Genomic DNA, 126,303 nt, shown 5'->3' with positions numbered 1-126,303 from the left:
CGTTTTCCTGCTCCCAGTGCCCCAGGCCGAGACTCCTGCCCACCTGGGTGCCAGGGCCAGGGAGGAGCCAGAGTGACCCATCACTCCCATGGGAACCGAGTGGGGCTGGTGGCATTCTTGATGACTCAAGGAGGCTGAGCCCATTCTTACTGGGGTGCTCAAACACCAGCTTTTACCTGTCTTCCTTACTGCTAGGCTTGAAAGGGAGTGTTTGGGGAGGGGGTGGCACAGGCAAGGCCAAGGATGTAGGGTGAGGTGGGGAGGGACCCTCAAGGCCCCACCCCATCCAAAGGCCTCCAAGCTCATTTCCCTAATGGATCTAATTACTGTTTGTGGAACTGGGAGGTGCCTGGTGACAAGGGGAGCGAGTCTCTCCCCTCAGGGAGTTCCCAGGAACCAAAGACCCCAGTGGTTTAACATTTTGCCAAGTATCCCATGCCTTCCTGTGTCCACTATATGCCCCTCTCACTGCCAAGATGTGTGCATTCCTATGCAAAGAAAATTAGGGGAAACTCCTACCTACTTCTCTGAGTTTCTTTCTCTATTCAGATGTTTTTCCCATCCCCACACCACTCAATACCACCATGGAGAGAGCATTAAGACCAACACTTTGATGATAACTAGCAAGGCAGGTGGGGATTACAAGGGACCCAGCATCTGCTTCTCTGCCCATAGAAGGATCAGGGAAGTAAGAGGCCCAGCCATCTTGTCTGGGCACTCTGCCCATTACTCTATTCAGCATCATTAAGGGGGAGTTAGTGTCAGGTTGAGGAGAGAGGGGTATAGAGATACCAGTTTTGGCATGACACCACCTGGAGCCTTGGTATTGAGTCCCTTGCTCCCTGATCTATTGTGTCACATTGGTATATGTGTTAGTCGCTCAGTCATGTCGGACTTTTTGCGACCTTTAGACTGTAGCCTACCAGGCTCCTCTGTCCATGGAATTCTCCAGGTAAAAATACTGGACTGGGTAGCCAGTCCCTTCTCCAGGGGATCTTCCCAACCCAGGGATCAAACCTGGCTCTCCTACACTGTAGGCAGATTTTTTACCATCTGAGCCACCAGGGAAGTCCTGGTGTGTCAGATTGTTGGAGACCTAATTGTCCATACCCTCAGGGTGGAGGTCAGTGAGACTCAAGGTACAGAGGCCAGTCATACTGTAGAGAGAGCATGTGCCAGTGTGTGTGTCTGTATAGGAAGAGCAGGGAGAGAGCTGAAGATTGCTGGGGTCAACCAATACTGGCATGCCAGTCCAGCACACATATCGCCTAGTTTTTCTATGTGTACGCTGCCTGTGAGTGGGCGGTGGACATATTTGTGTGTGTGCCACAGAACTTGTGCATGTATATGCATGAAGCCTGCATACATATGTCTGTGAGGGCAGGTCTTGTCGGACTCGCCTTGGGGGTGGACTGGCAGCATCAGGAAAGCATGCTGGGAGAGGCGATGGAGGGTGCGCATCCCTCCAAGGGATCCCTCCCACTTTCACACTTCCATTCCTTCTATCCCTCCTCCCCACTAGTGAATTATGGGGGATGGACGGAGGAAATCCGGGCCTGGGTCTGGGAGTCGCAGGGACCTGCGCCGTTTCTGTGGTAACCAAAGCACACGTTCCCTTCTTCCCTCCACCCTTCTCCCCCGCCTCTTTTCCTTTGGAGGCCGGCCGGGCTTCCCTGCGTCTCTGCTACCCTCCGGTGGCTACCAGGAGAAGGGCAGAACCAGGAGTGGGCCTGGAAAGATAGTGCGGGGATTGGTGGCACTAGGGCCCTGGGGATAGAGAAAGGGACTGAGAGGAGAGGAAGCTCAGAAGGAAAGCCTGGAGACTCTAAGGACCCTAGGGAAGGTCTGCGGAGAGATGAGGTGGAAAGCGAGTTGGCTTTGGGTTTCTTCTCTCTGACCCGCTTCCTTCCCCCACAGCCTGCGGCGAGAGGGCTACACGGTGCAGGTGAACGTGAACGATTATCTGGATATTTACTGCCCGCACTACAACAGCTCAGGGGTGGGCCCCGGGGCGGGGCCAGGGCCCGGAGGCGGGGCAGAGCAGTACGTGCTGTATATGGTGAGCCGGGACGGCTACCGCACCTGCAACGCCAGCCAAGGCTCCAAGCGCTGGGAGTGCAACCGACCGCACGCCCCCCACAGCCCCATCAAGTTCTCGGAGAAGTTCCAGCGCTACAGCGCCTTCTCTCTGGGCTACGAGTTCCACGCCGGCCACGAGTACTACTACATCTGTAAGTGACGGCCTGGAGGCGGGCCGGGCCGGGGCCTAAGTGCTAGGGGGCGGGGTCCCCAGGGGCCGGGGGCCGGCCAACGCTGCAGGCGCTAGGTCTCTGTGGCTCCAAGAGATACCCCAGGATGAGGCGTGGGAGCTGGGGCCCTCAGGGTTCCAGCTCAGGGTCGTGAGGCTAAGAAAAGAGGTCTAGTGGCATTCCCAAAGGTCACAGAGTCACTGTTTCTGTGAGGGACATTTCGGAGGAGGGACCTCGAGTTCAGTTTATTGAGAGAGAGGACCCCAGGAGCTTCTAGGGCTAACGGCAGAGCCACCACGACCGATGTGCAAAGGGTGGAGGAGGTCCTGAAGGACACTGCGCAAGAGGGGCAGTCTGGAGGGACTGAGGAGAGTTTCTGAGCGAGGAGGGCACGGGGTAGAATATCTGGAGAAAAAGCGACTCAGGCCCAGTCTCCTCCCCAGCCACGCCCACCCACAACCTGCACTGGAAGTGTCTGAGGATGAAGGTGTTCGTCTGCTGCGCCTCCAGTGAGTATAATCGGCTCCCAGCCGCGACCCCACCCTTGGCTCCCCTGCTTTGGGGCTCCCCTGGCTTCCTGGGGGTGGAGGTGGAGGGCACAGGCGAGGGGGACTCGCTCCCCAGCTGTAGCAGGGGGAGGGGATCCTGGCCCTGACTCTCCCCTCCTCTCTCCCCACCCGCACCCCACCCCGCAGCATCGCACTCCGGGGAGAAGCCGGTCCCCACTCTCCCCCAGTTCACCATGGGCCCCAATGTGAAGATCAACGTGCTGGGTGAGTCTGCGCAGCGCCCTCTGGTGGCCACTGCTGGAACCGCAGCCCCCTCCCCGGTGCCTGCTCCTCTTGCATGTCTTTCCCCCGGGGGCACCGATCCTCACCACCCCCGTGGTGGTTACGTCCCCGGCTCCACTGCTGCTACCGCTGCCGCGTGTTCCCTCCCCAGCGCGCAGCCCGGCTCTCACCAGTCTGTCTCTTCATCTATCCACAGAAGACTTTGAGGGAGAGAACCCCCAGGTGCCCAAGCTTGAGAAGAGCATCAGCGGTACCAGCCCCAAGCGGGAACATCTGCCCCTGGCGGTGGGCATCGCCTTCTTCCTGATGACACTCTTGGCCTCCTAGCTCTGCCCCTTCCCTTGGAGGGGAGAGTTGGGGCGGGGCTGGGACAGAGCAGGGAGCCTTTGGCCTCTCCAGGGAAGCCTAGCCGTGGGGCCTAGACCCCCTCCTCCGACGGCTGGAAGTGGGGTCTGCACCATACATCTGTGCTCACCCCTTCTGTCCCCTCTCCACCAAGTAGGGCACTGTAGTGGACCAGGCACAGGGACAGCCACGGGTCCCAAGTGGCCTTGTGGCTCTGGTAATGTTTGGTACCAAACCCGGGAGCTGTAAAGGGCAGTGCTCAGGACTCCCTGCCCCCTGGTACCTTTCTGTGACCCCTGGTGCCCTCCCCCTTTGTCCCCCTCCGAGAGACAGATGTGCCCCAGAGAGAGCAAATTGAAGTGTGGGAGACACCCCCAGTCACTCTCTTCCAGGGCCAGAACACAGGGAGGGGACTAGATGGGTGAGGGGGTGGCACCACCGGCTGCCCCTCCCCTGTTTACAGCAATAAGCACGTCCTCCTCTCACTCCCACTCCCAGGATTGTGGTTTGGATTGAATCCAAGTTTACAAGCAGACACCACTGCGGGGGGCCGCCGGCAGTGGACAGGGGTGACGAGGGGTGGGCATTGGGGTGCCAGGCAGGCATGTACAGACTCTATATATCTATATATAATGTACAGACGGACAGAGTCCCTCCCCTTCCTTAACCCCCTGACCTTCCTTGACTTCCCCCTCCAGCTTCAGACCCCTTCCCCACCAGGCTAGGCCCCCCTGGGGGACCCCCTGGCCCCTCTTTTGTCTTCTGTGAAGACAGGACCTATGCAACGCACAGACACTTTTGGAGACCGTGAGACAACAATGCCCCCCTCCAGCCCTGAGCCGGGACCCAGGTCCCAAGACCTTGCCCTGCCCATCCTCTGTGGCCCCCACCCATCCTCCTGGGCCTTTTTCAAGTGCTTTGGCTGTGACTTTCATACTCTGCTCTTAGTCTAAAAAAAATAAACTGGAGATAAAAATAACCGAGTGTGTGTGATTTCCAGGGGCCATCACTCTTCTGTACGCTGGTTAAATAAACCCCACAGGTCACAAGGCCTGGGGAGGGGACAGGACTCTAGGGCCAAAGGGTCAGCTGAACATCTTGTTCTGTAGCTCATCTGCCCTAAGGAGACACCTCTGTGTGGAGGAGCAATAAAGGCTTCTGAGCAGGGCCTGGATGACTTGGGGCAACACACTCAACCTCTCTGAGCCGCAAGTATCTCATCAGAAAATCTAGGTTATAATATATCTCTCACAGGACTGGTGTGAAGATTCAATGGCAGAGGGAATATAGAGCTCAATGGTGATGGTTTTCTCCTTTCCTTCCCATTCTATTCTGTAACCAGAAGTTCTTGACTGGGGTCTATGGATTTCAGGGGGTTGTGAAACTAGATAGGAAAAAGTTATATCTTTACTTTTACTCACCTGTAACTGAAATTTACCATTCTTCTATGTACGGCAATAAGCCACAGTAGTTTTAAGAGTGCCTGTGACTTTGTAACCAACAGAAATCACAGATGTGTTCAGAATGTGTTATAGTTTTTGAAGATATCACAAAATATCATTTACTCTCATCACTACTTTGAAATAACCGTAGTTGTTAGATCTTGTTTTTAATGTGTTAATAAAGAAGCATATATATTACTATACCAAAAAATGTAGATGTTTTGATAACTGTGTTTCAATATAATTGGTTTCCTTTATAATCCTTTGCAATTTTTTTTTTTTTCTGTTTAAAAAGTTACCCCTGGACCTCCCTGGTGGTCTGGTGGTTAAGAATCCACCTGCCAGTGCAGGGGATATGGGTTAGATCTATGGTCCGGGAAGATTCCATGTGCCATGGGGCAACTGAACCCATGTGACCCAACTATTGAGCCCGCACTCTACAGAGTCCATGCTCTGCAAACAAGCGAGGCCACTGCAGTGAAAAGCCCACACACAGCTAGAGAGTAGCCCCCTCCCATTGCAACTAGAGAAAGCCTGCGCGCGGCAATGAAGTCCCAGCGCAGCCAAAAATAAAGAAACAACAAAAACAAACAGAAAACATGATGGCCAAAAGGCTGAGAGTTTGCTGGTGCTGGGGCCGCACATAACTACAGCCTCCTGCGTCCATCAGGAGAGTGAGGGGACAGAAGGTGAAAGCTGGGACAGGGCCCTTCCTGGCAGTCCAGGGAATGCATTCCATTGCATAAGAATCTGCATTGCAATGCAGGAGGCATGAGTTCAATCCCTGTTCAGGGAAACAGGATCCCACATGCTGTATGGTGTGGCGGAATAATAATAATGAAAATGATGGGACCACGGTGGAAGCAGTCAAAGGTCATAGCCCCTCCCAAGCCAGGTGAGGTCAGGGTTGTTCAGGTGGGCACTTTGGGAGGGCAGTGAGCGGTTGCTGATAGGGGCTAAAATCTATCCAGGCGGCCCTTGCCCAGCCAAGCTCCCTGGCCTGAGAGCAGGTGCCGTTTTCTTCATTGCCTAGCTGTGACTCCATCCCAACCAGGGCACTATGTGGGAAGGCTGGTCCTGGGTGAGCACCCCTCTTGTGTGTGCTGTGGCTCTTACCAGCTACACTGTGAGTCTCTGGGCAGCAGGGACTGTGTCTTCTCCCCCTCTATACTCATGCAACACAGGAAATGGAATTTCAGCTGGACGCTGGAGAGTGGGTAGATTTTCCACCAGCAGAGCTGGGGGAATAGGGGTGGGAGGGCAGGTGGGGAAAGGACCAGGGAAGGTCAGCGCAGTAGTCTGAGGCTCCCGATGTGAAGACAAGACTTGAAAAGTTAGGCTCATCGATTCAGTTGTTCATGGATTCAAGAGACATTTATTGGCACCTGCTGAGTGCTAGGCCCTATCCTGGGGACTGAGGATACAAAGAAGACACAGTTTTTAGCCTCGGGATCATAATTCAGCATGGGTTATGTGTGTGTGATGATAGGTGAAGAGGAATCAGTAACACACACACATGTGAACACACAGTCAGGAGCTACCCTGGTAAATGCCAGGAGGCTATAGGAACCCGGAAGAAAAAACACACCCTACCCTGGGGACACAGGAGGAGCAGACACACAGAGCTGAGGCCCTGCTGGGCAGTCTAGAGGACCTTGAAGCCTGAGGAGAATGGGTTTGTCCCGTAAAGGAGCCGCAGCTGTGGGCCCCAGGCTGTAGGCTCCCTCCAACCCCAGGGCCACATGGGGCAGGAGCTGGCCAGCTTGGGATAGGGAGGGCCCAGTGGGTTTAAAAAAATCCAAGAATGGGGGACTTGCCTGGTGGTCCAGTGACTAAGACTCTGTGTTCCCATTGCAGGGGGCCCAGGTTCGATCCCTGGTTGAAGTACTAAATCCTGCATGCCACAACTCAAGATCCCACACGCTGCAACTAAGACCTGGAGCAGTCAAGTAAATAAATAAAAATTAAATTAAAAAGAAAAGTCTAAGAATGGGAAGGCTGTAAAAAGGTGTCAGTGGAGCAGGAGCTAGACCAAGCCAGCTTTCATTCACTCAGTACCTACTATGGGCCCAGCTCCCTGCCCATTGCTTTAGATGCATGGCGTGCACCGCGCCTTTGGAAGTCTTGCTCAACCAATAGCACAGATGAGAAAACTTGAGGGTCTAAGAGGCCACGTCCCTCAAGGTTGGCATTCAGAGTGGAGCTGCCTGTCACTGTGCTCTGAACACTGGACCCTGAACCACCACCTGGAGCCCTTCCCCACAAATCCTGATTGCCTCCTGCCACCTCATCCACTAAAGTCACTCAGAGTTCTTGGGGAAAGACATCAAAGGACCTCAGACCCAGACTGGAGGAGCCAGTCTGAAGCCCACATTTTACATACATAAAAACCGAGGCTCTGAGACAGCAAGTGGGTTGCCCACAGTCACATCAATATCCACAGCAGACCCAGGACTGGAACTCAGGCGCCCTGAGCCCCCATTTTTCCTACAGGACTGTGATGCCCCAGAAGAGAAGATCTGCATCTTCCCAGGAATTGCGGCCTGGTCTTTGAAACCTCTTAAATCCCCACAGGCAGGGATTAAGGAGGAAGCACCACACACATCAATATCTCTTCATTTTCCCCCAGGCTGGGGCTTCAGGAAGCTCTGGGATGCTGCTGGGATACCCTTCAGGCAAGGCTTTAAGTTTCCAGAGCATGTAAGAGGGTGAGGACTCAGCAGTTAGACACACAGGTACCATGACCCTGAGCCTGCCGGGCACAGGGCCTCTGCCTTGGGGCCCAAAGATCTGCATAGCCCAGCACATCCTGGCCCAGGCCGAGGTGAGATGAAGCCCATGGTGGGCCAGCCTGAGAGCAAAGGCTGGAGGTGAGAGTGAGGGCAGGGGTGGCAGGCAGGCAGGGAAGGGGCCTATGATCCAAGCTCAGTACCTGTTGATGGAGAAGATAAAGCAGGAAAGGAGAGCGCAGAGCCACATGCACAGCTGGGCTACAGGACTGAGCAGGATACTGGGGGGAAGGGGAAGGACAGCAGCAGGGCGTGGGGAAGCCAGGCTAAGACACTTCCTTCCTGCTCCACACCCCAGCACCTGGGATGCCCCTAGATTCTACTGATGGCTGCCAGATGGTGCCCCCGGGACCTGACAAACCACTGGAGTCCTGGCCACACCCCCAAAGAACAGGGCCCTAAGGCCAGGGAAGTTCAATTTAGTGAGCTGTGCTGGCTTTAGACTGGCAAAGCCAGCTCCAGATGGCAGGGCACCACCTCCCCCACACCCCCCGCCCTGGCAGGGTCCTCTCCCCCTTGATGTCTAGTTCTGGTCGCCTCCACACAGACCTCAAGAAGGGTCGTATCAACACATGCCGGGATTCCCAGAAGGTCCTCAAAGGGACATCCCAAGACATGGACAGACAGATGCTCACACATCCTTTCCTTCCTACCGTCCCCAGGGTAAGAAACAGCAGCCACAACTAACAACGCTACACAGATTCTGGCTGGAGGAGCGAGGTTAGAGAGCCAGCCACATCCTCCCCTTCTGGATGTGAGGTCAGCAGGGCCATTGGCAGTCCAGGCTGGGCTCGAAGCCTTGTTCCCGGGGTTGGGGGCCTGCAAGGGTGGGTGTTGGCTCTTGAGGGGCCCCTGAGGGCTGCCCTGGGGGCTGCTTTGGGCTCAGCATGTTTTGGAATCTGGGGCAGGGTGGGTACCTCCCCATCCATCTTCTGTCTCAGAATTTCTGTGACCTCTGACCCCTTTCTCTTCCTCCCTTCAGTTCTAGAAGCTTTGGGGTTGAAAGAGGACTTGGGCCCCGCCCACAGCTGTCCAGCTTAGAGCTACTCAGCTCCAAAACCTTCCGTGGTCTCCCTTACCCTCCCTGTTCTGCCCAGTTGGCAAACCCAGGAGCATGGGCTGGGCGGGGGGACACGGGTCAGGGGGTAGGTGTGGCGGTGACATGGGCTGGGCTGGGGCAGAGGTTGAAATGGAGGGGCATGAGCTGGGACCAGGAGATGTGACTTGGGTGGGGGTCGCAGGGGTGTGAAGGACATGAGCTAGGTAGGGGCGAGGGCTAGCAGGAGGGACAGAAGTGGGAAGTGCTGGGGACCCGCAGGCTGGGTGGCTCACCCCGGATGTCCGACTGGCAAGTGTGATGGTGACACAGAGAAGCAGCCCAGATGTGCTAGGCCCGAGCCAGCCAGGACAGCATGCGTCCAGAGCAGGAAGAGCAGCTGCAGGCAGAGCCAGTGATGCCACCTGAGATGTGAGCCGGGGAGGCCTGGGCTCCGGTTTCCACAGAGGCTGAAGAGAGGAGGGGCAGATGCGGCCCCTCCTCCAGAAGGCCAGCATCACACGCTTGGCTTTCACTACTGCGTCTGGTCATGGGTAATTAGGGGGCTGTTACCATACTTGGCTACAAAACCGTGGACGGACTGGCTTGGGGACCGGAGAGAGCTCAGTTCAAGTGGCCTGGAGTCTCCCAAACTGCCCCTGAGAGGCTGCTGTTGGCCAGGGGGGACACTCTAGCCTTTTGTTCAGGCTCACACACAATTTTGCACACTTCAATTCACCCCCAGTCATATAACTTCACAAACTGGCGACCCCACACAGTCAATGAAATTCCCTGCTCCAGGAGGGGGCGGCGGTGGGGGACGACAGCCCTTCAGGGGCCTCAGAAAGGAAGGCAGGGCCTCTGTTTACACAGCTGAAGTGGAAGGGGCCTGCCTGGGCCGAGGGAACAGCCCAGGCACTGCAGGCCCAGTGGCACCCCCACCTCTGCCCCCGCCCCGTGGGCAGACCCCTGACACACACTCCTTCGCCACTTCCACACACATTCAGGCGTGTATGCTCAACACACTTCCAAGTCACACTCCCACCCTTCACAGGCACCCAGCACACACAGGAAGGTCACACTGTCTAACACACTCAGCGAACTCAAGCCCACACACAGGTGGAGGGGCTCCCAGGCACGCAAACCACACGTGCATCCAGGGTCACACAGGGTGACACACTTGAGGACAGTTGCCAACACAGACCACTCTGACAGTCCCAGCTAAACAAACAGTGTCTCCTGCCAGGCAGGGAAGCAGCCAAACCGACTGGACCAAGTCTGGAGTCCGGGGACGTCTAAGGGCAGGAGCAATGCCACATCCACACCCTCTGGAACCCGTAGGTCGCGTCAACAGCCACACAGGACACAAACACAAACCCCAGGACCCCCAGGATATGCCCAGACACACTGGCAGACGCAGAGTGAGGGGCTTCTCACCCTCTGCCATGTGTACAGAGACACGCATCCACGTGGGCGTTAGACACAGATGCCCACCACAGCTCCTCCCAGGGGGTCCTGAGCAACACCCCCATTCCTGCCATAGGCTGCTCAACACGGAGACAACAATGAAACGGATCCCCCTCTGCACACAGACATCCTTGCACGCGTGCACACACACACACACACACACACACACACACACACACACACACCAGACCCTGAGCCTGGGGGACCAACATGGGGATGGACCAACAGAGCTTGTCCCACTCTGTGTGGGGCAGTGTCCCCACATCCACCTCTCTGGGCACCAGCAATTTCCACTCTGGGCACAGACGCCCCAGACCAAGCCTGGAGGGTTATCCTGGCACCTCTCTGTGTACTGAGGCCTGCCAGGACCTGGTCTGACCCCTAGGAAGGGCTCACAACCCGCCTTGGGAGCATTCCTCATTCCTTGAGAGCTAAGCACGCCCTGGCCCTGTGCTAAGGTATACTCTTACACCTTATACAAGGTATACAACCTTTCACTCTGGTATACAGCCCAGAGTGAAAGGGCCATTTGGCTGGGCCTGTAGGCAGGGCCTGTCAGAGAAGGCTTTGGGGGAGACAAGAGGCGTGAGGGATGGGTGGCAGATTGCCAGCTAGCGTGTGGGAGTTGGCTGGCGGACTAGGAGGGAAGACAGGCCAGGCAGAGGGGGCGGCTCCCCAAAGGGCAGAGGCTGTTGTTTACGTTTCATAGCATAAGCAGTCACAAAAACATTCACATTCGCAGCGGAGCACATCCTTTTCACACAGAGCGGCTTTATGCGCGGGCGCGCACACACGCGCGCGGGCGCCCCTCTCCAGCACGAGTTTGAGGTCCCATTCCTTCCCAGGACTAGCCTGTGGGCTCTGTGCCCATCGTCTCCGTGTGCATGGCGCCCCCTAAAGGTTTCTCTCGCACAGCTGCGCCCGGGCTGAGGGGCCGCCTGCCGTGGGTGTTGGCAGCGACACCCGCAGCGAGTGAGGGGCAGCTGGGCGTATCTCAGGAGCCCGTGAGCCTCCGGGGGCTGGGGACAGCGGGGGAGCCAGAAGTGGCAGGTTCTCTTTTAGCCAAAAGCACTTAAGCAGAGGCCTGAGTTAAAAATAGGCTGGATTTACTGCCAGAAGGTGGCAGGAGAGAAAGCTCTCTTTTGAGAGTACTTATTATCCCATGGACGGAAGAGCCTGATAGGCTGCAGTCCGTGGGGTCGCAAAGAGTCGGACACGACTGAGCGACTTCACTTCACTTCACTCGACATTCTGTCCTAAACAGCTGGAGGCTCAGTGGGCCAACCCGCCTCCCCTCCGGCCCCTCTGGCCTGAGGAACCCAACCCAAGAGCTCAGTCCGCACAGCGGGCAGCCAGCGAGGCCGTGGGTGCCTGTGACCGTGACTCCATTTTATCTTCTTAACTACCTTATTAAGTTATACTTTAAAACGTTGGGTTGTTGTTGTTGTTTTTGCATGGTTCCTCTAGGATTACAGAATACATCTTTAATATATCATAGACTCTCTTCGTTAAGTAATATTAGACCACTTTATTTATAGTGCACTTTATCATCATGTAAGCACCTCACTCTTGCCTGTTTCCCGCCTCCCAGCCTGTGCTGATGTTGTCCTGCACCTTATTTCTTCTACATATCGCATAAATCCCACCCATATTAATATTTTTGTTTTAATTCCTCCGCCATCATTTAAAGAGAAATTTATAGCAAGAAAATAGTCTTTTATATTTACCCGTATTATTTATCATTTCTGGAGCTCTTCATTCCTTTGTGTAGACAGAGGTTTCCATCTGCTATCATTTTTCTTCTGCGTGAAGGACTTTAAAATTTTTCTTACAGTGCAGGTCTGCTGGTGATGAATTCTTTCAGCTTTTGAATGTCTGGATGCATCTTTTTTCCCTCTTCAGTTTAGAAAGACATCTCCCCTGAATTCTCGGTTGACAGCTTTATCTTTTAGAATTTTAAAGACATGGCTCCATTGTCTCAGGGTTGTGTGGTTTCCGACGAGAAGTCTGCTTCTCTTTTTCCTCTCAATATGTTTTTTGCTCTGGCTGCTCTTCAGATTTTCTCTTCATCAGTGGTGTTCAGCAGTGATTAGGCAGATTATGATGTGCTTTCATATTTCGTATGGGTTTGCTGAGATTCTTAGATATATGCATTTATAGTTTTTGTCAAAAGCGCAAAATCTCCTGACCATTATCTCTTCAAATATTTTTCTGTCACCCCCCTCCCCACTTTCCTGGCTCTTCAGACAGGTATATGTGTTCCTAGGTATTACTCCGGGGCTCTCTGATCCCTGCTTCTACAACTGCTGCTTCCTCCTCTCCTTTTTCTTCTTCTGTCTTTCTCCTCTCTGTGTTTCATTTTAGCTACTTTCTATTGCTAAGTCTTCGAGTTCACCCAGCTTTTCTCTGTGGTGTCTAATCTGTTTTAAATTCCATCCAGGCCACACTCACCCTTTGCAGCCCACACTCTGTCTGTGGAGCGTGCTTCTCGCTGAATCTGAATAAATCCACTTCTTAGCTAATATATATATATATCTCCAGTGTATTTTTCATCCCAGTCCCTGTAATTTTCATTTCCAGAAGTTCAATTGATATCTAATTTTACCTCTTTCATATCTTTCCTTATCATGTTTCTGTGTTTCTTCATCTTCCCAAACACATGGAATATATTTAATAATAGTTACTTAAAATCCTTTGACTACTAATTCTATCATCTGTGTTACTCCTGGATCTATTTTGGTTGGTTGATTTTTCGCATTTTGGGTCTTATTTCCCCTCTTCTTTGCATGTGTGTAATTATCAGTTGGATGTCAGACACTGAATTTTATGATGTTTGGTACGGGACTTTTTTGTTTAAATTGCTTTGAATATTTTTTAGCCTCATTCATGGACACAGTTAAGTTACTTGAAAACAGATTGACCTTTTAAAACTTGCTTTTAAGTGCCATTTGTCAAGACCAAAACAGCATTTCATTTAGGGCTAATTTGGCCTGGTCACTGAGGTAATACTCTTTTGAGAAATCTACCTGATGCCCATGTATCAGCCAGGAACACAACTGTAACAAGACATTCACTAGTAAGAAATAAACAGAACTCTAAAGGCATATGCTGCTGCTGCTGCTGAGTCGCCTCAGTCGTGTCTGACTGTGCGACCCCATAGACGGCATCCCACCAGGCTCCCCCGTCCCTGGGATTCTCCAGGCAAGAACACTGGAGTGGGTTGCCATTTCCTTCTCCAATGCGTGAAAGTGAAAAGGGAAAGTGAAGTCGCTCAGTCATGTCTGACTCATGGGGACCCCATGGACTGCAGCCTACCAGGCTCCTCCATCCATGGGATTTTCCAGGCAAGAGGACTGGAGTGGGGTGCCATGGCCTTCTCTGAAAGGCACACAAGAATAGAAGATATCAGGAGCAGCCACCACTTCTCGGGCTGAGAGAAAGTTTCCAAGGATGAGCCCTCCCCCAGCTGCGTCTGAGAAGCTGCATTAACTACAGAAGCCTGTGGAGACCGCACACCAGAATCCAGAAGGAAAAATTTTTCCTCCCGCATTGTCTCTCCAGCTCCTCCATTGACAGAGCTTAACATCATGCCCAAGCTTCCCAGGTGGTGCAGTGGTAAAGAATCCACCTGCCAAAGCAGGAGACACAGAAGATGTGGGTTTGATCCCTGGGTCCGGAAGATCCTCTGGAGGAGGAAATGGCAACCCACTCCAGAATTTTTGCCTGGAAAATTCCATGGACAGAGGAGCCTGGTGGGCTACAGTCCACAGGGTGGCAAAGAGCTGCACACGACTGACCACAGCACACACACACAACCTCAGGCCCAAAGCAAAGGTGATCGTTGCGGACTGTGTCGAAATATCAGGGCTTCCCTGGTGGCCTAACAGCTAAGAATCTAGCTGCCAATGCAGGGGACACAGGTTCAATCCCCGGTCCAGGAAGATTCCATATGCCATGAGGCAACTAAGCGCACGCACCACAACTACTGAGCCTGTGCTCTAGAACCCTTGAGCAGCAACCTCTGAAGGCCACACTACTAGAGCTGGTGCTCTGCAGCAAAAGAAGCCACCACAACGAGAATCCCAGGCACTGCAATTAGAGAGGAGCCCCCCATCAACACAACTAGAGGCAAGGCCTACTGGCAGCAACGAAGACCCAGCACAGCCCCAAATAAGTAAATCTTAACCAAAAAAGAAATATCAAATCACTGTATTATGCACCTGTTTTGCTGAAAGTTTCACTGTTTAAAATTAATTTATTTATTTGGTCACATCAGGCCTTAGTTGCAGCACGCAGGATCTTCACCGCATCATGCAGAGCCTTCACTGCAGTATATGGACTCTCTAGTCGCAGCGCATGGGCTCAGTAGTTGCAGCACACAGGCTTCGTTGCTCCACAGTATATGTAGGATCTTAGTTCCCCAACCAAGGATCCAACCTGCGTTCCCTGCAACGTAACAGTGCAGCTCTGATTATTCTTTAACGTTTTTTGTAGACAACATGTTTTCTTTTTTTAAAATATTTTTAGTATTTTTTTTATTTTGGATTGTGCTGGGTCTTCGTTCCTGCATTAGCACTTTTCTCTAGTGTGGTGAGTGAGGGCTACTCTTCACTGCAGGGGCTTCTCTCGTTGCAGAGCTCGGGCCCCAGGTGCGTAGGCTTCAGTAGTTGCAGTCAAAGCTCTAGAGCGCAGGCTTAGCAGTTGTGGTGCATGAGCGTAGTTGCTCCATGGTACGTGGAATCTTCCCTAACCAGGAAATGAACCCCTGTCCCCTGCATGGGCAGGCAGATTCTTATCCACTGTACCACCAGGGAAGTCCTTGTTTTTTAACTTTTACGGTGCTGTTTGTTTCCCCTTGTGAGTCATAAGATTCCTTAGGCCCTGGGGGACTGAGCAGGTCTCCAGGAGCTTAAGATCAGGGATATAATGTACAAGATGATTAATCTAATTAATACTGTTGTTATATATTATATATGAAAGTTGTTAAAACAGTAAATCCTAAGAGTTCTTATCATAAGGAAAAAATATTTTTCTTTTTTGTTTTTTTAGTTAAAAATATTTTTCTTTCTTTCTTGTTTTCTTGTTTGTACCTGTATGAGATGATGCAAGTTCACTAAACTCATTGTGGCAATCGTTTCATAATGTATGTAAGTCAAATCATGCTATACACCATTCTGAAAGATGATGCTGTGAAAGTGCTGCACTCAATATGCCAGCAAATTTGGAGAACTCAGCAGTGGCCACAGGACTGGAAAAGGTCAGTTTTCATTCCAATCCCAAAGAAAGGCAATGCCAAAGAATGCTCAAACTACTGCATAATTGCCCCCATCTCACATGCTAGTAAAGTAATGCTCAAAATTCTCCAAGCCAGGCTTCAGCAATACATGAACCATGAACTTTCTGATGTTCAAGCTGGTTTTAGAAAAAGCAGAGGAACCAGAGATCAAATTGCCAACATCCTCTGGATCATCGAAAAAGCAAGAGAGTTCCAGGAAAACACCTATTTCTGCTTTATTGACTATGCCAAAGCCTTTGACTGTGTGGATCACAATAAACTGTGGAAAATTCTGAGAGAGATGGGAATACCAGAACACCTGACCTGCCTCTTGAGAAATCTGTATGCAGGTCAGGAAGCAGCAGTTAGAACTGGACATGAAACAACAGACTGGTTCCAAATAGGAAAAGGAGTACATCAAGGCTGTATATTGTCACCCTGCTTATTTAACTTCTATGCAGAGTACATCATGAGAAACACTGGACTGGAAGAAACACAAGCTGGAATCAAGATTGCCAGGAGAAATATCAATCACCTCAGATATGCAGATGACACCACCCTTATGGCAGAAAGTGAAGAGGAACTAAAAAGCCTCTTGATGAAAGTGAAAGAGGAGAGTGAAAAAGTTGGCCTAAAGCTCAACATTCAGAAAACGAAGATCATGGCATCTGGTCCCATCACTTCATGGGAAATAGATGGGGAAACAGTGGAAACAGTGTCAGACTTTATTTTTGGGGGCTCCAAAATCACTGCAGATGGTGACTGCAGCCATGAAATCAAAAGACACTTACTCCTTGGAAGAAAAGTTATGACCAACCTAGACAGCATATTCAAAAGCAGAGATATTACTTTGCCGACTAAGGTCCATCTAGTCAAGGCTATGGTTTTTCCTGTGGTCATGTATGGATGTGAGAGTTGCACTGTGAAGAAGGCTGAGCACCGAAGAATTGATGCTTTTGAACTGTGGTGTTGGAGAAGACTCTTGAGAGTCCCTTGGACTGCCAGGAGATCCAACCAGTCCATTTTGAAGGAGATCAGCCCTGGGATGTTGTTGGAAGGACTGATGCTAAAGCTGAAACTCCAGTACTTTGGCCACCTCATGCGAAGAGTTGACCCATTGGAAAAGACTCTGATGCTGGGAGGGATTGGGGGCAGGAGGAGAAGGGGACGACCCAGGATGAGATGGCTGGATGGCATCACGGACTCGATGGACATGAGCCTGAGTGAACTCCGGGAGATGGTGATAGACAGGGAGGCCTGGCGTGCTGCAATTCCTGGGGTTGCAAAGATTCGGACATGACTGAGCGACTGAACTGAACTGAACTGAAACTTTATACAATGCTGTATGTCAATTATATATCAAAACTGGAAGAAAAAATAACTTTGAAATAACAAAATATATTTAAAGAGTTCATCTCTACTGTCCCAGAGCAGGAAATGAAGAATCAGTTTAGAGCTCGAGGCAATAGATGAATACCTGGCACAGAATGGTAACTGTTAGGCATTCTGTTCACTTTGGCTGGTGGGACGCTTTGGAGCTTGCCCAGGACAAACCTGCCCCACGTGCTCCACTTGCCTTCTTGTTTGTAGAAAAACATTAGCCTCCTAGGCTTTCCCCGAGTTCCAAAGAATAAATTTAACCAGAGAAGTGAGGAAATGTAGAAACAAAGGAAAACAGTCAAGCAAGACAAAATAATAATAGTTTAGCCATTAAATGAAGTTCAGGACTTTCAGTTCCTCCTCTAGGGCTATAGACAATATCTTGAGCCATATCCTTTGAGCTGTTTTGCAGATACTGAAATCCCCACAGGTGGAAGATGTTAACTATATGCTGTCCCAGACCAGCTGGAACCAGAAGGTTCATGATGTTGACTCCAGATTACCTCACCACCCACCAAGCAGAAGAATGTCCATGAGCTGATCACGTACCCTACAACCCCCCCTCCCTCACCCTGTCTGGAAAAACCTTTCTCAGAAAAGCACGCAGGAGTGCAGGTCTTTTAAGAACTAGATGCCTGGACTCCTTGCTTGGTACCCTACAATAAACTCTGCCCCTCTTTCACCACAACTTGGTGTCAATCAACTGGCTTTACATTGCGTAGACAAGCAGACCCAATTTTGGTTCTGTTAACAGGAACACAAAGTATGCCTGGCATTGTCTGAGCTCAAGGGATGGCCACCTTCCCTGTGGCTCTACCCCTGCGCGCGTGTACACTGCTCAGCACACAGCTGACGGCCTGGAGCGAATGCTCTGCGGATCTCCAGAACTCTGTCTCCACGCAGCTCTCTTCTCTGCAGTGTCCTGGCCTGTGGACTGCTCACCGCGGCCTCCCCACATTCCCAGCTCCCTCTCCTCAACTCTGGGGGACCACCAGGCTCAGCCTGGCCGCCCCCTCCCCCCGCCACACACACACATCCCCGCCCAGAAATTCTCTTCAGGCAGTAATCTGGGGAAATCTTAGAGTTCATCCTGTTTGTTTTCTGTCTCTCAGGGATCACCATCCTGTTCTGCCGTTGTCCATTGTCTGAATATCATTGTTTCATATGGTTTGTCCATTTTTTAGTTGTTTAATGCAGGAAAGTAGAGGATAGTCCCTATTATCCCTCTGTGGATGGAAACAGAAGTTGGCCTATGACTTTGGGGGGCTTCCCTGGTGGCTCAGTGGTAAATTCCTGCCAATGCAGAACTGGGGAGATGTGAGTTTGATCTCTGGGTTGGGAAGATCCCCTGAGAAGGAAATGGCAACCCACTCCAGTATTCTTACCTGGAAAATCCCATGGACAGAGGAGCCTGTTGGGCTACAGTCCACGGGGTCAAAAAAAGTCAGACACAATTTGGCGACTGAGCACACGTGCTCTGCCTTTGGAGGAGCCAGAAAGTCAGTCAGTCCTGTCGCTGTGTCCTGCCCGACTCTGTGCGACCCCATGGACTGCGACACACCAGGCTTCCCTGTCCATCACCACCTCCCAGAGCTTGCTCAAACTCATGTCCACTGAGTCGGTGATGCCATCCAACCATCTCATCCTCTGTCGTCCCCTTCTCCTCCTGCCTTCAATCTTTCCCAGCATCAGGGTCTTTTCCAAGGAGTCAGTTCTTCACATCAGGCGGCCAAAGTATTGGAGCTGCAGCTTCAGCATCAGTTGAGACTTGGTTGTAAACACGACTTTGATTGCTTCTTGGGCCTTCTTCAGTCCCCTTTAACACTTCTGGCTGCAATGCTGCTGCTGCTAAGTCGCTTCAGTCGTGTCCAACTCTGTGCGACCCCATAGACGGCAGCCCACCAGGCTCCTCTGTCCCAGGGGTTCTCCAGGCAAGAGTATTCGAGTGGGTTGCCATTGCCTTCTCTGGCTGCAATAACCAGCATAAACACTCCTGTGTATCACATTCCATTGTATCTTCCTACTGAAAAGGGGGAGGCTTTATATTGTAATGTACACACCACCTATTTTAATTGTGTATAATTAACTTTGTCTTATCACAGGAATGCACTACGTAGTTTAGAAAGTCAAATAGGACAAAATAACTTTGTTGAAAAACAATAGCCCCTGTCACACTCCTCCCTAATTCCCAGTCCCTACGCCCAGGGGCAACCGCCCTCAAAATTTCTAGTTGCTTTCTCTGATATTCACTTCCATATTTCTAAACAATCTGATTTAGCGAGTACTGCTCTTTGCTCTTTCTGTTTTTTAATCTTTCTCTATGACTTTCTCGTCTGGAAGGTGAGGATTTAGTTCTCCGTGTCTTACCCCTCAGCGCACAAACACATGCACGCTGCTGCTACTTTCCCAGTATCATTAAATCCAAACTTAAAGTTAATTCAATATTTAGCATTTAGATAGATGCTAAGTATTTAGACAGTTATGAAACTGTAGTAATTATTCACGGTTGAGCCAAGTAATATACTATGGTCCATTCTATTTCTTAAAAAACTGTTTATTTTCTTTGTAGTTAATAATTATCTGGAAAGGCCAACAACCCAGTAGAGAAATGGCCAAAGAACATAAATATTTCACAGAAAAGAAATGCAAATGGCTCTTAAATTATTAAAAAGATGCTCAATCTCACACATAAGATAAATGAAAATTAAAACTACATTGAGATAGCATTTCTCATTTATCAGCTTGGCAAAAATCCAAGAGTTTACAACACAGTCTGTGAATGAGGCTTCAGGGAACAGGCATTTTCATATATTGCCAGTGGGATGGCAAAACAGCACAACTCACATGGAGCGGGATTTGGAGATATCAAGCAAAATTACAAACGCATTTACCCTTTCACCCAGCAATCCCACTTCAGGGAATTTGTCCGGCAGCTATAGCAGCGCACACTTGAAACGATGTGTGTATATAGTTATTCATTGTGGCATTCATTTACAACAGTAAAGTACTGGAAAAAAACCAAGCGTCTTTGTAAAGAGAGCTGGTCAAATAAACTACTGTACACCCACACAATGGAACACTAAGCCACTTGACAGAAGAATGAGGACGCTTTCCACAGAAAGGTCTCCAGGATATAATGGAAAATGAAAATAGCAAAGTGTAGAACAATGTATATAGGGTATTTAAAATATAAGATAGTATCAGGACTTCCCCAGGGTCTAGTGGTCCACCTTCCAACACAGGCAGTGCAGGTTCATGGAATTAAGATCCAGCAGGCTGCGTTGCACCCAAAAAAATTAAATAAGAGTCTATTCATATTGACACATACCTTATTTTAAAAATACTGGAACTTAATATGAATATAATTAGCATACTGAACTGTACACTTGAAAATGATTATGATAATTTTATTTGGTTTTTCGTGCATGCTCAGTCACTCAGTTGTGTCTGACTCTTTGCCACCCCATGGGCTATAGCCTGCCAGGCTCCTCTGCCCATGGAATTTTCCAGGCAAGAATACTGGAGTGGGTTACCACTTCATCCTCCAGGGAATCTTCCTGACCCAAGGACTGAACCCACATCTTCTGTGTCTTTTGCACTGCAGGCAGATTCTTCATGTGTTTTTTTACCACAATTAAAAAAAAAAAATCGGAAGCGTCTGTGAGAAGTTAACATAACATGGTTGCTTATTTGGGAGGAAACCATGTGCATAAAGTCATTTATTTTGCTCTTTTTTTTGGCTGTGCTGGGACTTCATTGCTGGGAGGGCTTTTCAAATATTGTCTGGACTTATTTTTATTTTCTTTTTCTGATCACTCACTTATCCCCAAACCCTCTTCCTCTCAATGTGGTCATACTCACCCAGTAGCTTGGCAGCATCCTTTTTCTTGGAGACAGCCTTCTGCAGTCCTTCACTCTCCTACTCTAATCTGGGTTGGCTGGCCCTTGGTTCTGCTGCACAGCTACACCTTTGAGTTTACCTTCACCGACAGTCTGAGAATTCCCTTCCCCTTTTTCCTGTGTTAGAGCCCTGTTTCCTGGATCCCATGTCCCGTTCTGTTTACTTCTTCTTTGTGGACATATTCTCAAGAACTTCCTGGGCAACATTTGTTTTGCTTTCTGTGTTTAAGTGTCTTGAAGTGCTCGTGATCCTAATCCCATCCTTAATTGCTAGTTTGCCTGCAGTAGAATCTTAGGTTGGGAAACATTTTCCCTTAGGATATCAAGGTCTCCTAGTTTCTAGCATTGCTACTGAGAAATCTAAGACTAATTCCTGAGCCTTTGTGTGAATGCAAATCTTTTATCACTCTCCCTTTAAAAGTTTGGGGCTTCCCTGGTGGCTCAGATAGTAAAGAATCCGCCTGCAATGCAGTTCGATCCCTGGGTCAGGAAGATCCCCTGGAGGAGGGCATGGCAACCCATTCCAGTATTCTTGCCTGGAGAATCCCATGGACAGAGGAGCCTGACGGGCTACAGTCCATGTGGTCGCAAAGAGTTGTATGCGACTGAGGGATTAAGGCTTTCAGTTTTCCAAAATTTTGGTTCTTAGAAAGTTTCTAGTGTTATTTATTTGATAGAATGTGCTCAGTCGCATCTGATTGTCTGTGGCTCCATGGACTCTAGCCCATCAGGCTCCTCTGTCCATGGAATTTTCCAGGCAAGAATGCTGAAGCAAGTTGCCATTTTCTACTCTAGAGGATCTTCCTGACCCAGGGATAGAACCTGCCTCTTGGCAGGCGGATTCTTTATCACTAGCTCTACCTAGGAAGCCCCCATTATTTCTTTGATAGCTTCCTCCCACCTCCTTTCCCTTATTAGTTGGATATATTAGTCTCCTGGGTTGTCCCTCTAATTCTTGTATTTCCTCCCCTACTGCCCAATGCCTTGTTTTCTTCTGCTTTCTTAGAGATTTCCTCAGCTAGACTTTCCATTCCTTTGGTTAATTGTTTTCACTAATTTATATCTAATTTCTGATTAAAGTTCTAATTGGTTTTTAATATGATTTTGTTATTTCATGAATCTTCTGGAAAAATATTAGTTACCATTTTTGAAAGATTTCTTATTTTCTTTGTGATTTCTTTTTCTCTATGTGCTTTATCTCTTTCTTTTTCCCATTGGATCCCTCTTCAAATGCCTGCTGATCCTTAGCTATCCATTCATACTATCCATCCAGTCAAAGACATGATTTTTCCAGTAGTCATGTATGGATGTGAGGGTTGAACCATAAAGAAGGCTGAGCACCAAAGAATTGATGCTTTTGAACTGTGGTGCTGGAGAAGACTCTTGAGAGTCTCTTGGACAGCAAGATCAAACCAGTCAGTCGTAAAGGAAATCAGTCCTGAATATTCATTGGAAGGACTGATGCTGAAGCCGAAGCTCCAATACTTTGACCACCTGATGCGAAGAGCCGACTCGTTGGAAAAGACCCTGATGTTGGGAAAGACGGAAGGCAGGAGAAGGAGAGGACCACAGAGGATGAGATGGTTGGACGGTATCACCGACTCAATGGACATGAGTTTAAACAAGCTCTGGGAGATGGTGAAGGACAGGGAAGCCTGGCATGCTGTAGTCCATGGGGTTACAAAGAGTCGGACACAACTGAGCAACTGAACAACATGTGCTTTATTTCCCATTGGGTCCCTCCTCAAATGCCTCAAATGCTTGGATATCTATTCACACTTCAGCATGAGGCACAAAAAAAATCTGTTGGGTAACTGTATGTACTAGATGGATCCTGACTATACTCCAACAGAATACTAGCTCTTCAAGGCAAAGATCTTGTTGACCTAAAAAAAAAAAAAGCACAATGTGAATGTTGTGAGATAACTTTTATTTGGGAAAAAATGAGGACTTCAGCCTGGAGACAGCACCTCAGATTTAGCCCTGAGAAACTACTCCAAAGAGGCAGCGGAGGGGAAAGGTCAGTATATATGTGATTTTGGTGAAGGGGGAGTACATGGAACCAAGCACATATTTTTTCCAGAAAGTTTCTACTAGTCTTGTGAAGCTTTTTCTAGTCACGAGGAACAGTCATCACCATGAAGGACTTTAGTGTTTTTCTAGATATAGGGAGATACCAGAATTGGGCTCATAAAACTGGCTCCTGAAAATATCTAACTATCTGAAGACCTGTCTTGCCAGTCCCCCCTCCCCCACCACCACCCACACCAGCACAGAGTGCCTCATCTCTGCTCTCCACCCTGAACTCCTTCCAGCGGGTGTTGAAGGTCAGCAGCTGCAGCAGTACATGATTCAGTCCTTGTAGAGGGAGATGGCAAGTGCCCGTGGCAAGTGCCAGTTTGTAGTTGACAGTCTACATCAGCTTTGTTTACAAATAGAGCACCTAGTAGATTGTCTGACACCTAGTAGATGCTCAACAAACATTTGTAGAAGGAAGAAAGGGAGGGGAAAATGGAAGGAGTGAGGACAGAAGCAAAGAGGGAGGGAAACAAGGACATCGAGAGCTTCCCTGGTGGCTCAGATGGTAAAGAGAGAAAAAGCGTGTCTGACGCTTTGGGACCCCATGGACCGTAGCCTACCAGGCTCCTCCGTCTATGGGATTCCCCAGGCAAGAATTCTGGAGTGGGTTGCCATTTCCTTCTCCAGGGGATCTTCCCGAGTTTCCCACATTGGAGGCAGACGCTTTAACCTCTGAGGCACCAGGGAAGCCCTAAGGAATCTGCCTGCAATGCAGGGGCCCTGGGTTTGATCTCTGGGTCAGGAAAATCCTCTGAAGAAGAGAATGGAAAGCCACTCCAGTATTCTTGCCTGGGAAATCCTATGAACAGAGGAGCCTGGCGGGCTACCGTTCATGGGGTCACAAAGAGTCAGACACAACTGAGTAACTAACAGCCCTAAGTAGAGGCTTTCTGATCTTTTCTGAAAGGTTAGCCTTTTCTTTGGGACCATTCTCTGGGACATTTTCCAGAAAAGAATGCTCTAATTTTGTTCCTGGGAGTGCAACCTTAGCTTTCAGGAAGCAGGTTGGGAAAGACGCAAGGGGTGGCATCATTCAGTACACAGATTATTTTTATTCATATGCTCCTTTTACCTATTTTTGCCTGGTGTTCCTAAGGCTAGATTATTTTTCCAAATCCTATCTTCCCAGCAATGTTCCCTACAGTAGGGGAAAGAGTCCTTGATTCATGAAACTTAAAATCAACTGAGAAGAAACATAAGCAAAAAAGAATATATATATATATTAATATATACATGCTTGCTCAGTCTCCACGTCATGTCTGACTCTTTGTGACCCCACGCACGGTAGTCCGCCAGGCTCCTCTGTCCATGGAATTTCCCAGGCATGAATACTGGAGTTGAGTTGCTATTTCCTTCTCCAGCGGATCTTCCCAATCCAGGGAAGATCCATATATATATGTATATGTGTGTGTGTGTGTGCAATAAATATATTAAGCCTGTTTTAAATATGAATACATATATGTGTGTATATAAATGTCAAATAATGACAGGTGCTATGAGGGAAAATAGAGCAGAATGAGAGGATGAAGATGAGTAGGAGCGGATGTATGTGACCTTCCCAGCTCATGCAGGCTTGTTATCATAAAAGACATCTCAATGGAGGCAACATAATGACGAAGTGTATATCTTGGGGAAAACTTTTCCAGCCTGACATTCAAAGTACAAATTCTCTGAGGCAACAGTATAGTTAAGGAGGTCAAAGAGCATCAAGAAAGCCAGTGTGGCTGGACAATGGTGAGTAAGGAAGAAAACAGTTTGAGATAAGATGGAGGAGGGAGCCAGGGGTCAGATAATGAAGAGGTTGATAGGCCACAGTGAGAACCTGAATTGTACTGTGTGACTGGGAGCCACAGGAGGGTTTGGCCAGGGGAGCCCAGGATAAAATTTACATCGAAAAGGATCTCTTGGTGGTCGTGTACAGAGCAGGATTACAGGAGTGAGAGAGGAAGCTGGGAGCCCAGAGGGGAGGCTATGACCTAGACCCAGGTGAGAGGTGCCGGTGCCCTGCCCAAGTGGTTGAGGTCAGATTCTGGAAGGCAGACCTGACCAGATTCAGTGAGGACTGGATGAGAGAGAGGACAGTCGAAGACAACTCCTGTTTCACTTTGTTTCAGTTTTGGCAACTAGGTGGTGCCATTTGCTGAGGAAGGAGTTGTTAGGTGAGGAACGGGTTTGGGCGTAGAAATCAAGAGTGTGTTTTGACCATCCCAAGAGTCTGGGATGCCAATCAGATCCTGATGGTCCCAAGAGTCTGGGATGCCAATCAGATCCTGATGGAGATGTCACGTAAGCAGTAGATCTGCAAGCGTGATGATTAAGAGGAGCTTTGGGTTAGATATAAATGTGTGAGTAGGGATTCCCCGGCGGTCTATGGGTAGGGCTTGCAGAGGCGTAGTTGTTTCACTTCTGAGGATGCAGGAAAGAGTTGGGTGCCTAACTGCCCTAGGGCCCCCTTCCTTAAACCCGTCTCCATTACCAGCCCTGAGCCAGACTGTGCCTTGAGAGATGCCATACTCTTCCAAAACCCTTTGACAAGAGTTCATTCTGCAGGCATCCGCCTTAGAGCGTTTTCATTTCTCAAAAAAATCAGTTCCCACTCCTTCACCTTTTGCTCATCTTCCAAAATGTGCTAAACCTCTCATACTTGAAGGAGCTATGTTATTATTATTATATAATGTTTCACAGTCATTCTAGTATGGTTTTAAGAAATAGACATGTGTGATTAACCCCTCATGTTTCCACAAGTCTTTTTGAAGGACAGGATTTGTGTGTCACTACAGAAAAAGCTGAGGATTCGAGGTCAGACAGACTGAGTTCCAGTCCCAGCTCCACCATCTACAGATCTGCCAGACTGGAAAGGCTTTTAATTCCCTCCATCCCCACTCTGGTGGCTCAGATGGTAAAGAATCTGACTGCCATATAGGAGACCTGGATTCGATCCCTGGTCAGGAAGATCCCTTGGAAAAGGGAATGGCAACCCACTCTAGTATTCTTGCCTGGAGAATTCCATGGACAGAGGAGCCTGGTGGGGTAGTGTCCATGGGGTGGCAAAGACTCGACTGAGCGACACTTTCACTTTCTTCCCACTCTAGTATGGAGATGATACCTACTGTTTGGTAATCATGAGGAAAGATTGGTACCTTTGCTCTCCCATCCCCTCATAGAACAGTCCCCCAACATGGAACTGTGTTCAATGTCATGTGCCAGCCTGGATGGGAGGGGAGTTTGGGGGAGAATGGATACATGTATGTGTGTGGCTGAGTCCCTTCACTATCCACCTGAAACTGTCACAACATTTTTAATCAGCTATACCCCAATACAAAATATTTTTGGTGTTAAAAAAATTATATTAAAAAAAAAAAAGCAGCTCCCCAGAATACATATGTTAGAATGGGAATAAAAATAGACAAAAGGGGAATAAGAAGAAAGAACCAGCCAGACTCTGAAGGTGAAGGCCCACCCCCTTGCTCAGATGTATTCACAGCTATAACCATTCACGCTCATCAGTCACTTCTTTCTTCCCTGGGAACAAAATGTGCTTGACCATGATGCATTTGTCTAACTTCGGAGCACAAGCGAGGAAGTAACATTAATATGATAATTGAGGTCCAAACCACAAAGGAGCTGCATTTCCATTTGGTGATCATAAATCTATCTGCCCTCACCCCCACTCCCAGATCCTCTGCGTCTGGGTGAAGAACACCCATGGAGATTGGATATCGGAAATGGCTGCTCAGTTATGCCTAACATCTTTGCAAAAAGGACCATGCTGCTGCTGCTGCTAAGCCGCTTCAGTCGTGTCTGACTCTGTGCAACCCCATAGATGGCAGCACACCAGGCCCCCCTGTCCCTGGGATTCTCCAGGCAAGAACACTGGAGTGGGTTGCCATTTCCTTCTCCAATGCGTGAAAATGAAAAGTGAAAGTGAAATTGCTCAGTCGTCTCCGACTCTTAGCAACCCCATGGACTGCAGCCTACCAGGCTCCCCTGTCCATGGGATTTTCCAGGCAAGAGTACTGGAGTGGGGTGCCATTGGTAGCTTCCTATAGTTGCTTCCTGAGCTTAAGCCAAAACCAAAAACCCCAGAGGAGTATGGGTATCCTCAGTCCTGGCCAGCCCCAGGTCTCTGCCACATGCTAGGTAGACACTAAGCATCCTACACCACGCTCTACGGCAGGTGGTGTCAGAGAGGATTTTGCTTGCTGATGAGTTTCACAGTATTGGAATGAACAAAGCTAAGTTATCCACACACTAAAGCAAACGGCACTTGAGACATTTCTAGAAGTCTAGAAACTTCCTTGATCTTGTCTGAAAACCCATGTCTCTATCTTGACATTGTTTAGGACTCTTTTTTTTTTGGCGTGGCTCATGGAAATCTTAGTTCCCCAAGCAGGGATCGAACCCACACCCCCTCCAGTGGAAGGAAATGTGGAGTCTTAACCACTGCACTTGCAAAAGTCCAGCCCCAAATCAATTCTGATACTGGTTGGTGCTCCTTTGGAGAACCACCGTCCATAACAATAAATGTGGGCGGCTGCCGCTGTGGGCCAGGAACTGGCAGAAACCTAGGGAGCAGCAGCATGGGCATGGCTTCATTCCTGCCCACATGGACTGAGAGGGTGGTGCCACTGTGTACCAGCTGGGTGGTCTTCATGCTCCTTAGGCCTCTCTGACGATGCTAATTCCAGCCATGTAAGGTTAGTGTGAGGGCTAATCTGGCAGGTTGTGTAACCCTACATGCCTGACATATTATAGATGCTCAGCAAAAGGTCACTGTTATTAAGGATAATAAGTAATAGTGGTAGTGTTTCCTAGATGACAAATATCAAAGTCACGAAAGTTTACAGAAGTTCAAAGGGTGGGGCTTACTAACTTGACCTGGGAGACTTTGTGAAGGAAATTGCAACTTGACATAGAGTTGTCAGATAAACTACAGAACCCCCAGTTGAACTGGAATTTCAGATAAGCAATGAATACTTTCTTAGTGTACGTATGTCCCAAATATTACACAAGACATACTTATAATAAAATATTCTTCATCGTTTATCTGAAATTCCAGTTTAATTGGGCATGCTCCATTTTTATTTGCTAAATCTGGTAAGCCTAATCTGGAAGAAAAGGTGGCATAGATGGGATGGAAGAAGAGGATGGGGAACCCCCACAAGTTAAGCGGAAGAACTACCGCACATGTATTTACACCTGTCGGGTGCTGTGCTGAGCCATTTACAGGAGTATCCCAAACTCTTGTAAAGAAAGTGAAAGTGTTAGTCACTCGGTCCTGACTCTGCGACCCTATGGACTGTGTAGCCCACCTCTGTCCATGGAATTCTCCAGGAAAGAATACTGGAGTAGGTTCCCTCCTCCAGGGGATCTTCCTGACTCAGGGATCAAACCCAGGTCTCCTGTATTGCAGGCAGATTCTATTACGGCTGCAGATGAGGGAACTGAGACTCAAGACTCAAGAACTGAGACCTGAGACCCCTTAAATCCCCACCCCACCCCCACCCCGTCTGCCTGGCTCCTAAGCACCTGTCTCTTTGCAAGCACCACATCCTCCCAGGGGGCAGCCAGGAAGCAAAGAAAAAAGAGTGTGAATACCCACCTTCATGAGAGAGCCCACCCCACGCATCTGTTCCAGCTCTGTTCCAACACAGCCTCATTTCTGAACACTCAGGAGCCTTCAATTTTTGTTTTTGGTAATTTTTTTTTTTTTTTTGAGAGCTGAATACAGCAGCTAGGCTTATAGATTGCCCCTCCCTTTAACATTTCTATTTAACCAGGATACATTTGGGGTGCCTTTCAATTATTCATACGAATCGAGTGTTTTTTCCACTCTCAGTTTTGAGTTCCATGTTATCCATCCCAGAAACCACAGCAGGGAATGGTGCCCAGTTGCCAGAGTGTCACCATCCTTCATCAATCAGATGCCAGGAAATTTCATTATAAAGACAAATTTACCACAGGTCATCTTGCCCTCCCACAAAAGCTATCCCAAAACAAAGGATTGATTCTCTAAGAAGATAAACGTTATATATCAGAACTACAATAACCTAATACCATATTTTCTTCAAATCAGATTTTGAATTTCACTGGTTCTATATGCAGTGTAATTACAGCAACACTCTAAATGGGGCAAAGTTCAAAGAGTATGAAATAAAGATATCCTAAAGTATGATGGCTTTTACCAAATTAGTTCTGTGCCAATGCAGGGTCTTTACTTGCTGCAAAGTAATCTTCTTTAAAAAAACAAAACAAAAAAAAACATGCAGCTTAATTTCATAAACACTATCCGAGAGCCCACTCTGGGCACAGACTGCAAGGAAGACTCTGGGAGCCAAGTCAGTTCTGGCCCTCCAAGGATGTGTGACAGGGAACGGACACATATTCAGCTAAATTTCAGAAAGGAAGGAACGAAGTAAACATTGTAAAAGACAAAATGTCATGGGGGCCTAGAAGAGGGAGTGATTAATTCACACTGCGGGGAGGTGGTACTGAGCCAGCTGGGAAGGATGACTAGGACTCTGACAGCTGGGGAAGGCATCCAGGCAGAGGGAACAGCTTAAGCAAACGTAGAAGGCCATGGCAAGCAGGACTGATCATCATCTAATTGGTCAGAATGTGTAGGGCGACATTCTAATTATTCTATGTTGTCAAATATCATCACACCTACTCGCTTCAGAAGTAAAAAAATCACATACCTGCATGATTACCCCTATAGGCCTTTAACTAATGATGTACAAGCAGGGTGGTTTTTTAAAAAGATGCTAATTTCCCAGACTAAACCACCCTCCCGGGTCCCTGGGCCCTTTACACACATTCCATCGCGAGAAACACATACCCTGGCCAACAACAGACTCCTTTCTTGCCCCTGATTCTCGTCGCTTCTCTAAACTCCCTCGTTAACACATACTCCAGGCCACACAGGCACACATATTACCGAGTCCCCATACTCAGTGCCAGACAGGAAACACATTTGGAGGATTTTAAACAATTTTAAAATGTGCCTTCAAATTTTACAACTTGCTTTACTCGCCCGAGGGAGGAACCAAGACCCTTGTATAAATATCACCCCAAACAGGCCTGCTCTACATCCCACCCAGCTTGGGGATCTTGCTTGTTCTATGTGAGGCTCAGCGTGGCTGTAGGGGGTTTTGTTTATTTTGATTTTTCTTTTTTTCATTTCATCTGTGTCTTCTGTGAACACTGGCTTTTTCAGTCGTGTTTATTTTACAGGCACTCCCAGTAGCCGATGGGACAGAAGCAGCGTTCCTTTTTCAGGACATGAGCCACACAAGCATCCCAGGACAAAACTATTAATCAGGCTCCTGGTAGACTTATGAGGAAACTTCTCAAGGATATAGCTTCCTACCTTGAGTTGGACAGTTCCTAGAATGAGGGTGGCTGCGGCCAGAGAGGACCTCAGAGCAGAGTCTGGGGCACCTGGAGGGTGCTGGCTGAGACGAACCCCTCTCAGCCCCCCAGCGTCTGGCCCGGTGTCTTTATCTGCAGAAGACCCTCAGGAAGCCCCCCTGGCTGCTTCACTCACTTTCCCTCTCACTGGTTCACAAACCAGAGTCTCCAGCTAACTTGGCTGTTAATTGTTGTATTTTTTAATCACCCTTGTTGTTGTCTTTATTCAGTCACTCAATCATGTCTGACTCTCTGCGACCCCATGGACTGTAGCCTGCCAGGTTCCTCTGTCCATGGGATTACCCCAGCAAGAATATGGGAGTGGGTTGCCATTTCCTTCTCTGGGGGATTGTCCCAACCCAGGGATCAAACCAACATCCCCTGCATTGGCAAGTGGATTCTTTACCACTGAGCCAGCAGAGAAGCCCTTTTAATCACCTTTCAGTTCATTTCAGTTGCTCAGTCGTGTCTGACTCTTTGCGACCCCAGGAATCACAGCATGCCAGGCCTCCCTGTCTATCAGCAACTCCTGGAGTTCACTCAGACTCACGTCCATCGAGTCGGTGATGCCATCCAGCCATCTCATCCTCTGTCGTCCCCTTCTCCTCCTGCCCCCAATCCCTCCCAGCATCAGAGTCTTTTCCAATAAGTCAACTCTTCGCATGAGGTGGCCAAAGTACTGGAGTTTCAGCTTTAGCATCAGTCCTTCCAACGACATCCCAGAGCTGATCTCCTTCAAAATGGACTGGTTGGATCTCCTTGCAGTCCAAGGGACTCTCAAGAGTCTTCTCCAACACCACAGTTCAAAAGCATCAATTCTTCGGTGCTCAGCCTTCTTCACAGTGCAACTCTCACATCCATACATGACCACAGGAAAAACCATAGCCTTGACTAGATGGACCTTAGTCAGCAAAGTAATATCTCTGCTTTTGAATATGCTGTCTAGGTTGGTCATAACTTTTCTTCCAAGGAGTAAGTGTCTTTTAATTTCATGGCTGCAATCACCATCTGCAGTGACTTTGGAGCCCCAAAAAATAAAGTCTGACACTGTTTCCCCATCTATTTCCCATGAAGTGATGGGACCAAATGCCATGATATTCGTTTTCTGAATGTTGAGCTTTAGGCCAACTTTTTCACTCTCCTCTTTCACTTTCATCAAGAGGCTTTTTAGTTCCTCTTCACTTTCTGCCATAAGGGTGGTGTCATCTGCATATCTGAGGTGATTGATATTCCTCCCAGCAATCTTGATTCCAGCTTGTGTTTCTTCCAGTCCAGTGTTTCTCATGATGTACTCTGCATAGAAGTTAAATAAGCAGGGTGACAATATACAGCCTTGATGTACTCCTTTTCCTATTTGGAACCAGTCTGTTGTTTCATGTCCAGTTCTAACTGCTGCTTCCTGACCTGCATACAGATTTCTCAAGAGGCAGGTCAGGTGGTCTGGTATTCACATCTCTTTCAGAATTTTCCAGTTTATTATTATCCACACAGTATAATTTGCACACAGTAACAGTCATATGATTGACTTTCTCAACAAATGTATTCACCCCTGTAATCACCACCCAGTCAAGATAAAGAACATTTCTATCTCCCAAGAGACTTCCTTCATGCCTCTCTTCCAGTCAGTATCCCCAGCCCCACCCTCAGCCCCTATCCCAGGAAACCACTGAGCTGCTTTCTGTCCCTGTAGATTACCTACCAGTTCTAAAGTCAATTAGAAAAGACCTTGATTCATTGGAAAAGACCCTGATGCTGGGAAAGATTGAAGGCAGGAGGAGAAGGGGACGACAGAGCATGAGGTGGTTGGGTGGCATCACCGACTCAATGGACATGAGTTTGAACAAGCTCCAGGAGTTGGTGATGGACAGGGAGGCCTGGGGTGCAGTCCATGGGGTCACAAAGAGTGGGACATGACTGAGGGAATAAACTGAGCTGAGAGTTAATTAACCTTTTCTGGAGGGGCACTGTCACTGGCTGGGTGGTGTCAGGCATTGCCTCCCTCCCAGCACCCTCCCCTTCTCCAATTCTACAGAGGACCCAGGTGCATCTAATGACACATGGGTTGTTTTTTTTCTTTTTTGGAAGGACAAGGAGGAAAGAGTTCTGTTTAAAACAGGAGTGTGGGAAGAGATAGAGACTAGTTGGAGGGAGGAGGAGGTCTCGGGTCCATCCTTGCCTAGTAGAAGGGTAGGGGCAGAAGACAGATAACTGGGTTTGATAAGGGCTTTGATAAGGAAGATAGTGATGGACAGGGAAGCCTGGTGTGCTTCTGACGTAGATACTTAGTGACTGAACAACAACAACAAAGGGCCTTTGGTGCCTTGGGGTTGATTCCAGGCCTTTGGTGACTAAGCTGAGCATAGAATTGGAGAGAGGGCCCACCCCCCACCCGCCTTGCCAGGGGCCCAGCTCTGCCTGGAGCTGGGGATTGACAACTGTGTCCTCGGCCCCCTCACTGTTATCCTTGGCTGCCCTGGCCTGGGGCAGATCTCTTTGCCTGAGCTTTCTGCTGAGGGGCTGGGCTGGGCTGCTGTGGCAGGAGGGGCTGCAGCAGGTCACTCACCAAGAGCCTTGTGTGTGCCCTGGGGCTGGCAATCACCAAGCAGCTGGGAAAGAACACCTCACAGGAGGGCCCTTGCTGGAGGGGCTGAACAAGCGCCCCAAAGGCTCTGTGGCAAAGCTGCTGTCCTCAGAGAGGCGTATGGCAAGGTGGCAAATATGCCAACCATCCTCAGCCTAGCCCCAGGGAAGCCTGTCGGGCCTCATACACTGAAGTAGGTGCAGAATGAAAAGTGAAGAACTGACTCACCAAACAACATCATGTGGAAACGCCAGCGGCCTTTCTCAGGGACCTTCCCCATCCCCTGATGGAGGTGACACTGGAGAGGAGAGGGAGATGCCCGCCGCCCCACACCCTACCAGCAGCAAAGCCCTGCACCCAGCAGGACATCTGCAGCACGGCATGCACAGACACGGTGATGAGCCCACGTGCAGCGCCCCGTAGGCACCATCAGCAATATTTGAGGGGGACTTAGCAGGGGGCTGGAGGTCCAATGTCAGCAGGTAGGAGCCAGAGCCAGTTGTGTTGGAATTCATTACTGTCACTGTGAGCCCTCTGTAATAAAAATCATAATAATTACCATCATAATAGCTAATCCTGAGGTTTTTCCATATGCCAGACATACCAGCTTTTCTAAGTACTTTGCATACATTATCTCATTTAATCCTCTCCGTGATCCTTTGGGTGGGCCCTGTTATTATCATCCTCATTGAATTAAAAGAGGAAACTGAGGCACCAGGGTCACATCCTACTAAGTGACAGAGTTAGAATGTGAATCTCTAGAATCAGCCTCCAAAGCCCAAGCTCTTAGCTTGGGTGAGGCCTGGGAACAGGATCTCACAACTTCCTTCCAATACCTCTCAGCCTCTTCCCACTGTCATCTCCCTACCTGCCTCCACTCACAAATAGCTGTTCCTCCCTTGGCCAAGACGAACTCCTACCCTCCCTCCTGAACCCCATCCCCACACATCCTTCCTGGGGCCTGCTTATTCAGTTTCCACAATGTATTTCCAGGCCCTCTCCAACAGTTTTCTTCTCTTTATCTATAACTGGGCCCAGATTTCTCCATTCAAAAAAGATCCTTCCCTCCATTCTGAAAACCTCTCAAGCTACCAAGCTCCTCTTGAGGAAATCTGCTTGTGTGCTTGCCCAGAGTCCATTTTCCCTTCTGGGAACAGAAGTCCAGTTTTCCTGTGGGACCCCCAGTTTCATCCTCAGTCCACCTCCCAGGTCTGTTAGCCAGCCAGTGTCTCGAGCCTGTCCCAGCCTGCCACAGTACAGTAGCCCCCAGCCACAGGGATTGGTCTGGGGATGGGAATGTGATCCAATGAAGACAATGCGAGTTCTCTTTGGGCTCTTACTGACACATTAAAGACGTTCTCCTTCGGGGATGACTACGGTGATGGGATGCTCGCCTGAAGCCTGCATTTGGCCTTCCTGACAAATACACCTGGGCTCCCTCACTCTTTCATGATTCCTGCCTGGCTCCCTGCAGGCACTGTTCAAGTTAGCTCTCCACCGTCTCACATCAATTCCAGGGCTTCAAACCCTAATCCTCTGCTTCATCACCACACTTCTAGCTCAAAGCACTGTCCTCAGGCTCAGTCCCTAGTAAGAAACTTCTTCTCAATCCATTCTCCAGGCTTTTCCAAGCACTTTAAACTTAACCTCCTGAAACAGAGCGTCTCCCAAAGTACACATCTGCAAATGATCCTTCTAGTTTCCCAGGCTTTAGACCTTGTTATCATCAGCAACTCGCTCTGTACCCATCCAGGTTCTGGCTTGCCAGTGACAGAAACTGACTACTTAAAGCAGAAAAAAATGATTTATTGGAAGGAATTACAGTAGTTCACACAGTGGCCGGAGAGGCTGGGAACCTACCTTGGGAGATGGGCAGGGATCAAAGCACATGGGGCAGCCCAACGTAGAGAACTACAGCCAGGATCAAAGGAAGGGTCTAAGCAGAAATGAATTCTAACTCCTCACATCTCTCGGCCCTTCCTTTATACACAGCAAGAACCCTGGGTTGAAGCATCCGATTGACTGAGCTCTAACAGAAAAGACTGGGAGAGCAAGGATTTTATCTGGAGGCTTCCACGGCCCTGCCTCCCACTTGGGCTGCACACGCTGAACTAACAACTCTTGTCTTTCTGCCACCTCCAAACAACTGCTATGTCATGCAGAGATAATTTCCAGAGTGGTCTGTGCCCCCAGTGGGCTGCACTAGTGGCCTCTCTCTAGAAACAGTGGGATAGTATGGTGCAGTGGTTAAATCAGGATCCACCAGCCCGATTGCCTTGTTTCAGATTCTCGCTTCGCCACTTACTAGCTGTGTGACCTGGGGAAGTTAGGAACTTCTCTGGGCTTTCACTTTGCTCATTTGTAAAATGAAGGGATGATAATACTCCTGATCTCTTATGATGATTGCGAGGTGTAAGGGTTTAATGTACGGAAAGTGCTTCCAATGAGCCTGGGATGGAAAACATGTTCATAAATGCGAGCTGATATTATTCCCAGGGCAACCTGCCCACTATCCACTCCCAGGTCTCCAAACCTCCCCCCTCTCTCTGCCTTCCCTCAGGCTAGGGTGGATTCCCCAGGGAAACACAACCCCCTCCCTCCGCTTGTCTCTGAGGCCATACTGGTTTGCCTGCTCCAGCCCAGTCTGGACTGTCCTCAGTCCAGTTAAAAGCAGTTTCCCTGTGAGCCACACCGCCACAGGGCCTCCTCCAGGATGTCTGTCCAGACGCCTCCCGACACGGGGACTCACACCCACATGAGGAGCTCTTTCTTCAGTCACACAGCACTGGGTCAGAGGGCACCGGAAGCACACCCTGAGGGAAGCACACCCTGAGGTATTTAGCACTTTCCGCCTGTATTCCCATGATTTGCCCACGCCTGCTCCTCCTCTCCGCGCGGTTCCAGCCCCCTTCCCTGTGCCCAGCCCCGAGCTGTGTCACCCTTCCATGCTGCGTGCCTTTCTCCCATCATTCATCAATCTCTACACCTCTTTAAGACCCAGCTCAGGATCCCTAGGACCCAGCAGTGACTGACCCACAGTCAGCGGATGAAGAGGGTGAAGGAGGGGACAAGATGGAGCCGGGGGAGCAATAAACAGGGAAGGGGACAGATTCACTCCCCGTCTCCTTCCCCTTGCCCCTGCAGGTCGGGGAGAGAGGCCTGTACTGTCTCCCTGGGCATGGAATGCCCTTGCCCACCATCTCTACCTGGGGAACCCTCAAAAGGATTTTTCCCCCATTCACCTCTGCCCCCCTGCACCTCAGAGCTCTTGGCTGCTGTGTCCCTCCGGCATTTATCAAGTACTGCCTGGCAGAACAAATATTTGTGTTCCTAAGACTCCTCCCCACTTGCCTTTCCTGGCTCCCCCTCTTCACCCCCATTTCTTCACAGCACATTTCTCCCCAGTCAGCCCGGGTAAAGAAAAACACACACCAGTCCTTACTGACAGTCTGGTCCCCCAGGCTTAGCACCAGGCCCCTCACAGCTGTTATTTCCTTTGATCCAAATAATTTTTAAAAAAAGGAAATAAAGCAGTCTTGCCTCCATTTCACAGATGAAAACAATGGAGGCTACGTGTCATCAAACATCTTTTCCAAGTTTTCACAGCTAGGACTCAGACCCAGCTCTCGAGGGCACTGCTCTCTCTCCTGCTCACAGGTTGCCTTACCCAGCTTTCCCTGCAGTGCCTCGGTGCTTCGTCACTCGGTCGTGTCTGACTCTTTGCCACCCCATGGACTGTAGCCCGCCAGGCTTCTCTGTCCATGGGATTCTCCAGGCAAGAATACTGGAGGGGCTGGTCATTCCCTTCTCCAGGGGCTCTTCCCGACTGAGATCAAACCCACATCTTCAGTGTCTCCTGCATTGGCAGTTGAGTTCTTTACCACTGAGCTACCTTGGAAGCCCCTGCAGTGCCTAACAGAGTACCTAATAAACAAACACCTGACCTCAAAAAATGTTTGGTGAAGTGGAAAGTGAGCCATTTTCTGGACATTTACTGCCTGCAGGGACAGGCCAGGGCGGGCCGCAGCCCTGGAAGACGGATCCCATCAGCCTGACCCAGGCCCCTCCCCTCTCACCTCCCTCTTCCCCGTCTCTCCCAAGGGCTCTGGGGAGGGAAGGAGCTGCCCCTCTCCACCCTCTTCCTTTCCCTTCTCCATACATACTCCCCTCCTTTTGCCCACAGCAAATTCAGCACTTTGGGCCCAGGGCCTTTCCTTTATACCCAGGACAGTTGGGCAGTGAGGTGTGGGGAAGGAATAAGGTGGTGTGAACCCAGCCTTACTGAGGCTACCCCTGCCCTCTGGATGCTGAATACCATCATCTTTCCGAGCCTCAGTTTCCTCAACTAGTCAGTGATGGCCTTTGCCCGCCTCAAAATGTGTAGGAGTCTATAAAGGTGAAATAGTACGTGATAAAATACACAGCTGAAAACACTGGGAGATCATAAAATGTTACACAAATGTAAGGGGTTCCAAGCTGGCTGTCACATGGGCATTAAACTATAACCTCGCCAAGATACTTACCATAAAAATTTCCAGAGCCATGGGGAAAAGAACTGTGAAGTGTGCTTGCTCCCAAGACTTAACTTCTATGAGTGATTTTGTTTTTCATTTGTGCTTCTCCAAGTTTTCTGCATTGATCATGTATTTCTTCCATAATTAGAAAAAAAGAGTTACATAAAAATAATACCTCTGGGGAAAGAAAAAAATAATACCTCTGAAATAAAAGTGTCTAAACTCCTGCTTTTACACTATGTTATAGTGAAAGACTGGGGAGAAAGGAGGTATAGGCGGGCAGAGGAGTAGAAATGAGGTTTATCATCAGCTGATAAACCTGGGGTAAATGTCTTCCTGCCCACCCTCACCTGGCTTTTCTACCCCAGAGAACCCAGGCTGAGTAGCTGGGAAGGAAGAATTTCTTTCCGGTTAGAATCACAGGGCAAGGATTCCTGGATCCCATCCCCCACCCCCCACCGCTGCCCTTAGACACCTCCACCTGGAAATTCCACTGACCCCTCAAACGCAACACGTCTGCACAGGCACTGTTCAGTGCTCATCCCTGCTCCCAGGCTAGCAAGACCCCTGTTTCTTTGGGGAACAGAGCAGATTCCATTTGGGGGAGGGGGCCCCAGGCTCATCCCCAGCCCTTCAGAACAGTCGCTTCTCCTTCACAGATGCTGGTGTAACCATGGACACAGCTCCGTCCCCTGAGAGCAAGCTGTCTAGAGAGCTGCTAGGACAGATTTTATCAGATAAAAAGAGCTCCTTAGGAAGAGAGACTCTCTTGCTCCCTCCCCCCCCCACAGCTTCCCCGCCCCCCCCCCCCCCGCCACCTTCATCCTGTGGCTCCTGTAGCTCAAATGTAGCTCGTAACCAGAGTCATGAGGACAGCAGGGCAGAGAGGCAGAGAGCACTGGGTCTTTGACGACACTGTTGAGCTGCTTGCTGACCCACATCAAAAGACTTTGGTGTGGGGGAAACATAAACCATCTTATTATTATTATTTTTGGCCACGCCATGCAGCTTGTGAAATCTCAGTTTCCAGATGAGAGATTGAATCTGGGCCATGGCAGTGAAAGCGCCAAATTCTAATCACTGGACCTGCAGAGAAGTCCCCAAACCTCTTGTTTAAACCACTAGAAGTTGGGCGTTCTGTTATGCAGCCGAAATCACTCCTAAAGATACAATGTCCAAAACTTTCCTCTTCATTTGTCCCTCCTGGGTCTGCCCCTGGCCTCCATGTCCTGTATGTCAGTGGCACTCCCACCCACCAGGCATCCCAGACTCCTCCCTATCTCCCGCCTGTGGCTCCTCCAACTCTGTTTAGTCTGCCCTCTGCTCTCCCCTCTCTGCCCCTCCTCACTCCACCGAACTCCTGCAGCTCAGGCCTAACCAGCACCCCTGCCTCTGAGCTTCCTCTTCTACCCACATTCTGTTAACTGCGATGATTTTCCTAAAACACAAATCTGATGTTTCCTACTTAAGCATCTATGGACTACAGAATAATGCTCACGATCCGGGGCATGGCATTTAAGGCCCTTGGCAACATGGCCCCAAACCACTTTCTGCTTTCATCTCCTGCCACACTGCCCCAGACCAGTTCTGTAATTTCAGCTATACCAGAGTATTCACTGCACAACTCTCACCTCTCTACTTGTGCTTCTTGTTCCCTTATCCCTGAATGTGAATTTCTACTTATCTTTCAAAACCCATTTCAAATATCTCCTCCAGAATCAGCCAGGCTGGCAAAGACTCAAAGGCAGGGAGAGGAAAAAACATATATATCCCCTTCCTTGTGAAGCACTCCTGACCCCAAAGAAACATCCTTCCTCTGTGATCCCACGGCCTGTTGTTCCATTTATACCTCTACTATAATCCTTATTTTATATTCTCAGTATATATCTGCAAGCAGATTAGATTCCTTTAGGACAAAGATATGTTTCAGAGCCCCCAGGACTTCCCAGTACAGAAGTTGATGTAAGTGACTAATTAATTTTTGGTGGACGAGGCAGCATTAAAAAAAACAAAAAACAAAAACAAAAACAAAACCTTCCTGTTGCTTTCTAGGCAGAAATTACGGCCCTATCTTCCTAAACACTACTCCTTCCATCTCCCTCCCACTCCCCATCCTGCCCAACCTCCTTTTCCCTGCAGGGGACTCCCAAGGGAAGAATTCCATCTTCTCCCAGAGTTTGGCCCTCTTTTGAGTTGGATGTGCAGGAGAGATAGATCCATTAGGTTCTAGCCAAAAGAATCTGGTTTTGGTTTGGCAGTATCAAAAGTATTTCCCAAGAGTTCGATCCCTTGGTTGGGAAGGTCCCCTGGAGGAGGGCACAGCAACCCACTCCAATGCTCTTGCCTGGAGAATCCCATGGAGAGAAGAGCCTGGAAAGCTGCAGTCCACAAGGTTGTATAGAGTTGGACACAACTGAAGCGACGTAGCACACACACATATCCATGAAATTCTCCAAAATCCAGATAATCTTATGCCCCGGTATCATCTGAAATTGCAAGCTCCAGTAGAGGAGGGCCCTCACCTACTGTCCTCCACTGAGGATCCAGCCCCAGTTCAGAGCCTGGTCCAGAGCAGATGTGCCACAAGAACTTGTTGAATGAAAGTCAACCTCAGAGTTATTTGCAAGTTCTAGGAAACAGTCAGCTCGATTGCTCAGTGGCTGAGGACTACTTGAATGTGGGGATGTGTTTATTTATCTCTACTCTGCCCCATTACAACAGCAATCTCTGAACCATTCAAGGAACACTATGCTGTGGTTAAAAATACTGTTTACAAAGAGGTTATACATGAAAATATCTTCTGTCATAAAGTTAAAGGGCAGAAAAAGAATTACACAATAGAAGTGAATCATATTTAACACAATTCCTAAAGACAAAGAAGCAAAACCTCATAGACTAAAGGCTGGCAGGGAAGGGTTGAAGATATTCATAGTAGCTGGTAGCTCCCCTTATTCTCCTGTCCTCTTTTTCAACTTTTGAAAAACACACGCACATATCACTAATAAAATGGGAAACGTACACTTTGTTCTTTTTTAAAGATGTGGGGAGTGGGGCAGAGGCTGCTCCAAGCTCAGGATCACCTTCCCTGCACCCTCCCCATCACCTCACTGCCCAGGTTAGCTGTGCCCCAAGGCCTTGTGGTTTGGTCCTTCCCCACCCCAAACCACAGGGGGCTCAGCAAGGGAGTAGCAATCAAGTAGCTCCGCCTGTTCCACAGTGGAAATGGTACCTCCAGGCCAACAGTGCCCCCATAGGTGGACAGCACCTCCCTCCAGAGGCCAAGCCTCCCCCAGAGCACTCAGAGAGTTAATCTGTCTCTGAGGAATTCCCAGAAAGGACTCATAAGGGGAATTTCCCAGACAGGCAGGCAGACAGACAGACACCTCAGACAGCTCCCCGCCACTGAGCCCAGATGTTCGCCTGAGGGTGGCGGTGCTGAGAGCCAACACAGGCGCACGACTTTGTGGTGAGAGGTAACCCAAAGCAAGAACCAAGACTAGACCCGCCTGGGCAGGCTGGGGGCTGCGATGAGGGAGGGCACTGGGCTAACTTGGTCTTGGTCTGCAGGTCGTCTCCGAGCCAAAGTCCCTTCTGTCTCGGTCTGGATCGCTCAGTGCCTGCAACTCTCCTCCCAGTCCACCAGGTGTCGCAGCGGCTCTCGAAGTGTCCAGGCAGCGCGAGTGCGCATTGTGGCTCTGAAATCTCGGCTTTTCCACTTTGCAAGTTTGTTGATAAATGGTGGCTTGTCTGTTTCCCCTATTGGCCTAAGGATTAACCAAGGGCAAGGGTTTTATCCTAAACGCAGTCTTATCCTCGGTGTTCATCACAACAGCCAGGATCTAGAGGCGCCCCATTAGTTTGCATGAAAGATCGCCGTACGCACAAACCCAGGAATAGAAGAGTGATGAGCTCCAAGCCTTGAGAGACTACTGGGGACAGTGCCAAGCTGGGGAAAGAGGGCTCCGCGTTCCGTTCGTGTGCCCAGAATTTCCCCCCACCTCTTCTCCACCCGAGTTGCTCCAGTCCTAGACGCAGGCAGGGCGGGAACGGACGTGGCCCCGCCGGGCTGGGCCGAGCGAGCCCGAACCTGCCCGGTCTGAGCGGCGCAGCCCAGGGACCCCACACGTTCCCGCCCAGAAATCCCGGCGGTCAAAAAAACTGAGGAGGGGGGATGTACCCCAAACCGTCTCCTCCAGGGGGCAGTTGTGGACCACCCTCTCTGAAGAACCATCACCCCTTCCGGTTTGTTTTCAGAACAGTACATCTTGCAGAAGTAACACTGAATAGTGATTTCACTTACTCAACCAATATTTCTTGACCGCCTACTACGTGTGCTAGGTGCTATGCCAGGCGCTGGCAATACAGCAGTGAACAAGCAAAAACCCCTGCCCTCGTGGGACTTCGAGCCTTCGGGACAAGAGCAGGGGGATGGGGTTATCTAGCCGGGGACACGTGAGTGGACGACACCCAGGTGTCCTCCCAAGTGAGCAAAACGCGCGTGAGGTGCACTGCCCTGGGGCTGGTCGGCGGGTAGACTTCGGCCCCGGCGGGAGGGGTGGCTGCACTTGGGATAAACGCGTGGCCGGGCACGTCGCCTGGGGCAGGTGCGTGCGAGGGGGTGGGGGCCTTGCGCAAAGCCTGGCCCGGACCTGGCCGTAGGGTTACCCGGCCAAATACCTAATCCGCGCGGGGTAAATATTTATCCTACGCGCGACGAATCGAAACGAGTCGGGCCTCCAGCAGCCTGAGCCCCACGCGGGATGGGACCCGCCCGGGCCCTCCCTCAACCCCAGGCTCTCGCTCAACCCCAGGCTCCTCCCCGGCAGGGGTCAGCGCCCGACTAGCCGCAGCGTCCCAGCACCGCCCCCTCCCCCCCCCCCACCCCAGGTAATTACAGGCGTTGTGGCCAGGCCTGTAAAAGAAGAGGATGAAACAGCTTGGGCATTGGGGAAGCTGGGCCCGAGCTTCTAGGGGCAGAATGGGGGAGAGGCGGCGGGGGGGCGGGTCTGCAGCTTCCCGCTTTGCGCAGCCGCATGGAAGGGCTGGACAGGGGTGCACACAGACTCGCAAAATCAACTCTGGGCGGGCATACAGTCACACAATCGCACACAGGAACCACCAAAGGCACGCAGGCACACAGCACTGGGACCTCCAGCTCCAGATTCTCTCTCTCGCTCTCTCTCTCTCTCTCTCTCTCACACACACACACACACACCCCTAATCAAACACCTGCCCGCCCTCTCCGCCCCGAGAGCTGGGAGGCAGACACCCCACCCCCCAATCCCCCACTCCAGACGGCAGCAGACCCCAGCGGAGAGAGGAGCCCCGAGAGGCGAATTCCAGCGGGTTTGTTTACACGGCTCGGGGGGAGGGGGCCGAGTTGGATACTGGGGCCCGATGGACTGGAAGACCCAGCCCAAACTGGGCCAGACACAGCCGCCACCCAGCCTGGGACGCCGCGCACAAACACCCCTTCCGGGCCTTCAGCCCGCAGCCCCGGCTCGCCAGTGCACGTTTCCCCCTCCTCTTCACACACTGTTCACAGACATTAGCATACGTTCGTCAAAGTTTCACACGCTTCCCCACAGGCGGCTGTGATACTACTCACAAATGTTTTCACGCTTGCGCGCCATCACACGTATTTACACATGCCAGATGCACGTGTGGTTTCAGTTTGTCACCCTTCAGGCCGAGATTCTCAGTCCATATTCAAAGTCTGTTCGCATGGTACACACGTGTCGGCGCGCACACACACACACAGGTCACTAGTGCCCTTTGGAGCCCTAGAAACAAGAGCGAACCCCCTCGGGGGCCCACGAACCCTTGTTCCTCCCTCTCACAGGCACTGACGGTCAGAGGCGCCTTAGCCCTAGCCGCACACGTTACACACTTGATCACACACAGGGTCGCACTTTATTCCCGGCATCTAGGCGATGACACAATCTCCCGAACAAAGACAACATTGACAGACCCAACAAAAACAAACAGCCTCGTGTGTGGGGAGGGGCAGCCGAGCAGAGAGTCCGGGAAGGGGGTGGGTAGGAGGAAAGTGTGGGAACGCGGGCGCCCAAGCCCGGGCGTACAAGGCTTGGGAAAGGCGCGGGACCTGTCCACAACCTCGCACCCGCCAAGATCGGCGCGCGGCGCCGCCAGCCAGGCCAGGCACCCGCAAGTTCGCAGACCCGCATGTGGAATGCGTTCCCTTCTCCCGCACGCGACTGCGCCCGGGACACAGACCCACAAAGCTTCACGCGGACCCACGAGTGAGCAAACACAGCGCCGAGCAGATTTACCGGGCAGAGGTGCGCGCTCCGCTCCCCTCCCCCTGCTCTCTCCTCCCCTCCCCCCCCCCTCCTCCACCTCCCCAGCCCCCAGGCCCCGGGCAGCCGCGCGCCGGGCGGGGCGGGGGCGGGGCGGGGTGTCGGGCGGCGCCGGCCCAAAAGGCGGAGTCGCGAAGCGGAGGGGCCAGAGCTACGAGCGCCGTGCTGACTGCGCTGCCGAGAAACCCTGCGGGAATCCAGACTCGGAGGAGCCCCTCGTCCCCGCCCGGCCTGGCCAGGCCCCGCGCTATGGAGTTCCTCTGGGCCTCTCTCTTGGGTCTGTGCTGCAGTCTGGCCGCTGCTAACCGCCACACCGTCTTCTGGAACAGTTCAAACCCCAAGTAAGCCCGAGTCACCGGCCGACAGCCTGGACGCCCGGTTGGCACCGCTCCCCCCTTCCAGGTTAACTGTCCCGCCCGGCCCCTAACCTGAGTCTTGGGGAGGTGACCAGCGGCGGGAGGGCTCCCATAGATTTTCTTCTCGACCATAACCAGGAGTTCCACCCCAGGGCAGGGCCCTGCCCGCGTCTGCTTGCACCGTACGGTCTCTGCCTCTCTTTTCCTTCCCTCTGCTACAGCTGTTACTTCTGTTAGGTGGGAAGTTAGACATGAGCGACAACGGGAGGCCTCGCTGAAAGGGATGCAAGCTGATCTCTAAAATCCATCCCAGACACACCCAGGAGAGCTCACTGATGTGCTACAAAAAAAACCACAGAGACCTTTCAACGCCTGCACATGCGCCCTAGGCACACAGTGGATACAAAATAACCGCAGGGGCTTCTCCAAGTAACCCTAGGCAGTTAGGAGCCCAGTTAGAGCTCATGAATATTCTACATCTAAGTGTAACAGACCAAATTATGGGAAGACAAAAACAACACAGCCTGCTGTTATATGACTTAACAATTGTCAATCGGCCTTGAGTGTATGCCCGTTTGCATTCCCTTTCATTCACTGGTGGTGGGTACAAGCTCTGCTTTGGACCCGCCATAACCAAAAGGAGAAGACTGGACGTATGAAAGGGGGAAGCCTTACCGGAAGGGCAAGGAAGGCTCTTTTGAGGATCAGTCTGCTCCCATGTCTTAGGAGTGTCTGTGTAGTAAAAGATCTGTCCGCTTGAGCTGAACTGAGCTGTAACTTGTCTGTTGCCCTACACCCTTTAGACTGTCAGTCCTTTCGAGGCTGAACACCTCCTGCCTCTGGCAGGAGCACTCTCTCTGACCTTCAGGGCTCTTATTCTAAGCCCTTCCACCACAAAGGCCTCTATGTATTTGGGCATTTACCTACACTGACAGGTCTTGACATCCGGAGTAAGAAGAATTCTTAGAGTAATCCTGGAAAGACCCTTCAGGAAGGACCTGGGCTTGCCTGAATGCAGTGTTTATTCTGATTTTAAGGTGTCCCTGGAATGTGCCCCCCCCCCCAAGGGTCTTCTGAGGTGGCAGGAGTGAGGCATATGCTGTGTGTGGGTAGGCTTGAAGGAGTCACCTGTATCTGAGGTTCAGGTAGTAAAACTGAAAAGAAGGGGAGAGACAGAGGTCATGGGGATGGTTCCGGAGGACAGGAAGGGGTTAAAAGAGTTACAAAGGGCTCTGGGTGGGAAGGAGTTAATTTCTCCTGGGCAGCTTTAGGGCTGTGAGGCAAATGGTACGGGGAGGAAGAAGCTCCCATCGGATTCTTTGTTCTTGAGTTTTCTGAAGTTAGGGGAACAATATTTGTGGGAAAACAGGAGAGGTGGGTAGGGTGGAGTAAGGAGAGGAGAGCTAGGCAACTTGGGGTCAGGGGAAAACACTCGACTTGGCTGGGCCACCCCCAGCCCTAGCAGGCCCACCCCCCACTCCCCTCGAGAAATAGATTGTGCCAGTTTCCTCTGACCTTGGGGCAGCATTGCCTGGTGGGGGGTCTGTGGGAAGGGAAGGAACAGACAGCTACCTGCCCAGCCAAGGGGCAATGCCCTCTTGCCAATGGGTCTGATAGGACTGTAGTCAGTGCTTCCCCATCTCACCTCTTGCGGTCTGTTCTTGCTTCTTTGACCCAATCTTGTCCTAGAGGGAGGGAGCAAAGTCCCTGTTTATGCCCATGCCAGGTGTTGGCTGCAGGAGGAGGAGGGGACAGGAAGCCGTGAGTAGGGGGAGGACCCTGGCCTTTTCCGTTCCCAAGCTCCCAGGTTTCCTCTCTTTCAGGAAGGAGCCTCTTCCTTGCCCCCCCTCCCCGCCTTCCCTGACGCCGCTGCCCCCCTTTCCCAGATAGTGAGCAAGAGTCAAAGGAGTGCTAAGTGGAGCCGATTGTACCCCCAGGAGGAGGGTGATGGGTGCTCCCACCCAACATAGCTTCTGCCCTGTCCATCTGGACACACACTGCTATGCCCAGGACTAAAGGGAAGGCAGCCCAGAGCAGTCCACAGCAGCCAAGCCAAGCCCAGCCTGAGGGCAAGCATGAGGTGGCAGTGAGCTGGGCGGGCGAGAGGCTGGCAGGGGTGACTCAGGGCAGTGGGCATCAGCCCTGGGATCTCCAGGCCCCAGGCAGGGGGCAGCGTGGGAAGAAGGGCAGTGCCGCCTGAACTGTGCACTGGCCTCCTTAGTACTCCAGGGACAGGAACACCCCCTCTGATTCAGACCTGTCAGCTCCCTTTGCCTGAAGTGGGCACTGGGCAATCCTGAGGGTCCTGGAGGCTGACCACATTTGATGAGGGAAATTTTCACAGGTTCTCATGAATACTGGGGCGGGTGGCAGAGGTAGATGAGAAATGAGTCAGTGCCCGTCACGGGAATGGAGGAAAGACGCCAGGCCCAGAGCTGAAATACCTGTTCTGAAATGGCTTCTATGTTTATCTCTCCAGAGAGGAATTTTAAAAGCCTCTCTCTGCTCCTCTCTCTCTTTTCCCCAGGGTGGGGGAAGGGCCTTGGTAAGCCTAGCCGATGTGCTAGCATGCTCCTGTAGGGCCATGACCCTCTTAAGGGTCATGCTGACTGGGCAGTGGGTGCCCACCTCAGAGGCCTCTTGGCCTAACCCCTGCCCCGACCCCCCACCCATGCCCCTGGCTTTGGTTTGAAGCAAGTTGGCAGCCAGCTCTGCTGAGTCTCTAGCTGGCAGTGCTTGGGGGGATTCGGAGAGGCTGACCGGCTTGGGAAAGGGAGGTGGGGAGGCCCTTTTCCCCCCTACTAGGACCCCACCCAGACTGGAGCCAGGTGTCTAGAGCTGGGTGGGGGAGGGGCCGGTGGGCAGTCAGGCTGGAGCCTGTGGAGCCTGGGGGGAATGGGCTGGGGGAGGGGAGCTAGCCCCACCTTGGGAAGAAGGAGGGCCTTCTCTAGAGCTCATTTCACAGGAGGTGAATGTATGGCTTTTGGAGACAAAAGAACAAGAGAGGTTTTGGGGTGCTTTGAGAGAAGTGGACCAGGAAAGCTAAGCACTGATTTGAGAAGGGGGGATTTGAGGGGACTGGAAGAATTGATGAAAGCAATTTAACTTAAAAGGACTGGGCATTATCTGTGGGCGTGGATGTCCTGGGATTGGGAGAAAAGTTAAGTTGAACAATATGAGATATAGTCAGTGGGTCAAGGGGAAAATGAGAGGAGTAAGAAAAGTGAAAACAGATTGTTGGGTGCCAAGCACTAGCATGGGAAAGAGAAAAGGTCACGTGGATTTTGATTACTGAATGGGCCGGGAGGGTCTCAGGCTGAGGTCTAACAGCATTTAAAGGAACAAGTGGTAGAACAGAGTTGGAGAAATATTGATAGGTAGAAGAGGGAGCTGAGCAAGTATTTAGAAGCCCATCCTTGGGTAAATATCAGGGAGGTTATGGAAAGAGCTTTGGTACCTGAAAGATACCAAGTGGATGCTATTTAGAGGATTAGTGGCAGACAATGATGGTGAGGGGAATGTTTGGAGATAGTGGAAAGATATTTCAGAGATCAAGATCAGTAAATACTAGGAGTTAAGACTTTTTAAGAAATCTTTGGGGTAGGGTCCAGTATGAAATGTGAGGGGTCATGTAAATATTCAGAAGCTCAAAGGCTCTGGCCTGGCTTCTGAGTAACCACCCACTCTCTCCACCTTTGTGCATGCCCAGGTTTTGGAATGAGGACTACACAGTACATGTGCGGATAGATGACTACCTGGACATCATCTGTCCTCATTACGAGGATAACTCTGTGCCAGATGCGGCCATGGAGCAGTACACACTGTACCTGGTGGAGCACGAGCAGTACCAGCTGTGCCAACCCCAACCCAAGGACCCTGCCCGCTGGTTCTGCAAGAATCCCAAAGCCAAGCATGGCCCAGAGAAGCTGTCTGAGAAGTTCCACCGCTTCACAGGTTTTACCCTGAGCAAGGATTTCAAAGAGGGACACAACTACTACTACATCTGTGAGTACCCGCGAGGCATGTACACAGGTCCACAGACTCGGGGACACACCTGACATGATCCACACACTTCAGTACATGCTTAGTGGGGAGGCAAGCAGCAGACAGCCCCTTCCAATCCTGAATTCTATTTTTATTCATTCCCATTATAAATGCAGAGTGAGCTTCTACTGTGTCCTGGGCACTCTGCTTGGCACTATCGTCACAGAGATAAATAAAACACTGCAGGGTCTCTGTCCTCCAGAATCTAGAAAGGGACATACATCTATTAATACCATTAGAACGGGGATATGGTAGCTATGAGCTCAGGGGCCCTGAGAAAATGACTTGAACACCTGCCAGTCTGGGGGAGAGGGGTGCACCTCATAGAAGGCTTCCTGGGGAAGATGACCCAAGAGTTTAGGGCAAGCAGAGGAGCTGCAGACAAGAGGTCATGTACAAAGACAGCATGACATCCTCAGGGAACTCCAAATGGTTCAGACTGACTGGAGCAGGAGGGACACTTGGAAGTGGGGAGACAGGAGCCTGGAGAAGTACACAGGTTAGGGCATGGGGACCCAAGAAGTGCTAAGGACTTTATCCTGAGGGCAGATTTTAGGAACTGTAAGATCAACTTTGTGTAGAATGGATCCAGGCCTCACCCTATCAGGGGGCTTAGGGAGAGCAAGGACATGGTGGCTGGGGAAGTGGAACATATTGTGCAGGTCACCCCAACTTCAGGCTGGGAGGAGTGGAGAACGGACTGTGTGGAAGGGACAGTGTCTGTGTTCTTTTTATCATCACTTCGAAAGTCAAGGGTTATTCCCAAGAATGGGAATTTGGACTGAACTTGGGGTAGAAAGTGGGCAGAAACTTTCTGGGCAAGTGGGAAGGTGAGAATCAAAGATCAGAGGGAAGAGAGGGATTAAAATGAGTAGGGACCAAGAAAGCAGGGCCAGAGACATTTGTACTTATATTTTCTTCCAACGAAGTTTCCCTTCCTTAAAACTCTCTGGATTTATTTTGTAGCCAAGCCCATCCACAACCAGGAAGACCGTTGCTTGAGGCTGAAGGTGATGATCGCTGGCAAAATCAGTGAGTGTCAGGGTCCTGTGGGCCTTCTTTCTCCATCCTGTCCTGGGCCAGGTCGAGAGATCTGGGATGGTTGGGAAATCCTGTTGCCCAGTCCAGCCAACACTTCCACTCCTCTGCTTCCTGCGTGTACCAAGTCACCTGACCTACGACTACCCTTATCTTTCAGCTCACAGCCCTCAGGCCCATGCCAATGCACAAGAGAAGAGACTTCCAGCAGGTAGGTGGCTGGAGCAAATTGGGCCTGGGGCACAAAACGGGGTCTGCTTGAAGAGGCTGGGTATAAAAAGTGACTCCTTTGCCGGGCAGGGGCAGGGGAAACCTCGCTGGATTGAGGGCCAGTGCCAGCAGTAGGGCCACTCACCTTGGAGGCCTTTGCCCTCTCATCTTGCAGATGACCCGGAGGTGCAGGTTCTGCATAGCATCGGTCACAGCGCCGCCCCTCGCCTCTTCCCACTAGCCTGGGCTGTGCTGCTCCTGCCATTGCTGCTGCTGCAAATCCCATGAGGGTGTGCACCACATCTATTGTAAGGATTGGAACCAGGCTGAGGAGGCAGGCGGGCCTCCCTCACCTACCTGGGGCCCCTCCCAAGGCCCCAGTCCTGGGAACCACTCCCACCACATGCTCAAGCTGCCACCCAGCAGCCTCAAAACGGGTCGATATTTAGGGTTTCAACCCTAAGGAGGTCAGAGAGCCTGACAGTGCCATTCCCCACTCCGCATCAGAGGGATGGACAAAGAAGTGGAGACAGTCCTTTCCCCTCCGTTCCTGCCCTTAAGCCAAAGAAACAAGCTAGACGGACATGGCCTCCTAAGGGCACCGTGGGAGCCGAACTGGAAAGGGCTTGGGGGTCACAAGATGGACACTGAGCTTGGCAAAGATGCCCCTTCTATGGAGAGCCAGGATGGCTCTGAAGGAAGAACAAGAGACAGTTTCCTGCTTGGGAGCCAGGGACAGGAGAAGCAGCATGCTTGCTTGGGTTGACCCAGCATCTCCCCCAGGACTTGACTCTGTGGAGCTGCCACAGGGAGGTCTGTAGTCAGACACTGCATCCTCTCTCATCCTGGGACATCACTCTGCAGAGCTGCACCAGCAGGGGGGCTGTGCCAACCTGTTCTTAAGAGTGTAACTGTAAGGGCAGTGCCCATGTGCAGAGTCTGTGCCTAGTCTGTAGCCTGAAGGGCAGGGCCCACAAGTACAGAATGTATATGAACTTGATGTGTGTCTATGCTGATTTCTACAACTGGAGTTTTTTTTTTATACAGTGTTCTTTGTCTCAAAATAAAGGAATGTGTTTGTTTTTTTGGACATGATTTTCTGCCCCTCCTTCCTAATTTATGACCATTGAGTCCTGCTGCTTGCCAGGCTCTGCACTATATCAGTAGCAAGGGGGTTTGAAGTCTTTTTCCTCTCTCTAGAAATAATGCCTTTCACCAGCCCATAAGGGTGAGTGTTTCCTCCTCTGAGGTTTGTCCAGGACAGGAGTGCTCCCTACAGCAGTTCCAGGCTGCACCCCACTCTGGAAGTTCATTCTGTCCAACCGCTGCCCTACTCCCACCCTCTCAGCGCTGGGCTTCGGCATACTTACTCTTCAGGTACTCACGCTGTTGGGTGAGTCAAGGCAGCCGCTTGGAACGCCAGCTGAGGCATGCGGCCCGCCTCACAGCCCCACCAGCAAAGACGTGTGGGAGGCTGGGAGGGAAAGTTCCCAGCAGCAAGCTGGTTGGACTGGGGCGGGGGGGTGGGGGGGTGTCAGTGATACATTTGGCCAGTGGATTCTCCAAGTCACAGAAAGTTGGCAGAGTTGGCTGCAGGGGGAGGGCATTTCACAAAGACTCGGTGATTCCTGGCAGTTCCAGTTATTTAGGGAAGAAACCGGAAACAGGCTTCAGCAAACGGGGAAAAATCTCCCAAACTCTGGCCAACTTGAAGCTGTGAGCTAGGGCCCTGCATCGGAAACATGTTGAAGTCTGCCTAGCAAGCTTTTGTTTCAGTTCTACCACGTAGGCTCGCTGGCCAGGGGGAAAGAGTTGAGGCTAGGGGTCTAGGTGATCCAAGGAGTAAGCAGAGAGTGTGGAGCCGCTGATGCCAGGACAAATCCGCGGAGCCTTAGGAAAGGGGCCTTACGGAAAATAGCAACGTGAAGACCCTAAACGCTGCGCAGGGTCGGGACAGGCCCTCGGAGAGGCGGGGCCTGAGCTCGAGCTTGACGTTCTAGGGGTGGGCCAGGTTCCGGTTCAGTTTCCGGGGGGACCGCCGAGCGAGCAGGGGCGGAGCCAGGGGCGCGAAGGGGCGGGGCTCCGGCGTCTGGGGCTCCGGATCCTGCTAGCTGGCCCCGGGCGCGGAGAGCGGGATCTGCGACTCGGGGAGGGATGGAGGCGGGCGGATTGGCCGACTCGCTTCTTTCTGGAGCTTGCGTGCTCTTCACCCTCGGCATGTTCTCCACCGGCCTGTGAGAGAGCGGAGGGGCTGGGCTGGGGCAGGACCAGGAAGTCAGGAAAGGAGAGAGCAGGGACAGAGACGTGGCCGCTCTGTCAGGTTACATCTGGAACCTAGGATCAAAGTGGAATCGGGTCGAGGGGAACGGGGTACAAGGGCAAGGCTGGTCATTTGACCTGAGAGAGAAGGCCAGGGAGTTGAGGGTAGGGCTGGGGATCTGCGGTTGTCCGGAAAGGATGACAGGCATCGGGGATTTCGACTCCCCAGCAGCCTGGCTATCCCTTTCCACCTCTCCCCCCTGCCTTCGGGGCCCCGTTACAGCTCGGACCTCAAGCACATGCGGATGACCCGGAGCGTGGACAGTGTCCAGTTCCTGCCCTTTCTCACCACGGATGTCAAGTGAGAGGGGGCGATGCCTGCTGGGGGGAAGGCTGTCTGAGGGAGGCTGGGGAGGGGTGAGGAGGAATGTGGACGAGGCCCCTTGGGTCCCCCCCCACCCCGTTCACACTCAACCCCGCGGGACAATGTCCCTCCCCTGCACCCTGCAGCAACCTGAGTTGGCTGAGTTATGGGGCCTTGAAGGGAAACTGGACGCTAATCGTCGTCAACGCCGTGGGTGCTGTGCTTCAGACTCTGTATATCTTGGTGTATCTGCACTACTGCCATCGGAAGGTAGAGGCCCTTCCTCTGCTGCACGCCCTGCCCTGCCTTGCTGGCAAGGCAAACACTGTTTTTCCTAGAAGACTATAACAGGCTGGCACTGCCACCTTTTCCTGGAAGACCCCTTCAGCCTTGCAGTCCTCCTTCCGCCATAAAGTCAGCCTTCTGAGATTCACATATTGTCCCCATTCTGGCAAAGCTGATAGCTCTGCCAAGCCTCAAAGTGCCTTGCTGCCCAACAGAGTGAAAAGAGATTTTTGTCTTCACAGTTCCTTCAAAGCCAGTGCCAGTGGCTCCAAGTGAGATGATTAGCTCTGCTTCCCCATTCACACAAGCATTAAGCTCCTACTCTGTAGCAAGCTCACCCCAAAAAGACAACTTTCCCGCTCTTAGAAACCTCCAGGGTTTGGGTAGATCAGACCTGTGCTGAAGTCACTGGTGGGAAAGAGGCTATGGCAAGTGCCATACTGGAGGCTTAGGCAAAGGCTGGCTCCCCCACTGGAGCATGGGTGAGGGCGGGATGAATTAATTCCAGCAGCAGAGTCAGAGGGCTCCTGGCACATCCAGAAGTATGGCTACTCTCTCTTCTGTAGCGTGCCGTGCTCCTTCAGACTACAACCCTGCTGGGAGTCCTTGTCCTGGGTTTTGCCTACTTTTGGCTCCTGGTGCCTGACCCTGAGATGCAGCTTCAGCACCTGGGCCTCTTCTGCAGTGTCTTCACCATCAGTATGTACCTCTCACCACTAGCTGACTTGGTGAGTGGGGGTGTCCGGGGAGGTAAGGGAGATAAATCTCCCACAGAGACTGTAGCTTTCAGTCCAGGGGAAGGGCAGACCCAAATCCTGGAAGGAGACAGGGCAGTGGGGCTGGGTGAGTGGGAGGCAGGAGGGAAAGGCTGGGTAACAGAAGATCATGGGGGCTGTTTGACCTTTTTTTTTTTTTTTGACGAAATTCTGGGCAAAGTGGGAGATTTACCATGTGCCTGGTCAGGAGTGTCTTTCATCCTTTCCCATAGGCCAAGGTCATTCGTACTAAATCAACCCAGCGTCTCTCCTTTTCACTCACCATTGCCACCCTCCTCACCTCTGCCTCCTGGACACTCTATGGGTTTCGACTAAAAGATCCCTACATTGTGGTAAGCAGAACAAGGGCAGGGTAACAGGTGTGTGTGAGGTGGAAAAGCAGCTCCTCTCCTCACAGCAGTCCTTGTGATTTCAGGTGCCCAACCTTCCAGGAATTCTCACCAGCTTCATTCGCTTCTGGCTTTTTTGGAAGTACTCCCCAGGAGCGAGACAGGAACTATCGGCTTCTACAAACCTGAGGGAGTTCACCTGACCACTGGGCACCTATAATGCCAACCTATTACCAAAGAAACTTTCTTGTTTCAGCTGCTCCTGCTGGTTAGCTCCACAGGGGCAGTGGTTTGTGGTAAAGAAAAAAATGCTTTGAGAATCCGGGGACTAAAGAAAGAGCTTTAGTTAGAAGATTGGATGGAACCTGGAGATGAATTCACTTTTTTTTTCAAGATTGTATTTTTTAATTTTGGAGGTTGGGAGGGGGGGGAATCTTTAGAATGTGCCTTATAATAAACTGTTCCCTACCCCTGCCCATCAAGACTCCTTCTATATTCAGGGATAATCCACCTGGTTTGATAAAGGATAGAGGGGCACTGTCTGATTCACAGTTGCTCTTGGACTGGTAGGGTTAGGCTTGGGTGTTATGAAGAACTGACTTCAAGAAATCTCTCCTAACAGGGCTAAAAGGACCAGGAAAGTGAAATGACTTTTCCATTCTGAGAGATCTTGAGAAAGGGGGTCTGTGCCTCCTTCAGAGCAAAAAGGAAGAAGCACCAGCAAAATGCAAAAGATAAAGGCTGAGAGAGCCTCAAGGAGCCTCTCAACAGTTAGTACACATCTGTTCCCAGCATCCATACTCAAACCAAACAAGCTTAGAAAATAAACTGGTCCTTTAATGGGGAATGGGAGAACAGGCTGTCCGGGAGGGAATCGGAGTTAGGGGGTCAGAAGCGAAGTCCCCTGCGGGTCAAGTCGGCTCTGGCCTCTTGGATCTGGCTCTGCAGCTCGCGGGCGGCGTCCTCGCAGTCGTGAAAAGTAGCGACACGGTAGCCCACGGTGCCCAGGGCATAGCAGCCGGCAGATACCAGCAAGTAGGCGGGCAGTGGCCACAGGACCTCCCGGCAAGACGAAGGCAGCTCCAGGCCCAGGGCTCCCATAGTCAGGGCCGCCCAGGCGGAGCCCAGGAGCGCCAGCCCCCACAGCCACTGCGCTAATTTCGTCATGGACACTGCGGGAAGAGGAAGCAGAGCTCGAGGTCCCTGACACCCCGCGACCTGCTCTTCATCTGAGACCACTCCCTGTCCTTCTCCCTCACCCACCTTCCATACCACCTTACCTCAGGGACTGCCCCAACGCTCCCGCCCTCCCCAGTCGGCCCTCCACCTACACTTACCTACCCGCCCGCCGTCTTCCCGGCTCCACACAGCGCCGACGTCAGCTTCCGGAATCCTCCGCGGCTCGCGCTCCGCCGCCGCGCTGTCTTCTGGGAGTTGTAGTCCTCGAGGGGTGCCCGGCCACGGTCTTGACCTAAGCTGCACTCAGCAGGCTCTGCTGCTGCAGCTGCAGCCTGGGCCGGAAGCGCTTTCAGTGCTCCTTCTCTCCCTTGAGACCCCGCTCAAAGCTGGCGTGGGGCTTGTAGACAACCTGAAGACACCCTTAAGTCCTGCAACAAGGTGGGAATGTAATATCGTTCCCCTTAAACTCACTTCTCTTGCACAAAAATTCTACTCATTCATTCATTCACTTATTTACGCTTTTTATTCATTCATTCAGTGGAACGTTTTTTGAGCATCACGCTAGAGTTTGGAGAAATAGAGATGTCAAGACACAGCCCCTTCTCTGGTGGAGGGAAGAAAGCAGGAATCAAGAAAACAGATGCATTGACAACTAAACGTGGTGCTCTGAGATAGGTGTTAGAACAGAGTTGTCATACTTTAAAAGAGAAATTCAAAGATGCAACCGGTAGGATTTGGAGCCCGGGGACGAAGTGCTCCAGGAAGGTGTCTTTAAGGGAAAACACTTGTAGGGACAGAGCAATCACCTGGTGTGTTTAGGGTATTAAGAGAAGGTGTGTATACAGCTTTCAGAATTTGGGGGATGAATTCATGGCAGGTATATAGAAAACCAAGTAAAAAAAATCACTCATTATCAGAGAAATGCAAATCAAAACCACAATGAGGTACTATCTCACGCAGGTCAGACTGGCTGCTATCCAAAAGTCTACAAGCAATAAATGCTGGAGAGGGTGTGGAGAAAAGGGAACCCTCTTACACTGTTGGTGGGAATGCAAACTAGTTCAGCCACTATGGAGAACAGTGTGGAGATTCCTTACTGGAAATAGAACTGCCGTATGACCCAGCAATCCCACTGCTGGGCAGACACACCGAGGAAACCAGAATTGAGACATGTGTACCCCAATGTTCATCGCAGCATTGTTTATTATAGCCAGGACATGGAAGCAACCTAGATGTCCATCAACAGATGAATGGATAAGAAAGTTGTGGTACATATACTCAATGGAGGATTACTCAGCCATTAAAAAGGATACATTTGAGTCAGTTCTAATGAGGTAGATGAAACTGGAGCCTATTATACAGAGTGAAGTAAGTCAGAAAGAAAAACACAAATACAGTATGCTGCTGCTGCTGAGTCGCTTCAGTTGTGTCCAGTTCTCCAGGCAAGAACACTAGAGTGGGTTGCCATTTCCTTCAATGCATGAAAGTGAAAAGTGAAAGTGGAGTTGCTCAGTCGTGTCTGACTCTTCTCGACCCCAGAGACGGCAGCCCACCAGGCTCCCCTGTCCCTTGGATTTGCCAGGCAGGAGTACTAGAGTGGGGTGCCATTGCCTTCTTCACAAATACAGTATACTAACACCTATATATGGAACTTAGAAAGATGGTAACCCTATATGCGAGACAGAAAAAGAGACACGATGTATAGAACAGTGTTTTGGACTCTGTGGGAGAAGGCGAGGATGGGATGATCTGAGAGAATAGCACTGAAACATGTGTATTATCATCATATGTGAAACAGATCACCAGTCCAGGTTCGATGCATGAGGCAGGGTGCTCAGGGCTGGTGCACTGGGATGACCCACAGGGATGGGATGGGGAGGGAGGTGGGAGGGGGGTTCAGGATGGGGAACACATGTACACCCATGGCTGATTCATATCAATGAATGGCAAAAACCACTCCAATACTGTAAAGTAATTAGCCTCCAACTAAAATAAATAAAATAAAAAAAGTGATCCAGTTATACATTAAAAAAAAAAAAGTTCAGGCATGGAGTTCCCTGGTAGTCCAGTGGCTAAGACTCTGTGCCCGCACGGCAGGGGGCCTCAGGTTAGATCCCTGGTCAGGAGACTAGAGCGCGTGTTTGCTGCAACTAAGACCCAGTCCAGCCCAATAAATGAATACACATTAAGAAAAAGAAAATAAAAGGTCAGGCAATTATCAACTTCGGGAAAACAAAGAGTTATCAAAGGAAAGAAAGAGAATGCCTGTCTGATAAAGACCACTAAGAACATAACTGTAAGTGGACAGTTGGGTTTATTTACTTGCTACTACAAGAGAGAGCACGAACCAAAGGCACTGTGGAGACGCTCATCAAACAAAGGAAAAAGCCAAATCATTACAGAGTATGGGAAGCAGTTGAGTTCAGATGATATTTAAATGAAGTAGTATTTTGATAGTTTCAAGGTAAGCACAGATTAAGTGAAGGAGTTAACAACAGCCTGGACTGAGAAGTAAACTGTGGGTCCACTTGGAAACTACAAAGTTTAGTTAAATAAGTTTAGATAATTATGTAATAGATAACTACATAATTAAGATAAATGTGGAATGATATGTCCAAAACCCCAATATCTGAAGCTTTGCACCTAGGTTGGAAATTGAGGCTGCTTCTCTTTATCAAAGTAATCAACATGGGTTAAACCTCCAGCAAGAGCAGGGTATGTCCCAGTCTCACTTTTTGATTTCAAAGAGAAAAGTTGTGACTGTATATTTTTAGAGAATGAAGTTTCTCAGCCCCATGTCCCCAAGGTTAATTAATAAAATCAGTTTTGACAGATTCACAGAGTCTTAGTACAAACACTACATAACTCAGTGTGTAGAATATTTTCACAGCCATAATAATGTAAACACAAGCGTTGATTTAACTCAAATTTGGAATATATTTAAATTGAGAGGGTGGGGGGAAGGGAGTATATGAGGAATCAGGATTAGAGAGAACTATATCCTCATTTTCCATGGCAGGCAATTGATTGATTATATCTAAAATAGAAAAAAAGAAATAATAGCATGAGCATGTTATTTAGAAATATAGAGGGAAGTACAAAAGGAAAGCATCTTAGAAGCTTGAGAGTAGTTTACTGAGGAGCATATGTATAGAGGTAGGAAATGGAGCAAGGGACTGTTATTTTTCTTTCCTTTATTTTTATTATTATTTTTTTAAATTTTTATTTTTACTTTATTTTGCTTTACAATACTGCATTGGTTTTGCCATACACTGACATGAATCAGCCACGGGTGTACATGAGTTCCCAATCCTGAACCCCCCTCCCACCTCCCACCCCATATCATCTCTCTGCATCATCCCTTAATTTTTTTTCTTTCCTTTATTTTTAAAAGGTATTTATTGATTTATTTGGCTGTGCTGAGTCTTAGCTGTGGCATGTGGGATCTAGTTCCCTGAGCAGGAACTGAAACCTGGCCCCCTGCATTATGAGATTGTAGCCTTAGCCTCTGGCCCACCAGAGAAATCCCTGTTATTTTCGCTATCTTATAGAACTAGATGGCCTTTTAAACTATGCAAATTCCTTTGTTAAAGTAAAAATTAAGGCAAAATTAAAATATTTTCAGAAATCTGCCATATGAGCTTCAAAGGCCCACCCCAACTCCCTTCTCCATTCTTCCCCAAATCCTACTGGTTACCCATTCATGACCTCACTAGTCACACTGACTTTCAACACAGTTCAAGAGGCAGGCATCAGCCTTGCAGATCCAGAAATTCTATCTTGTTCACCCATAGTAGACCTGGCCTTGAAAGATTGCCACTCCCCAGAAAATTTGGAGGGGGAAGATAATGAGAAGGAGCTTGCCTTACAACACATGAAAACAGATAATAAATTATAATGTCATAATAATAATCAGCAGAAGATTAAACATTCATTGAGGGGCCATTATGTATCATGTCCTATGTGACATTGCATGTTTGATTTTCACAACAGGCTGCAAAAGGTACTTTTATTAATATATCCCCAGGTATGAATGAGGAAACCAAAGCAGAGAAGGTAAAAGGTAAGTAACTTGCCTGAGGTCATGCAGGTAGTAAGTAGCAGACTGTTCCAACTGACTCAAAACTTTGTGCTTAGTAATTTCATCTTCCTCAGTTACTGGTATAGGAATGGTCAGATAGTATCGTCATAGCAGCTGACATTCATTGATTGATTACTCTGTGCCAGGCACTCTAATAGGTACTTTATATGCATAATCTCACTCAATCTTCACAGCTACCCTATGAAGTAGGTATTATTATTATTATCTCCATTTCACAAATGAGGAAACTGAGGCACACCCCAGATAATCAGACGGTAGAGCCTGCTAACTATGTCACTATGGTAGCACATCTTCTCACCTAGATCAAGGGGCTTCTCGGGCGGCTCAGTGGCAAAGATCCACCTGCCAGTGCAGGAGACACGAGTCCAGTCCCTGGGCCAGAAGATCCTCTGGAGAAGGAAATGGCAACCCATTCCAGTATTCTTGCCTGGGAAATCCCAAGGACAGAGGACCCTGGAGGGCTACAGTCCATGGGGATCACAAAAGAGTCAGACACGACTAAATAACAGCTACCGAGATCAATGGAACAAAATAAAAAGTGAAGAAATGGGCTTCCCTTGTGGTCCAGCGGTTAAGAATCCACCTTGCAATGCAAGGGACACCCAGTTTGATCCCTGATCTGGGAAGATCCCACATGCCGCAGGTCATCTAAGCCCTGTGCCACAACTACTGAGCCTGCGCTCCACAGCAAGAGAAGCCACCACAGCGAGAAGCCCAGGCACCTCAGTAAAGAGTGTCCCCCACTCACCGCAACTGGAGAAAGCCCACGTGCAACAGTGAAGATCCAGAACAGCCAAAAATAAACTAAATATCTTTTTTAAAGTGAGAAAAAAAAGATCAAACATATACCATTTCAGCATATGATAGAAATGGCATCTCAAGTGAGGAAAGATGAATTATTTGGAAAACACTTGCCACAAGCTTAGCATTTGAAGGGCCTCCCTGGTGACTCAGATGGTAAAGAAATCTGACGGTAGTGCGGGAGCCTTGGGTTCTATCCCTGAGGAAAATCCCCTGGAGAAGGACATAGGAACTCATTCCAGTATTCTTGCCTGGGAAGTCCCATAGACAGAGGAGCCTGGTGGGCTACAGTCCATGGGGTTGCAAAGAGTCAGACATGACTGAGCGACTAACACTTTAGCATTTGGAAAAGTAAGTTAGATTTCAACCTAACATCTTACACTAAAATAAATTCCCAGTGCATTAAACAAAACAATGTGAAAGTGAAACACTCAATATGCCACGGTTGGCATACTTATTGTGTGGCTACATGTTTCTCAGATGTCCAGCTCAGGCATCATGTCCTCCTGTTGTAGCCACGGTTTCTGGGAAACAAACTCACTCAAGGACGATGCGGATAGTGGAGGGCAGTTTATTACACCCGTGGGCCCAAGGCAGAGTCTACTCCTAGCCAAGGACCCCGACCAGTTTTTTGCGAAAACCTTATATACCCTAAGTATACGTGCCCAAACCCACCTCCCCAAATTTCCTGAAACTAGTCTGAACAAAAGAAAAGAAAGATACAATCAAAGTTAACCTGTGATTCATATGCCTTAAGCCTAGGTAGTTAACAGTGGACAATTATCAATAGGCCTGTGGTCATACCCCAATAAGCGTAATAGAATTTATGATTCTATTTGGTTACACAGATAATAAGGGTATTCTTTTAGGGGACAGAGCCCTGGGGCTCTTCCATCGAGGGGTGGAGGGGGGTCTGATTTTCCAGTTGGTATGTTGTTTCCATAGACACTGGGCATATAGCTCAAAATCCACAGTCCGGCCCAAGATGGTGTCCTGATTTCAAGATGGAGCCTGTTCTGTCTGTTTCCTCCTTCACTCCAAGCAGCCTTCCTGCACCTTGACCCTGTTTTGCTGGTTAGACACCATCTTCCTCTTCTGAGCTTCCACAGACTCTCTTTCATAGATGGCACTTTCCATGTTGAGCTGTAGGTGTTTTGTGTCTTTGCTTGGCCCACCTAGGAACATTGTAACTCCAGGACCAAGCACAGTGTGGGAAACCCAAAGGACTTCTATAAATGTAGGATGGGGAACAGAAGGAAGAACAGGTTAGCACTTGATAGTCTCCAGGAAAACTGACCCAGCTCTTCTGATCCCAGGAAATATAACTACTGCAGAGACTCCCGTCTGCTAGACACGGGGTCTTCGGCTTTGTATAGCGCTGGACAAAAGCCAGCAGATTCTTATGGTCCACTGCCTCTCTCTTCAATCTTTCTGCAGAACATCACTCTTCTGCTGTCACAGCAGGCCACAAATACAAGTGATTATGGCAGGGTATTGAGAAATGGAATATTTCCTGCCATATCAGTAAACAAGGATGTCACAGTCGTCAGCAATGCAAGCCCTCCAAATGTTAATTTCTGAGCCCCTAGGGCACCGGAGAAGGAGAATACCTGTGATTCAGCAGACGTCAGGCTGCAGCCACTCCGTGCAGCGAGCACTGAGGAACTCAGGATGTGAAAAACACAGGATGCTGGCCCCAGATAGCTGAGATGAACATGAAAGGAATGATTTCAGTGAGCCCGGACTGTTGCACCCTCCCATACATAGAAAAGCACTAAATTCCTTCACTTGAGGTATCTGGTTCTTTAATTCACAATAAATAATTTTGATGTTCAGAATACCTGCTCCTTGTTGAACATATCGATGTAACCTGACTCCTCCCCTGCCTCCTTGGAGCAGTTCTCTCACGGTTCCTTGAGATTCTGTTTTCTGGGCTTGAAGTCCTAAAAATTCTCACCGAATAAAACATAACTCTCAATTTTTAGGTTGTGACTGTTTTTTAAGTTGACAATAGGAAAGGCAGTGCAGCTTGGGGGCTAAAAGTTTGACCTTTTAGAGTCCAGAAGTCCTGAGGTTGTGTCCTGGCTCTTTCCACTCCTTAGCTGTGTGGCCTTGGGCAAGTAGCTTAACCTCTCTGAGCTTCAGTTTTCTCGTGCTTTTTGGAGTTCTCTCCTTTGGCAAGCTTTAGTTTCCGAGAGACATAAATTCCAGAGATGTAAATCTGGAATCTTTATGCTAAACTAACGATGGGAGAATAAGCAAAATTACATGCAACATGGAGGAAGGGATTGACTGTTGCAGGGAAGACGTGCGCCTCTATGAAAGAGGCCCTGAAGCCCGAGGTGATATGGGAAAGATGAGTGAGAGACTTGAAGCAGGGGCTGGGGGTGGAGTATACAAAGCAAAGGGAAAGCCTGAACAAAGGCTGGGGGGCTTGAGTTCGTAGTGAGTAATCCTTTGCGTCCATCTCTGGCGCAAGACTGCCTCGTGGAAGAGTGGCAGGAGCTGAGGCTGGAAAGGCTGGCCAGGGTCAGGCTATCTAAGAAAGACCCCTCGAAAGTGTTTGTGTTGGGGCTGGTCCCTCAGGTCAGCAGCTTCCCCCATTAGAGGAGAGGGAGGTCGTGGTGTGTGTCCTGTCAGGCAGCCGAGCTTTCTGGATGCCCACAGATGCCATGGTGATTACTGGGTCCTTGAAGAAGTTTCCAGGTGATTAGGTTGTGTTGATTCCATCAGCGTCCCTGGGGCAACTGCAGCTCCATCAGAGTGACAGGACAGACAGACATGCAATCAACAAAAAAACATACAGACGGAAATTACAGCCAGGCTTTCAGGGGAAATGATGGGTCAGAGATTGTGCCCCCGATTGGAGAACGGAGAGTCAGGTGAATCAGAGGAGACCAAGATGGGAAAAGATGATAGCCTGAGGGAGGAGGGACACAGGACCAAGCCTGGCAGCTGAGAGAGACACTGAGGATCCAGCAGCTTGGAGGTAATGTAATCTGGAGGCTGAATTTCAGCAAAGAGCTCACAGTGTGACAATAGTGTGTGGCTAGCAGGGTTCTTGATTCTTTTTTTTTTTTTTAATTTCGTTTTACTTATTTGGTTCCACCAGGTCTTCTTTGCAGCATGTGGAATCTAGTTCCCTGATCAGGAATCAAATCCAGGTCCCCTGCACTGGGACCTTGGTGTCTTACCACTGGACCACCAGGGAAGTCCCAGGTTCTTGATTCTTTTAACAAACATGTATTGAGCACCCCCTATACTATACATCAAGCAGTATTCTAGTGACTAGAAAGGGATGAAATCTCTGCTTTCAATGAAGCCTGCAGTGAAAACAAACTGCTTCAACAAAATGATGGGAGACGGACAGGAAACACCTATTGAATATATCAAATAGTGAGAAATTCTGTGAAGAAAAATATAGCTAAGTGAGGGGCTAAAGGATGACAGTGTACCATATTATATAGTAGGGTCAGAAGGGCGTCTCTGAAAGGGAAGCATTTGCATGGAGACCTGAATGAGACCATGGACAGAGACAGAAGTGTAGATAACTGCCAGACGGCTGTTCTGGGCAGTGGGAACAGCATGTGTAAAGGCTGTGAAGTGTCACAGGAGACACGCAAGGGCTTGGGGTGGAATGGACGAGTGTGGAGAAGAGTTTGAGGCGATGAGGTCAAAGGCAGTGGGGGCCATGTGCTGTGTTGGAACTACACTGATTAAGCATCATGGCAAATATCACTGGACCTGAACTTCAACTCCAGCTCTGCCTTCCCTTATAATTCTGAGCAGGTTATTTTAGCCTCTCTTTCACTTTACCCCATTTCATTTCACTAAAACAGGTGTATTAGAATTCTCCAGAGAACCAGAACCAGTAGGAGATACATGTGTGAAATTTATTTTAAGGTCTTGGTTCATGGGGTTGTTCAGTTCAGTTCAGTTGCTCAGTCGTGTCTGACTGTTTGCGATCCCATGAATCGCAGCATGCCAGACCTCCCTGTCCATCACCAACTCCCAGAGTTCACTCAGACTCATGTCCATCGAGTCGGTGATGCCATCCAGCCATCTCATCCTTTGTTGTCCCCTTCTCCTCCTGCCCCCAATCCCCCCCAGCATCAGGGTCTTTTCCAATGGGTCAACTCTTTGCATGAGGTGGCCAAAGTACTGGAGTTTCAGCTTTAGCATCATTCCTTCCAAAGAACACCCAGGACTGATCTCCTTTAGGATGGACTGGTTGGATCTCCCTGCAGTCCAAGGGACTCTCAAGAGTCTTCTCCAACACCATGGCTCAAAGCATCAATTCTTCAGCCCTCAGCTTTCTTCACAGTCCAACTCTCACATCCACACATGACCACTGGAAAAAACATAACCTTGACTAGATGGATCTTTGTTGGCAAAGTAATGTTTCTGCTTTTGAATATGCTATCTAGGTTGGTCATAACTTTCCTTCCAAGGAGTAAGCGTCTTTTAATTTCATGGCTGCAATCTCCATCTGCAGTGATTTTGGAGCCCCCCAAAAATAAAGTCTGACCCTGTTTCTATTGTTTCCCCATCTATTTCCCATGAAGTGATGGGACCAGATGCCATGATCTTCGTTTTCTGAATGTTGAGCTTTAAGCCAACTTTTTCAGTCTCCTCTTTCACTTTCATCAAGAGGCTCTTTAGTTCCTCTTCACTTTCTGCCATAAGGGTGGTGTCATCTGCATATCTGAGGTGATTGATAATTCTCCCGGCAATCTTGATTCCAGCTTGTGCTTCTTCCAGCCCAGCGTTTCTCATGATGTACTCTGCATAGAAGTTAAATACGCAGGGTGACAATAGACAGCCTTCACATACTCCTTTTCCTATTTGGAACCAGTCTGTTGTTCCATGTCCAGTTCTAACTGTTGCTTCCTGGCCTGCATACAGATTTCTCAAGAGGCAGGTCAGGTGGTCTGGTATTCCCATCTCTTGAAGAATTTTCCACAGTTTATTGTGATCCATACAGTCAAAGGCTTTGGCATAGTCAATAAAGCAGAAATAGATGTTTTTCCGGAACTCTTTTGCTTTTTCCAAGATCCAGCAGATGTTGGCAATTTGATCTCTGGTTCCTCTGCCTTTTCTAAAACCAGCTTGAACATCTGGAAGTTCACGGTTCACATATTGCTGACGCCTGGCTTGGAGAATTTTGGGCATTCCTTTACTAGCGTGTGAGATGAATGCAATTGTGTGGCAGTTTGAGCATTCTTTGGCATTGCCTTTCTTTGGGATTGGAATGAAAACTGACCTTTTCCAGCCCCATGGCCACTGCTGAGTTTTCCAAATTTGCTGGCATATTGAGTGCAGCACTTTCACAGCTGGCTCAGATCATGAACTCCTTATTGCCAAATTCAGACTTAAATTGAAGAAAGTAGGGAAAACCACTAGACCGTTCAGGTATGACCTAAATCAAATCCCTTATGATTTACAGTGGAAGTGAGAAATAGATTTAAGGGACTAGATCTGATCGAGTTCTTGATGAATTATGGACGGGGGTTCGTGACATTGTACAGGAGACAGGGATCAAGACCATCCTCGTGGGTTGTACAGGCTGGCAAACCCAAAGTCTACAAGGTCTTCCTCCATCTTGACTTCATCCTGACCAGAGCTGGAAACAGTGGGGAAAGGGCCAGGTCCCAGGCCACGTGAGCACAGACCAGTAAGAGCATCCAGCAGACCAGAGCAACTCAGGTCCCAGAGTTATCTGCCACTGAATTCCCTCCATCTCTGCAGAGGTCAGTCTTTTGTTCGATGTGGTGCTTCAGTGCATTGGATGAGGGCCAACCACGTTATGGAGGGCAATCTGCTTTACTCCTATTTTAAGTGTAAATCTCATTCAAAAACACCCTCAAGAAACATCCAGAGTGGGAATTTCCTGGTAGTGCAGTGGTTAGAACGCATCCTTTTCATGGCAGGGAGCACAAGTTCAACCCCTGGTCAAGGAACTAAGATCTCACATGCCACGTGGCATCTCCAAAAAAGGAACATCCAGACTAATGTTTGACCCAATATCCAGGCAATGTGGCCCAACCGGGTTGACATATAAAGTACACAGTAAGAATATCAATCTTATGAGGTTGAGTAAGTGATAAAATTGAGAATATCTGCAAAGCACTAAGCTGGCTGAAAAGGTCATGGTTGCTATCACGTAAGGGACAAAAATGACATTTGTCAAATGCCTAGTGGATTGAGTGCTATGCTAGGCTCTTCCACGTTGTTATTGAATTCCAGTCCTCTTTACCACAATCTGAAGCAGGTATTATTCTCATTTTACAGGTGAGGAATTTAACTCAGCTTGCACAAGGACCCTCAGCTGGTGTCAGAGTGGAACTAGAACTCAGGTCTGTCTGATTTCAAGACCTGGGCTCTTTCCTACTGTCCCACAGATGTCCAGAACCTGTAGCCGTCTGCATCAGAAAAAAGGCCTCCATCACAGGGCCTTCGCCCGAGGCTCCACGGTAAAGAATCTGCCTGCAATGCAGGAGACGTAGGAGACTGTTTTAACCCCTGGGTCGGGAAGATCCCCTGGTGAAGGAAATGGCAACCCACTCCAGTATTCTTGCCAGGAGAAGAGTCTGGTCGGCTATAGTCTGTGGGGTCACAAAGAGTCAGACACCACGGAGCATTCACACCCAAGGGCTGGAGATGGGCTGAGAGCAGGAAGGGGAGTGGTCTCCCTGGAGGATGAGCCTAAACCCTCACATAAGCGTACAGGCACTTCAATCCAGAAATTGCTCTGAAGTAGGCTGTCAGCCCTCGTGGCAACTCTCGGCCCAGAACAGGGGTGTGCGGGAAGTTTTCTGTGGGGTCTTGACTTGTGGAGAAGAATCTCTTTTCAGTGCCCCCTGATGGTGTGGCTTCAGCCTAAAAGTGGGGGAAACTTCCAGCTTATTTGAGGTGAGGGGAATTCTCAGAGAAGGGCTCCTCACAGCCCATAAGGGCCATTTGGCTCAGGTCTCACTGTCACACAGGGCCTCAAATTTAGGCTTCGGATGTTACTTCTAGGTGTGGTTTCAGACAGTCTCCCTGTCACTCTCCCACAGAACAGAAAGAAGGATACAGTACACAAGATTTAACTTTTATTATGGAATTTTTTCAAGTAATACAAAAGTAGAAAGAATCTTAATAACTGATATGCCCATTATCATAGAATGTTACATTATAAAGTCAGGTCTGCAGTTCCCTGTGAAGGAAACATCCCAGGTAGGAGAGCTGGAAGGAAGGAGGCCTAGCCCAAGTGCCCAGGGCTGCAGAGGCTGGGGCGGGAATGGGGGGCTCTTCGTGGCTCAGGGAAAGGCGGGGGGAGGGCGGGCCCGCAGCTCTAAAGTCTGCTTCCTGCCCCAGGACAGGAATTTTGCACTTTGCCCTCCACCCCAGGTGATGTGGTGCCCAATTCTAGAGCCAATTAGGCGGCTTCTCTGCCAGGGCAGGAACTCAACCAAATACCACTTACAGTGCAACCTATGGGGGCCAGTTTGCTCTCAGCCCCCAGGGAGCAGGGAGGTGGGATTTGGGAGCAGGATCTTGGCCTTGCCCCCTGAGAAACTTACAGTCTGCTGGCAGGGAGGCAAAGAAATGTACCTGCGGTGAAGCAATCAAGTGCCACTAACTGTGCCTGCACAAGGGTTCCGGCTATTATTTGCTTAGGAGGCGACCCTGTGAGTGACCCTAAGTCAAGGAGCAGTGTGCACGGGGCAGGCCAGTCCGGAGGTCCCTGAGGGCAGGGCCTCCAGCTTCCCGTTCTTTCCCGGTTCCCACAGTGCCCAGGGCTCCCTCAAGCTACAGTGAGTTTCAATACTGGCTTTTGACTGAAACTTTTCTCTTTGTCTCTATCTCTGTCTCTCAGAAGCTCTGTCTCTACCAGTCTCTGGTTCTCTCTTGTTTCCCAACATCCTTCCCCTGGGGAGCAGAGCTTGGGGCGGGGGCGGGAGGAGGGGGTGCGGGCTGGGCAGTGGGAACAGGACTGCGTCCTGTTCTCACCAAGGACAATAAGGTCCGGAAAGGGCTGGAGCCAAGGCCTGGTGCAGACTCCCCCTCCCTCCCTGCCCTGGGCGCCCCCTTCCCTGCAGACCCTCGACATGCCCTTAAATGCCAGGCATCCCCTTCTGCCAGCACCAGTCCTGGGGGGTTCAGCCTCTGCCCAGGCAGGGGAGCCCCCTCGTCTCACCTTCCCACCGCCCTCTTCTTAGGTGGCATCACCTCCTGCCCCAAGGAGTCCATCTCTGGGACAGGAGCCCACCCTGTGTTATTTACTCCTGTTTCCGGAGCAGGCAGCGGGTGTCAGGGCCACGTGTGAGGGAGCAGGAGGAAACATCTGGCTTCCCCCGGTCCTCCAGGGGCAGACCGCCCCTCTCTCCCCTAGGCCTCCAGCCTCCAGGGTGGAGCAGAGCCCCAGGCGTCCTGGGGCCAAGAGGTTAGCACCTTTGCCCTTCTGACCTTCAGATTTCCAGCTCTGATGGCCTCATGCCCCCTTATTTAATGATGGTGTTAGATGGCTGGGATACCCCTGTTAGAGTTAATTGGCAGGTCAGGTGCAGGCAGCCGGCGAGGCACCCCAAGGACAGGCTGGGTGGAGAGCTGATGTCGGCGCCAGCCTGCCTGATAAATGTACCCATTCCCTGAGGAAGGGATCATTATTCCTGGCCACATACTGTCCCTGAGGCCTACGCAGTGGGTGGCAGCAGGTGCCCAGATCCCTTGGCATTGTCCTGACACCTGCTTTAGGCTCCTCCCCAACCTCCAGTAACCTGGCCCCCGCTCTCATCTTGGAAGGTATGATGCCCCCAGGTGGTCAGATTCCCCACCGTGTGGGTGCTCACTTGGGCTGGCACCTGCCCTTCTGCCCACTCCAGGACAGGGTTTGACAGACTGAGACCTAGAACTAATCCAGCTTCCTGCAGGTCCAGGACCCTTTGGGGGCACCATTTCTTCTCCCCGAGGGTCCCACATATGGTAACCCCCCCCAACCATCACTAGCTAAGTCAAAGCCTAGGGCTACCATTCCTTCTCAGGAAGGCTCTGGTCTCCACTGAACTGTCTTTGCCTCCACTCATAGCCAGGAGCAAGGAGACTTGATTCAGGTTTTAGCCAGTCTCTCATGTCCTCCAAAAGTTGGCTTCCACTGGAGAGACTCAGCAAGAACCTTAAGAGCCAGCAGGAACTTTCTAAGCCCTCAATGCCAACTTGCAGGTGAGTGTTGCCAGTCTCCGGGAGGAAGACATGAGCTCGTGGCACCCTCTGCAGGTAACCTGGGCAAACTGCATAGTATTCCCTCAGCCTAGAGACAGAGGTGAAAGGGTCTGGATTCTGGCTACAAATGGGGAGGGTGGGGATGTCTAATCCTGGACCAGAGTTCCTTTGACTCACTTTTTCACCTTCACTGGGTCTCATTCCCTAACTCAGGCACATCCCATGTACTGAATTTTCTGTTCCAGGAGGGCAGGTTCTTTCATTCAACCAACCCTCTAGTCCTCACTGCCCATCACCAGGCTCTGTGGAGAATATCAAGCTGACCAAGGCACAGTAAGCACCCTAAAGCCCACACCACCCAAGAGGGAGGGTGCCTAGGTGCTCCAAAGGACAGACACTCTGGTCAGAGAGGCACTTCTCATGGCATAGCACGGACAAAGACCTGAGAAGTCACATTCCCTCACTTCCACTAAGACTGGCTCCAAGGTTGGTGGCCTTGTCCCTATCGTTTTATATACTTTGCTATTCTAAAAACTTACGATGCTTCCTAGTCCTTTGGTTACCAGACAAGAAAAATATGAAGGCACTCAGACCAAAGAGGATAGAGACGGTGATCAACCTGGGAGTCTTTCTAAATACAGGCATACGTCCATGCTGGAGAACACATAGGTTTAGGAGGGCAACATCAGTAGGAAATTCCCACCTGCAGACTTGGAGCAGAAGGGCAGAGGGCTCGTTTGCTCAGGGTGGAGAGCTGGAATAACAAAGCCCCCAGAGGTGTAAATGGAACCCCATGGACACACACAGGGGTGAGGGGCCTTTCCCTCCTTTATTCCTCTGTTTCAAGATCTATTCCAGCTCCGATGAGCAGGCCTTCCTGCATTGCAGTCTTCACCTCTTTTCCCAAAGGGCAAGACTGCAGATCATTCTCACGCTTTTCCTCTATGAGACTCTTACACAAGCATACGCCACTCCAGCGCCTGGCAAAGTGCCTGGCACTGATGGCACTCAATAAACAGCTGGTAAAAATGAACCTTGGAGGAAGGAAAGCTCCTCCATCCCCAAGGACTGAAAGCAGCAGGTGCCCATCTGCCCCAGCATTCTGCACACACCCATGTACACGCATGGGCAGGAGAGGCCTACAGCGTATCACAGCTCAGAGCTACAAAGAATCAACTTTATTAGACATTCAGGGTCAATTTCTCTTTTTGCCCTTGCCCGTAACCTTGGCTGGTGTGAGGACTGGAGCTGTCGCCTGGTACAGAGTGGAAGAGATCTTGTTGATGTAGTACAGACCAACCATGGAGAAGATGAAGCTACACGGTGAAGAAAAACAGTCATGGCATTAGTGGGCATGCTGCTAGCCTGGTGCCTCCTACAGCAGACACCAGCATGAAGGAAAGAATCTAGGCTCAGCTTTAGGAAAATGGGGAAGGGGACAGGAGGGAGAACAGAGCAGGAGGGAGGTATGGGGAAGTCTGGAACCATCACAGGAGGGTCAAGTGCCAAAGGGCAGGATGCTACACCCTTTATCCAGCTGTCAGGCACTTACCAAGTGGTGACACAGACTCTGTGGATGAGCCCTGATGCAAAGAGAGCCAACAGGAGGCAGAGGAGAACTGGGGAGGCAAAAGGTGACAAGAAGGGTGGTGGTCAGAATGGAAACACCAGGCATTCATATGTAGGGTCTAGGAGAAATCTGGGGCTCTCTGAATCTTGGGGGACCTGCTTAGAGAGGTTAAGGCATGACAGCAGGGGGACATCAGATAGCCTTATCAATACCCAGGACATGGAAGTACCAGATGCATTCTCATTTCCAGCTCTGCCCCAAATATCACCTAACTTTCCTATCCTGGCTTGCCTCCATAAAAGGAAAGATGACAGCAGAGTCTGAAGGGTAAGGCCTGCTTGCATTTGAGGAAGAGGGTCACGGCCTTTTCAACAGAAGCCAGCCAAAGGGGATCAATTCACTAAACTGGCTGGCCAGTGCTGCAACTGAGGGCCTCACTCCCTGGACATAAAGTGAAGAGCAGAGTGTCTGGACACACACCCATGAGGGCAGAAAAGGGTCTCCAGACAGCTAGAGTAGGACTGGAGAGAAGGTGGGAGGGCAGATACCAAGGGCAATCCCACCTGCCCAGCTGAGGAGGGCAGGTGAAGAGGGCAAGAGGTAAGGAGGGTGAAGAAATGAGGGCCACAGTGACAGGTGAAGGCTTCACAGGAGATGGCATCTGCTATCAATTTGGGGCATGTGGCATCCTTAGGTGATCTGGCCTTGACGCCTAATTTGCTTTATGAACTTAATTCTCCATACGTAACTAAATCATCAATTCTTGATTACATGAGCAATAACAAGGATCCTTTCAAATGGAAAACAATCTAACAGTTATTCTACTTTGGTGAGGATTCCTGCTGACACAGAAAGCTGGTGTATCTAATACTTTAGGCTCTTCACAATCATCTCAAACAAATACAATTCACTAGTATTGGGTCCATGTCACCTTGGAACCCTTCAATGAATTTGGCCCTTCTTTTTCTGGTGGAAATAAAGAACACCCTCCTTGGATATATTCATTACAGGCCCAGACCTGCCTATTCCCTCAAACCTTCCCCGGAAACTGGCCAGAAAGTAAATGAGTTTCTTGCTCTCAGAAGCCCTTTCTCCTAGCTCCAATTCCAGGAGTAAAAAGTACTGTATCCAAAAGTATCTGTTTTCAGACAGTCTTAGTACACTTGGTTCCTCCTCCTCAACAACCTTTACTGTCTAAGCACCTGGGAGTTCAGCACAGTGTTGGAGGAGATTAAAGGTGAGGGTTACAAGAAAGGGTTCAAATACTCAACCTCCAATTTTCACTTACTCTCAGGGAAGATCTTTGCTTGGAATCCTTTACCAAAGACAAGATTCTCCAGATTATTGAAGGCCTGGGTTGAGGGAGTTAAGGTGGAGTTAAGGGAGTTAAGGTCGGTCGTGCCATGGGGGCTGAGATGTGTGGGTTAACGGGAAGGGTACAAGCCTGCGTGACCCTCCACCCTTCCTATCCTCAAACAACTCTGCCCACTCCCCCGCAGAGAGGATACAGTGAGAGAGAAGACGAAAAGGCCGGAACCAAGCAGGCCGCCCTGGATGGTGAGCCACTCAGTGGAGGCCAGCTGGCGACTGTACATCTGCATCCCAGCGAAGAGCAGAAGGGACAGGAGGGAGGACAGCGCCAGCGACGTGCCTGTACCCACCACTGGAGCGGCGGAGAGGAGAGACGGAGTCAGGCGCAGCCCTCCCCGCAGGAGCCGCAGGCGGATTCAGCAGGCCCGGGAGCTCGAGAGCCCGATCACTTCCAAGCACTCCGGGGACTGCAGCCACCCTCCCCAACTCCCCACACCTCGCGGCGACCCCCCAGGAATTCCTCACCTCTGGACGCCCCGAACCCTCCCGCCCCGTGGAAATGCCCATCGCCTGGAACCCAGGACACGTCAGCTCTGTGGGGAGAGGACCAGGAAAGCTGGTCCGCCCAACTCCGACCCCCACTAGTCCGCCCGGGTTGGGGGAGTAGAGGGGATCCCGTTGGTCCCGTTACCCATCATGCCCTGCCCTTGGGTCCAATCCGTGCTTCTGTCCAGGAGGCGAGCCGAACCGGGGACGATTGGCTGTGCGCATGCGTCAGGCCCTAACGTGGCCTTGTTTCTCCCTTACGCCTTCCTCTTTCTCCCCCTCAGAGCCTGACTGCAGCGCCCTCTTCCTGAAGGGAGGAAATATTGCGTCCAGGAGCATCCTTGGCCACCACCCTGGTTCCCGGCTCTTCCCCGCACCCAGAGCATCTGCTGCCTCTCAGTGCAAGCTGCACTTAACTCTTCAAGTCACCGGGCCCGTGGACTGCTTCTGTCTTCTTTGTCAATTATGTCAGCCTGTTCTTCAAAACTAACCCCCCCATGAACACTGCCTTGATATCTTCCGTGGGCTCTTGCCCAAACCAAAATCTAATCCTTCCATCCTGGAATCTATCTTTCTCTAAAACTATCCTTCTGCTTTCTATGAGTAAGATTAGAAGCCAGTGAAGAATTTGAACATAAGAAATGGCTCCCCCTCAAATACCATTCCACGTTACCTAACTACTGCCCCGCTACCCGACCGCCTGCTGAGAACCACGTGGGGAAAACTCTTTCCCACCTCCTACCTCGACCGGCGCTGTTAGATGCTGGTCCCTGGAGCATGCGCAGTGACATCTCACCCTCACCCCTCCCCACATCCCCACCCGGCTCCTGCATTAAGCCCGGGGTTCGCAGCCGCAGCCGGGATCGGGCACCCGGGGGCGGGCGGGCATGCTAGGGCCATGGCTGAGGGTGAGGATATGCAGACCTTCACTTCTATCATGGATGCACTGGTCCGCATCAGTGTGAGTTAAGGTGGGGTCGAGGGGAAGGGGAGGGGGAGCATAGGGGTCTGGGGCAGGCCGGGATCTCGAGCAGGTGGGGGTCCCGCTAGATGCTGGGATGTAGCCAGGGGGTTGTCGATGGCAGAAAGGACTGGGAGGATCGGGATGCAGGTATGAGAGGGTAATCCCGGGGGCAGCCCGGAGGTGAATGCCGTGAAGGCGTCCATCTGCTAGGGTGTAAGGAACATGGAGCTGCCTGGATACAGCGGGTGGCTCGGGGTAGCCTCCAGCCGTGCACCGAGGTTGGGGTTGCAGGGCAACGGGGCTATGCTATGAGGGAGGGGCGCGAGTGAGACTGGGTATTTTCCAAGAAAACTGAGAACAGGTCGGGGGCAAGGAAGGAGCCGCACCACGGTGCAGTTCCCAAATTGGACCCCTTCACGAGACCCCACCCCACCGCACCCCCACTCAGGGCTGCCTCCGAGCCTGCGGTTGTCATGGCAACCCGTGCCCGGCTCTCCCAGGGGCGGTGCCAACCCTGCTCCCCCCCACCACTTCCTTCCCCCTCCCTCCCTGTCCCTCCCTCCTTTGTGTCAGCTGCGCCCCTGACCGGGATGGCTGCGAAGAGAGGGACCAAGGTGAGGTGTGGGGGTGGGGCATAGCCTGAGGACCCCCGCCACCGAAAAAGGGAGGGGTACTTCCGGTGGGGAGGGGGCAAATAGGCGGCGCGCCCGTTTCTACCCTACCTTGGGAGGGGTTGCGACAGGCCGGGTTATGCCTGGGGTGGTAGCAGGAGAGCCGGATGGTGGGGGGCAAAATGGTATGGGTTAGGAGGAGCCAGATGGGTTAGTGGTGAGCAATGGAGGCGAAGGCGGCTGCAGGCCGGAGCCACCGCAGGAGGACAGACAGGGTGAGCAGGAGGATGGAGAGAGCCTGGTTATAAGGAGAAGTCACGCGGGGGAGGAGAGGAATGGGGATGCCAGAGAAGCGGGGGGGGAGGGGGGGGAGGGGGGCGGTTGGTGGGGGGCCTCTGCACAGAGCTGCAGAATGGGCGGTGTCCTTGAGAGATGTGCCTGGGGCAGGCTGCCGGGAGATGGGGGGATGGGGGCAAAGGCCAGGTGAGAGGGCTGTAGGTCCAGGACAGGGGTTGGGGCTTGAGACTGGGGGAGACCTGAGCTTCAGCCATCTCTCCTCCTTAGGTATGTAGCTCTGCAGGAGGGAAGCCTGCTGGAGACAGGGAGTTGGAAGGCCTGTGAACCAGGCCAAGGCTGATGCTGGAGAAAAATCCATAGCTGGTCGGGTCCCTTGTAGTTTTTCTTCCTCATTTCCAAGAACCCTTGGGTCTTTAAATGCAGTTGAGGTGCCTGTTGAGATATACCCAGGTGTCCAAGCTCTGATCCAACCTCCTGGTCCCTCCACAGACGAGCATGAAGAACATGGAGAAGGAACTGCTGTGCCCAGTGTGTCAAGAAATGTATAAGCAGCCACTGGTGCTGCCCTGTACCCACAACGTGTGCCAGGCCTGTGCCCGGGAGGTCCTGGGCCAGCAGGGCTACATAGGCCATGGTGGGGACCCCAGCTCCGAGCCCACTTCTCCTGCCTCCACCCCATCCACCCGAAGCCCTCGCCTCTCCCGCAGAACTCTCCCCAAACCAGACCGCTTGGATCGGCTGCTTAAGTCAGGTGGGGCTGGTACCCATGGGGTTGGGATGGGGATGCTGGGATGTCCATCAGGAAGATGGAAGGGGTCCATCCCTGGCCAGGGGCACCTGTGTGTTTTTCAAGGGGTACTGCCCATCCAGGCTCTGCTAAGAGCTGAGCTCTGGCACAATGAAAATTAATTCTTTAATTGAGCAGACTTCCCCCACCCTGAGCCAGCTGTGATTTTCACCTCCCTACTTCCTGGCCCATCCACAGGCTTTGGGACATACCCCGGGCGGAAGCGAGGTGCTCTGCACCCCCAGGTGATCATGTTCCCGTGCCCAGCCTGCCAGGGTGATGTGGAGCTGGGGGAGCGGGGCTTGGCAGGGCTTTTCCGGAACCTGACCCTGGAGCGTGTGGTGGAGCGGTACCGCCAGAGTGTGAGTGTGGGTGGCGCCATCCTGTGCCAGCTGTGCAAGCCCCCACCACTAGAGGCCACCAAGGGCTGTACCGAGTGCCGCGCCACCTTCTGCAACGAGTGCTTCAAGCTCTTCCATCCCTGGGGCACCCAGAAGGCCCAGCATGAACCCACCCTGCCCACCCTCTCCTTTCGCCCCAAGGTGAGCCAGCCTTTGGAGGGCCTGGGAAGCGGGGGGAGGGCATGGTGGTGCTGGGTGGGAGGGCATGCCCGGCACTGTAGGCTTCCAAAAGGAGGTGGCCACAGGGTTGCCATTGCCAAACTCCTTTTTCTGTAACAATAGAGGCACTGGACAAACCTTTGAACATCTTTGAGCCTCCGTCTCATCTGCTGAATGAGGCTTGTAATATATCTGCCCTGCAATCTCCATACCTGCAGGGTTGATGGGAGGATCCTTGAGATAATGTTTGTGAAAGTTATTTAAATACACTGAAATGGTCTATCAGGTATTCATTCATTGAACAAATATTTATCAAGTACCTGTGTGCCTGGTGCTATCCCAGGTGTTGGAGCTAGAGCAGTAAACAAGATAGACATGGCTAATTATTAACTATTATTGTTATTTCCACATGTAGAGGAAGGGAGGAGCAAGACTAATAGCTGGCGGTTTGCAGGAAAGGCTCTCCTTGATTGCCAGGGCATACCAGCAGGTGGCACCATGGAGCACCGCGTCTAAACTCCCCTCCACCTGCTTGGGTCCGGTCCAGGGGAGGACGGGCAGGGAACTGCCCTGTGGTAGGTCAGCACCCTTATACACACCATTGGCTGACTATTTCCTTGCTGTTTCTGTCCCTAGGGACTAATGTGCCCAGATCACAAGGAAGAGGTAACCCATTACTGCAAGACGTGCCAACGACTGGTGTGCCAGCTCTGCCGTGTGCGGCGCACCCACAGTGGCCACAAAATCACGCCAGTGGTCAGTGCCTACCAGGCCCTCAAGGTGAGGACCCTGCCTTATTCAACGCCAGGACTGCCTACACCCACACCCGCTCACATCTGCTCTGCTGGCTTCCTCAGGGCCAGGTGTGATGCCCACCTCTTTCTTTTCCCCTCAGGACAAGCTGACAAAGAGCCTGACATACATCCTGGGAAACCAGGACACAGTGCAGACCCAGATCTGTGAGCTGGAGGAGACCGTGAGGCACACGGAGGTGAGGGAGGGCACGGAGGTGGGCCCTGGGCCCTGCCTGGCAGTGGGAGCAGGAAGGGGGTGGAGGTGGGTACAGCCCAATCACCTGGCTGCAAACTCAGGAAGCCTGTGTGGGGTCCATGGATGTGTCAAGGCTCTGGTTAAACTAGGTTGTCAGAAATGGCAGTGTCCCAGGCCAGGCGGTACCCAAGGCCACAGTGGAGACAGGGTGTCTATCACCCAGGAGAGGGAGAGCTTGAAAAGCCCCAGGGATGGAGCTCAGATGCCCTCAGGCTCAGCTGCCTGCTGGGGATGGCACACATCCTTGGACCAAGGAGGGTGAGGCGATGGCTCTGATACCTTTTGCCAGATTGCTTGAATCAGCTGACGTGGGGAAGGGCGATAAGGATGGCACAGATGCGGGTGGACGTTAGTGCGGTCCAGGTGGATATTAGTGTAGTCATGGCCTCTTTTATTTGGGGGAGTCCTCAAGGAGTCAGGATCAAGGTGTGGGCCTCCAGGAAGAGTAACACAAATGGTCAGGATTTGAGCCTATGTGGGTGTACAGGAGGCCGTGGAGCCATGAGCCTGGTCCCATTTGAATGGGTAGGTAGGATTTCCCTAGATGCTTTGTGATCCTAGCCATGGTGTGGTGCCCCAGGAGGCTGGAGCAGATGCAGCCTTCAAGAAGGAGGCAGTCAGTGTTGCTCTCTGCACAGGTGAGTGGTCAGCAAGCCAAGGAGGAGGTGTCGCAGCTGGTGCGGGGCCTGGGGGCTGTGCTGGAGGAGAAGCGGGCGTCACTGCTTCAGGCCATTGAGGAGTGTCAGCAGGAACGGCTGGCCCGTCTCAGCGCCCAGATCCAGGAGCACCGGAGCCTGCTGGACGGCTCAGGTCTGGTGGGCTACGCTCAGGAGGTTCTTAAAGAAACAGACCAGCCTTGCTTTGTGCAAGCAGCGAAGCAACTGCACAGCAGGTACTCGGGGGGCAGGGCCCAGGGTCACAGGCTCCTGCAGGGTCAGGGCATCGCGGGTGTAGCCCACGTATCAGGCAGTGTCGAGAGTCTTGCCCGGCGGAGAGCTGGGCTCTGAGGACTTTTCACCAGGCCAAATGGATACCAGCTCTTGCCCAAAGGGATAGGGAAGAGACCCATAGCCGATACCAAAGCTCTAGGGCCAGACACGGCAGAATCAAGGGGAAGGGCGGCGGCCCAGACAGCAGTGCCTGACCCTTGGCGGTGTTGGTCGCTCCATCCTGTCCGACTTTTTGTGACGCCACAGACTGTAGCCTGCCAGGCTCCTCTGTCCTTAGGATTCTCCAGGCAAGAATGCTGGAGTGGATTGCCATTCCCTTCTCCAGAGGATCTTCCCGACCCAGGGATGGAACCCAGGTCTTCTGCATTGCGGGCAGATTCTTTACCGCCTGAGCTACAGGGAAGTCTGACCCTTGCCTGCCCCCATCCCAGGATTGCCCGAGCCACAGAGGCCCTCCAGACATTCCGGCCAGCTGCCAGCTCCTCCTTCCGCCATTGCCAGCTGGATGTGGGGCGTGAGATGAAGCTGCTGACAGAGCTTAATTTCCTGCGAGGTGAGGAGATGGCCAGGCCCCATGTCCAATTAGAGCCTTCCGCCCTTCCTCCCCAGCAGCGGGCCCGGGGGGCAGTGCCCACCAGGGAACTAACTCCCAAGCCTCCCGCCCGGCCTGGCCAGCCGTCCTGCCCACCCAGCCCACCCGGCCACCCCGTCCCACCGCGCTCAGCGCTGCTTCTCCCTCTCTTTGTTTGTAGGCTGTGGCCACCGCGGACTCTGCTCCGGAGCACCCCAGGCAAGTCAGCGGCCCTGCCCTGGGGGTCCTGCCCCCTCTGCCAGGTCCCCTGCCCTGCCCTGCCACTCCCACGCAGCCTGGCTCCCCACCCATGGCTTCCTTCTCTTTCCTGCCCTAACCAGACCGCCTCCACCATCCTCTTCCCTGACCCTTAATCCTGGCCTTTCCGACTTTTTGTCCTTATGAGCTTTGCCCTCCAGGCTTTCCGTCTCTCCCCCTGACCCCTCCTGTGCCATCAAGCTTGGGCTGGCCCTCCGCCCCCATTTTCTGCCTTGCTGCCTCTCCTCGCATCTGTCTCCCATGCAGTTTCCTCTTCCCGTTCAGCGCCCTCTTGCCTGGGTGGGCTCCAGTGGCCGTTACCTGCCTTTCCCTGGGGCTCCTCTGTATTCATAGACTAAAAAGGGTCATAGAAAGAAAGGACAACACGTGATCTCATACCTTCATTTGACAGAGGAGGAAACTGAGGCCCAGATCGAGGGAGTGGCAGCCCAGGACTGGCATCAGGCCACCTGCCTCTTCTTTGCCCAGACAGGCGTCTTCCCAGATCCCTCTCACTCGCACTCACCCCCCCGGCTCCCGCTGCTTTCCCTTTTCCCGCCCACCCTCCATACCATGCCCATGGCCAGGCCGTGACTGACCCCCGCTGTCTCTTCCAACAGTGCCCGAGGCTCCGGTCATCGACACCCAGCGCACCTTTGCCTACGACCAGATCTTCCTCTGCTGGCGGCTGCCCCCCCACTCACCACCTGCCTGGCACTACACCATTGAGTTCCGACGCACTGATGTGCCAGCCCAGCCAGGCCCCACCCGCTGGCAGCGGCGGGAGGAGGTGAGGGGTACCAGCGCCCTGCTGGAGAACCCCGACACGGGCTCTGTGTATGTGCTGCGTGTCCGCGGCTGCAACAAGGCCGGCTACGGCGAGTACAGTGAAGACGTGCATCTGCACACTCCGCCCGCGCCCGGTGAGTGGGCCCTGGGTGCCTGGGACCCAGGCACGGACAGCTGCTGCTGGGCGGGCCCCATAGAGACAGCATAACACACTGGGTCATCCTCACTAGCTCTGGAGCCAGACTGCCTGGGTTCAAATCCCAGCTCTGCCTTTTACCAGTTGTGTGGCTTTGGGTGAGTTATTCACCCTCTCTGAACCCTTAGTTCCTCCTCTGTAGGTATAGTAACAACACCTACCCCATAGCCTTGTTGTGAGAATTAAGTGACTTGCTAATGTGTAAAGTCTTAGCTGAGAATTTGAGCTGGTGGCTCAGAGGTTAAAGCATCTGCCTGCAATACAGGAGACCTGGGTTCGATCCCTCGGTTGGGAAGATCCCCTGGAGAAGGAAATGGCAACCCACTCCAGTATTCTTGCCTGGAAATTCCCATGGACTGAGGAGCCTGGTGGGCTACAGTCCATGAGGTCACAAAGAGTCGGACACGACTGAGCGACTTCACTTTCACTTTTCAAGGGCTCAGTAGGGCTTCCCTGGTGACTCAGATGGTAAAGAATCTGCCTGCAATGCAGGAGACCTGGGTTGGGAAGACTTCCTGGAGGAGGGTGTGGCAACACACTCCAGTATTCTTGCCTGGAGGATCCCATGGACTGAGGAGCCTGGCGGGCTATAGTCGATGGGGTCACAAAGAGTCGGACACAACTGAGCGACTAAGCCCAGCACAGCACCAGGGCTCAATAAATGTTGGTCAAGTGACTCTCCAGAAAATAGTGGAGGCTCTGGAGTATAGGCATAATAGAGGAGGCAGCCAGAGCGAGTCAGCTGGGGCCGGGAGACTGGTTTCCATTCCCACTAGCCATCACTAAAACTCTTCCTGGGGTCCCATGCCCACTTGGGATGCCCTTTCTTCTTCCCCTATGCTCCCCACTCCAGCTTTCCAGGCCCTGATCCCAAGAGCCCCCTGCCGTCCCTTGGCAACTTGTTCTGTGTTCTGAAATCTCCCAGTGTCTCGTGCTGACACCTCGAGGTCCCCAGTGCCAGTGTTTGTCCCTGAAGTCCTTCCTTCTGTCTCAACCCTCCCCTACTCCAGTCCTGCACTTCTTCCTGGATGGCCGCTGGGGCACAAGCCGAGAGCGGCTGGCCATCAGCAAGGACCAGCGAGCGGTGAGGAGTGTGCCAGGGCTGCCCCTGCTGCTGGCTGCCGAGCGGCTGCTGACGGGCTGCCACCTGAGCGTGGACGTGGTCCTGGGCGATGTGGCTGTGACCCAGGGCCGCAGCTACTGGGCCTGCGCCGTAGACCCAGCCTCCTACTTGGTCAAGGTGGGCGTCGGGCTGGAGAGCAAGCTTCAGGAAAGCTTCCAGGGTGCCCCCGACGTGATCAGCCCCAGGTCAGGCCCCTCTGGGAGGTATGGGGTTCTGGGGATCTGGGTGGGGGAGCTGGGAACACACGGGGTTGACGAGGGGACCACACACTTGCTGGGATGGAGCTGGAAGGAAATCAGGAGGAAATAACATGAGCCAGGCTGGAGGCACTGTGGTCAGGAGAAGTGTGGGCTCTGTGAAAGTGTTTTGGAGGTTGATCTTTGGAGTGACTAGGGAAAGGGGCAATAGAAAAGGAAGCCATCTCCACTCCCCACCATCTGACACTCAGGCTAACACACCATCTCGCCAAGTCTCCGTGCCCTTTCTTGCTCACACCCCTTTGGCAACATCTTTTCACCACAAAGCTTTTTCTCTCCAGTACTGCCTTCCCCCACACCTTGTCTCAGCCTCCTCCAAATCTTCCCTTAAACTTTCCATCACCATACCCTCTCATCCCCAGCATCCTCTTTTTCAGCCACCCACACATGCTCTTCTTCCCCCTCAACACTCTATCCCTCAATACCCCATTTCTTCAGAAGCGGCTTCTCTTCAACATCAGTTCCCTCCTAAACCTGTGATCCCCAACCTGCATCCCTGCAACATCCTTCATCTAAGACACTGACCCGCCCTCATCTCTCTCCCAGCATCCCCCTTCCCAGCATGTTTTCTCTGCTCCTGCCTCTCCCCACCGCTGACCCCTCACCCTTCCAAGATTCTCTAACCCTCAAAACTCTCTCCCAGCACGATATCCCAGTGCCATTTTCTTCGCCACTTGCCTGCATTGGAGGCACTGCCTTTCTCCAGTGTGCCTGAGCGATACCCTGTCTCTCCTCCCCTTCCCCCACCCCTCTGGCCAGTGTGCTTGCCTTTCCCCAGTCTCACCGAACCAAACCCCCAGCCCTACATTATAACGCCCGTCTCTTCAATGTGTTCTCTTCTCAATGCCCCCAAATCAATCCTTGGAACTGCTTGCTCCCCGACATTCCATCCTCCCAACATCTCAGCCCTTGGGTACCATCTACCCCACCCCCCGACATTCTTCTACCCAACATGCATTCCTGCAGGTACGACCCGGACAGTGGGCACGACAGCGGTGCCGAGGATGCCACCGTGGAGGCGTCGCCACCCTTCGCTTTCCTGACCATCGGCATGGGCAAGATCCTGCTGGGGGCCGGGGCCAGCGCGAATGCGGGGCTGACAGGCAGGGACGGCCCGGCGGCCAGCTGCACAGTGCCCCTGCCGCCCCGCCTGGGCATCTGCCTGGACTACGAGCGGGGTCGCGTTTCCTTCCTGGATGCCGTGTCCTTCCGAGGGCTCCTGGAGTGCCCCCTGGACTGCTCGGGACCTGTGTGCCCTGCCTTTTGCTTCATCGGGGGTGGCGCAGTGCAGCTACAGGAGCCCGTGGGCACTAAGCCCGAGCGGAAGGTCACCATTGGGGGCTTCGCCAAGCTGGACTGACCCTAGCGGGCCCCTGCTGGGCCCTGGCCCTCCACACCTCCTGAAGCCGGGTCGTCTCTCTGGCAGCTTCTCCCTCAAGCTCTTCCTCCCACGTGGTCCTGTCCCTTCCCCTATCTGTGTCTTCCCAGGGCCTTTCTTGACCAAGGGACTTTCCTCTGCTCACCTCTCTGGATGTCCCCCATTCTCCCTATTGCCTGTTAATCCAGGTTCCCACACCCACCACGTCTCTGCCCCATGCCCTGCCCTTGGCATCTTGCCCAAATCATGGAGAGAGCCCCTGCCCCACCCCTGCCCTACCCCTGCCCTGTGCTCCTCCCCAGGCTGATTGGGAGGGAAGGCACCCGGAACACTGGGCATGCTCCCCAGCTCTGCCCTCCGCCCTGCCAAGCTCCCTGCCCCATCCATGCTGAACTGCAGCCTTGGGGCAGAGAGGCTTTTTGGCTGGACAGTGCCCAGGCACTCTTTGGTGAGGGAAAGGGACCCTCTCATCCTGCTTTATTTATTTGGGTCCCTGTACCCCCAGCCGCATGCCTTTTATCCCCCTCTTCTCCCCCTTGCATGCTTTAACCTGTCCCGCACCCATGCCAACGTGCCAAGTCTCCCTTGGGGTCCCAGCTGAGGTTGAGCGTCCCCACTGGGTTGGGCCTGGCAAGGCCTCTGGTGCCTGCTGCTGCCCCCCTGCGGTGAGCACTGCTAGGCCTGTGCCAAGCAACAGCTGTTATTTTCATGGTTTATAAACAATAAACTGTGATGCCAGGCCTTCCTGTGATGTCTGCCTTCCCGGAGCCCATTCCTCTTAGCTTCTGTGCTGGATGTGGCAGGCCAAGGGGATGGAGGGTTCCCTGCTATTTCTCAGAGCAGGGGTGCGCGATGGAGCTGGTGCCTGGGGGAAGGAGGTCCCCAAGCCCTGTGCTCTCCAGTCTTCTGCCAGACCTGTGCCCAGCCCAGGTCCAAACTGACTATGGCTGCCAGGGGGCACATCGCTCTGGTGCTGCCCGCCCTCCCACCACCACCACCACCCCACCCCCATGGGGCGTCTGGGCGGAGCCCTGCAGGAATGCGACTTAGGGTGCCCAAAGAGAGCAGAGGCTCCTGGCACAAGGCCTTTCTGTGTTCCCCCATTTCTTGGATTATAGGAAACAGCCTTCATTCAGCCTCCATGACCTTCCCTGAGTTCCAAGGGGCAGATTCAAGCAATTGTTAATTAGGGAAAGGAGGGAATGGGAGACCAGAGAGAAACAAACAATCGAGAACAGTCTTGAGCAACACCCTGTTTCCCCATCAATGGATATTCACAATATCTTTGAGCTGTTTTGTAGAAACGGATATCCCCTGCAGTTGGGAAAAGTTAAAGACGGTATGTAGACCCCAGAGCAGCTGGTCCTGAAGGTCGATGATGCTGAGTTCCAGTTACCTCACCACCAACCCATCAGAAAAATGTCCATGAGCTGATCATGTGCTCTTTGAGCAATTACTGTAAATCTTCTCCAATTTGGGACATACGGTTTTGAGGGCATTTGCCCACTGTGGCCGCCTTCACCTGGCAACACAATAAAGCTATTCTTTTCTACTTCACCTAAAACTCTGTCTCAGAGATTCAATTCAGTCCCGGTGTACAGAGAAGCTGAGCTTTTGGCATCAGTGCATCAGTCAGGGAGTGTGTGCGTGCTCAGTCATGTTTGACTCTCTGTGACCCCAAGGACTGTAGCCCGCCAGGCTCCTCCATCCATAGAATTTCCCAGGCAAGAATACTGGAGTGGGTTGCCATTTCCTTCTCCAGGGGATCTTCCCAACCCAGGGATCGAACCTGAGTCTTGTATCTCCTACACTGGCAGGCCGGTTCTTTACCACCAAGCCATCTGGGAAGTCTTTGACATCAGAACGAGAACTATTTCCCCACCCCTGGGGCACCAGGTAGTAGACCCCAGAGCCAGTAGGCAGGTGGGGCAGTCTGGCACCAGGCCCTGGATCTGACACGGACCTTATCGTGGCCCTGTTGACTCTGCTGCCTTAGGACTTACTTCACACCCGGACAGCTAAGAATAGAGCCGCCTGAGGGCACCATGCCAAGGGGAGAGGAGGGCTCGGGAGTGAAATCCAGGCCTGGGGATAGGGGCGAGCCCGGCTCTCGGGCGGGCAGAGCTGGGTCACGCTGGCTGCTGGAGCCTCAGGCTTTTGTTTCCTCCTTCCTCGTGCGCTGCTGGCCATGCAGGACAGGCGGTAGGAGTCCGTCCGCCTGCACTCCAATGCCATCTCCTCTCCAGCCTCCTGCTTCTCAAATGAACCCCGCTCCTCTGGCCTTCTCTTCCCCTCCTCTCCCAGAGGTCTCTTCCAGACGCCCCCGCCCCTCGCCACACACACACACACATTTTGACTGCCCCTCACCCATCCACAAGTCACAGACAACAGATCAGAAGCTGGTAGTGGGCACGGAGGAGGCTCGCGTTTTATTCAGCAATGTTCACGTTCCCACTCCCGTTTCCAAGCACTCCAGCCAGTCTTCCTGGGAGCCACTGCCTCCGGCATGTCCTCAGGGGCTCAGGTGGGCTTCACCAGGGCTAAGATGGTTTAGGGGACTTGATGGGTCCTGTGAGGGAGGCTGCGAGCAGCCCACCTGAATGCCCAGTTCACTAGCCCGGAACAGAGCTGGGGGCGGGGGTCCCCAGAAGTGAAGAATTCCAGGGAGGCAGCCAGTACTGGCTGGACTCTCAGCAGACAACGTGTCCCTACAAGTTGGCGGAAGTGGCTGCCAGGTTTGTATAAGAGAGGTTGCCGCCACCGTTGCCTGCAGAAACCTAGGTAGGGGCAGAAGAGATCCGGGATGAGCGGCAGAGGCTTTCCTGGGACAACCTTCCTCCCTGGGGTCCCTGGATGGCACCCCAGGATGGGTTGAATGGTCCAGGAGCCTGACTGCTTTCAAAGGGTTAATCTGGAGAGAGCACCTGCCGGTCACCACCACCAGCCAGATGACTGTAAACAGGGCCACTCCCCCTCCTCCTCCTGGTCCGGTTTGGTTCACTCCCTCCCCTTGGCTCTCAGCACCCCCTGCTTTCCCCTCCTGCCACTTTCTCCCTCCATTCTCTGCTCCTCCAGCCCAAGGAGGTGTACACGTTTCTGCAAAACTGGAAGAAGGAAGTCCCCAGGCAGAGGAAAAGTCAGGAAAAGGAAACTCTCCCTTCCCCCACTTGGAGTGGCCTTTCAGCCCCAGATGGCAAAGTAATTATTTACTAGGTCACAGAGGGAGGGAAAGGCAGAAGGAAGAGGGGATCTGTGCCTCCCCACCTTGCACCCAGGCTCACCTGGCTTGGTGAAACTTCTTTCCCAGTTCAGAGACCCCCTTCTCCCCACCAGCCTTTCCCAATCTACCCTCCATTCTTAGGAGACAAGCTGGGACAAGGTGCTCCTTCCGTGAAGGGTTCCCCTGGGTGCAGTGCCCCGTTCATGCCACCTCTGGGCATCCCAGTTTAGTTGAGCTGTGAATGCTCTTCTGGGGGTGCTGGTTGTGGGGGGCACACCCTCCTGAGGTCCCCCTTCTTCCCTAAGCCTTTCCCACAGAACCCCTCTGACTTCCACCCCAGCCTTGTCAAGTCACAGCTTATTTCATGTCGCCTCCTCTAAGTTCTTTGGGTCTTCCCAGTACCCTTTCAGAACCACTGCCCAGACAAAGCCCTTTCGCCCCACTGCCGCCCCCGCCTCCCTCACCTCCTCATAGGGGCTCCGTTTGGTACTGCCAGGGGGCACAAAGCGCCCATGGGTGTGGTAGGCGGAGTACTCGCTCATAGGATGGTAGGCATCTAGGGTTGGAAAGATGTCCAGCTGCTCACATTTCTTTCGTCCGCACTGACACACAACCTGGGGAGACAGGAGATTATGGGAGCGCGCGGCTCCTTCCAGCAGGGGGACTCTGTCAGGGCTGGGGACTGGGCACTCACCAGGGCAATAAGATAGATGATGGCCAGCGCAACCAGAATGCAGACCAGCACCAGCAGGGCAATGCCCCAGCCAGGCACCCCAGACGCAGACGGGGCAGAGGAAGGAAACTGGGCATCGCGCACTGAAAGGAAAGCAGTGGTCAGAGCAGTCTCCCAAAGGAGGTGGCTCTCCCCCTACCAGCTCCAAGAGAAAAAGCGGGGACCCAGATGCCGGAGAGAGAGGGTCCCAGGCAGGGTGGTGCTGGCTGGCAGCTGGGGGAGAGGACTCACCACTAACTCCACTGATGGTCAGGCTATAATTGGCTGCATGTGCTTCAAGCTGACTGAACTGTGCCTTCACCAACTCGGCAGTGGTACCCTCTTGGAAGGCCAGAGTTAAGTCTACCACCACAGATCCTGGCCTGGTTACAAAGAAATGGGGAACTCAGCCATGGGCCCCAGTTTCTGGGTCAGTACACCCTCCCCACAGTCATGACAACATCCACCAGTCCCACAGAGTCCACACCCAGAACTGTACCTGAACTTGATCTCTGAGAGGCCCAGAAAATCCCTCTGTTTATAAGTCTGCAAAATCTGGGGTGAGAGGGAAAGGACTAAGATTTGATGCAAGTGCCTCAAAGAGTTCTGAAGGCTGCTTCGGGGGTGGGGGGTGGGGGTGCATGTTAGAGGAAAGGCAGCTACTCACCACATCTGAAATGCTTCTCTGCAGCTCCTGATAGTAGCTGGTTTGGGGATTTTCCAGGGAAGAGTTAAACTGGAGGTTTGTAATGCGAAAAGACAGGAAGAACAGGGAGACCCGAACAGACGACTGCTGAGAAGTCTTGGGATGGGAGGCGGTGGAAAGTGCTGCGCTAGGGCTAGTGCTCCTGGCAGCTGTCCTGGTACTGTGGCTGGCAGCAGTGGGGGCAGTTTCAGAGCTGGGGACTGAGGATGGAGTGCCCTTGCTGACTGGGGTCATGGTAGCCCTGGATGAGGTGCCCTTGTGTGCTGAAGTGACCATGGAGCTCGACGTAGAGCTGGTGGTCACAGACGAGGTGTCACTGTTGGTTAGGGATGAGGCGGCGTGCTGACCTGGAGAGGCAGCCGGGCTCAGGGCAGGGCTGCTGATTGCAGTTGAGGCGCCGTCGCGGCCTGGAGAGGCAGCCGGGCTCGGGGCAGGGCTGCCGGTTGGGGTCGAGGCGCCGTCGCGGCCTGGAGAGGCAGCCGGGCTCGGGGCAGGGCTGCCGGTTGGGGTCGAGGCGCCGTCGCGGCCTGGAGAGGCAGCCGGGCTCGGGGCAGGGCTGCTGGCCAGGGATGGGACACTGTCATAGCCTGGAGAGGCAGCCGGGCTCGGGGCAGGGCTGCTGGTTGGGGTCGAGGCGCCGTCGCGGCCTGGAGAGGCAGCCGGGCTCGGGGCAGGGCTGCTGGTTGGGGTCGAGGCGCCGTCGCGGCCTGGAGAGGCAGCCGGGCTTGGGGCAGGGCTGCTGGTTGGGGTCGAGGCGCCGTCGCGGCCTGGAGAGGCAGCCGGGCTCGGGGCAGGGCTGCTGGTTGGGGTCGAGGTGCCGTCGCGGCCTGGAGAGGCAGCCGGGCTCGGGGCAGGGCTGCTGGCCAGGGATGGGACACTGTCATAGCCTGGAGAGGCAGCCGGGCTTGGGGCAGGGCTGCCGGTTGGGGTCGAGGTGCCGTCGTGGTCTGGAGAGGCAGCCAGGCTTGGGGCAGGGCTGCTGGTTGGGGTCAAGGCGCTGTCGCGGCCTGGAGAGGCAGCCGGGCTCGGGGCAGGGCTGCTGGTTGGGGTCGAGGCGCCGTCGTGGCCTGGAGAGGCAGCTGGGCTCGGGGCAGGGCTGCTGGCCAGGGATGGGACACTGTCATAGCCTGGAGAGGCAGCCGGGCTCGGGGCAGGGCTGCTGGCCAGGGATGGGACACTGTCATAGCCTGGAGAGGCAGCCGGGCTTGGGGCAGGGCTGCCGGTTGGGGTCGAGGCGCCGTCGTGGTCTGGAGAGGCAGCCGGGCTTGGGGCAGGGCTGCTGGTTGCAGTTGAGGTGCCATCGTGGCCTGGAGAGGCAGCCGGGCTTGGGGCAGGGCTGCCGGTTGGAGTCGAGGCGCCATCGTGGCCTGGAGAGGCAGCCGGGCTTGGGGCAGGGCTGCTGGCCAGGGATGGGACACTGTCATGGCCTGGAGAAGCAGTCGGGCTTGGGGCAGGGCTGCCGGTTGGAGTCGAGGCGCCGTCGTGGCCTGGAGAGGCAGCCGGGCTTGGGGCAGGGCTGCTGGCCAGGGATGGGACACTGTCATGGCCTGGAGAGGCAGCTGGGCTTGGGGCAGGGCTGCTGGTTGGGGTCGAGACGGTGTCGCGGCCTGGAGAGGCAGTTGGGCTTGGGGCAGGGCTGCTGATCAGGGATGGGGCACTATTATGGCCTGGAGAGGCAGCCGGGCTTGGGGCAGGGCTGCTGGTCATAGTCAAGGCACCATCATGGCTTGAAGAGGCAGCTGGGCTTGGGGCAGGGCTGCTGGTTGGAGATGAGGCGCCATCGCGGAGTGGAGAGGTAGTCGGGGTTGGGGCAGGGCTGCTGGTTCTGAGTAAGGTGGTGGTTGTACTCCAAGAAGTTTCTTTAGTGGGACTGGACGTTGGGCTGCTTTGTGTGCTGGAAACTTGTACAGTACTGCTGGGGCTTGTGGGGACAGAGGCTGTCAGCGTAGTGACATTGGCAACTGTAAGAAATCGGGGTTACAGAGTATGGTTGGGGGAAATTTCAGCATAAGGAGAAGATACATTCTCTGGCATCTGGGGAAGTAATGCCAGGAGGATATGGGGAGTGGGCCCCTGAGTCAGCTCTCTTTCTCCTTCCCGCCTGGCAACCTCCATCTCTCTTCCCATATCTGTCTGCTCCTGGACTGTGGGCTTTCCCACTCCTAAGATTTCCCTCTCCCGATTCCACACCCAACCCCTCCAGACTTCTCTTCAGGACACTCGCCTGCTCCTGGCACCCACTGTCCTCCAGGTGTGCGTGTGGGGTCTCTCCTCAGGTTTCCCTTAGCCTCACTCCTTTATTCTTCCTTCTGGCAGAAACTAGGCCACCCCTGTCTGCAACTTCTGCCTCTTGGATGCCATCTCCCAGGAAGCAGAACCCACAGAAAGCTGGGAAGACCACAGGAGCAGGGCAGCCCCCTCCCCGCCTTGCGCCCCTCACCTGTAAGCACTTGGAACAGCAGCAGCAGGGAGAGGAAAGGGGCCTGGATGTCCGGTGTCATGGTGGTGGCGGAGCGGTGGGGAGAGGACAGAACAAACTCGGGCTGGAGCTGCCCACGAGCTGGAGCGGACACAGGCGCCTGCTGCTTTATACCGGTCCCCCGCCTGCCCTAGGCTCAGCCAGAGCAGGTGACAGGTGACAAAGCTCCACCCCCTCCCCCTTTCCCTACCTCCAACCTCTTCCTCCTCCTCCCCAACCATTTCTGGCCCCTCAAATAAGGTATGTGGGCTTCAATCACTCAACTCCCTGACAACCTGTCTGTTTTCTAACTGGCCTCCCCCCCTTTCACCAACCACTCCCTGGCTCCAGAAGGTGGTGGAGGAAGTCTGGAACCTGACCTGGGTCCCCATGGTCCTATTTTAGCCCCAGGACAACAGCCTTGGTGAGACGAGTAACAGAGAAATTGGACTAGGTCAAAGTTCTCGCCCAGGGCCGGCATTGTGGGTCCTCCACACCATTGTCCCATTCTCACTGGGTCGCTTGGAGTCCCACTCTGGGGGCTGAGAAAGGACGGGAAGGCGCGACAATGCGTAAACTCGGTGCTGGTTTTGGACCCCTTCCCCCCACTACTTCCCGGATAGCCCCACCCTTCTAACCTCTCCCTGTCCAGTTCTAAACACGGTTCTACGCCGAAACCCACAGTCCCCGCCCCTGCCGGACTTTCCAGCAGCCCAAGTTCCTTCCCTGACTTTCTCTCGAGAAGGGGGCGGGGCAAGAAATTTCCACTTAGCGAAGTACGAAACTCCACCAAACCCTAGGGTCTTTCCTTTCCCCGAATCCACCAGGTAGCGGAGGCTCGCTGGCCGGGCTCTCCCGCCCTCTAGCGGTCACCGAGAGCTTCACCCGGCCTTCCCGAGAGGGCTGAGGGGCTACCCGGGTCAGGGGAGAGGAGGTTGGGTGGCACTGCCTAACTGGGGGCAGAGAGAGACTGGAGAGAGCAGGCCCTAGCCAGGAGAGGCAGTGGCTTGGACAGAGAAGGGGAGGAACACACTGTATCGTCGATGGAGGGGTTGGGGGTTTTAGGAAGGGGCTCAGACCTGTCGCGGAGCTGTCTGGAGGACATGGCGCTAAGTGGGTGGGGTCCTGAGTTATGTGGAAGGGGCACCCAGGTATTTGGGCGAGGACATCGGAATGTGGGAGGCGGAATGGGGCAGATTAGTTACGCATTTAGGAAGCAGAGACTAGGTGGGGCGACAGATGGTATTTAGGGGCACGAAACTATCCTTGGGAGAGCAAAGTGGCTTTGGGGGCAGGTATGCACAAGGCGGTGGGGTGGTGCAAAACAGTATATGAGGGTGCGTGATTTGGGAAGACCAAATTGTATTTTGAAGGGCAGACACACGTGGGACCGAGGAGTGTTTGGGGTCACAGCGGCGCACGTGGAGTTATCCGGCCCCATTCGGAGGTCCTGGATTGCAGTCTAGACCGACAGAAGCAATTACGTCCGCATTAGGAAACAATTGTTAGTCCCAAAGAACACAGATTGCGAAATGAACTTTAAGAACACTTCGGTGCGGCGGGATTGGAGTGAAGCCGGAGGAGCAGGACCGTAGCTCTCAGGCCCGCGCGGCTCCGCCGATTTGGCGCGGCTTTGTGCCGCGGCGGGACCCGGGGGCGGGCTCGGGGCTGGGGGCGTTACGTCATCGCGCCAGGGAGCTGGCAGAAGAGGCGGGGAAGCCCCCCTTGCCCCCGCAGGCTAGAGAAAGCGCGAGTATCTAGGTGGGCGGCCCCAAAACTTCAACCCCGGGCGTTGCCAGGCAATAGCCATTCAGTTCGGTTGCTGGGACACGCGTCACCATGGCGACGGCTCCGCGCCTAGCAGTCTGAGTATTTAAAGAGCAAGCGCGCGCAACGCCCGGGCGTCGGAAAGCGGCCTTCCGGGATATCGCGGTCTCCCCTTCTCCGTTTTTCCCTCCCCTTACCACCCCCTTCACCCTCTTCCGGGCGCCAAGTCTCTCTGGCCTCCAAGGTGAACCCAACTCCCCAGCGCGTCCTGGGTTCTCGGGCTGGTCCGGCTTCCAGCGGTGGAGAGCGGGATTCCGGGCCCCGGGCGGGCGGGAGGGACGGGACGCGGTGCAGTGTTGTTCTTTCCCCCGCCAATATTGCACTCGTCCCGGCCTCCGGCCCCCTCGGCCCCCCGGCCTCCCCCTCACCCCGAACGGGGCAGCCCCAGCCCTCCTGGCTGTCGATCCCGGCTGCTCTTAGACTGGAGTGTCGCCGCTGCCACCGTGAGTAAGTGGGGCTGGGAGGACTTTAGCCATCCTCCGACCAGCACCCCATCCTTCACCTAACCCCCGTCCTCCATCTAGTCCCCGTCCACACCTTTCTCTCCAAACTAGATCTCTAACTTACATTCTACTCGTCCTCTCCCTGCCCCGGAAAATCCCTAAAATAAGTAACTGCACTGGCTTAGAAAAGAGCTGAAACTTTATGGCAATGTGCTGTTATCTTTCCTGGGGTTAATGCCTGAGAAATACCCCCTTGAAAACTTCCCATCTCCTGAACAGTGGGGTCACCACCCCTCTGGGGCTGAACTCGTGGGTTCAGAGGAGGGTCGATGTTTAGCTGAGGGGCTGTAAATTAGACTCCAGGATGGACCCCAAGGCCCGAGGGTCTAAAATCAGGATTCTGAATCCAGTGGCCACCTCTTCACACTCTTCCCTGAAGCAGCTGCCTCCGGAATGGCTCAAAGTCCTCGGGCACTGTGTCTGAGAAAGGAGATATGATTAAAGTCAAGATGTGACTCTCCCGTGAGGGCACAAGAGGTCAGGTTGTTCTCCGTCTAGAGCCTCACCATTGCATCGATACTGGAGATTGGACCAAATGATGTTTTCTTGGGAGAAGCAGAATACACCAAGACGCCCCCCTCGCATGGATGTGTCAATGATCACCCCAGAATCGGCCACTAGCTGGGGACCCTCATAAAGCTTCACCCTGTCCGGGATAGGAGTGTCCATTGGTGCTAGGTGCCAGTGGGCACTGCGCCACCATGAGCCAGCCCTGTTCATCCCCAACCCCCCTAGGGCTCACCGGGCCTGAGACAGAAGGGAGGTGGGGAAAAGGGAGGAAGGAAAGGGGGGAAGGAGGGGTGCTTTTCTCAGGCCTGGGGCCCCTGGCTCTTTGTCCAGCCCCCTTTGCATCTCAAAGCACCGGCCACATTCCTAGCGAGGATTGGGTTGCCATGACGATGAGTACAATGGGCTGGGGGGTGAAGTCACCCGCTTCCCAGGCTCTAGTCCACCCCCACCATCCCCTGCCCTGGCGCCCCGCAGCCCCAGGCACCTTAAAGGGGAAACCAACCCAAGTCCCTGCACTCTGGGCTCTGGGCCATTTCCCCTCCCTTCCCTGTCATCCCCACCAACTAGGAAACGCAAAGTTGTGGACCAGAGCTGAACTGAGAGGCCTCAGCCTGGCTACTAAGAGATGCAGTGCGGAGTCTGGGCTTCGGTTGGCTCTTCTGTAAATGATGATCCCTTCCAGTCGGACTCTGATGAGACAGGTTCTGGGCTGGACCAGTGATGAGGTGGATTGATGTGCCTCTCCACAGACTGGCCTGGGCTTTGGAGGCTCCCAGATACACCCTCATTTTACAGAGAGGGAAATGGAGCATGGCAAAAGAAGGGCTTGCCTAACATTGTTTATAGGTCCTCAGCAGCACCAGAGCCCAGGCTGCCTGATGTTAAGAAGCAAGCAGGGCCAGGGCAGCTAGTCTGGTGAGAGGGGAGGTAGAGAGAAGTGGTTCCAGTCCAGGCCCATGGCACCACAGCAGTGAGTAGAGGGGAAGTCACGGGTGAATCCCAGCTGGAGAGGAAGGAAAGGCTGGGTGGGCCTGGGGTCTCTTGGGAGGGCTCAGCCCCTCCCCTCACCGAATATAGCCAACTTGAGGCCGGTGCAGCAGCTGCCAGCGGTAGGAGGTCTTGTCACGCCAGCCCACATTCCGTGGATCAGTCCACAGCAGTCGTACCTGATCAGGAGTATTGCCTGTATGCCACAAGGCATTCCTGAGGTGCTCACCTGGGCCAGACACTGATGTAACTGCCTACGGGGCATCAGCAAAGATAGTGGGTCAACCATAGTACCAGAGGAAGGGAAGACAACAGGTTGGTAAGTGCAGGTGGAACAGGGAGTCAGGAGAATGTTCTGGAGCCCCAGGGAGCCCACCTCCAGGCCAGATGTCTGGGTAAGAGGCTTCCCCCTGCTCAGGCGGTGGGGGTGGCCCCAGGGTTGGTGGGGAGGCCTTGGGAAAGGGCCCTGGACGAGGGAGTCTGGGCAGCTGTGGGACCTTGAGCTGTAGCCCCGGCTGGGCCACAGCCCGGAAAGGCGTGGCCTGCCAGTAGGTCTGCTCTGTTTGCTTCCACATGACCACGTAGAAGCGGCCGCTGTCCTGATAGCTGAAGAGAAAGCCTGCGTAGTCGTCATCGGTCACAGTGTTCACATGGAAGGTGCCTTCAAAGTCCACACCGTTGAAGGCTGTATATCCTGGGGGTGGGTGGGAGGGGAGGTGGGATCAGGGGCAGGGGTAGCAAAGCTGCTAACTCCCGTTGTGGGGTGGGGGTGGGGTGGGATGCCCAGTGGGAAGGCAGTGGCCCATCCTCTGCCTGTAGGACCCCCTCCATTTGGAAATTATTGAAATTGCTGAATTGGGTGCCCCTTACATACCAACTGCCAGGCCGGGGTCACTGTTCATGGTCTGAACAATTTCCATGCCCTGGTGGTGTGCAGTAAAGACAAAAGCCCTGGTTCCAGTGCGCTGCCCTCCCTAGGCTCTGCCTACTAGTCAGGCCTGACAGCACCCACCCAGCTCACTGCCCTAGTACCTGGTTGAGCACGACCCAGTTGGGGTCAATCTGAGCATCACCCTCAGGATCCAGGACCACGGTCTGATAGGCACGAAAATCCGTGAGGGTTACCTCTGCACTTTCAGGACACACATCCAGGGGGTCGGCCACCGCATCATTGTCAAAGTCATCCTCACACACGTCACCGACACCATTGCCTGGGCAGGATGAAGCCAGGTGCTCAGGGAGGCCCTGGCCACTGCCATAGCCAACACCACCACCTCAGGCCTCGAGGTGTCGACCTCTCCCCAGCAAGGCTTGCCACCTCTCCCTGAACAAACCCCACAGCAGTCCAGTCCTCTGGTGACGCCAGCCTTACCATCTGAGTCCTTCTGATTGGGATTGGGTACCAGGCGACAGTTATCGGGACCAGGAGGCACGTAATCCGGAACACCGTCATTGTCATCGTCCCCGTCACACTCATCTCCAAGTCCGTCGTTGTCTGAGTCCAGCTGGGAGCTGTTGGGCAGCTGTGGGCAGTTGTCCTTGGTGTCCTGATGTCCATCCCCATCACTGTCCAGAAGAACAGGCACCAAATAAAGGCTTTTGAAGGTACCGTATCCTTCCCCACTCTTCTGCTTAGGAGTCTCTGGGGTATACCCTCCATTCGGCCAGAACCCTTGCAGTCAGCCAGATGAGGTGGAGGTTCAGCAGTAGGAATGGGAGGTAGACTATGGGTATCGCCTCCTGCTCAACAGTAGTGGAGAGTTAAAGTTGGACCCTAGAGGGGATTGAGAACATGCTAGAGGAAGCCAAGGTTTCCCCTGAATTTCCATCTCTTGGCCCAAACCCTACCTGTCTTCATTGGTGTCACAGGCATCTCCCACTAGGTCACTGTCTGCATCTGTCTGAGAGAGAGGGACCTGCTCTCACCATCTCCTCTGGAGAATTCTAAAAAGGGTGACCTGACCACTTCCCATCCAAAGGGCTGGGCTTCATCCGCCAGTCACCCACCCCTTCCTTGCCCTCTCCATTCCCCTGTACCTGGGTGGGATTGCTCATTTCAGGGCAGCTATCACAAGCATCTCCCACCCCATCCTCATCCCTGTCTGTCTGCAGGGGGTTGGGGACTTTAGGGCAGTTGTCCAGTCCATTGGGGATGCCTGGAAATATAATGGGGGTCACAAAGGGTCACCGCTAGAACACAGTCACACTCTTGTCTTCTAGGTTGGTGAAAGTCCTGGGCTTTGTCTCCCATCCAGAGAACAGCGGGTCAGGAAATCTGCTTGGAGCTCGTCTCATCCTTTTGCCCACTCCTGGCCTAACCCCACACCCTCCTTCACGTGCCCACTGACATCTGCCACAGGTAACCTCTCACCCAGTCTGACTTCCCCCAGGCATCACCCTTCCAGAATTCTCAGCCTGCCCGCTTCATTGCTACCCTATCTGGACTCTTCATGGGGTTCCCAGCCACGCCCCCAGCCCCAGGCCTGCACCGTCGCCATCTACGTCGTTGTCACAGGCATCCCCTTCCCCGTTGCCATCTGTGTCTTTCTGGTCATTGTTAGGAACGTTGGGGCAGTTGTCACAGGCATCACCAAATGAATCTGTATCTGAGTTTTGCTGGTCCTTGTTGGGGAACAGCCGGCAGTTGTCCTGGGGTGGGAGGCAGAGAGTCAGGCCACCTTGCCCCATCCTTGTCCCTGCACCCTGTCTATGGTCCCACTCCTGTGATGGTCCACTGCTGTGGCACAATCCCACCCACCCAACTTCCCATGTCGTCCACGTCATTCTGGGTACCAGGGTTATGCCTCCCTAATGTGGAGCTCTGGGGCCCTTCCTTGGGAGCTGCCAGTGGCCAAGGGGGACGGGGTTATGGGATAAGGCAACAGTTGCCGAGGAGCTGGAAGGGGCAGGACATTTAGGCACCACCTCAACATTCTTTATGCCATCCCCGTCGGCATCATCGTCGCACTGGTCCCCCACGCCATCGTTATCAGCGTCTTCCTGCCCAGAGTTGGGTGTCAGAAGGCAGTTGTCCTAAAGATCAGGGAGAGGAAATGGCTGGGTGAGCCCCGTTCTGCGCCAGCCTGGGGTGCCCTGCCCGCTCACTCGCTCGCCTGCCCCTGCACCTGCTTGCAGTGTTTATAGTTGTCCATGCAGGGCAGTGCCTGGTCCGGGTAGCCATCGATGTCCGTGTCGGGCCCACACACATTGCCATTCCCGGCCCAGCCCACGTTACACTGGGGCGACACAAAGGGTGGGGGTTAGTGGTCTGGGCTGGCTCCCCACACCCCACCTTCTTCAGGCTCTATTCTTACCAACCAGTTTCAGGGCCAAGGCCCACCTCCCGTTCCCGCTCAAGACCCCATACCAGTCCCTAGATGTGGGCCTTAGCCCGACCCCTTTCCCCAGATCCCCTGTTTCTTCTGAACCCTAGGCCTGGCTCACCGAGCAGGACACTGCACCGTTGCGTTCAAAGAGACAGTGAGCGTGGGCGTGGCAAGGGCTGTGGGCCGGGCTGCGGCAGGTCCGGGCCGGGAAGCAGCCCTGGCTCTGGTTACCCACAAAGCCCAAGCGACATGGACCACACTTGAACGAGCCCTGGGAGGAGGGAGCGAGGCAGTGTCTCAGGAAGGAGGGTCCGCCCACCACGAGCAACATTATCCCAGTCCCTCGAGGCGCATAGGAGGGACCCTCAGAGATGACAGGCCCGGTCTATCACTTATCTCCTTTAGTTCTGTCAACCTTTCAAGGAGAGTAAGAGCCCCATTTTTCAAGGGAGGACGCTGAAATGCAGTAAAGGTAAATAACTTGCTAAAGGCTAAGTGAGAGGCAGAATCAGAATTCCAAAGCAGGCCGCGTGGCACGCCTACCATGCAGAATGTCCTGGGTAGAAAAGGAGGGGGGAAGCAGGAAATCTGAGGAGGGGGTCGCACTGCCCCACCACCCATGCGTGCAGAGTGTTCAGCTCACCACAGTATTGGTGCAGATGGAGTTTGGGTCGCAGCCACCATTGTTACCATCATTGCACTCATCGACATCGTTGCAGACCTGAAGGAGCAGACTTGGGGTAGAACCAGACTTACTCTGGGTCTCCTCAGGCATAGAAGAGAGCACTTGTATGGCATTATCTATGAACACAGACATGAAGCCCAGACCCAAGACCAAGGCAAAGCTGGCAGGTAAGCCAGGAGCCTCATCCCGTTTATCCCAAGGGCTCAACATCGAACCCTGAAGCGCTCACCCCTGCAAGGCCCAGATCTCTTGTCCACGTACTCTGCCCACCCTGACCTGTTTGCTGGCCCGGGCGTAGTCAATGCCCACACCAGACACCCGTGTGCCTTTGTAGCCTCGGGGACAGGCCTCACAGTGGAAGCCAGGCATGGTGTTGATGCAGCTGGAGCCCGGGAAACAAGGGTCCGCGTGAGCACACTGGGGATCAGACGAGAAAGAAGGGGTCAGGTTCCTGCCTGTGGTCCTGGCCCCCGTTTGCGGGCCTCCCCTCACCCAACTTCGCCGAGCTCTGACCCCACCCTGGCCTCCTGTGGGTTTCCCCTGGCCGGCCCTCTCCTCTCACAATGCCCCTGCCAAGCTCCCGACTCCTTCCCTGCATGACCTTGTAGTCTTTGTCCCAGGCCTGGCTCCTTCCCTTCTCCCCTGTCTATTTTGGTCTCCAACCCCAGGTTCCTCTGCTTCTGACCAACATTCACCCCACCTTCCTGGGCCTCTGATAGCTCCCTCACCCCAGCTTTCTATGCTCTTCCAGAAAGGGCCCTCTTCACCTCATTGATGTCTGTGCAGTGGGTACCATTGCCCTTCAGGCCAGGAGGGCAGGGCCCACAGCGGTAGCCGGGGTACTCATACACTTCCATGCAGTCCACGCCTCGGAAGCAGGGGTTGGGGCTGCAGTGAGAACGCTGTTCGTGGAAGCCTGGAGGGTGGGTTTGGACACAGTCAAAGCCACCCAGAGATCACCATTTCGTTCACCAGAAGTGGAGGCTAAAGCCCTGGAGGTGGGGAGCACACTGATGAAATGTGGAGCCCTCCCCTACTCTCCCACTCACCGCACACCTGACACTCCATGATGGTGTTTCGGATCAGGGACATTTCTTTCACCTGGTAGACAGAAGGATGGGGAGGAGTCAGCTCTTGGCACCTGCCACCCCACCCAGAGTCAGCGCCACCCTTCACCAGCCCAGTAAACCTGGTCTCGGATGTCATCCCGCAGTTCCACCAGGATCTGGTTGAAGAGGGTGAGCTGGGTGACCAAGGCCTTGGTCTGCTCCCCTGTCAGGGTCCAGGGTGCAGAGAGGCTTAGAACTGGGGCACCAGCCCTGACCCCTCTCTGGGTAATAAGCTGGGTGCTGCCACTGTTGCCCACCCCCCACCTTTAAACCCCACCCCATTCCTAGCTGAAGAGGACTTCATTTCAGGCTGCTGTATCTCCTCCCCACCCTCATGCGCCTTCATCTTGGCATGGCCTACTCACCTAGGATGGAGTGGAGTGCATTGGTCACTAGAGAGGACAAGAAAACACAGAGGGTGGAGATGTGAGGAGGGGCCTGGCTGGTTGAGGAGAAGGAAGGAGAAAAGGACTGGTGCCTTGAAATAAAGATGTAGTATGAATGGCAGGAGGGCAGTGGTGATGGGCCAGCCCCACCAGCTCCTTCCACTGGATGAGGGTCCCTCTAAGGGAGCTGCCGCACAGTCAAGGCCCAGATCCTCCTGTTCCCAGGCATGGTTGTGGCAGAAGGAATCCAAGTGAGAGGTGACCGGTGCAGGGCCAGGGCCCCAATACATTCCATTTTCTCCCTCTCGAGCTTCTACCACAAGAGCTCTTTGAAAGATCTGGGAGAAGTGGACATTTTATTTACTTAAGAACCTCTGAGTATCCTTGTCAGAGAGACCAGGCAGATGAGAAATGCTTAGGGAAACTGCTGGTAGGTGACGATGCCAGTGGGAACTAAAAAAGTCCCTTAGCTCAGTCAACTGAGAAAGACCCAGCCACAACCTTCCTTGCCCCCACTAAAAGGTCTTCGGAGTTATACTTTTTTTTTTTTTTTGGATCCTTCTATTTTTCTGGCCACCCTGATAGGCAGGATGACCTTAACAGAGATTTTGTTGAGCCGTGCCTCCTGGGAATGTATTATTTGGAGATCACAGAGTCAGAGGTGAAGGGGATTTGGGGTAACAGAGTCAAGAAGCCCCAGGAATAGATGAGGAATAGGTGAGCCAAAAGAACTGTTGCTAAGGGGAAGAGAGGTCAAGAGGATGGAAAGTATCAAAGATGGCAGGACTGGGGCCCAGGATGCCCACTCACAGAAGCATGTGTTACCTGCAGTGTGGATGGACTCGTCTCCCTGGAATGGACACTCACTCAGGGCTCCAACCCGGGCCATGGACCCGCCCAGAATCATTTTCATGGATTCCACGAAGCCCTGTGGGGGGAGAGAAACATTGTCACGGAGGAGAACCTACTAACTCCTCCCACCGGTGCAAACTGTTGACCGACACTCAGAGGGTCTTCCTTTTCTGCTCACCTGCATCCTCAAATAAGCCTTCTGTCCAGTCCTAATCTCCAGCCCACTGACCTCTGCTGGAGGAATGGGGGCCAGTGCCGGCAGTCCAGCATGCTGGTCGCCCAGTTTGCAGTCCACATAGAGCTGCAGGGCAGGGCTGGGCTTGGACGGACCTCGGAGTCGCAGGAGAGCCGTGTGTGTGCGCCCGTCAGCCAGGCCTGCTTGCTGGAGGTTCACTGCATGCACTTTGCCATCCTCCCGCTGGTACCGCACCAGCACTGCCCGGAAGGGGAGGTCAGTATGCGCACTGTCCCCATCCCCTGTTTCCCCGCTGAGCCTTGGATCAGTTCTTCTGAATACATCTCTAGGGCTGTCAGTGCTCACTCAGCTATGTATCTCTCAATACCTTGTACATAACAGGTACACGAAAAATGGTTTTCAAATTGATTCAAAGACTAGGACTTTCTTAGTCTTCAGTGTCATCGGATCACTCTGTCCTCTATCGTTCAGTGTTATCAGATCGACCTATCTATCCATTACCACTCTATTATGCCATCTGATTACGTGAGGCCACTCTATCCCCTGCTAGGATGGCAACTGGTTCCGTACCCCCTGAACTGTTCCAGGGATCTAAGAGACCTCTATACCACTGCTGGGGCACAGAGACAAGCCTCCCCTCCCCCTAGACATCCCACATCCAACTCCCCACACCCGCAGATGCCTCACCCCATTTCTTGGGTGCCTGGCCTCCTGAGGCACCTCCTAAGCACCAGGTACCCCTGGTGCCTGGACATAGCCTGATGGGTCCTCAGTCCCCAGTGGAACCCAAAGAGAATTAAGAGGGCTCTGAGAATGGGGATGAGGAAGAGTGTTCAAAGGGGTCACCACTGCAGGAAAGGAGATGCCCACCAGTCACCTTTGTTGATCTTGCCGACGACAGAGGCCTCCAGCCATCGTGTGTTGTCCTGGCGCGAGTAGAGGCCAAAGAGGACACCACCCTGCTTGGGGGGCAGGCGGAAAGTGGACAAGAGATAGACGTCCCCAGTGGTGAGCAGGGCTGTCCGGATCTTCTCCACCACAGCTATCATCTGCCGGGACTCGCCCACTGTCAGCAGGTCGATCACTGGCCAAGCAGGGATGATCAAGGTCAGACCCCTGTTAAATGCTAAGGCCCGCCCTCTCCTCTGAGCCTTCAGGGGTGGGGCATCCGTTATCCCCACCCGATAGTGTTCACTGCCCCTTGAAATCCAACCCTTGTTGCTATCAGAGGACAAGGCATTGGGCCTTCCTTACTGCCACTCTGGGAACCAGCAGGGCTGAGGCTCACTTGAAAATACAGTAACAGAACCCCACAAACTTGAGATGCTCCCACCAGGTGGCGCAAAGGAGTCACTGCTGATTTCCAGCAGGAGAAGCACCTGGTGCCCACGGCACAGAAATGGGAAGGCAGTTTCTCTTTGCACCGCTGGGTTTGGCTCATCCCACACTCTAGTGCCCCTCCTCCCATCCTGGGGGTTCGGCGCACTCGGTCTAGATGAGAACAGCTGCCCACTGAAGGCTGTGACCCTCCTGCTGTCTGGCTTTCTCCCACAGGAACGTAGGACCCAGCTCCTCTGCCTCCTGTGTCCTGGCCAATCTGTGGTTTCCCTTCCAGCCAGTAAAGAATCTGTGCCTGTGTCATCTGCTCCAACTACCTCTCCCACACCCACAGGCCCATCCCACCACCAGACCTCCAGGAGAGCCCAGACCTCTTGCTCCCCACCCCCATCCTGTTCTTAGGCAGCCAGGAACCCAGGGGTGGAAGAAGCCCACCTTTGAGCTGCTCTCCCAGACCCTGGGGTGCCTGGGGATGCTCAGACACCAACCCAGCCAGGCAAGCCTAGCTAGCATCCAGCCCCTGAGTCCTCTGCCCTGGCCTCATGCTGACCCTGGCCAGCTCCCACTCATCCACCACCTTCCAGTGTCAACTCCTCCCCCACAGGGCCATAATTTCATCAACTCTTCCCTCCGATTCAATTTCAGAACTCTGCCCTCTCCTTTGGCCCACATGTTCCCAGCTAGTCGGGTGGGGGCAAATGGGGAGGAGGCAGCGAAGGGGCTAAGAGGATTGGTACAGGCTTACCCTGCAGGTCCTGACTGGCAGATGCGAAAGTGCAAAGGAGGAGAAGAGCCAGGGCCCCCCGAAGTTCCTGTGTCTCCATGCCGCTCAGCCGGCTCACTACCCCTGGCAGGCAGGCGGCTGGGAGGGGAAAAGGCTAGGCGGAGAGCAGGAGCGGGGGGCGGAGGGACTGGAAGGGGGAGTTGAAGGGGGGGGGCCCGGCAGGCGGTGAGGGGGGGCTGAAACAAAGAGCTGCCAATCACCCTGGAGACATCCCCAGCCCTGGGAACCAGGGACACTGGGGAAGAGTCCTGGAGGCCTCCTAACCTCCTGCCTCTCCTTAATGGTGCTCTCCCCCAGGTGCCTCCCTTTCGCCGCATCTCCAGGCATCTCGCTGTTGGGGGCTGCTACCGAATGCTACTGTTTTCTGGAAGCCACAGTTGGAGAAGGCAGGAACCCTTGGCAGGGGTAGTGCCAGACAGTGGGCATTATTCCACAGCTGGCATGAGAGAATTCCAAGGGAGTGGCCGAAACTAGCTTGCTATAGTGCCCAGGGGATGTCCGTATGGAATGAAGTTTGCTGCTCGGGTAGAGCAAGTGCTCTTCATCAGGATGGGGGGTTGGGGTGGGGGGGCGTTCCATGACTTGTGCTTGTGCCTCCATTTTCCCCTCACTCCTAGGAAAACTTGGAATCTGGAAGTGTCCGGTGGGAACTGGAGGGAGAGCCTAAAACAGTGGTCAGTGAGGCTGGAGTAAAGAAATCAGGAAAGAGGAAAGGGACACCAAGGACAGGAGTAGGCCAGAGGACCGGCCAGGGACCGGGGGGCTAGACTGGGAACACTGGGGGGTACTGGCGGACAGGCCGTGACCCGGATGAGGCGGAGGGGCGCCGCAGTTCCCGTTACCAAGGCAACAGCCCGCGAGCCCCACCTCCCCTCCCCCCACACACACAGGCCCCAGCCCAGCCTCGCTCCGGCCGCCGCCACCGCCCCTGTTTTGTTTCCATGGCAACAAGAGGCGCGGGGCTGGTTCCAAACATAACGCGCTGTGGAAAACATGCGGCTCGGGGGACCCCCCCCGCAGCCCCCGCTCGGGGCCGAGCCCTGAGGGGCCCCAGAGCAGCCCAGACGTCTTGCAGATTTGCGAGGGCCCCCAGAACCCGTCATGGAGCACAAAATCCCCTTCTCCTGCTCCCACCGCGTCCTCGGGTGTTCAGGGCTCCCCTCCATCGGGGCGCCCTGATTCTCCAAGGCGCGCAGGGCTAAGGATCCACCCCCCCTTCGGGAGGCACCTCTGGATCAGGCGGCAGCCGCCCTCCCCAGAAGCCCTTGGCTCCGCCCCACGCCGTTTTCAGGCCGCCTCTCGGGCCTGGACAAGCCGCGCCCTCCTGACAGCCTCCCCTGGGTCCCGACCGCGATCTGCCGACGGGGAGGGGGGCGGATCCACACAGTGGAGGGCTGAAGCGCAGGGGGAGGTGCTTCCGGGACAGAGGGCAGGCAAGATGGCGGCGCCCATGGAGCTGTTCTGCTGGTCAGGGGGCTGGGGGCTGCCGTCAGTGGACCTGGACAGCCTGGCCGTGCTGGTGAGGGGTGGCGCCGGCGCTCTCTGCTGCGCCCTGGAGGACTGGGGAGGGGGCCGGACTAGCCGGTCATCCGAATTTTGCCAGGGCGCCTCAGTACGGGCACAGTGGGGTAAACTGAGGCAATCCAAAAGCATGCCTGGCCGGTATGAACTCTATTCGGTGCCTTGGTAGCCTAGATTTTGTTTAGCAATGGAAAGAGGCCTGGTCGGGGTTCAGAAGATGAATTTTAGTTCTTAAACATCCATTTACTGGCTATGTGACCTTGGGGCAGTCTCTTCTCTCTGGGCGCCGTTTCTTCATCCGGAGGTTTACGAAGGCTGGATGACCTCAAGGTTCTCCGGCTTGGCATTACTGCCTTCTCCTCAGTCTCCCCTTCCTCCTCCTCACTCAACGGCATTTACTGAGGTTGTTGTTTATTGAACCAAAAGGCCCACTCACCGCTAAGGCTCTGTAGAAAGAGCTTTGGAGTCAAACTAGTGAACTCATTCACTCACTCTTTCATTTTCACTCTTCTCATCATTGTATTAGGCCTCTTCCAGATACCAAACATTGGCGTGCAAAGATGAGTAGCATTTGGTCCCTCCCCTGGAATTGTTTACATAAAGTTAGAAACGTCAGCAAACAAGTGTAATAAAGTGTTCAGATGGTGAAGTAGGAACAGACCAAACAGACTGCCCAAGAAGGAATGGCCAGTGCTTCCAAGTGAGGCTAGGTGTTCCCAGGTAGATGGAACGAGAGGATATAAGAGGGAAGGGTTTTCCTGACTGATTTGTAATCAGAGACACGTCCATAAGGTCTCTAATCCCTGTGTTTGCCCATTGTAAAATGGGAACAATAATGTCTACCTTTTTTGTGTGAAGCAATCCCTCACTGTAGAGCATAGCACAGAAGGTATTCAATAAATGTTATTTCTTGTCTTGATTCCCCTCTGTGGGCCGTGTCCTTGGCCTCTCTGCCTTCTGCTTCCTTCCCTGCAGACCTATGCAAGATTTACTGGTGCCCCACTCAAGGTGCACAAGATCACCAACCCCTGGCGGAGTCCTTCAGGTACCCAGTGTTCCTGGGGGGTGAGGAAGGGAGTGTACAAGGGGAAGTGCAGGAGACAGACAAGGATGTGTTGTGGCTATGTGTGGATAGGTGGCTAAGGGTCTGGTGGACATAATTCTTTCTCAACGTCAGGAACTCTGCCTGCCCTTCGGACCAGTCATGGAGAGGTCATCTCAGTACCACACAAGATCATCACCCACCTTCGAAAAGAGGTAGGTGGTTTGGGTAGGGTGACTGCCAGCGAGAGTTTAGTCAATTCAGTGCCACACACATTTATTGAGTACCAAGTATATGCCAAACCAGACGCAGGTGACCCGGGGCTCCAGGGGACATGTAGTCTCGTGGAGGAGACACAGACATGTTGCTGTGATGCAGTAGGCTAGAGAGTCAACTAGGCCACTGTCGAGACATCTGGAGCCACAATGCCTTCTGCCTGCTGGGCAGGGAGGGAGAGATGAACAGGCTGTTGACACATGGAAGGGAAAGGAGAGTAGGAAATAACAGATGAAGCCCTCAAAGATGAGACCAGTGTGGGGGTGGGGTGGAAGTTCTCAGAGAGGGAGTTCTAAGGGCCATTACCCTTTTTTCAGGGACCAGGTCAGGCTTTCTAATATGGGGCTCAGGATGGACAAGACCAAGTACCACGATGGGAAAGTTGAAAGAGCATTACAAGAAGACTAGAGAGACCTAGGCTGTGCTTGTCACTGTCATTGGCTCTGTGACCACCTTGGGCAAATTGCTTAATCTCTTAGAGCTATAAGCTTATTTGTAAGACCAGGGGCTTACCCAGGATACTTTCTCAGGGCTCTTCCAGCTTTCATGGTCTGGTTCCAAAAGGGAACATACTATCAGAAGCAGACCCCTCTTATTCATTTCTACTTTCCCAAAGGTGGAGGAACTGGGGAATTAATGGAGGCTTGAGAGGAATGGAGAGAAGGGATCCAGGTAAAAGCCAAAACTCCTGGTGGGACTGGGCCACTGTTTCTTTTTGTATAAGCACAGCTTTCCCTGTTTCTCCTACCACAGCCATACTGAGAGAAAGATTATTACCCCTATTCCACGGAGGAGAATGAGGCTCAGAGAGCTTTAACGATCACACTCAAGAGGTTACTTGGGGACAAAGTTTACTCAGGATATGGAGGAGGGTGCTGAGGAGCAGACACTGGAGCCTAGGAAGGTGTGGCAGGCTGAGACCTGGGGGTATGGTTGGAATGTGTGTGGTGGTGGCGCCTGGACCATGGAATGAAGCAAGAGACGGGCAAGAGCTGAGCATTGAGAGAACAAGCCAGGGAGCCCTTGACATGGGTTCACTGGGTCCTGGGAGCGTGAGGATGGCGTCCCCTAGTTCCTGAGGCATTGAGGCCCAGCTTGCATCTGAGCTCTGCGCTGCTACTTTTGTGGTGTCTGGATTGGGGAAGTTACTGTTAGAAAGTTGCCGTCAGCAGGCATCCCGCCAGCTTTCCGTGGAAACTCTGGGAGCTGCTCCTGGTTTGTGGCTGGGCCTTCCTTCCTCCCCCCAGTGGGCGCGGGACCTTGACGGCCAGCAGACTCCAAGGTCCAGGCTTTCCGCCAACAGCAACAGGCTACTGACTGGGCCCAGGCGAGGGGGCCTCGGCAAGAAAAGCTCCTTGCTCTGCCTCTGCTGCGCTCAGAGGTCAGGCTGGGTGGTGCCAGACAGGAGGCCTCCCTCCTTGAAGTGTCCCTGCAGTCCCCCAGCATCCACCTCACCATGGACGTTCCCTCCACAGAAGTACAATGCTGATTATGACCTGTCAGCCCGGCAGGGAGCAGACACCTTGGCCTTCATGTCTTTGCTGGAGGAGAAGCTGCTCCCAGTGCTGGTGAGTGCCCAGGCCTACACAGACATACACACACACACCCAGCATGGGAACCAGAATCCCACCCTGGGTCAGGCAGGTGCAGTGGCTCAGACCAGCCTCTTCCTTCCTACATACCCAATGCAGATACATACTTTTTGGATAGACGCCAAGAACTATGTGGAAGTGACCCGGAAGTGGTATGCAGAGGCAATGCCCTTTCCCCTCAACTTCTTCCTGCCTGGCCGCATGCAGCGGCAGTACATGGAACGGCTGCAGCTGCTGTGTGGGGAGCACAGGCCTGAGGATGAGGAGGAGCTGGAGAAGGAGGTACCTCTGGGACAGAGGGGTGTTGTACGACAAGAACCCCCAGGATGATGGCGGAGGGGCCAGGTGCCTGCGAGGGGAGGCGGTACCCAACCCGCAGCTGTGAGCTGACCTCGTGTCCCCTCCATAGCTATACCAGGAGGCCCGAGAATGCCTGACTCTTCTCTCTCAGCGCCTGGGCTCTCAGAAATTCTTCTTTGGAGATGCGTGAGTCTCACTCCAGGGGAGTCATAGGTGGCTTGGAAGAAGATACAGGTTCAAATGTAGCCACAGGGGCTAGGGTGGGGGCTCAAGCTCTGGACAGGAGGCGCTCGGCACAGACATTGGGTCTGGTGAAGGTAGGGCTGTGTGTGGGGCCGGAGCCGCCTCAGTGGTACAGGAGGGTGGGAGGGCCGCCAGGCCCGGGACGGGCCTGCTGAGCTGTAGGGCACTCAATGTGCCCTTTATGCAGCCCTGGGATAGAGTCCCATTCAAGGCCAGGCTGGCGCCACCTGGGGCACTTTCCCCACCCCAGGACCAGAGCTGTGTGTCCTCTTCTCCCCCGGTGGTCCCCCGCTGCCCAGAGCCTATCTTCCCTGGGCCAACTCTTCCTCTGACCCCGTCTCTGCCCTTCTCCATCCCACTCTTCTCTGCTGCAGCCCCGCCTCCCTGGATGCCTTCGTCTTCAGCTACCTGGCCCTGCTGCAACAGGCGAAGCTGCCCAGTGGGAAGCTGCAGGCCCATCTGCGGGGGCTGCACAATCTCTGTGCCTATTGCACCCACATCCTCAGCCTGTACTTCCCCTGGGAAGGAGGTAAGGGGCGGGTGGGTGGGGAGGTGGGGGGTGCTAGTCCTGGGGAGAGTGGGCAGGGATCCAGGAACCAGCCTCCCACCCACCTCCCTTCCTCTCCCCTCAGCGGAGGCACCACCTCCACGCCAGACACCAGCGAACCCAGAGTCTGAGGAGGAGCCACACCGGCGCCGGAACCAGATCCTAACCGTGCTGGCGGGGCTGGCGGCCATGGCCGGCTACGCCTTGCTCAGCGGCATTGTCTCCATCCAGCGGGCACCATCTGCCCGGGCCCCAGGCACCCAGGCCCTGGGCATGGCTGAGGAGGATGAAGAGGAATGATTTATCCTCATGCTCTCAGGACTGATTTTTCTACTGTCATGCATTCCAGAGGCTCCTGTGTTTCCCCATTGTTGGTATGGTGGAAATGGGGTGCCACCCCCCCGGAAATAAAACTGCTCACATGGACTGAGATCAGACATTCTGTCTTTTAAGCAGCTGCCATTTTTCCTAGCTGGTACCAGGGGGCCATCTGGTGCTTGAGTCTACTCTCTGGTGCTTGGCTTCTTTCACTGCCTGTGCCTGGGTGCGGACATCTGCGTAGGCCTGGTTCTGCATCTCCAAGAAAGACAAACAGTTCCCAGTTTTGGGTCCGGCTTCCCTCGTCTCTTCCTTTCCTTAACCTCTCTCTCCATCTACCCCACCCCCCACCCGTGTTTGTACAGACAGTGACCTCACCCTGGGCCGGGGCCCAGTTTCCACAGGCAACCAGCGCATAGCACACGCTCACACAAGCACGGGGGTGGAGGACCACTGGGGCTTCCTGATCCTTTCCCTAGGGCCCTCCAGCCCCTGGCACCAACTAGAGGGGAGAATGAGTCACCCAAACCACTGCCTCTGGGCTTACGTCACTTAAGCTCCCCCTGGTCCTGCTGTACCCTCTGTAGCCACAGACGGCATGTGGGCTGACCGTATCCCTTTAATGTCCAAGCTGAGCCCAGGCACAAGCGTGGGTATCAGCTCCATCACTGGCGACGCCACAGGTAGGTGTGAATGGAATAGCCAGGTGAGACAGTCTCCATGAAGCCCACGGCGGGATCCTTGATGGTGAGAGGCACATCCTTAGAGGAGCTGGAGGAGGTAGGGAGGAGAAGCGGAGTGTGTGATCCCGCCAAGCCCACCGTCTCGTCTTCATCCCAGTTCCCAGGCCCCGCTGCTCTCACCGGTTCAGCACAACTGCAACCGCAGAGCCGTCAGGCCGAAAGAGTGCCACCGTGTCCAAGTCGCTCTTCTCGCTGGCAACCAGCCCCACTCTCTGCGAGCCCTCGGGAATGAACTTGCTGAAGTGGGAACAGGCATTGTCAGGGACCCCAGCCCTGAGGGTAGCTTCCATCAGTCTATCACTTGAGAAGTCACCTTCCCTACCATCTACACCACCCTGCCCACCCCCACACCGGCCCCCAGAACCATTCCTAAGACGTGCCCTAACTCTCCAGGCCTCCAGCCATGTGGTTAGATATGCCCTGCCCTCCTGCCTCCTAACCTCAGCATCAGGCATTGAGGAATTGTCTGTCTCAAATGCCATCTAGTCACTTCCTACCTACATGGTGCAAAAGGGACAGATGTGAGCCTCCCAAGGTTCCCACTCTCCACACCTTCCTGCTTCCTCATAGTGGGTGATACAAGCCCAGTGCAGGAGATGCTAGGCCTGGCATGAAGTCGGAGTGCCCACCTTCCACTCACCTGAAGTGGCCAAGGTGGTAAAACATAGGCTGTTTGTAAAATGTGTCCTTGGCGATATCCACAATGATGGGGCTATCAACAAAGTTGCGCACCCAGTTGGGTCCCCCTTCAGGATTTAGGGCGAGGTTCCAGTCGGTCCAGCCAACCACATGGTAGAGGAGGTTCTAGGGTAGAAACGGCAGAGACAAAGGTTCCACGTTGGGCCCCCAGTGAATACAGTTAAGTGTCACGAGGAAGATGGGCTGTGGGGCCTCGGCCCTGGGAGGGGTGTGTTTTATATCCTTAATATCTAAGGAGGGGACTTCCCTGGTAGTCCAGTGGTTAACGATCCTCCTGCCAATGTAGGGGGCACAGGTTCGATCCCTGATCCAGGAAGATTCCACATGCCACGGGGCAACTAAGCCCATGCACCACAACTACTGAGGCTGGCATGCCAGGAGCCTGTGCTCCACAGCAAGAAAAGCCGCTGCAATGAGCCTGTGCACCAAGGTTGGAGAGGGGCCTTGGCTTGCCACAGCGGGAGAAAGCCCGAGCGGCAACGAGGACCCAGCACAGCCAAACACTAAAAATCTACGGAGGGAGGGGTTTTGAGGGCAGAGGCATCGCCAGAGAAACTCAGAAATCTGAGGCAGCTACAACGGCTCAAGCATTCAGAACAAGGTGATGGGGTGCACAGATCTCCGAAGGGAAGGCAATAGAGGGCATCATGATATCCCCAAATTTTGCCCCCAAGAGTAAGTGAGCTGGGGAAAAGCTGGAGAGGAGGGCGCCCCGTCAGCCTCTGGTGAGACGAGCGAGGGGCCCAAGGTGGTCTGCTGTGCGGAAGGAGAGACTGAGGTGGCTCACTGTGATGATACTGTGGCTGTACTGCATCCCTCGATCCCAGGAGCCCAGCCGCACGCTCTGCTCCCAGAACTTGGAGCCCACACAGGCCTCTGAAGCAAAGAGCATGGTGTTGGGGAACAGGCGGTGCGTCTCCCCCAGGGTGGCTTTTGCTGGAGCCAGGAAGTCCAGGTACCAATGTACAGCGATGCCATGAACATACTTAGCTGCTTCTGGGTCTGCCAGCACCTGGACAGAGAAAGGGAAGGGCTACTGGGGAGACAGAACCGTGGAGCCCGGGTCCTACACGAGGGATCTGGAGGAGGCACTAGAACTTGAGAGGTGGGTGCAGGATGAACACAACTTAGAGGGGGCTAAAGTGACAACCTAGGAGATTCTTGGGGCTTTGGAGACCCAGAGGGGGGTCAACACTACCCCCAGCATCCCAGGAGTGCCACCTGGGCACCTGGCCCCAGCCAGGATACTCTAGGAATCAAAAGTTGAGGCAGGGAAGGCACTCTGTTCCAGAGCTAGTCATCTAGATGCTGGATTTGGGGTCACTAGGGTACTAAGGTCTTCCCAGGTGGCTCAGTGATAAAGAATCTGCCTGCCAAGGAGATATAGGTTCAATCCCTGGGTTGGGAAGATCCCTTGGGGAAGGAAATGGCAACTCACTCTGGTATTCTTGCCTGGGAAATCCCATGGACAGAGGAGCCTAGAGGGCTATAGTCCATGGGGTCGAAAAACAGTCAGACACAACTGAGCATCCAAACAAGGTGCCCACAGGAGTCCTGGTCCTTACCACCTGGGCCCAGCGAGGCAACAGCAAGCGCTGGTCATCCAGCATCAACAGTCGGACGTTGCGGTGTGTACTGTTGGCGAGGATGGGACCCAGGTCACGGGCAATGAAGTCTCGCTGGTGCTCAGGAGTGAAACCCAAGCACTGGAAGGGGTACCCGCTAAGGAGCCCTGCAGTAGGCTCGTTCTCGGCTGTCACTGCCCAGAATCGTAACTTGTGCTCCGCGTAGGCATCCAGGAACCTGGCGAGGGCAAGGGTGTGAGGGATCATGGCCAAGAAAGGGGACCAGGGCCCTGGGGGCTAGGAGGTCGGACTGAATGGGGAAAACTGAGGGGCCTAAGCCTGAAGGCCCAGAAGGTAGAAAGGCGAGCTGAGAGCTCGCAGCCGAACAGGTCAAGGGTTGGGACGCAGACCAGGGTGTGTGAGAGGGGAGCCTGGTCCAGGCCCGATGGCCCTGCTGTTTCCTTACTTGACAAAGTATCTGGCCCAGGTCTTGTGGTAGAGATCCCCCGGCTGACCCTTGAGTGTCCCCTTCCCATTCACGGCCCCATTAGTCTTGAGCCAAGTGGGTGATGTCCAGGGACTGGCAAAGAGTGAGACAGAGCGGTTGGCCAACTCCAGAGCTTGGTGAATCAGTGGTATCTGGAAACAAAGGTAGTGAGGAGAGACACCCAGAGTTGGAACATAGACAGACTGGCCCAACCAGTGTATCTGGCCTAGCCATCAGCCTCTACCCTTCCATCCCAAGAGAGGGCAGGGACAAGTTCTATGTCTCTCTGCAAACTGTTCTAGCCTGAGGCCCCTCAATCACCAGGCATCAATGCTGCTGGGGCCTGAGGCAGCCAGAGTGCCCACCTTGAGCTTGACATCTTCCTCTGGAAGGCTGAAGTTGAGCAACTGGAAGTCATCAGGGCTGTCGTCATAGGTATAGGTGCGGATGGAGAAGTCACAGCTGGCCATGGGGACCCGGATGATGTTGTATTCAATTCCTGTAGAAATTCCCGAGTCAGGGCCAAAGGGAACTTGGGTGCAGGGTGAAGGGCAGATTGTCTGAGCTGGAGGCCCCCGGCACTCAGCGGATGGATAGGACAATTTTTTTTTCCCACCGGGCTTTAACAGAGACCCAAATGTCAGGGATGGGTGGATGTCAGGGAGAAAGGAGAGGTCAAAGAGCCAACTGCACTATGTCATCCTGTCCCTTCCTCCTCACCTTCTTCGGAGAAGTACGATTTGAGCAGCAAATTCCGTGCAGCAGGTGACAGGGCAAGGATGTTGAGGGAAGCAGCATCCGTCACGGCCCCTCCAAACCCCTTCACTTTCTGGAATTTCTGATCTGGCTGCAAGGTCAACAGCAACCCTGGGGACATCCGCAGGGAATGATAGGCATCAGTGCACAGGGGAGAAACTCCATGCTGATCGCTGGCATGACTGGGCTCCAGAATGACCATAACCTGGGTGAGAGCTGGTTACCTGTGCCTGTGCGATTGGCCTGGATGGTCCCCAGACTCAGCTCCATTCGGCGCCCGCTGCGAGTGCTCTCAAAGCGGCTGAAGGTGCCAGGGTCAGGCAGGGTCAGGGGGTCCAGAGAATCACAGTATGTGGCATTGCAGACACACACCACCGAGCTGTAGCCAAAGCTTTTAGGGATGCAGGGGCGGGCACCTGGCAGAGAGGGTGTACAAGAGAGGCAAGGGCTGAGGGATGAAGATGGGGAGAAGGGACCCACTAGCTGAAAAGAAAGACAAAATACTGGTTTCAAAAATTCCTGGGCCTCCCTGGCGGTCCAATGGCTAAGAGTCTGAGCTCCCAGTGCAAGGGGCAGGGGTTTGATCCCTGGTCAGGAAACTAGATCCCACATGCCACAACAAAGACCCAACTCACACAAATAAATAATAAATAAATGGTTTTTAAAATTATCTTGCTGTACCTCCACCCCACTGTTGCTCTCAGTCATGCAAAAGGATTTATTGAGCATCTACTTAAGTCCACCACCAGTATGCCAGAGACTGCCAAAGACCATGTGGCAGAAGGGGGGCCTTGGGGCTCCTTCCCTTCTCTCTGACTCACTTACCTGATACCCACGACACTGTATGAAGTAGAAGTAATCCCATGAGGCTGGCAGCCATGATTTCTACTCTGCCCCGAGGCACAGGATACTCCTGAGATCACAATGAGGAGTGGCTAGAAGGCAAGCCCCTCTCCACCTCTCCTCTACTCTCTTAGGCAGGGCTCGACTGCCTATAGTCTCCCACCTTTAACAGAATGGAACAAAGTCCACAGACACCTGAGTCCAGCCCTCCCTCCAAGCTCCCGGCTAGTAATAGCTCTCTGCCCACCCCAAGCAGGACCCTCCTGCACCCCTCTTCCCAACCGCTTCCCCTTCGATCCCACCTTCCCTCCATCAAAAAGGCATGATGACCTGCTTCAAGGAGAGCCCGTCATTCATTGAATTCCAGAGCCGGGTTAGCCAGAATTCCAGAAAGTGCATGACACCACCAATTAGAAGCCTTGTCCCCACTCACCTCTCTGGAAGGACTTGAAAGCTCCATCACCAGGTAAGAAGACGTTGGGGTTCCCAAACTTCTGAGGGATAGAGGATCAACTAAATAAAAACAGGGATGCAGGGGCCTGTGATAGCTATACAGGCCAGATTAGCCCTGCGGGTTAATTCCGGCATAATGGAACAAGTCACGTGAAACCACGGGAGTGTCACATGACCCAGGAAGTGAGGCAACTGCAACCATACTTGTAAAGGGCGACCGAGTGGCTTCCTGAGGGCTTATACATACTATGAAATTCTAGAAGGCATGTATGGATGACAGCTTTAGGAAGAATCTAGATGAAAGATCTTAATGAAGGATTGGGTAGAGGTTCCCGAATCCCAAAGGATGGGAACCACAGCAGGCACACTGCCTTCTTAAGGAAAATATTTTAAAGATATGCTGATAATGGTTAATACTAATAAAAGAGGATCATGGTACAAAAATACTGAGGCCAAAATCCTGAGTGACGATTAAGCAATCCTTGCACTATAGAGGCTCATAAGCAGGGGAGTCAGACACACAGATGTTTATAGATAAGGACAAAATTGGTAACAGCTGTGCACAGAGACCCTTCATACAGGGCTTCATGGAGAAGGGGTGAGGGATAGGAGTATTAACTAGAGAAGTGCAGGGAGGATGGGCCCTGGGCAGGGGGCCGGTGCCTCCCAGGCCTCTCATTTCATCAGCAGATACAGATGAGAAGGAATTGTTTTTCCTTTCTCACAGGACAGAGAGGTTGTGTAGAGCAGTTCAGGAACTGCAAAGTGTGGTACAAAGCTGTATCCTCAGTGGATGTGAGAAGGAGCTTGTATTGCCTCATGGGCCACATCACAGATTTAGTGGGAGTGACATACACATTCAAGACCTGGCTGACTCTAGCTCCCTGAGCCTATTTCCTCATCAGTTAAATTTCCCCATCTGTTAAATGCCACCACCTCACAAAGTCATTACTACAATCAGTAAGATACGCACAGTGCCTGGTACACAGTAGACCCTCGGGAACCACTTGTTGATCTTTTTTTTTTTTTTTAAATTATCTCAGTGAAGTGTTTCCAAATAAACTCCAGGGGAAATTAACCATTTCTTCTTCTAGGTTCCCATAACCCTAGAGGAGCTATGGTCTCGGTGAGAGGAGCTTGGTTTGAATCTTGGCTCCACTATTTACTGGCTGTTTGACCATCAATAAACTGGAAGGACTGATGCTGAAGCTGAAGCTCCAATACTCTGGGCACCTGATGTGAGCAGCCAACTCACTGAAAAAGACCCTCATGCTGGTAAAGGCTGAAGGCAAAAGGAGAAGAGGACAGCAGAGAATGAGATGGTTGGATGGCATCACCGATTCAATGGACATGAGCTTGGGTGAACTCTGGGAGATGGTGAGGGACAGAGAGGCCTGGCCTGCTGCAGTCCAAGGGGTGGCCAAGAGTCAGACATGACTTAGTGACTGAACAGCGACAAACTGCTTATCACGCTAAGCCTCTGTTTCTCATCTATAAAAGGGAAGTGATAACTCCCATCGCACAGGATTGTAAGGGGTCAGTACGATAATGCCTAGCACACTGCCAATTCACTTCAGTCTTTGCGACCCCATGGTTTGTAACCTGCCAGGTTCCTCTGTCCATGAGATTTTCTAGGCAAAGATACCAGAGTGGGTTGCCATTTCCTCCTTCAGAGGATCTTCCTGACACAGGGATCAAACCCTTGTCTCTTATGTCTCCTGCACTGGCAGGCAGGTTCTTTATGACTAGTGCCATCTGGGAAGCCCAAAAAGGGCGTGTTGCCTCCCCTTGGGGAATTGAACCTGGTCTTCCATGTGACAGGCAGGGGCTCCCCACTATGTTAATGAAGACTGGCACCAAATACTACAAGGTAGGACTGAGTTTACACAAGGAGCTTGGAATTCCACAAATGAGATCTTACTCATTCAAGCAGAAGGCCTGGTCCAGGATGGGTAGGTGCCAAATTGTTCCGTTTAATTGAACCACCATCATTATGTCAAATCTGCCCCATTCAGACTTCCTATTTCTCAAGGAAATGCTGTACATGACTTGTTCTGGGGAGGAGAGCAGGTGACATCCAATATCTTACTTCCCTTGAGTTCACTTGTTCCACCAATATTTATTAAGCACATACTATGTTTGCCCTGACCTGCTCTGCTGGCTCCAAAGTCCCTCTCCCTTGCCTGTTTCCCTTTGCAGGCAGAGACTTTGTTGAGTCTTTTGTTTCGTTTCTATCAAGGTGATTTGCCCTTGAGGCTTTTGTATTTTATCTTCTTAATAAAGTTGGTTATTATAAGGGCGAATATTTATTGAGTACTTATTCTATGCTGCCTTATGTTCATTGTCTCATTTCATTCTCAAGAAGCAGATACTAATTTTTTCCCCACTTTAGAGATGAGGAACTTAAGACTCTAAATGGTCATGAAATTGCCCAAAGTCCCTTGACTACTCAGTGGTGGGACCTGGATTTGTAATAAGGGGTGGAGCAGGTACACATGGGGCCCTATGGCTGCCAACACTCAACCAGGCAGTGGTCCTCAAGGCAGAGAGTGGGTGAGAGATGAGAGGCCTACTCTTTGGGGCCAGCAAGTGAGCTGGGGATCTGGGGACAGGCTGAGGGCTATGTCCCACAAAGCTCCAGAGCCCTCGCCACACTGTCCCCTGGCCAGGCCCGGGCTTTGAAGCAGCTGTGCCCTCTCCTCCATTCCCCATCTGGGGTCTAATGGGGGTGCCGGTCTCCATGGGTCACCATCCAAGGAGGCCTCAGCCACTGGAGCACATGGCACTGCCATTAAGTGTCATGCACAGCTTCAACCAGCTTCAGTCTCTCCGTTCACATTTCAAAAACCGATACAGCTGAGATCAGCTGTCCACCCGCTTAGGAGGTGGCAGAGGTCAGGGTTAAGCTGCAAGGACACTGCCCATCATGACTTCAGGTCTACCTCTGTGGGTGGACCTATTCTCAGAGAAGGGCAACTGCTGTGAGCTGGGCACTAACCCGATAGGCGTTTGCTACCACACGTATTCCCACTGACCCTACACAAATAATTCGCTCCGGTTTAAATGAAAAACCTGACTGGCTGGGTGCTGGGCGCCTGGCTCCCTCATTGATGACGGCTGGGTAGGCTCTGGGGACCCGCCCCTGAGTGAGCCACCGGCTGAGCTCTGCCTCTTCAGCAGGGCCTGGGCACTGGTGGAAGGACACAGACTGGGTGCTGGACCGGTGCTCCAGGGCAGAGAAACGGGCCTGCCCAGGGTCCCCTTGGCTTAGCCTGGGCCTTGGAGAGGGGAAGTTGAGCCTTAGCACTTTGCCCTTTGTCAGAACAGAGAATAACATTTGCTCTGCTGGAGGCTTCCAGCAACATGGTGACCTGACGATGACCTAAACTTAAGAACAAATGATCTGACACCAGGAAGTCTGCAACAACTAACCACAGCCCCCCACCCTTCCCTATAAAAGGGCTTGGCTGAAAGCTTTCCAGGAGTTGGGGGTTTTTTAAGGCATAAGCAGCTTTGCACGGCCCTGCAGGAAACATCTCTTTGGTCCAGACTCGACGTTTTGGTCTTATCTGGCCTCACTGCACTGACCACACAGACTTGTGTTTGATAACAGATTCATATCCAGAGTCCTATGGCACACATCTCACCTGGAGGTGAGTGCCTCCTGCTGTGCCGAATGCTACCTTAGCTGCTGGTTATTTTCAAAAGCTGCTGTGCTGGTCTGCAGCGTTGCTTTGTGTTGTTTTAAAATTGTCCCGTGTTTTCCACAGCGTGTTTTATCTGCTAAAAATGAAGCCCAAGTTGGCTTCCAAAGTGCTGGCTGCGTGGCACCATTTCTGGATCTGTGTTCTTCAAAGGCATTGGTCAGGGGATAACTGGTCGATAATGAAACAGAATCCAGGACTCCCGGGTTGAGCAAGATGGACTGGTTTTCAGTTGGGGAGGGGCCGGTCTGCCTCTGTTCCCTTTCACGGGAAATCTCCGCCCAACAGCCTGAGCACCCCCTTTTCATAACAAGCATTTCCTCACATACTCTCTACTATCCTGAAATAAAGGTATAGATACTATGACTTACCTATACACATAATTTAAGAGACTAAATACTGTTGCCTTAATTGGAATATAAAGGAAAGATAATGGGACTTTTATTTATAGGAAAATATGTTTTCAATAAATAAATGCTTAGGAAGGACTATCTACAAGACATTATAGAATAGTTAGATATGTACTAACCTAAATAGAATAAATTAGGATTAAGAGAAGGAAAAACAGCCCATGAATTAATAATCTCAGTGTGTAACTTTCATGTAATTTTTACAAAATGTAATTATTATGATGCTGTAAAAATATAAAATACATGATAAATAAAAATGCTTAAATGTCAGTCTTTATGAATAAGATTCAATGCATTCCACAAGTCTTAACAAATTTACTACTTGATTCTAAGCCTTAGCAATTCAGTAAGGAATTTCTTTTCAACAAATGGTGCTGAGATGACTGGATATCATGTGCAAAAAAAATAAACTTAGACCCTTACCCCACTCCACAATCAAAAATCAAAGCAAAATGAATCACAGACTTAAATATAAGAGCTCAAACTATAACATTTCTGGAATAAGGAAGATTAGCCAGTGGTTTCTTTTTCTTTGTTTTAGGCAACAATAAACATTTGTTATCTCACATTTTCTGTGGGAAAGGAATGCAGGAGTGGCTTATCTGGATGTTTCACACTTGCAGTTTCTAAAAAGATTATTGCCAAGACATTGGTCAGGGCTGCTGTCATCTGCAGGAGGCTCGACTGGGCTGAGGCTCTGCTTCCAAGTTAAGTGAAAGTGAAAGTGTTAGTCACTCAGTCATGTGGAGTCTTTGCAATCCCATGGACTATAGCCCACCAGGCTCCTCTGTCCATTGGATTCTCCAGGCAAGAATATTAGAGTGAGTTGCCATTCCATTCTCCAGGGGATCTTCCCGACCCAGGGATCGAACCCAGGTCTCCCACACTGCAGGCAGTAAACTGTCTGCGTCACCTGGGAAGCCTAACATAGGTTCATCACCTAACATAAGTGATAAACTGGGGCTCGCTGTTGGCAGAAGGCCTCAGTTTCCCACCACGTGGAATAATTCATAGGGCTGCTTAGTGTCCTCACATCATGGCAGCTAGATTCCTCCCCAGTGAGTGGTCTAAGAGAGACTAAGGCAGAAGCCACAATGTCCTAGCCTCAGGAGCCACACATCATCATTTTTACAATATCCTATTGGATAACAGTCATCTTCTTTTTATTAATATATATATTTTTTAAATTTTATTTTTTTTAATTGAAGGATCAAGTGAAAGTTCCTCAATCGTATCCAACTGTTTGTGACCCCATTCTCCAGGCCAGAATACTGGAGTGGGTAGCCCTTCCCTTATCCAGGGGATCTTCCCAACCCAGGGATCGAACCCAGGTCTCTTGCATTGCAGGTGGATTCTTTACCAGCTTAGCCACAGTGGAAGCCCAATTGAAGGATAGTTGTTTTATTTATTTTTTTGTCACACCTGTGTGGCATGTGGGATCTCAGTTCCCTGACCAGGGAACAACACTGCGGCCCCTGCATTAGGAGCACACAGTCTTAACCACTGGACTACCAGCAAAGTCCCTACACAGGTCTTCCACAGAGATGTGTGTGGGACAGGGAGGCTAAATAAAGGTATGCCCACCAAATGGTGGGGATCATTTGGGGGCCATCTAGGAGGCAATCTACCATAGTCCGCCCTCTGTTCCCCAATAAGGCATGTCTCTCCCACAGGTAAACACTTTACTGCCTCTCAAGGTCCCCCAAATTCTCATCTCATTATAGCTTAAGTTCAAAGTCTCATTAGACAATGGTTTCTTATTTATGATTCCCAAATACAAATGATAGAAGAAAAAGATAAATTGGACTTCATCAAAATGAAAAATGTTTGTGTTTGAAAGGATGCCATCAAGAAAGTGAAAAGAAAACCCACAGAATGGGATAAAATATTTTCAAATCACATCTCTAATACAGGCCTAGTATCCAAAATATACAGAGAACTCTTATAACTCATTAATAAGAAGATAACCCAATTAAAAACAGGCAAAGGACTTGAAGAGACACTTATCCAAAGATAATGTACAAATGTCCAACAAGAACACAAATAGATGCTTGACAACATTTACCATTAAGGAAATGCAAATCAAAACCACTACGAAATACCATGTCATATACATTAGGATGGCTATGATCAAAAAGACAGACAATGACAAGTGTTGGCAAGGATGTGGAGAAATTAGAACTTGGGAATGTAAAATGGTGCAGCCACTTTGGAAAACAGTTCAGCAGTTTCTCAAAATGTTAAACAGAGTTACCATTTGACCCAGCAATTCCACTTCTAGGGAGCTACTGAAAAGAAAACATTTATCCACACAAAGACTTGCACATGAATATTTACAGCAGAGTTATTTATGGAAACAGGCCAAATGTCTATCAGCTGGTGAATAAATACACAAACTGTGGTATTTCATTAAATGGAATAGTATTCAACAATAAAAAGGGAACAAAATACCAATACATGCTACGACATGAATGTACCTCAAAAACATCACGGTAAGTCGAAGAAGCCAGACAAAATGACCACAGATTACATGATTCCATTTATATGAAATTCTAATCTAGAGAGACAGAAAACAGATTAGTGCTTGCCTGCGGGTGGAGTGGGAATCAAAATCACAAAATTCTATTAATTTACTCAAAATCATTGAACTGTATACTTAAAAGGAGAAACTTTTATAGTATATAAATTAAATCTCAATGAAGTCAGTAAAAAAAAATTCATTACATATATGCAGTTGGTTCATTGTTTTGGGAGGAATACTACCATGTTGAAACTCTTTACAACTAAATATATTACATTGTTGGAAGTGCTCTAATATGCTGAGTCAGTTCAGTTCAGTTCAGTCCCTCAGTCTTGTCCGACTCTTTGCGACCTCATGAACCGCAGCATGCCAGGCCTCCCTGTCCATCTCCAACTCCCGGAGTTCACTCAAACTCATGTCCATCGAGTAGGTGATGCTATCCAGCCATCTCATCCTCTATTGTCCCCTTTACCTCCTGCCCCCAAGCCCTCCCAGCATCAGAGTCTTTTCCAATGAATCAACTCTTCACATGAGATGGCCAAAATATTGGAGTTTCAGCTTTAGCATCAGTCCTTCCGATGAACACCCAGGACTGATCTCCTTCAGAATGGACTGGTTGGATCTCCTTGCACTCCAAGGGACTCTCAAGAGTCTTCTCCAACATCACAGTTCAAAGGCATCAATTCTTCGGCACTCAGTTTTCTTCACAGTCCAACTCTCACATCCATACATGACCACTGGAAAAACCATAGCCTTGACTAGACTGACCTTTGTTGGCAAAGTAATGTCTCTGCTTTTGAATATGCTATCTAGGTTGGTCATAACTTTCCTTCCAAGAAGTAAGCGTCTTTTAATTTCATGGCTGCAATCACCTAGTAGACAGATGCAATAATTTCAAGACAATGTATTTAACTTCTTCGTCCATAATGATCTTCTCCTAAGTTATTGGGCTTTTCAACAACAACAAAACTTCTAAAACTTTTCTGCATTATTATATTATTATAAAGTCTTGCTAATTTATATTTGATCTTATACTTGCATATATTGGTGAACAGAACATTCCAAAGTAGAATGAGATACTTCTTTGTGCAGGACTGTCGCGCATGTTATAGTCTATCTTTCCTGTCCTCCTTCCACTAAATTCTCAAAGTGCTCCTAATTGTTGTTGTTGTTCAGTTGCTTAGTTATGTCGGACTCTGTGATTCCATGGACTGCAGCACGCCAGGCTTCACTGTCCATCACCAACTCCTGGATCTTGCTCAAACTCATGTCCATCGAGTTGGTGATGCCATCCAACCATCTCATCCTCTGCCGTGCCCTTCTCCTCTTGCCCTCAATCTTTCCCAACACCAGGGTCTTTTCCAATGAGTCAGTTCTTCACAAAGTATTGGAGCTTCACCTTCAGCATCAGTCCTTCCAATGAATATTCAGGACTGATTTCTTTTAGGATTGACTCGTTTGATCTCTTTGCAGTCCAAGGGACTCTCAAGAGTCTTCTCTAGCACCACAATTTGAAAGCATCAATTCTTTGGCGTTTGGCCTCCGTTTTGGTCCAACTCACACATCCGTACATGACTACTAGAAAAGCCTATTGCTCCTAATCATGGTCTCCACTAAAGACATATTTCCAAAATGCCCTCTAGGGGACAACTGAGACCCACTGCCCTAGGGGAGTCACCTCAAATGCCCAGGCTGCAGTAGTCACTATGGATGTACTGCTGCTGCTGCTGCTAAGTCACTTCAGTCGTGTCTGACTCTGTGCGACCCCATAGATGGCAGCCCACCAGGCTCCCCCGTCCTTGGGATTCTCCAGGCAAGAACACTGGAGTGGGTTGCCGTCTCCTTCTCCAGTGCATGAAAGTGAAAAGTGAAAGTGAAGTCGCTCAGTCGTGTCCGACTCTTTGAGACCCCATGGACTACAGCCTACCAGGCTCCCCTGTCCATGGGATTTTCCAGGCAAGAGTAGGTACAAGGTGGCCACAAATGCATTCCTCGTTTCCCTTTGCACAGCACTTTTAAAAGACTTAGCTAAACACCAAGGGAGGGCAACTGGGAAATAAATATAAGTGAGAAGCTGAAGCACAAAAATAGTTTGGCTGATCCAGCACAGAAGTTCTCATCTCACTTCAGCCAACCCTTGGCTCAGACAGCAAACTCCAGCCTTGGAGCCTGGCAAGCACCATGTCACAGGCTTCTTACTCTGTAGGTCTCAAGTCAACTGCCCAAGGAGGGTGCCTCCTCCTGGGCCCACTGTCGCCTCCACGGTCAAAGAGAGACACTCTCCTGTCATGTATGGCAGAGGAGGACTCAAAAAAATACTTAAGAGATAAGTGAATGGATAAACCTTACCAGTCAACCTTTAATCTGTCCCAGCTCTGGTTTCTGATCTGAAGAAACACCACTCTTACTGATTACTGACACCAAATGATTCCTTCTTCCAGTGAGACCCTTCTGCCCCTTAATTACTAGGTTGTAGGTTCATCTCCGGATTCATCTGATCAACAAACTTTTTCTTCAGCTCTACAGAGATAAAATTTTTTACGTCTCTAGCTCAGTCATTAAAGAATCTCCCTGCAATGGAGGAGACCTGGGTTTGATTCCTGGGTCGGGAAGCTTCCCTGGAGAAGGAAATGGCAACCCACTCCAATATTCTTGCCTGGAGAACCCCACGCACAGAGGAGCCTGGTGGGCTACAGGAAGAGTCTGAAACGACTTAGCGACTAAACTGCGACCGCCATTGAGATGTACTATTGTGTAAGTTTAATGTGTACAACTGATGATCTGATACATAATTTGACATATTGCTGAATGATTATGGCAATAGTTGGTTTAATTAACCAACTCTTAAACAATAACCATAGCATGCCTGTAAAGTCCAGTGCAAACGGAAAGTGTTTATACCTCATATGCTCTACTATAATTTTTCTCAAGATACCAATAGCTAATCTTTCATGGGTGGTTACTACATGCATTAGCCTGACAACCCCATGTTATGGGGAGAACTGACTCAGAGAGGTTAAGTAAGTGGCAGAGTCAAGCCTAAATTCAGCTCTTTCCTACTGTGAAGCCCAAGCAGCTCTTAGTCATGTCATACAGTCTCCCTGACATTTCAGTAGTATATTTTTAGTCTTCAGTACATTTTTCTTTCTTTTTTAAACAATTATTTGTCTATTTATTTGTTTATGGCTGCACTGGCTCTCCGTTGCTGCATATGGGCTTCCTCTAGCTGTGGTGAGTGGGGGCTGCTCTGTTGCGGTAGCACAGGCTTCTTGTTGTGACGGCTTCTCTTGCTGCAGAGCATGGGCTCCAGGTGTGCGGGCTTCGGTAGTCGCAGCGCACAGGATCCGTACTTGCAGCTCGCAGACCCTAGAGCTTGCAGGCTTCAATAGTTGTGGCGCATGGACTTCAGCTGCTCCGTGGCTTGTGGCATCTTCCCAGACCAAGGATCAAACCTGTGTCCCCTGTATTGGCGGGCAGACTCCCATCCACTGTCTCACCAGGGAAGTCCCTTCTGTAAGTTTCTAAATGGCCACAGGGCAAATTCCACAGTTCCTGTTTCTCTGAAACCTAAAACTCTTCCTCAAGAGACAAACACAGAATTGGGGCTCAGGTTTACTGAATGAATGAATGAGTTAAGTTACTAACTACATGCACTGTTTAAGGCCCTGCTTGTCAGTGTTTCAGGGAATGTCTTTGGTGTGATATGAAGCAAAGAGTGATGAACTTCCAGAAGAATGAAGCTAACTCTGAAGAGGTCTATTAGAGCCTGAGTGAGACTTAATTGAGGGGATTTGGTTGAGGCAACAGGAAGTATGATTCAAATGCTGAACAACTGTGAGCCTGCTCACACATTCCTTACTGTCCTGAGCCTCCCATGAGGCTGTCATGAGTCTCATTGCAGATAAAAAGGTATGAGAAGGTGGTCCTTGTGAACTGTAAAGCTCCATATGGATGGCTGGAATTATTATTGCTACTGTTATCTAGCCTTTGTTTTTTTTCCTCCAGGTACAGCGGAAGGAGTCTTCAGTCCCAGCCTTTACCCCCACCCCTGCTCCCTCTGGCTGCCACCAATTCTATCCCTCAAGAGGAGGCAATAAGGAAGGGGAAGGGCGTTTTGACATGGACACCCTAGTGATTATACAGGATTAAAACCCTTGCTTCATTCCTTACTAGAACTGAGATACTGGGAAGTTACTTGACTTCTTGGAGCTTCAGTTTCCTCATCTTCAAACCTCTTGCCTCATGGGTTGTTATGAGAACCTCATGCAACCATGCATGTAATATTACTCAGAGCCAAACCTCTGGGATGAGTTGCTACACTTGGTGAGTCTTCTCTCCATTTCTTACGTTGCATGGGCTGAAGCTGGTCCTCTTGGCTCCCCAAAACTGCTCTTGCCAAGGTCACTGATGATCCCTCTGTTGCTAAGTCTAGTGAATAATGCCCAGTTCAGGGATTCCCTGGTGCTGCAGACAGTAAAGAATCCACTTGCAATGTGGGAGACCTGGTTTTGATCCATGGGTTGGGAAGATCTCCTGGAGGGCATGGCAACCCACTCCAGTATTCTTGCCTGGAGAATCCCGATGGACAGAGGAGCCTGGCGGGCTACAGTACAGAGTCAGACACAACTGAGCAACTGAGTACACAGCACTGATCTAACTGTACTTTTCACCTCAGCTGACACAGGCCCCTCTGTTCTGGAAGCACTCTCTTTTGTTCTTCTGACTCGCACTCTGCTGCTCTGGAGGTCTTCTCTCTTCTTTGTCTGTTCCTTCTCCTCTGCAGGCTTCGCCTCCTCTGTCTGTTCCTTAGGGTTTTGTCCTAGACCGTCTCTTCTCATACGTCATGCTCTCTCCAGAGATAACCCATGGCTTTGATTATCTTCTAGTTGACTTTGGTTCCAAAATCTTCACTTCCAATCCCAATCCTCCTCTTGAGATGGACTCTGTGATGACTCTACCCTCCAGACCTTGCCTGCTGGAGTCTCACAGACACTTCAGCAGCACCATCACGAGGGCATCGTCTCCCCCAGTCAAACCCACTCTTTCTCCTGTGTTCTCTATCACCATGAACAGAACCTCTTCTTGAAGAACTTGGGGCTTGTGCCTGACTCTGTCCTCTCCCTGAATCCTTCTTCCTATCATTTCTCTTGTTAACTACTGAAACACCTCTCATTTGACCTCCTACACTCTCCTTTTCTCCTCCAATCCATTCTTCAAGAAGCATTTAATGGTGTAACTCAAATACAAACACTGAAGCTACCACTCTCCCTCCTAAAATCCTTCAATGGCTCCATACTACTTTTTAAGAGGGCTTATGGGACCTGGCATCTTTGTTCCAGCTTCATTTCTCATCTCTCCACGTGGACTATATGCTCCAATCACATTTCACCTAACAGGCCACATTCCATCTTGCCTCTGCTCTGAGCTAGGATATTTTCTTCTCTCTTAAAATTAAAAAAAAAAGAATAAATACTCTTTTTCATCAGTAAGTCCTCAGCCTTAATGTCTCTACCATCAATACCATTTTCCTGACACCCCTAAATGGGCAGGGCACCCCTGCTATGTGCTCCCCAATGCACATATTTGACAAATAATAATTGGGCAACTACTACGGGCCAGGCACTGTTCTAGATACAGTAATGAATAAGATGATAAAGTCCCTTATGTTCTACTGGGGATGGTAGACAACACAGAACTTCAGATGGCCATGAGCACTATGAAACAAAATAAAGGGGTAGGGAGTGAAGGGGAGAGTGGTAGGAAGTGAATTTGAGGAAAAAGGTTGAGGGTCAGATTCTGTAAGGCCTTCGTGGCCACTGTGAGGAGTCTGCGTTTTATTCCAAGATGGAAATTCACTGGACAGTTTGGTGCAGGGAAGCGCCACCATCCGGTCTGTATTTTTAAAAGATCACTTTGGCTGCTGTGTAGAAATCAGACTCTAAGGGGTAAGTGCCAAGGCACGGGGACCAATCTCTAATTACAGCCTGCGGTGGACTGGCCCCCTTGTTCTCTATCCTTTCTCCTCAGAATCCTCACAAAGGCTCTTCTTCAGTTTGCACCACTCTTCACCTCCAGGCCTAGTTAACGCCTATTCATCTTTCTTTCAGATCTCAGCTTCTGTCATTATGTCTGAGAAATTCCCTTTCTCTCACACACACACCCTCCTGTAACAAGCTCACAAATCTCGCATCTCCTTTGTAGCTCTTGCTAGTTGCAGTTAATTGTAAAAATGACTTAATGTCAATTATAGCACCCAGTGGCCTAACTCCTTTGTTGATCCGTCCTTGCCAAAGCCTAACAGAGCAGGATCAATGTGTATCGCCAGGTAGCACAGCACCCGGCGCTAGTGCTGCGCTTACTGAGCATTTGTCGGATGATTGAAGAATGGATAAATTATACAGAACTTTTCCCCATTCCAGCCCTCAAAAATGCAAGTGCTTAGAAGAGGATTTGAAGATTTCTCCCCTCTTCCTCATTAGTAAAACACGACCATCCCTACAACTAATGACAACAGTGCTGATAAAAGGGTGAGCTGCAGATGCAGGGAAGGGAGAGTTCCGATCTAAGCCGTGCAAAATCCATTACGCCTACCGTCGGTGAAGCGAAACAGCAGCCCCAACCGGAGGCGAAAGGAAATCCCAAAGCAGCCTGTAAAGCTGGTAGGCGGGGCTGGAGAACAGGGCTCAGCGGAGACACGGTGCATCTCACCACGCGCAGCCGCAGGGCGCGCAGGGCGGGTTGGGCGGGACCCGGGCCTCGCTCGGGAAGGGAGACCCGTAATCGTCAGGAGGCGGGACGCAGGCACTTTCCGCACGTCTTATTGGTAGTGCTGGGGACGGACTGTTTCCGCTGGCCAGCCGTAGCCCAAATACGGCGCAAGCGTATTCGGGGTTCTATTTGGAAAGACGGCGCGGGAAGCAAGAAGCGCGCATGCGCCTCCG

At 52.2% G+C, this 126,303-nt stretch overlaps 10 protein-coding genes across 24 annotated transcripts in view; 5 read left to right on the top strand and 5 right to left on the bottom strand.

Moving 5' to 3' along the window:
- EFNA3 (ephrin A3) overlaps positions 1 to 3,367 on the top strand; it is a 7,705-nt gene extending 4,338 nt beyond the window's left edge. The window contains exons 2-5 of the mRNA XM_068964044.1: positions 1,918 to 2,231; positions 2,693 to 2,758; positions 2,945 to 3,022; positions 3,237 to 3,367. Of these exons, the coding sequence (XP_068820145.1) occupies positions 1,918 to 2,231; positions 2,693 to 2,758; positions 2,945 to 3,022; positions 3,237 to 3,367 (589 nt within the window). The remainder of the gene's footprint in view (positions 1 to 1,917; positions 2,232 to 2,692; positions 2,759 to 2,944; positions 3,023 to 3,236) is intronic.
- Positions 3,368 to 43,736: 40,369 nt separating this feature from the next.
- On the top strand, positions 43,737 to 50,280 carry EFNA1 (ephrin A1). 2 transcript variants are annotated; one of them, XM_068965022.1, is made up of 5 exons: positions 43,737 to 43,919; positions 47,644 to 47,939; positions 48,945 to 49,010; positions 49,177 to 49,227; positions 49,402 to 50,280. In XM_068965022.1, exons 1-5 carry the CDS (start codon positions 43,828 to 43,830, stop codon positions 49,512 to 49,514), a joined length of 618 nt encoding a protein of 205 aa, XP_068821123.1. In that variant the 5' UTR covers positions 43,737 to 43,827; the 3' UTR covers positions 49,515 to 50,280. The 2 variants fall into 2 exon arrangements, with proteins under 2 accessions (XP_068821123.1, XP_068821124.1); XM_068965023.1 differs by lacking the exon at positions 48,945 to 49,010.
- A 1,058-nt stretch (positions 50,281 to 51,338) lies between these two features.
- Positions 51,339 to 53,672, top strand: SLC50A1 (solute carrier family 50 member 1). Its single transcript, XM_068965041.1, is given in 7 exon segments — positions 51,339 to 51,460; positions 51,769 to 51,846; positions 51,996 to 52,119; positions 52,701 to 52,862; positions 53,123 to 53,242; positions 53,326 to 53,385; positions 53,387 to 53,672. Coding segments are annotated over 7 exon segments (666 nt in total). The 5' UTR covers positions 51,339 to 51,380; the 3' UTR covers positions 53,429 to 53,672.
- Positions 53,673 to 54,068: 396 nt separating this feature from the next.
- On the bottom strand, positions 54,069 to 54,611 carry DPM3 (dolichyl-phosphate mannosyltransferase subunit 3, regulatory). 3 transcript variants are annotated; one of them, XM_068966107.1, is made up of 2 exons: positions 54,581 to 54,611; positions 54,069 to 54,411 (listed from the first exon to the last, which is right to left on the bottom strand). In XM_068966107.1, the coding sequence occupies exon 2, from the start codon at positions 54,404 to 54,406 to the stop codon at positions 54,128 to 54,130; it is 279 nt and encodes a 92-aa protein (XP_068822208.1). In that variant the 5' UTR covers positions 54,407 to 54,411; positions 54,581 to 54,611; the 3' UTR covers positions 54,069 to 54,127. The 3 variants fall into 3 exon arrangements, with proteins under 3 accessions (XP_068822208.1, XP_068822206.1, XP_068822209.1); XM_068966105.1 differs by having other exon boundaries at positions 54,577 to 54,604; XM_068966108.1 differs by lacking the exon at positions 54,581 to 54,611 and adding an exon at positions 54,520 to 54,556.
- A 15,094-nt stretch (positions 54,612 to 69,705) lies between these two features.
- KRTCAP2 (keratinocyte associated protein 2) lies at positions 69,706 to 72,177 on the bottom strand. Its single transcript, XM_068965870.1, is given in 6 exon segments — positions 69,706 to 69,841; positions 70,078 to 70,144; positions 71,384 to 71,447; positions 71,604 to 71,758; positions 72,098 to 72,141; positions 72,143 to 72,177. Coding segments are annotated over 6 exon segments (486 nt in total). The 3' UTR covers positions 69,706 to 69,720.
- Positions 72,178 to 72,850: 673 nt separating this feature from the next.
- On the top strand, positions 72,851 to 81,725 carry TRIM46 (tripartite motif containing 46). 3 transcript variants are annotated; one of them, XM_068965132.1, is made up of 10 exons: positions 72,851 to 72,913; positions 74,314 to 74,575; positions 74,810 to 75,153; positions 75,808 to 75,951; positions 76,067 to 76,162; positions 76,860 to 77,113; positions 77,603 to 77,724; positions 78,621 to 78,923; positions 79,996 to 80,293; positions 81,332 to 81,725. In XM_068965132.1, exons 1-10 carry the CDS (start codon positions 72,851 to 72,853, stop codon positions 81,723 to 81,725), a joined length of 2,280 nt encoding a protein of 759 aa, XP_068821233.1. The 3 variants fall into 3 exon arrangements, with proteins under 3 accessions (XP_068821233.1, XP_068821235.1, XP_068821234.1); XM_068965133.1 differs by lacking the exon at positions 72,851 to 72,913 and adding an exon at positions 73,507 to 73,530; XM_068965134.1 differs by lacking the exon at positions 79,996 to 80,293 and having other exon boundaries at positions 81,332 to 81,408.
- Positions 81,726 to 84,413: 2,688 nt separating this feature from the next.
- MUC1 (mucin 1, cell surface associated) lies at positions 84,414 to 88,882 on the bottom strand. 3 transcript variants are annotated; one of them, XM_068964982.1, is made up of 10 exons: positions 88,822 to 88,882; positions 88,210 to 88,342; positions 87,569 to 87,909; positions 86,909 to 87,208; positions 86,343 to 86,728; positions 86,175 to 86,230; positions 85,928 to 86,058; positions 85,658 to 85,779; positions 85,428 to 85,577; positions 84,414 to 84,520 (listed from the first exon to the last, which is right to left on the bottom strand). In XM_068964982.1, the coding sequence occupies exons 1-10, from the start codon at positions 88,880 to 88,882 to the stop codon at positions 84,452 to 84,454; spliced, it is 1,749 nt and encodes a 582-aa protein (XP_068821083.1). In that variant the 3' UTR covers positions 84,414 to 84,451. The 3 variants fall into 3 exon arrangements, with proteins under 3 accessions (XP_068821083.1, XP_068821081.1, XP_068821082.1); XM_068964980.1 differs by having other exon boundaries at positions 86,343 to 87,208; XM_068964981.1 differs by having other exon boundaries at positions 86,343 to 87,148; positions 87,569 to 87,789.
- Positions 88,883 to 91,530: 2,648 nt separating this feature from the next.
- On the bottom strand, positions 91,531 to 101,382 carry THBS3 (thrombospondin 3). Of its 7 annotated transcripts, none has more exons than XM_068966191.1 (23): positions 101,304 to 101,382; positions 100,098 to 100,304; positions 99,203 to 99,459; positions 98,998 to 99,100; positions 98,152 to 98,178; positions 97,867 to 97,949; positions 97,727 to 97,778; positions 97,445 to 97,593; positions 96,954 to 97,094; positions 96,636 to 96,713; positions 96,111 to 96,263; positions 95,792 to 95,902; positions 95,592 to 95,699; positions 95,156 to 95,315; positions 94,685 to 94,822; positions 94,515 to 94,563; positions 94,039 to 94,232; positions 93,699 to 93,877; positions 93,541 to 93,589; positions 93,164 to 93,360; positions 92,748 to 92,920; positions 91,676 to 91,815; positions 91,531 to 91,589 (listed from the first exon to the last, which is right to left on the bottom strand). In XM_068966191.1, the coding sequence occupies exons 1-23, from the start codon at positions 101,380 to 101,382 to the stop codon at positions 91,531 to 91,533; spliced, it is 2,886 nt and encodes a 961-aa protein (XP_068822292.1). The 7 variants fall into 7 exon arrangements, with proteins under 7 accessions (XP_068822292.1, XP_068822291.1, XP_068822295.1 ...); XM_068966190.1 differs by having other exon boundaries at positions 94,515 to 94,567; positions 94,704 to 94,822; XM_068966194.1 differs by lacking the exon at positions 95,792 to 95,902 and having other exon boundaries at positions 94,515 to 94,567; positions 94,704 to 94,822.
- A 1,396-nt stretch (positions 101,383 to 102,778) lies between these two features.
- Positions 102,779 to 107,275, top strand: MTX1 (metaxin 1). Its single transcript, XM_068963742.1, has 8 exons — positions 102,779 to 102,861; positions 103,839 to 103,908; positions 104,041 to 104,120; positions 105,657 to 105,749; positions 105,873 to 106,055; positions 106,183 to 106,259; positions 106,691 to 106,845; positions 106,949 to 107,275. Exons 1-8 carry the CDS (start codon positions 102,781 to 102,783, stop codon positions 107,161 to 107,163), a joined length of 954 nt encoding a protein of 317 aa, XP_068819843.1. The 5' UTR covers positions 102,779 to 102,780; the 3' UTR covers positions 107,164 to 107,275.
- On the bottom strand, positions 106,994 to 126,057 carry GBA1 (glucosylceramidase beta 1). Of its 2 annotated transcripts, XR_011144401.1 has the most exons (13): positions 125,954 to 126,057; positions 112,708 to 112,787; positions 112,257 to 112,344; positions 111,656 to 111,847; positions 111,396 to 111,542; positions 111,041 to 111,174; positions 110,655 to 110,827; positions 110,189 to 110,426; positions 109,411 to 109,635; positions 108,565 to 108,728; positions 108,045 to 108,161; positions 107,792 to 107,952; positions 107,356 to 107,433 (listed from the first exon to the last, which is right to left on the bottom strand). XR_011144401.1 is itself a non-coding variant. In XM_068963741.1 (12 exons), exons 2-12 carry the CDS (start codon positions 112,732 to 112,734, stop codon positions 107,847 to 107,849), a joined length of 1,611 nt encoding a protein of 536 aa, XP_068819842.1. In that variant the 5' UTR covers positions 112,735 to 112,787; positions 125,954 to 126,057; the 3' UTR covers positions 106,994 to 107,846. The 2 variants fall into 2 exon arrangements, 1 of the variants encoding a protein (XP_068819842.1); XM_068963741.1 differs by having other exon boundaries at positions 106,994 to 107,952.
- Positions 126,058 to 126,303: the final 246 nt, after the last annotated feature.

This window comes from Capricornis sumatraensis, chromosome 2 (assembly GCF_032405125.1).
Source record: "Capricornis sumatraensis isolate serow.1 chromosome 2, serow.2, whole genome shotgun sequence".
Lineage (NCBI taxonomy): Eukaryota > Metazoa > Chordata > Mammalia > Artiodactyla > Bovidae > Capricornis > Capricornis sumatraensis.
The sequence above is the reverse complement of the archived record's forward strand: the minus strand, read 5'-3'. Positions and strand labels throughout refer to the sequence as shown.

Excerpts from the sequence above, each read along its gene's own strand:
- GBA1 (XM_068963741.1), bottom strand. The coding sequence starts at position 112,734 with ATGGAGCTTTCAAGTCCTTCCAGAGAG. Across the intron at positions 111,543-111,655 it reads GGCCAATCGCACAGGCACAG|GGTTGCTGTTGACCTTGCAG; the intron begins GTAACCAGCTCT and ends GGATGTCCCCAG. Across the intron at positions 111,175-111,395 it reads ATCGTACTTCTCCGAAGAAG|GAATTGAATACAACATCATC; the intron begins GTGAGGAGGAAG and ends GAATTTCTACAG.
- MUC1 (XM_068964980.1), bottom strand. The coding sequence starts at position 88,882 with ATGACACCGGACATCCAGGCCCCTTTCCTCTCCCTGCTGCTGCTGTTC. Across the intron at positions 88,343-88,821 it reads GCTGTTCCAAGTGCTTACAG|TTGCCAATGTCACTACGCTG; the intron begins GTGAGGGGCGCA and ends GATTTCTTACAG. Across the intron at positions 86,059-86,174 it reads CTCTCAGAGATCAAGTTCAG|GCCAGGATCTGTGGTGGTAG; the intron begins GTACAGTTCTGG and ends CTTTGTAACCAG.
- TRIM46 (XM_068965132.1), top strand. The coding sequence starts at position 72,851 with ATGGCTGAGGGTGAGGATATGCAGACCTTCACTTCTATCATGGATGCA. Across the intron at positions 76,163-76,859 it reads AGACCGTGAGGCACACGGAG|GTGAGTGGTCAGCAAGCCAA; the intron begins GTGAGGGAGGGC and ends CTCTCTGCACAG. Across the intron at positions 77,725-78,620 it reads AGAGCTTAATTTCCTGCGAG|TGCCCGAGGCTCCGGTCATC; the intron begins GTGAGGAGATGG and ends CTCTTCCAACAG.
- MTX1 (XM_068963742.1), top strand. The coding sequence starts at position 102,781 with ATGGCGGCGCCCATGGAGCTGTTCTGCTGGTCAGGGGGCTGGGGGCTG. Across the intron at positions 105,750-105,872 it reads AGAAGCTGCTCCCAGTGCTG|ATACATACTTTTTGGATAGA; the intron begins GTGAGTGCCCAG and ends TACCCAATGCAG. Across the intron at positions 106,260-106,690 it reads AAATTCTTCTTTGGAGATGC|CCCCGCCTCCCTGGATGCCT; the intron begins GTGAGTCTCACT and ends TCTCTGCTGCAG.
- EFNA1 (XM_068965022.1), top strand. The coding sequence starts at position 43,828 with ATGGAGTTCCTCTGGGCCTCTCTCTTGGGTCTGTGCTGCAGTCTGGCC. Across the intron at positions 43,920-47,643 it reads TGGAACAGTTCAAACCCCAA|GTTTTGGAATGAGGACTACA; the intron begins GTAAGCCCGAGT and ends GTGCATGCCCAG. Across the intron at positions 49,228-49,401 it reads AGAGAAGAGACTTCCAGCAG|ATGACCCGGAGGTGCAGGTT; the intron begins GTAGGTGGCTGG and ends CTCATCTTGCAG.
- DPM3 (XM_068966107.1), bottom strand. The coding sequence starts at position 54,406 with ATGACGAAATTAGCGCAGTGGCTGTGGGGGCTGGCGCTCCTGGGCTCC.
- THBS3 (XM_068966191.1), bottom strand. The coding sequence starts at position 101,382 with ATGGAGACACAGGAACTTCGGGGGGCCCTGGCTCTTCTCCTCCTTTGC. Across the intron at positions 99,101-99,202 it reads AGGCTTATTTGAGGATGCAG|GGCTTCGTGGAATCCATGAA; the intron begins GTGAGCAGAAAA and ends CTCCCCCCACAG. Across the intron at positions 95,700-95,791 it reads ACTATAAACACTGCAAGCAG|GACAACTGCCTTCTGACACC; the intron begins GTGCAGGGGCAG and ends CCTGATCTTTAG.